Here is a 101,191-nt window from a genome sequence, read left to right as displayed (position 1 = left end):
ATCCCATGCTGTGGCCCTGCTCTGTTTCTGTGGTGCTGCCTGCTCACTTCCATTTTCAGAGGGTGGCATGGCTGAAAGTGAAGCTGTGCACCCTTCGGGGGAGACATTCTGGAGAGCACCAGCCTGTTCCCCAACCGCACCGCAGAGCAATATTGTTTCACCACAAAAAAATCTCACTGGCCGACACACAGCAGGTCTGGAGCAGCCCCTGAGAAGCACCAGGCTCTGCATCCCATTAGGGCTGCCCGGAGGAAGCTGGACAGGATTTTTATTAAATCAAGCTCAGTCAATGCTTAAAGAAGGGCTTTTTTGAATTACGAGCTGAACCTCATGTTTGGTGCCCTGCCAAGCTCAGGATAGTGCGAGGAAGAAAAGGAGATGTATTTTTGGACTCCATGTCTGCTAACAGGCTGTTAGATAAAATTAAAGAGGCTGTTTGTAAAGAATCCGCTGGTGCTGAAGCAGATGTGGAGGCCCGAGTTTATGACAAGATATATTTCTGGTGTTGGCACGAACAATCAATTTCATTCAGGACTTTCCTCATGTTGTAATGATTTGTTGGTTTGGGGTTGATTTCTTTTTTATTTATTTCATTATTTTAACTGAAACTGGCACAATGCCCTCATTACTTGTGATAAACTTGTTTGTTTACTCATGTCGTGGTAACCGGAGAGCTGGACTCAGGCTCTGCTTCCTTGGATGCCGCTTGTTTCCTACCAGAGCACTTGGAACTGGCTGACACTGGCACTGTGTTTTAAAAAACACTGCTTTCCTCAGCCTTGCAGGCAGCAAGGGCATCGCTGTGCTTTTACAAGAGAAGTCAAGAGCACAAGTGAAGGCACATTGTCATTAATTATGTATGGTTTGGGTTTTTCCTGCCTTGCTGCTCCTCCTTGGACCCAACACTGAGTCCTGACTTCCTTATGGCACAGATAAAAACTTGAAAGAGAAAAGCCCAACATGATTGCTGTGATCTAAATCTACAGCAGGGCATTGCATATGGAAGGCATAATATTTGATGGTAAATTTTTGTTTGACATTATAGTAGAAGTTAAGGGAAAAGGTGTCATCCTTGGCCTAGGGTTTCATAAGTGCCACAGGCAGATGGGTTCCTTTAAACCTTTCCCTCCTCTTCTAAAAGGAGAAACAATCTGGACTCAAGCAAACCTTAAAGTCATAAAATCCCAGGTTCCAATAAATCTTTGTTTTATAAAAACATATTGAGCATATATCAAAACAGAAACTGTAAAAGAAATTAAACATGTGTGTGTCACATACTCTGCTGGGTGCTCCCTAATAGTTTTGCAGGATCAGTGGAATAACGAGGTGCAGTTTTGCTCTGTGAAGTTTTGGCACCTCCCTGCAGCGCTGTTGGGCTGCCCAGGGCGCCCACCCAGAACACGAGCAAGCACCAGGGGAGGGGATGGCAGCTCCACTCCCACCTCCTCTCCCTTCTTTCCCAGTGTGGACAAGCTGGGCTGTAGCTGTGCCCCCACAGGGCATCACAACATCTTCCCTTTGGGGGCCCAGCGAAGTGGGGACTTGCTCCTCCAGCCCAGTGAGTGGCAAGGCCATGGCAAACAACAGTGCTGTAAGTCAAAGGGAGGGAAAAGTAAAATGATATCTGGGAGGAGGATTTGCCTGCCTGTTCCCATAAAGTGGAAGAGCAAAGCAGAAATGAAAGGAACTGGGATCACACTGCAGAGACAGAGATTTTAACAAGCTCCTTTTCAGGGCTTTAAAAGATTAGGCATGTGACGTAATCTTGACATTTCCTGGCTGACTGGTGATTTCCTCGGATCAAATACCCGGAATGCTGGGGACTTGTCACCACCTCGTGCAGCTCCTATTGCTTGCAGCACCCCGGGGACGCAGAAGGGGTGAGGCACAGGGCTCTGGGGCAGGGAGCAGGACCTGCACCCCTCTCCCTGTGCTCCCTCTCATCCTGGCTGGGTGAGCCATGGAGCACACACCTTCCCTTTTAGAAATTCCTCTTAACTTTGAGAGTTGAGGTTTAAGGCTCCTGGCCACGGGTCCTGCACACAGAAGCCTTGGCAGAGAGACTAAAGCCTGCGAGAACCCTGGCAGGGACAGACCCTCAGACCTTGTCACAATATATAATCTATTTCATTCAATCTCTTGTCGAATGACAGTTTTATAAAATTCTAATTGGCTTGCTAGAGTAGTCAAAACCAAGACCAAAAGCCAGCAAAGCACTATAAATTTTGGGAATCTTCTTATTATGAAGATTCATCAAGTTTCTGCTGGTAGTGTGCTGAAACTTGAAAGTTATGGGGAAAAAAAAAAAAAGCAGCAAAACATTTATTTGCATTTGCATTTTGTCAAGCATTGAGACAGGCTTCCCAGGAAAGTGGTAGAGCTGCCAAACCTGGAGCTTGCAACCAGAGCAGGCACAGCGGCAAACCCCCATCCTGACTTGAGATCCTCCAACCTCTGCTGTAGTGGGTAGAAGGAAAACAACCCCAAACTCTTGCCAGATTTTTTTTTAATCTGGATTTCCAAAGAGTGTCTAAATTTGGGTTGCTCAGGTGCTCTGTATTATTAATTACCCTAAAATAGGTACAACCAAAGGCAAGCAAAGAAGCACCTGTCTGGGAAGCACTCATACCGTGACCAAAGACTCCAGGCAGCTCTTCCCCACCAGGGAACCACTGGCAAATCAAACCAGCTGGAGGCTGCAGGGGATCAGGGTGGTGGGAGCTGCAGGGGCCACCCTTCTGCTCCTGACCCGGCAGGTTCAGGCTGTGTGTAAACAGGGAAGCTGCAGCTGAGAGGTTAATGCAACTCCCCTCTTAAAAAGTATTTAGAAAAGGCATTTAAAAGAGTATCACCAGCTAGTTTAATGCAGCACCAGCATGGCTTTAGTAGTATTTTGAAAAAATAATCCTAATATTAGAAAGAATATATATTTTGTTACAATTTCCGTGCAAATAGTGTAAATAATTGATAGAGGATGTTGCAACCCTTCCAGCACAGCCCTGCACAGCAGAAAGAGAAAGTGAAACAAAGTGCAAGCTGGAAAGCCCCTGGGAAGGCAGGGAGACAAGGCCAGCAGGAGCCTTTGGCAGGGCTCCTGTCTGCCCGGTGCCTGCCCCAGGCTCCCAGTCCCAGGCAAAGTCTGGGCAGAAGGTTACAGCAAGGATTAGTTAAGCAGCATGGGCTGGTTTTGGTTTTTAGCTTAAATATATCCCATGCTCTGGCTTTTTATACTCACATGGAGATGCATGATGTGATTTTTGGGCTTGGGTCACTTCAATTTTATTATTGCAGGTGGCCCAAATAAATTTTCCCGAGGTTTTTCTTGTATGTTTTCTAAAGAGAACTGTAAAATGAACAGTTAGAGTGGTTTGTTGGAGCTTTTGAATAAGGATGGGGAGCAGCTTCCCCATCAGTTTTACAATTATGCACTCTGCCTCAATCCTGACATTAAATGCATCGTCCCAACACCAAAAAAATCAACAGAACTTACCTGAGAGATGCAGATATTCAGATGTACAAAACAACTGTTTATTACAGGCATTTCAGGCAATTTGAATTGTGTCATGCATTTCTGTTTCCACCTTTCTTTCCTCCATTTGGCTTCACTAAAAACCTCCACAAAGCTGCATGCATGCAAATCTGCTTCACACACAAAACTTCCCAAGGTTAATTTATAACCAATTAACTTGAGGAGCTCAACACCTTTGCAAAGGTTGGTGTGAACTCTCAAAATCTATAGCTGGAAATCAAATACAGGTAAATCTCTGATTAAAAAAATAAATAAGGAACATGATTAGTAATCCTTTGGTGTTTGGCAACCAAAGCAAGTGGAAAAAGGGAGCAAGGCTAATGATCACACACCCCTTTTAGGAGCAGAGCTACACACTGTGCAGCACAGTAGGTTCTCTCTAAAGCATTTTTAAAAGTCTTCTGTGGGACAAAGGAGTTGTCCTGAACTTTTATTGTTTTAAAATTAATACAGAAAAATAGGAAAATAGGGAGTTGCCTCTGCAAAAGTCATGGACCAGTGATTAAGCACAGGGGTTATCAACTTGATCTCAAGTTTTGAGAGCACTGAATAGAGAAAAGTCCATGGAGAATACCCAGTTTGCAAGTTTACCTTTGAAAAACCACCTGTGGAGCCTCTTCTGGCCTTTTGGCCCTTTTCATGAAATCCAGGAGATCTCAGAGATGAGAAATTTCTGCACGCTGTGGGCACGAGCCACTGCTCGGAGCAGCGCTCTGGAACGCGCTGTCTCCTTGTTTATATTTCAGTGCTACACGGGATTAATCCTCCATTTCATCCATTGTCTTCTTACTTCTCTGCTACTGGGAACAGTAAATAAGAGGGAAGTTGTAACAAGAGCCTCCCTTTTATTCAGAGACCTTCTGTTTCCTGCAGGCTGGCAGCTTCGAAAAAAATCACAGCTCCATTGTGCTCCAAAGTCATACTGAATGATTCAGATGGAAAGAAAAACCCACGTCAGAAGGAACAGGGGACTCAAAGACCAGTGTCGAGGCCAGCAGACCAGGGACATCGATCCCAGGCAGCAGCACACCCTGAGAATGTTGTACCCTGGGACAGCAGCGACACTGAGGTTTACCCCTCTGCACCGGGAGATCTGTGGAAGCCAAGTGCTGCTCTCAGTATTGGGGTGTCCCTGAGCACCCCTGGCCCCACGGGACTGGCATCGATTGCCTGGGGGTGCTGGGGCAGCAGGAAAACCATCCTGTCCTACCTGGAGGATGCTGATCCAGCTCCCAGCAGCTGGGGGAGGTGAACTCACTCTTTCCTCCTGGAGCAGGGCTGCCAGCAGTGGGTCAGGCAGGGCAGGAGAAGGGACAGGGTCACCGGCGGCAGAGGCAGGCGGGCAGAGCCCGGGGGCTCCTGGGCGGAAGCAGAGCATGCAGTGATGGAGACAGCGTTGCCATCACCGAACGTCTGGTGTGAAGGCTCCCCCAAAATAGATCACTTCCTTCTTCCACCTCAAAGGAAACTCTGTTGGAAGGAGACTCAGAGACAGCAGGGCTGGTGCGAGGTGGGGTCTCGTTCACTGTCAGCCTCCCACCGGGAGCCACTTAAACATTCTGGGGTGTGACTCTGGGACCAGACATCAGTCTCAGGCAGGTTCTAAGGGATCAGTCCTGTGAAACGCCCCGACAACCCACGTGGGTGCCAAGCCTCCCAGCACCCCGGAGCAGAAACCCACCAGCCCTTTCCATCGGTGCCTGGTATTGCCAAACCAATCCCTCTCTTCCCAAAAGCCACTCCGGTGCTGAGGGGCTCAGGCTGTGATCAGCCCTCACCTGCATTTTCCCATATCAGTTTTACATCACAGTGCTGCTTCACAGCATCTTCCTTATTGGCAGGCGTCAGGAGAAATGTGTGTCAACAAATCTGAAGCGAGCGTAAGCACCGCTACAGTGAAGTCTGATAATAAAACATGAGTCACTGTTATTCAATCATTTACCAGCGCACGTCTTGCAAGAAAGTTCTCTCTTCTAAGAATCACCACCACAGAAATTTGGGAGTTGTTTTAAAGAGCACCCTGATTTTACCTTCAGCTGCGTGGCTGAGTTTTCAGAGGGCTGGTTCCTGCTATCCCTACTTGCAGCCCACCGCCCCGTGATCCCTCTGCATCTGCGTTTCAAAGCCAGCCATGAGGCACCCAGCCCTGGCATGACCTGATGCTCTTCCCAGGAGTTTTCACACTCAGGGTCTCCCCAACATCAGGAGTGAACTGGCAGCAAGGAGGGAGCTGCTGGGACTGACTCCCCCAGCTGCCATCAATGCCCCCCACCCCATGTGTAGTGTTGCTGCACAGTGTTCCAGGGATGCACAATTTTCCCTGGGGACGGGATGAGGAAGAGCATGGTCAACCCCAGCATTTTGGCAAGGAAGACTTCTTCCCATAAAAATATTATTTTCATTGTTTTCCTTCATTTCAGTTTGGGAAGGAGCAGGAGGGGTCAGGAATGTCATCCCAGACATTTCTTCAAAACTGTTTTTATCCTTGGTAACAAATGCCCCTGCCAAACACAGCAGCACACGTCCTCGGTTTCCCCTCCATAAGCCTGATTTTTTGAATGGCTTCTTGGAAAAAGCATTTACATGGTGACCTATTGCTGCTGTAAGATGTGCAGGGAGATGGGTCCTTTCCAGGCATTCAAGCTGCAGTGCTTGGTCCTTCCTGTTTTTACTGAGGAATTTTTGGGAGGTCAGAAATACATGAATTGAGCTTTTGCTGCCTTAATAGGTGAAAGGCTGCTGGAAGCACGTGGATAAACTTCCTCTGTGCCAAATGACCGTCATTTAATTCAAACACTTTTTAACAATAGAGGCAAAATTTTAAAAGGTGTAGTTTAAAAAAACCCCACATTTGCCTGTCTGTCCTCCTTGCTCCTTGCTGCTCTGCCTCTTGCTGCCTAGCTTGATCTCGAGCACTCCTGCTGCAGGGAAGGAGCTTCTGATGTGGCAAACAGGTAGACTAAGCTAATTTATCACTCTAGTCTTTTATTCCATCACAGAGTGGCAAAAGAGAAGGCTCGTCTCTCTTGTGGGTCACCTCTAATAGCAATTGCTTCAGCAAGATGGATTTCAAAATTAGGTGCTCTTGAAGCAGAAGCCACACTGTATTTTTCAACAGCACAAAGCAGCCGTAAGAGGAATCTGACCTTCATTCTTCATAATAAATTCACTGGGGAAAAAAAAAAATCCATCTTTGTTTTTCAGCTTGAAGTACTGTCAAAAGAAAAGCCAGAGCACACACAACATTTACAAAATAAAAATACAAGACAACTTCAGCAAAATGATAAAAAACTCAGGGATTTACTTTTCCTGCTTTTTCTTATTTAAACATTGGAATAGAGTCCGACAGCTTGCCTGCAAGTACATTGTTTTGAAATAAAGGCTGGTGTTAATTTAAAGTGGATCTATACTAGGCTAAATTAAGGCCACCTCAAAGTGCTTCTCAGATGTAGAGCGCAATCCAGTAGCTAAGTCTGGGGAAAAGTTTATTGATACACACCCACACTTAGGCACTCCATTGGACTTAGCATGTTTGTAAAATGTCTCTGAATGTATTTCAGGTGCTAAAATAATGTCTGCTGCAGCCTGCCAAAGGAAAATGTCACAGTTATTTTCTGCTAAAGTGCCCCCAAAAGATGTGATCTGCAGACAAGTACAGACTCGTAAGCTAAAGAATATAATGGAGGAATCCTTGAAAATATTTAGCATTTTACTGTGATTAATAAAATGATTGGTACATTTGAGTCCTAAAAGCCTGTAACTGGTCAGCTGTCACTGGCACAGCCTGGAAATGGTGAAAATTAATCATCAAAATGAAACACTACCTTTGTATTTTGCCATGTCTCCATTACAGACTCTGTATTGAATAACTCATTATAACCCAATGCAGCACATTGCCTTTATTCCTTTAATCTCCTGTCAGGCATAGCTGGGAAGGCAGAATGGGAATGTTTATTCTAACCAGCAGGTCTGACCCTTAGGCTAGTGAGAATTAGGCGAGGTTTTTTCCAAGCTCCGCTTGTCCCCCATATAGAGAACCTAATGCTGTGGCATTGTGCAATCCACCTGGCTCTTCTTCTGGAGGAGTCACTCAAATCCATCTTCCCACTTTCCAGCAAGCCTAGACCCAGCTGTTTCTCAGCCTTTTCTTTCCAGGATGGGCTGGTTACACTGATAAAAGCAGCTGTAGAGGCTGTGTCAGCAGTGTCCTAATTAAGCTGCAGAAATCAGCCACTTCACACCCCTTAGTTCAGGCTTCCAGGGGCCGGTTTGGCTGGACAGAAACATTTTGTTAAATAAGCTCAGCTTTTTGCTAGAGCTGGTGAGATCACTGAAGGCTTGGCAGGAGGGATGAACGGTGTCCATACATTTAGTTAAACCAGCTCAAAATTACAGAGCATATCTAGCATAACTAGGTGGCTCCTTTCAGGACCAACTCAAATAACCATAAACATCAGTCTGGCTTCATTTGGCATTCAAGGTATCATAACTCCCACATATTAATATTCAAGTTCTCTCCAGACCAATCAATATTTGTTGTTGTTTAGAAAAGGAAAAGCTTTTTCTTGACCTCTGCAACAAGCATTTACATGAAGGTTAAAGCCCGAGAAGCTTTTTGATAGTGATGTCAAGGCTGTCAGCCCCCTGTGGGGAACCACCACCTGAACAGTCGCAATTTCACCGCTCATTATCCCTCTTCTACAGCAGGCACCCACTTTCAAAGATCAAGGGGAGGCAGGTTCAAGCTGAAGTGCCATCAGTGACTGACCTCCGACCAAGTAATCTAGGAGTGGCCAAGTCTGACCGATCGGTGAGGAGGCTCAGATAGTTTTGACCAAGAGGATTTATTCAACCACTGGAGCTTGCAGGGGAGCACAGCTGCGGAACAGGAAGGTCCTTTCCAGCAACAACCCTCAGCAGCTCTTCCTTAAAAAGGGCAATTAATCTCCCTATGGCATTCCTCTTCACCGAAGAACACTTCCACTGTTTCAGAACAGTTTTACAGCAGACACAAGCAAAGGCTACAGTCCCAATATCCATGTGCTGGCTCAGCTGAATTACAGGCACCTACCGAATGCTCCTGAGAAAACCACGGCCACTCTGGAGAGCTGGGGAAGCTTCAGGGCATCTCCCACCCAACACTGGCCTCTGCAGTGAGATGCGGGGGGCTGTTCTCCTCAGCAAGCAGCACTGATAATTACATTACCTACCCTCTTTGGCCTCGAGCACGCTGTGTTTGTTACCCACGTGCTAAAGGCAAGGCAAAGGCCATGCCTGGCTGCCAGGGAAGCGCTCACTACCCTCTTTTAAGTTCAGCTGAATCCTCTCGGTTAAATCTGTCAACATCAAGCACCGAGAACAAAGGCACAAGATTAGGGGGATCTCATTAAGTATGCTTGTTCCAAGAGCAAGAAATGTGTCTACTTTCCTCTGATGACCTGGGGAAACAAAAAAACCCTTCAGCACAGAAAATTTATTTGTCATCGGTTAAGAGCATTTGAATGTGTAATATCCAGTTTAAGGAGACAAAAAACGTCTGTCTGTCCTACCCTTTCTATAGAGACCTTGCAAACAGCGTCATTCTTCTGCTTGGAACAGAAAGCAGGGATGTACACATCTGAGAACACCAACACACACAAAAAGCCCCAAATCCTTAGGGTATTAAGTGAGCCATTTAACTAAGTATTTAAAACCTCTGCAATTATTAGTTTATTAGTATCATCCAGGATTTCAGATGTTCAATATTTCTCCTGAAGTTATACATAAATGCAAATTGAAATAAGAATCTGAAAGTCAAAATTGTATAACAAAACAATACTCCATCACAAAAGCGTGTAAAATTACAAGAATGCTTTTTTTTTGTTTGTTTTTAAACACTGGCACTTAAGAGAACCATAATTTTGTAACCACAAAATTGCCGAATTGTCCCCCAGACTGGTAAGCAGGTATATGTGAAAATAGTTACAGCTGCCAGCACTTGAAGTTTTACTAAATATGCAAAAAACCCCTTAGCTTTGGTTTTGGAAGAGAACTGTATTTGACCAAATTAGACATTGTTGGTATACCATAAACATTTAACTTTTTAATGCAAAATTTAATAAAATGTACTTTTCCATACAACTATATTTAACTTAAAAATGGGCAAACATCAAGAGTGCGGTATAAAACCTAACAGGAAAAATACATCTTATCTCATTTTCAATTTGAGACAATATACAACTTTGTTTAAAGGGCTAAAACTAGAATTTCAAGAATACAAATATGAATTTACATAGATTTAACAAATAATAATGGTACCATTTATAGAAATCTTAGAAAGAAAAATCATTTCTTGTGGGCCCTTTGCTACCAGGAGTCTCATGGTATAAAGCCCGTGGCCATCACCAGACCTGTCACCAAAAAATAATATGGTCATTTCATGCTTTTAACTTTACACATTTTAGGTACGCTCATCACTCCCAGGTGTTCAGAGATTTACAAATATAACTTCCATTACATGGTAACAGAGTCACACGTGTAAATTTCTCTACACCGGATGGACATACACTCTTCCTATGGGTCCTCCTAGGACAAAATTTAACATTCCCTCCCTCCCCACCCCCCAAAGTATTTAGTTTCTGTAAAATTGAACTCTATACTTCTCAACTCTCCAAGACTGGTAAACTCATGCAACGCAATAGAATATTACATTTCACAAAAATCTGAACAAGTATCCGTTTGCTGAGATTGAATTTTTGTTGTTTCCAGTTATGGAAGATTTTCATCATATGCCTATATATTTCTTTTCTTACCCTATCATGATAATGCAGGGTATGCAGATCAAAGCTTTGTTTATCAGCCGGTTATATGAAAGATGAAAACTGTAATATTCCCGTGATCCCATACGGGCATTCAATAAAGCAAAAGATGAGTTCCCCTCAAAAAACAAAAAAAAGAAAAAAAAAAAAAAGAAAAAGAAAAAAAAAAGAAAAAGTATGATTCTCAAGGGCACCTATTAAAAGGACAACAATACTAATAAAAAAAATTGTATTTACTTAGAAGCATTCAGAATGTCAACAAAACAGCTGCAACTTTTTTTCTTCCTTTTTGCAATTACAGAGTGGTATTCAGTTAACAGAACAACAATTATTTTTTTATGATGCATCAGAGACAACTGAAGATGAGAAATGAACTACATCCCCAAATATAACTAAATTTGTGCTGTGCACCAACAAGAACCTGCTTTAATAACTCCCATGCCAATTTACAACCCCCACACTGTACCAGGCAAGGTTAGTGGCCATTGAAATACCACTAAGGACAGGGCTATCTAAAGACACATTCGGTAGTGTGTTAACTATACAAAAAAAGAGACACTGTACAGTTTAAAAACAAATCTTACACAGCCTTACATTTCAATTTTTTTTTTCTTTAAAAGGAGTGAGTTGTGTACAGGGGGGTTAAATGCTTTATAGACAAGAAAGAAATTGCTCTAAAAGAGACTTATTCATCATCATCATCATCTTCATCCTCCTCTTCTTCCTCCTCTTCATCATCTTCATCCTCTTCATCTTCGTCCTCATCCTCCTCCTCTTCCTTCTTCTTCTTGCTCTTCTCAGCCTTGGCAACTACTTTCTTGCCTCCATCAACCTTCCCTTTGGCCCGGTATGCAGCGATATCCTTGGAGAAGAAAAGCAGGGACAATCTCTCAAAGACTTACCCAGCCAAGAGGTCTGAGCAACCTCCACAGAGCAGCTGTGAAAGAAGAGACCCAGCTACCTGCCCTTTCTGCACATCCACCGGGGCAGGACCAGGAGGGAGCTGTGGCTTCAGCTCTGAGGCGAACTGAAGCCACAGGAACGGGAACCCTCTAACACAGAAATGACACTGGCATGCTGCTGCACACTGCTTATGGCTGCTAAGCAATCTCCACTGCTGGGCTTCTGGGAACAGCCTGGAAAAGCTGCTACCTCTGATGGTAAAGGCACAGCTGAGCCCACTATCCCATAAGGAAATGGAGTAGGGAGACCTCTTAAGTTCCCTTTCTAGCCCTACCTTCTACAGTGCCTAAAGAAACACACAGGAAACCCTCGTTTGAGGCACAAACCTGGGATCAGCCACCCAGAATGACCCAGCCTAACAGCTGCAATGTTATGCCTCAGCAAAGAGCAGTTAAGACTGAACCCTGCCTAACAGAAGTTTACTAAATAAAAGGTATAAGAACTTGATTAAAGGGTAGACACTGCCACCTTCTGCATGCAATAAATTTATTCTAGTCGTTTGAAATGCACAAAATTCAGCTCCTGCTACAGGGAAGTTAAAACCATACCTGGAAGGCACAGTCATAAAAACAGTTAAGACTTCCCAACTTTATGCCAAAACAGTAAAATCATTAGATAGGAGAACTGATCTACAAAGCTTACACACACCAGCTAGAGAGAAACATCACCACATTCACACAGATGGTCCAAATCTTCAAATATTCCCCACCTAATAAACACTACACCACTAATCTTACTGCTCTCTTGGACTCTCTTAAACTTAGCAGGAAATTTTGAGAAGTTATGATACCCACTAAGTCAAAGGCCAAGCAGTGAAATAGTGAAGATTACTACCCCTTAAAATCCTACATGTAAGTCTAAGAAATAAGGACATTACTACTGAAAATCAAAATAATATCTGCAAATAAAGACTAATAAAATGCCTGAGTTTCCTTGGCTGTGTGTAGAAGCAATTACTATGAAGCTGTACAGAAAGCATCATAGATCTGCAACTCCTCTCTGGCACATCAACAGGGCTCCAAGGCTCCACCTTGCATACTACAGTGCAAAAATTTTGAACTTGGATTTGTTTGCCAGCAGGAGAAATACCCAGAGGAAAGTGACAGCACACAATGGACATAGGTGCTGTATGGCAGCACAGTGGTCCCTGACCCCTTGTGAAGCATCGTCAGGGGATGCCAAGGTGCATTCCTCCTCTTCCCTTGGCTTCCACATACTGGCATGAGAATCTGCCTCTAGAAATAAAACCACATGTAGCATAGTCCTGTGTGCACAACAGAATTCTGCAACTCCAACTAGGATGGCAGGGTTTAGCCTTAATAATTAAAAAAATTGTACGACAAGCTGCTTCATATGCATAATTAACGAAATTCATTACTAGAAAGGACATGGGCACAAAGTAGGTCCAGGAAAAACACAGGCCTAAAAGTAGTTATCTCATTTTGTGTTTTGACATTTTTCCTGGAGTACATTTAAAATATCAGCTATGTGTATCAATTATCCTAACATTCAATGATGCTCACCAGCATCTCCAAAATTAGGGAGAACCAATTCATTCCTTACCAGTATTACTTACTGCTACCAACTCAACTCAAATTCTGCTGTGACTTGCTGATTTAGTAACAATACAGAGCCTACAGTATTTATTCAAGCACCAGTAACAAGTCAAAACTACAGACAAATGCAAACAGTTCGAGGTAAAGGACTCCAATTTACTGTTATGCCAATCAATCATGTGCCCCTGCACACAGCCCTTTTCAGCAAATCTAATGAATTACGTCATCAGCATTCTATAACTTGCTACATCAGGTATCAGGGTACACAGTAAGGGAAAAAGTGTCCAAAAAACTGAGGTGTGACCTCCCCAAAGCATGTCCCTAAATGTCAGTGTTACCTTTTCGTATTTCTCCTTCAGCTTAGCAGCCTTCTTTTCGTAAGGCTGTTTATCGTCTGCAGCGGTGTTGTTCCACATCTCTCCCAGCTTCTTTGCCACATCTCCAATGGACAGACCGGGATGTTCTCCTTTGATTTTTGGACGAAACTCAGAGCAAAACAAGAAAAAAGCCGAACTACAGAGGAAAAATAAAGAAGATTTAAATTTTAGACTTTGCTACAGCAGCAACTTTTGGGGCCTTTGCTCCTTAAGAGCATTTTGGAAAAGGCACCTAAAAGTGAGACAGACATTGATTACAATGGAAGGTATCAGAACTGAATGAGCCACTTCGCAAACTCAATGCACCCTTTTCTCTTAAGTAATGCTGCACATCTGGTCCCATTTCTGGCAGAATCCCCAGACAGGCAGACTTTATACACCAGACCCAGAGAAAATCTTTAGAAATTAGACTAAGTCAATGATGCTAGGCCAGCATATGTTATGTCAGAACTGTCAGAGGTGGCAGGCTGCAATATTTGTTAGAAAAGTAGGATTTCCAGACCACAGCACCAGCCCAAGCAAGAACATTAGCTTGTAAAGGATCTTCCCTGTCCTTTTCAGCATTAGCTCAGTTCAAAACACAGACATACACACACAATAAAGTGCTGGTGTCCAGAAGATGAATTTGAAGCCAGCTGTCATTATGTTGTGGCTAAAGTTTTAACTTTCCAGGCTGGTTTTGAGGAAGATCACCCCTCAAACTCCTTCTGTGCAAAAGCCTCCAATTTTAAACTGACTGCCAAGCAAAACTTCTGCTCAAGCCAAGAGGTGATGAGAGCAGGGCCAGCAGTACTTTACTGCCATATTACACGGGAATCACCCTCTTAACAGAAATTCGAAGAATCAGTCAGAATCACACATAGTCTATTTTAGCATCTAATTTTAAATGCTGCCATTACTCCAACTTTTATAGTGGGACCGCCTACCTGAAAATAAAAGCTTAGCATTCGTAACTAAAATCTCAACCTATCTTTACACCACTGGTGAGGAAGATCATACACTCTTGTATTTCTGAAGCTCCTGGATAAAATTACCCTTTTACAGATCCACACCAGGTGATGGTCCCAAACAGACAACCTACAGCTAGGAATCTACTTACGGAGGCCTCTTCGGTGCATTTGGATCCTTGAACTTCTTTTTTGTTTCCCCCTTAGGTGGTACATAGTTTTTCATTTCTTTTTCATAACGAAGCTTGTCAGCCTTTGCCATATCTTCAAACTTCCCTTTCTCCTTAGAAGACATAGTCTGCAAGGCAATCAGAATCACAGAGTACCTTAGAAGGGACACGTAAGGATCCAAACAGTATTTTAATTTCAAAAACATATCAAAGCCCTTCCCAAAATTTCAGCTGGGGGAGCTAAAGGTAAGACAAGGATAATGGATAGTTACCAGTAACTTCACAACTACACTTCATACTTACCCAAAACTTGAGCTCCCAAAGAAATAATTTACAATCCTGAATGGTATTCCAGAAAACCAGTCATTTAAGGTTTTGTGGCTTTTTTATTTTTTAAGCAGCTATTCCTACCTTCCATCGTTCTGAGCATTTTTTTGAGAACTCTGAGAAGTTCACTGACGCATCTGGATGTTTCTTCTTGTGCTCCTCCCGACAGGTTTGCACAAAGAAGGCGTACGAAGACATTTTACCTCTCGGCTTCTTAGGATCACCTTTACCCATTTTTGCTGATTTTCTGTAATGAAGCAAATGAGACACCTTTAAAACCTGTATTTTCAACCAATCAGGGCAGAAAGTAAGTCACAACCAGGGGTCATGCCAAACAGGACCTGCTGGAGCAGTATTCTGAAATCTTACAATGAGAAGATTCCCTTCTGGAAAATTTGCTGAAGATTTTTGTCATCCCTGTCTGAGGTGACCTGGATGTAAGCAACCTAAAATCTCAAAGGGCCTTTAAAATGTGCAGTGATGGTCTTTTGCAAACAAGAACTGTCCTTCCAAGCAATCTGAAGGCAAGCATAGCAGTGGAGACTGCATACCGCAATTATTACCAGTGTATTAATCATATGCTTGGGAAGAATAAACACTATTGAAAGAGGGAACAAGTACCCTCTTTCCAAGCATCCTGTCTCAGTGGCCTTCTGGATTACCGATTTGTTTCTTTTCACAGCCCATGTTTTCTACCTCTTCCCTGTAGGCCCCGTGTGTTTATTTACAAAATATGGTTTTTATTATTTTCTATACCATATGTTTGACCAATCTTTATGTGTACTGCAAAAACCTACTCTTTGCAGGTATACACTGAAATATGGGAATGAAACAGCTCACTTGGTCAAATATGTTATAAACTACACAGGGAAAAGCAGAACATTTATGTACAGCAGCAGAGCTGTGCTCAGCAAGAGCACTATCTGACACTTTCAGGGACTGAAAAATGCCTTCCTGGGACTTTCACACCCAAGTCAGACATTTGGAGTATTTCTTCATAGCTCCCTGAAAAAGTCACTTGCACCCTGACAAGCTCTGCTTTTGAGCAGAGTTAAAAGAAGGATTAAAAAAAAAAAAAAAGGCGTGAAAGTAAAAAAAAAAAAAAAAAGGGCAGGCGGTGCCTGTCCGTATTGCCACAGAAGCTGTATTTCCTATCGGTTTGGCGGATAGACAGAAACAGATTTCTGCTCTGTGACTAAACACGTCCGGTTTGAAGTTTCTACCAAGTAAACAAGAGGGCTGAGGAAGCAGGAGCCGCTGCAGCCTGCACGGGGCCGCTCCCAGCGCGGCGGGGCCGGGGCAGCGGGGCAGGGGCGGCCGCGGGCAGGGCTCGGCACCGCGACCCCGGCGCTGGCGTTTGAAAGCCGCCTCCTTCCCGCCATTTTGGACGCTTCCCCTACCAGGGGGCAGAGGGAAACTTCTGAAGTCCCTCAACAGACCTGCTGGGGGTGGAAGGAAAAAAAAAAAAAAAAAAAGAAAAGGAAAAAAAAAAAGAAAAAAAAAAAAACAACTAGTCCCGTTATTAGGGAGAACATGTGTAAGTTTTATTCCGCGTTCAGGCGAGGGCTCGCAGCAGCGAGCACATGCCCAGGAGTCGGACACGCACCGGGGTGCAGCTGCCCGCCGGCGGCGACCCCCGGCCCCGGCGGGACAAAGCGTTCTCCCGCCGCCGCCCCCGTCCCCCCGCGGCGGGGGGAGCGTGCCCATGCCCAGCCCTGCCCGCTCCGGCCGCCATGAGGCGAGGCAGCCCCGGCCTGCGCTCGCTCCCTCCCTGCCGGCCGCGCCGCCGCAGCGGCGGTGTCGGCGGGAGCGGCCGCCATGGCGCAGGCTCCTGGCGGAGGAGGTCACCCGCCGCCGAGCCTCCTTCCATTTTGTGCGCCGAGGAGCAGAGCCGGCCGCTCCCCACCCCCCCGCCGCCACCACACCCCCCGCGGCCGGGCGGGGCGGCGAGCCCGGGCGGCGGGACCCCCGCCGAGAGGGGCCGCGGCGGGGCCGGGCGGCGACCCCCGCCCGCGGGGGCGGCGGTGGCAGCGCAGCCCGGGCGGCGCGGAATGGCCGCTGTGGCGTCGCCCGCTGCCGCCGCCGCACAGAGAACATGGCTCCTTCCTCCCTTCCCTTCCCTTTGTGTGAGCGCGCCGCTACCCTGGCGCACACGCTCAGCCATTGCAGCCGAGGGAGGGCGGGCGGGAGACGGGGGGAGGTGGGTGGGAGCGGGGGGGAAGAAGATGGGGGGGACCAAGCGCGCTTTCGGTGCCCGCCCGAGCCCCGGCGGCGCGGTAGAAGCCCCGGGGGGGACGCCCCGCTCGCTCCCTAGCCCCGCCGAGCTGTGCGGCCCCGGGGCTGCCAGCCCCGCGCCCGGGCGAGCGGCGGCTGCTGGAGAAAAAAGTTCCCCCGAACTGCGCCCCCGCCCGCCCGAGCGCCTCCTCTGCTGCTCCGCGCCGCTCGCCTTGTTTTCTCGCTCGCGGCTGCCGTCAGCCATGTTACAGCCGGGCGGCCGCGGGGCCAGCGGCGCCCCGGCCCGCGCCCCGCTTCCCCGCGCTCCCCACCGCCCCGGCGGCGCGGCGCGGCCCGCCCGGAGCCCCTGCCGCCCCGCCGCCCGCCCCGCCGCCGCGGCGATGGCCACGGCGAGGCACCGTGTAAGCGGCTTACGGCGGGGCACGGCGCGGCCCTCGCCCCCCGCGGCGGGCGACCCCCGGCCGCTCGCCCCGTTCCCATCGCCCGCCTCTCTCTCCCCACCTCGCTTCTTGCCTCCCGCCGCCCCGCTCTCCCGAAGTCGCCCGCCGCCCCCGCCCCGCCCCGGCCGAGGGGCTCGCCGCCCAGGAAAGGGTCTCCCGGGCACAGCCCCGCTCGCCTTTGTGTACGGGCGTCCGAGCCGGCGCTGCCCCGCGCTCCGCGGTCGCGCAGCGGCGGCGGCACGACGGCCACCACAGGCTCACCGCCCGGCTGCGAGCGGGCGGGCGAGCGGGCGAGCGCGCCCGGCCGGCCCAGCGGCCCCCGGCGCGTACTCACCCGTGTCAGACAGAGTCGGCACGCAGTCCTCGCTCGGTCCCGAGCCCCAGAGACGCTCCCGCGGCCGCCCGCCCGGCCCCAGCGCTGGCTGGGTCGCTGTGCAGCCCGGTGCACCGCAATGGCTGAGCGCGGGATCGATACGCAGCCTCCTCACACTCGCGGCGCTGGTAACATTACTCTCTGCACAGCCCCGCGCCCATTGGCCGCCGCCAAGCCGAGCGCCGCGCCGATTGGCCCAGGCGCTCCCATTGTCCTGACCAGAGCGCGCCGCGGGTTGGGCGCGCGGCGGGACACGTCACCGAGCAGGGAAATGGCGCGCAAATATAAAAGTGAGCGCAGGGAGCCGGGCGGCGGCGGGGCCCGCACAGCGGCGGTGGCCGCCCGGCGCTGCACTGCCAACCGCGAGGGGCGCGGGCCCCGCCGCCCCCACCGCCGCCCCCGCCGCACCGGGGGGACCAACGCGGCCGCCCGCGGTGAGGAGCGGGGCGCCGCCGCCCCCCGCCCCTGCGGCCGCGCCGCCCCGCCGCGGAAACCGGAGCTCAGCGGGGAGCCGAGCCGAGCCCGCGTGTCTCGGCTCCTCTTGCCCCGTTCCAGCCGGGGCACGGGGCTCCCCTTCGCCGCCGCGGCGCTGTGCGCGGCTCTGCCCCCTCCTTGAGGTTGGGGGACGTTTGTTTTGTTTTGTTATTCGTGGTTTTTTGGGTTTTTTCCTTTCTTTTTCCAGAAACGGCTTCATCACCTGTGTGAGCAACAGGCGGAAGGTGCCGGCTTTCCACAACCTCCCGGGTGACAAGGAGCAGCCCGCAGCGCTCGGGCAGCTGCCCCAAAGTCTCAGCAGTGCTGCAGCCATGGCCCGGCGCCGTCCCGCGCATCCCGGTGCAGGGGCGCGCTGAGCCACACCTCACCTGTCCTTCGCTGCTGCTCCTCTCTGTGCTTTTTTACTGTCATTTGCACCGCATGAGGCTCCTGTACAGGACCAGCGATCGGGAGAAATACCCCTTAACAGCAGCTTCGCTGTTTACACTTCTTTATTAGTGCAAACAACGCTGGGAGGAGCGCTGCTGAGAAAAATCCAAAACCACTGCTTTGCCCCGAAAGGCAGTGTCAGGGCACTTGTTGTAATAGCACAAACTTGAGTGACGAGAGGTGTACATTGCTCAAAAATATTCGAGTATAAATAGCTGATTTCAATAATTGCTTAATTATCACGCTCTCTCAAAATCTATCCATGGAGTTTTGGAAGGGTCTGTGGTCTGACACACAAGGGATAGCAATTGTTTAGGAAGGCATGGTGCTTCATGGAAGGCAGAGATCCTTCTGAACAACGACCCTAATTCTAAAATTGCCTCATTTGTGAAGAAGTACTAGTCGACGTACAAAGAGAGTTGATTCTGCTACCTGAAATCATGCAAAAATACGTGAATAATAAGGAACACCAGTGTTTCTGTCTCAAGGAAAGTTTTTGTTTGTGGCTTGATGGGGTTTTTTTCTGATTTGCATTTAAAGTTAAAACCTTTATATGGAACAGAAGAAAACTAAAAATCACTACTATTTATGCGGTGTACTGTGCAGAAGCTGGTAGCTTTGTACGTACAGAAATTGAAGGTTTATTCTATGAAAACCAGACCTGAAAGGAAAGCAAAGTAATGCTTTTATTTCTTGCTCTTGTCCATAGCTGAACCTTCAGCAAAAGGCAAGTGAGGAGAATTTGATTATGTGACATACTCCTGTAAGGGTTTTCCTTCATCTCTGGCAGTTATATGCTCAGGCCCATACAGGCTTGCATATTCCAGTGGGTTTCTTCTGTAATCCTTGATGACAGAAATACAAAAGAATTTACTCATCAGTTGCAGACAGCAGCATTTTTTACGGAAGCAATATATGTTTTTTCTCTTGTTCATGCTGTGCCACATCCCTTCTGATACTTCACAAACATGCCTTCTTCTGCAAACCTCACTGAAGTTCAAATCTGTTTTACATTACACCCCACTAGGCAGGTGCAGTCACTGAGATCACTTGGATAACACGAAACACCTTTGACTTCTTGCACATAAGCTTTGCCCACAACATTTGGGTCACAACAGCCCAGTACCACTGCTCCAAGAAAAAAAAAAAGTATGTAGCTGCAGAGGAAGTTTCAAAACCCCTGTTTAGTAATTTTGATGTTTTGCAAAGCAGGGTATACTTTGGGAAAAGACACACAGATTGGTTGTCATATTGCAAAGAAAGACTAAAACTAGGATTTCTATCAGAAAATAAACTACTTCAGTTTTTAGGATACCTGTTGTAGCTACTTATTTGGAAACCTGCAGAAATGGTTGTAAGAAGCCTTTTGGTTCAACTCCTTTTCCACGTAAGGCAAGCTGAACTTGAATGGGAACATCAGCTATATCAAACTTTTTTTAAAGCATCCTTTTGTTCTCCAGTTTTCTTTAGAGGTAACAGAGGAAGGCCTCTCCAAGGACAGAACTGTTCTTCTTAACAATGTAGTCTTGAGTAGGAACAGAAAAGTTCCAAATGAATTACAAAAAAAGTTTTAATTAAAATTTTCCTCTCACTTCCTATCATTCCCTATGTAGCTCACAACCAAAGACTTCTAGCAAACACGAACAAGGATGGAGAATTCCAACAAGAACAGACTACCTGGTTGGCAGTGGAGCCTGACAGAGAAAGAGATGCAGAGATCTCATTCTCCCCCATTCCCAAAATAACTGTGAAACACATTGGTGACACTACACCAGCAGAATTTTTGATGAACTCACAGTATATAAAGAACCTTAGAAAGCTTCTGCCCACTTTAGTGCTGTGGTTGTTGACAGAGGTGGGAAAACACACTTGCATCAGTTCCAGAAGTCACAGGGTGTGGGGCAGCACACTTCCCATGGGGCAGGAACGTGGTTCTTCCGTGCCCTCATGTTCTCCTGCAAAACATGTGTTCTGTGAAGGACACTGCTTACTCCCCAGTGGGATTTGGCAGGAAAGCAGATGATTTCATAGCTTGCTTTGACAACAAAGAGATTCAGTGTCGTCACAGGACCTCCAGATTTTGTCACTCTGTCCTCCCTCCCAAGGAATGAGATCATTGTTTCTTTGGGTCAAAATTACTAGACTATTACAGTGAAAATGGCACAGTAACAACTACCTTGTCAGTCAAATCCAAAGCTACTATTAGACGATTTTTAACAAGATCTAAAAGCCGTTTTCAACAAAAAAGTTACATTTTCAGCTCAAAATGAGAGCAAAACATCTGTGGAGACAGGTCACCTGGGCACAAGTACTTCTGATGGAGCTGCTGGTAATGTAGATTTTCATTCTTGCTTTTGAACACTTCCATCCCTACAGTGGGCACGGTTTTCGCAGCATATTTGAAAAAAAGCCCCGGCCATATTTGCCCTTTTCCTGAGGCTGCAGTGCCAGCCTGTGCACAGCCCAGATGAACACAATTCTCAGTTGCTCATTAGATGCAGACTTGAAGTCAGTATTTTCCTCTGGTGTCTTTATTTGAAATCTGAAGGAGATACACTTTAAGTATTGCCTTAAAATCATTTCTGGAAGAGACTCTGTTCAAAGGAATGAGAATCAGCATGTCTGCAGACAGTACCAATGCATGGAACCTGATTTGCTTTACCTTTCTCTCTGGATTTGCTCACACTGTGTCAAGTCATCTGTGCAGGCTGCTGTCCCTCTTCTATCAGTGAGCAGGGTTTCAAGTGGCTTTTTGTCCACTCCAACGGATGAGTGGCTGGCTGACCCAGGTGTGTAAGTGGAGCAGTGGAGCAGTGGCAGACAGGCCAGGGAACCTTGGCTGACTAAAGGCAGCGGGCTGGGAGAGGCAGGCAGGGAGCAGGGATGGCACCGGGGCCGCTGCAGCGTTCTCCTCGCCAAGCTTCACGTGTGAACCAGCTGATCTTTGCTGACATGTCAGCCCTGAAGACAATTCCATCGTTTCTAGAGCTGATACATTCTTAAATCAGGGTCAGTACTTACACAGTGATTTTATCCACAAAATGGGTAACATGAAAATTTGTACATTTTTTGTGGAATTAGCAGATGCATGGCAAAGTATTCAAGTAAACAGGTTTTCACAGCAAAAGCATATACTCACACTGTTCAGCTCAGAAAGATGGTGAAGATACATCAGTATGGACTTTTCCTCAGATGATCAGTATACCATGAACATTTTTTAAAGTGAATATGTGTATAGAAAGTAACTATTTTATGGTAAGATTAATAGCTTTACTCTTATGAAATATGATTCCTTCAGCATCTTATTCCTTATGCATAAGTACATAACTTCTTTAAGTGCCTCAGTGAAGCTCTCAATGTACAGTTTCAGACAGATGGAACTGTGTTCAGCTTCAACAGCAAAAAGGAGTTCAAAAAATGTTCTTTCAGGACTGCACTATTTCTGAAATCGCTGACCTGCTGAGATGCTTGCTTTGCTGAGAACACAACATGCAGTGCAATATCCATTTATCTCTTCAACTTTCTGGAAACATGGCATCAAATATTCAGTCCCCTCCAAAATCTCCAGATCATTTATGTATTGTACACTGAAGCCTACCACTGAGATAAGAGTTAATAGCTGCTTCTAATAAACCCAAAATGCTGCTGTCCATCTTCACAGACACTGCTCTAAAGGTGTTAGTACTCTGTCTCACTCACTCCAGTAGAGAGGCAGGCAAGCTTCTGATGCTGACACCACTGTTAGACTTCTACACCTGAACAGACAGAATCCAACCAGGCCTAAGGTGATGAAAAATACCTGAGATGCCCTTCCTTCCTATTTTATCCAGCCCAGAAGATTCAGCAGGACATGCTGTCACAGCCAGGACTCCTTTAGACGGATCTCAGTGCTCCATGTCAAACTGGAAAGATTCCTAGAGCTAGGTACAGTACTGGGACAGAGCTACGGTTTCCTTATCTACATGTTTTCTGAAAATACACAATATATAACCATCACCTGACCCGTACTCTGGTCCTTTATATGGGACTGCAACACAGACTAAACCATCTGCTTCTGGATATGAGGATGACACATGAATGCCAACACAGTCCCTGATATTAGAAATCCTGGCACAGTCTTATGTGAATTTATGGGATGCTGATACCCAAAAAACCAGGATGCAACATACACCACTCTAGTAACTACTCAGGACCTACTGTGAATGTTGACTGCATACAAGCAGTTACAGGAACTGCTGGAGGAAATAACCATTAGCTCACAGCTTCAAAAGGGGAACTCACACAGTTTGACAGGACAGTCTTACCCTTTTGCTGGATAGAGCCAAGTGTACATGGGTGTCACTGAGTGGTGACTGTCTCATCCCTTACAATGCAATGGAGAGTTTCTCATCCATTTGAGGAGTTGTCCACATCCTCAGGAACTTCATAAACCTGCTAACTTCCCATGGAGATATGGTGCCCAAGGCAGATCACAAGTACTACAAGTTATCAGCATATAACTCACTAGGGAGGGCAAAGAACATATCTTGGAAGAGCAGAAGCAGCCTCAAAAAACTCTTATCCTTTCTCCATCTCTCTCCTTTCTGTGCCCCCTTTCTTCACTTCTTTTGTCCACACTCCTGTGCAAAGATAAAGTGAAAAATGCATTCTGGCAGCTGTATCTGCTCACCAAATAGTCATCAGTAGCATTATTTAATGGGAAAGTAATTTTCTAGCCCGACCTCTCTCCCCTCACTTCCAAAATGGTTTTCCAGTATGTACTGCACTGCACTGGGTGCTGCATTGGTGAAACACCCACCATTACAGGCAGTCATAGCAATTTATTACTGGCTCAGAAAGGAGGATCACCTTTTAACTGGCTGTTCAGAGAAAAGAAGTCATGCTAGTATTCTCACAAAGACTGTCTCCAGCTTCTGTCATAACCATCCTGTTTCTTCTACCATCATCTTTCCCAGGGATGTAATCTCCTTCTATTTAATGGTTCTATTCCAAGATTTCTGAGACTCAGGAGAAGAAACTGAGGTAACCTAGGATGTGAGAAATCACATACTTTACACTGACTAAGCCTGTGATACCAAAAAGCATTCAAGGGAATGCCCACTTCTCTTGCCTTTTCTAACAGCAGTTGATTGTTTTGAAAAGGGCTCTGTGAGCTCATCATTGCAGGGGGACAACTCCTACCCCAAGTCACCCAGTGTTACCAAAATCTTAGTAATAACTTTTCCATTAACACACAAAAATTAATAGTCTAAATATGTTTAGCTTAGTACTTTCTTAACTAGAGCTCAGTTCTTGTTCGCCTTTACTTCTTTTCCATGAGTTTTAGATGATTCTAAGTCTTTTTGCATTACTTTAAATCTCATTCCTTCCTCATTTACCATGTTTCCATGAACTTTCCTTTTGCTGAAACAAATGAAGACCTTTGTGGAATATGCCCCGAATTTCACAAAGGGAATGCTGCCACAAGGGGAAGATGCATTCTTTTCCAAGTCAAAACTCAAGTCAGTTCGGACAAAAAAGTCAATGTGGTGACCTCAAAGTTTTGTCAGACACAATATTAGACAGACTTGCATCAAACTGATCTGCACCACTGAGAGTTTAAACAGTCTGAAGTTGGATTTAATGTAAAATGTGATGGTTTCCAGGAGGAATAAGTGTGGGGCTGGGAGTGCAGATCCAATTCAGATGCTTATATGCATGATATGCATGAAAATCAATGGGTAGGCTGAGATGTTTTGACTAGACAGGCATCTGATTAGTCTTGTTCATGTAAATTTAACTTAACCTTGTCCTAAAGTATGGATGCAAATCAAAATAAATAGCCACCCCTTTGGAAAGAAATACTGAAGCAGTGAAACTTTCAAGAGCCTCTTTGAAGCTCTGGATTTTGATTGTTTCAACTTTTACATGACTTAATAGAGACAATCTTTATAAAAAACAGAATCCTTAATACTATGTTATTTTTTCTACTTCAGCAGAACAGCTCACATAACTGTTCTTGGGTTTCCAAATATAAGCAAGTGGCTACTTATAGGATTAAATGGATGTAAGGGATATGTACATTCACATCCACTTAGTCTCTGTTTCCAGTGACCCACAACAGTGTGTTAATAACAAACATTTCTCATTCAGTCCTACAAAATTTCTGCAACTATGCATTACTATGCTAAACACAGCACTTAAGTTTTGATGTATTATTGTTGCTTTACAATTAAAATTCTTATTTTTATTTTCACTTCTAGCTCCTTAAAAACCTCAACATGAATACTTTTGGCATCCCTCCTGCACACCCACTCTTGCTGATGTGTGGATCACTTTAAAATATTTAAATGTTTTTAAAGTCATCCATCCATCTTCCTCTAATAACTACACTCAGGTGTGTAGAAGTCATATTAGGTTTTTTTTAGGGTTTTTTTTATCTGACCTTGCAATACTATCAATTTCTAACCATACTAACATAAGAGGAACTAGAGAGGTAATTTTACTCCTGTGCATGTGACTAGTAACACAGAATTTTATGGACAGAAAAGAGCCACAAAAATAATCCAGGAATGTTAAAAAATAATGAGAACCCTAAAAAGCACAATCTGTTTAGCTTTGTCTAAAAACAAACAAACAACAACAAAAATCATATTGAGAAGTAACTTGATCACAGGGTAAAAGCACCTTCCTGGGGAGAAAATAGTCAGTCCTAAAGAGCTCTTTAATCCATCAGAGAAGGCATAACAAGAATCAATGACTAGAAGATGAAGGCAAACAAATGCAAATGAAATAACAGAAAATTTTTAGCAGCAGGCATGATTAGTACTCATATTTTCCTAGTACCTGGAAGCCAAATCATGGATCAGGGCTCAGTTAGGTGCTCAGTTAGATAAAAAAACTCAACCCCAAACCAAAAGAAGACATCTCAAACACAGAAAAAAAAAACGTGATCCCTGCCAAAAGGTTACAAAAAGCAGGTAAGATGAAGTAACATAATAAATCAGTGATAATATTATCTGATATGACAGGCAGCAGTTTCAGGCCATGGTTTCATGATACAAAGTGTTGAGTTGAGATACAGACTTAAGGTGATTCTACGTATCAAGACTGTTTTGTCCCATTCCCACAATTTCTCTACAGCTATGAAATGTTGAAAACTGATCCTTATTTAAAAAAATATCAGTACTAAAATCAGGGTTTTCATTTTTATTTTGCAATAAAATGCCAGTGAACACTTTTGCAAGTATTTTGATTTTTATGAATTTCAGTGAATGGGTTGAACAAATTTTCCCTAACAGTATTGTCACCAGCTCTTTTTACAGGAACTTGCTGCATTACTTGCAAGAAAAGACTGTATATCCCAGAGAAAAGCATGCAAAAGCAAAGTATGAGGTTGTTTTGTTTTCCTCATATCAAATCACTAGGCTTGGTGACCAAATCTCAAGCACTATCCATAGATAAAGCAGACATTAACAAAAACTGAAACTCAGACCATGATCTGGCAAGGTTTCTCTGAAAAAAACTTATTATGCTACCAAATACTAACATAAAAGATAACAAGATGAGCTTGTGTTCTCAACACAATTGCTCTGGCCCTGGAGCCTACACAACATCCTTGGTAGCTTACAAACACAAAAGGCCACTACAATTTGACTGAGAAGAAGATTAAAGAGGTAAACCAAGAGCAAAATTTTCTATTATTAAAGTTTTTGCCATCTATTTGTGAGATCAAGGATCAGAAGCATAGCCCCTGAAATTCATTGTGGAGAGAACTGAGAGCATCTCCTCTTATTTTTCAACAAGAAAACGTAGGAGAAAAGCCCATCCTTGATTTCTTTTTCTTCATTTAAATGATTAGCAGACTACAGCAACACTCCCAATGTCTATTGCACTGAGAAGCTCTGGAGGAGCTAATTTTTGGGCTGGGAATGCTGAAGAGAAAACAAAAGCTAAGAGCTAGGGTCAACATTTCACAAATAGTCCCTGAGACTTGGAAGCAAGTTGGATACAGCCATGGTGTTAAGCACCCATCCTTCTTCCTTCCCTTCCTCCCTGGAGGTAGCCAGCCTCCTCCCATCGGCTGACATTCTGTGTTTCACTGAGCTGGATATTCACATTCACAGGCTACACAGGGAATTGGTTACAATCAGTTCTAAAAGCTTTCATTTCCCTCTTGTTTCTTGTTAAAAATACTTTGAGCTATGGCTATAATAAGTGACATTAAAAGAACACTGCTTCATTGCAAAGTTTAAAGACGCTTAACAGCCTTACTCTTTGGCCTTGTGCACTGTGCTGAATTTTTCCATGGGACTGCAGCCACTCTGTGTGTGCAGGACACAGCTCAGGAAGTGAATCAGGGCTGTGCATCAAATTGGATTATTTATTGGTTGGTATACATGTTGTCTTTAGGAGTTCTGCTGAGAACAAGACAGACAACTACAGGAAGAGAGCGATGGGCATGTGGTTAAGGCAGTTGAACGCCACACAGAACGCTCAGTTCTGCCTCTGCCCTCACCAGCAGCCCCCGGCAGCGAGGAGCGAGTCAGACCTCGTGCCCTGGCAGGTGGCCAACCAACCTTGTCTTCCTCATTTTCTGGGGGTCCAAACACAAACACCTTGGGCCTTTCACGTAGAAATGCAAAGCAGATGATGGCAATGGAAGGTTTTGGTCTTGAGGGAAAAATGGAGTCAGAGGCACAAGGTTAAAAGGCAGGAGAATCCATTTAATATGATTGACTTTACCACTGACTAAACAAGTGGCTCAGTTTTCTCCTTGGTCTAACAGGACAATGGTGCTTTTCTGTTCAGGGAATATGCAAAAATTAATCAAATTCTGTGAAGCTCCTTAATATCATTGTAATTAGCCTACAAAAACCAAAAATGTTTGTCTGATTCTCTGTATGGAAAGGATGTTTTGGATCTTTTGGACCTCTTAATTATCCTACACTGCTACACACTTGCTTTAAAAATATATAGAACATAAATACTAACATGTATAGAGATAGAACACATCTGTTTTTTCTCTCACACTCTATTTGTGATCACACTCTACATGTGATTTTTCAAAGTCCTTTCTACAGCTTCTACCAAGGCTATTCAGTGAAACTGCAATATGGAATAGGACAGGGAACAGCACTTATTGTCAACAAAAGGTATACACTGGCTCAAAAAGTAAAAATATCTTCACTTTCAGTCGAATGTTGTGTAACCACAGCCACAGGAATAGAAAAGCAACAGGAGAGCTAGTAACGGGTCATTTCCTACTTATTTTATTACATCAGAGTATCATCGTACTGTAAGCTTTTAGTAATACTAGGCTACCAAGTTTGCAAAATAAAATATTATACTTTGAGTTCAGCAAGAAATAAACAAATCTACCTGTATCTTTAAAAATAACTGAACAGTTTCAACAGTTACTCTGACTTAAAAATTTGAGTTAAGAGAAATATCACGACTGAAAACACAGGTGATGATCTTCTCTATTTTAGGTAGAAAGGCACTAAACAGAAAAATCTAATACAATAATCAGAGCAATCAGGAGGTTTAGGCACACAACAGAACAGAAATATTTTAACAATGTCTGACAACATCCCAAACACACAGTGTCTGAACACTACTAAAGTGGATGTGCATGAGACTCAAAGACAACACCATTTCAAAGGATAATTTTCATCATTTAAGAAGCAAACAGACAGGAAAACAAAATAGAAATTAAGGTTCAGGCCTACAATCAGATCTTCAGAGTGAGAACCTGCAGTCACCAGAGTCCCCTGGACTTCATCAGGCCCCCAGGCTCTTGAGGTCCATTTGAACAAATCCAGTTACAGGACTAGGACCTAAATATGTAAAGAGAAAAAGAATGAAATCAGGTAACACAGCACACAGCTCTAATTAAAGAGACACCAAACTAATCACAGAAAATAATCTGAGTGCCTAGACCATGACAAGATCTCTATTTTTACCCTAAAATGCTGCAGCTACAGCAAAGGCAACAGTAATTTCTTATGCCAAGAGATTTATAGAGCATTAATTGATCACAGCACATTCCCCTTCAGGCAAACACAAGTACCTGCAGTGTTTGCTCACCTCCTGTGTGCTACTGCTTTTTTGTTGTTATATGTAATTTGTTTTATTATTTTTAATAAAAGAGAGTGGTCTAAAATCAATAAAGGTGATTTATCTTCATCAGCTCTTCATGGAGATTTTCAGCCTCTTAGTAACACGATGGCCAAAACTAAAATATCTGCCTGTATTTTAAAACACTGTAAAACTGACAGAAAGTAAATGATATTTCTATAAGAACTGTCATTGCTATGACTATCTGGAGGTTGTGAGAAGTTCTAGCTCGGCAGTGTGTCTCCCCAGGGTTTCAGTAAAGCCCCATGGTAGCATGCACCTAGTATCATTCAACTGCTAATGAGAGGAGAGAGTAGCAAAAAAATGCCTACCTCATAATGAGATTTGCCCACTGAAATACAGACTTTAACACAACAAGAGAGTGTGATAGAAGCAGTGAAGACACTACAGGAATATCAGATTTATGGTGGCACAAGCACATGGAATCCCCACAGGCTACACCATGGGGAGCTGTGTCATCCAGACTTCCACACCAGCACTTATCATCCACCCCATGGACCCAGGAAGGGTCCATGATCCCTCTCTGCCTGAGGCTCTCTCTCAGCCTGGGAGGCCACAATGGCCAATTCACCATGCCTGTAAATGTCACCACTGCACCTTGCACCTTCACTAGCATGACCTCTTTGAGACAGCCAGACCAAAGACAGAATGAATTGTCCAGCAGTATGATACCATTCTTCCTATTACTAGAGCAGAATTACACCTTCAGAGATCACCATGTAACCAGACAAATCAATTTACATACACCTTCTACCCAAAAAATGTTCAAGACAATCAACAATCTCTGATTACTTTTGTATCTCCTACAGGATGGCTTAAGCTGCACCAAGATCCTTTACATAAAAAAAATTAGTAAATTTAAAAATTAACTCAAGATACACGAGGACACGAACATCTTAAATTCACTGAGACATTGGTTTGCTTATAGCACTCATAGAGAGATAAGGACTCAAACTGCTATTATTTCTGGATAGGAAAAAAATAGTAGTATATACAAAGTTTTCCATGCACAGGGACATTAAGAAGCCTTTTTGCCAAGATGACACACTAACTTAGAACACTTATATATACGTAAACTCAGATATGCAAGGCAGATGAGATTTCCAAAATTTGTGAAGAAATGATGTGTTTATCTTTTCAGAATTGGTGTTAGCTCAGGACAGATAACAAAATTTTTACTCCCATTTTAATATTGAATTCCCAGTTATATCCCACATGTATGTCTGAAACTGGCACATGGTAAAGAATCTACAACACTGGACTTCAAATGAAGTGTCAGATTTTGGTTATTTTATCTCCAGAGAGTTCCAGCCTCAAACCTGGGGTCACTCAGTAGGCACACAGGGACTTGGGGAGAAGATGCAGCTGGCAGGGCTCGGCCTGGTGCAGGCAGAGGCCCCAGGACCCAGTATGCCCATGGGGTATGTTTGCTCAATGGATTTATGATTTCACAAATGTTCATCAAGCAGACAGTAATCTCCTGCCTTATCTGGCTATCACTGCTCTTTCTTTGAACAACTTGAAACTATTGATGGGCCATTAATATCAAATTCCTTGCCAGAGTTACATTTCCAAAGAAAGGCAGGTTTTCTTTTCCTGAAGTGTTATCTTTTTAATCTGGACACCTAACTACTCAACACCTACGACAACCTTTCTTCTTGCTGTTGCAAACATACACTAACAGTTTAGTTTCCACACCTGGGAGAAATTTATCGAAAAACAACAACAACAAAAAAGCTGTTTGGATTTTTTTTTCTTCAGACCATGCCTCCTTGATGCTAAAGCTGCCTCTTCCCTTGTTTAAGTCAGAAAAGCCTAGAAAAAATTCTAACTCACACCTATTTGCTACCATGTCCATACAACTACACACCACTGGAAAGTTAGCCAAGAGCAGATGTATTTCCTCTGTCCGTCCTCAACCTGTGAGATCCAGGACATGCTGAAGGGGTAAGGGAAAAATGACTGTGGCTGGTATGGGACCTGGCTATAAAATTCTCAAGCAAGCTGAAAGCTTCCTCCTCCTGGGGGGAATTCTTGTATCATCAGGCAGAATCAGACTGAGGAACAGAATCAATTAATTATTACAGAAATACTATGGAGTATTGTTATTAGAAGGCTCGACTTCATAATTTAATTGTAGGGAAATTACTGCATCTGTGTTCACCATTACTATAAACCAAATGAAAAGATCAGTGCCTTCCCAGCAAATGCAAAATACATCTTTTCATACTAGGCATCCCACTGTGACATTACAAATCAAACTCAACAATTAATGACCAGTCCTTTGTGGCAGGTGGGGAAATATTCTAAGCAATATTATGTGGGAAGCAGTTGTAGGAGTGAAGAACGTCAAATAATACAATTATATTTGAGGACAGATTTTACAGTTTTTCCTATGAATGACTTAACTGTTGGTGACACACACAAAGCTGCACAGCTACACCATCATCCTGCCTATTGCTCAGACATGTAACTCTAGCATCACCTTACATCCCAAAGATACTCCAAATCCCAAGATTCATATTCATAATTTGCAGATACTTTCAATGCAACATTTCCAAGATGGTATTTTTCTTAATCCTCCCAATCAGCTAAAGTATTCAATTGGTTAATCATCATCATCATGTTTTCATTCAGCAAGATTTTGCTCTCTGTTTTTTGATTCAGCAGCATTTTTTCTCTTTGCTTTTGACAAACACAGTCTCATATCACACACATTCACTCAGAGAACTGCTGCAAAAACCGTTTTCCTGTCAATCACTTGGAGAGCACATCACTATCTCCACAGCTCTCCCTGGATATTTCTGCAGCATCTGCCACTTGTCTTCACTTTCAAGGTCCATCCTTGCTGATCACCACCATACCTATTACTCCTTAATCTTTTTCAGGAAGACAACTGTGGTTTACTCATGTTTGAAACCGGGCCAATTTTCATAAAACATAGCTCAAAAGACCATTAGATCATGCTGTCTAATTTGATTGTTATGTTTTTTTTTGGCTAAAACACTTTAAAAGCCCTCCACTTTTTACTGATACAAAAATAAATTTCAGGGATGCTTCTTATATCTCTTCCCTTCCCATCTCCCACCTGCCATTCAGTGTCAGGAGTCCAGTTTCCAGCTTCTCTCACACCCACATGGTGTATTTTCAAAAAAACTTCTTGTGCCTTTTTCTGTCTTACACCTTACACTTTATTGAAACTCCCTTAAATATCTGACAACATACTGCATTACTGTTGTTCAAAGTTTTCTCTGAAATTCAGCTTACTAACCTGCCCCTACAGCCCCAATGAGCAAAATGTGTGGTAAGTAGTTATATACACATCACCTGTTTTCAAATGTCAAAAGTAAGCAAGAGTGGTATGTAGGAGACAGATCCTACCCTACAGTAGAGAGAGGCTCCTCGAGAGAGATTTGGCTGAAGGAACTCCTGAAATGCTACAAAATGTCCTGTGAAGGAATCTCTGCATACACTGTGGCAATGGCCTAAGGAAATCAGTCTTTTGATTTAGTTACAGGAGTTGGATCCCTAAAGTTTGAATGTTCCCTGACTACTAGCATTTCCATTTTCCTCTGTGTATTTGCTACTTTCAGCTGTATTATATTTACACTGCTAGAATTTAAAATTGCAGATATCCTTTCCAGCACACATCTGTGTGATGCAAAGCATCACAGGAACTATTTGACAATCATACAAAAACAGTCTTACAACGCTATACAGTATTTCATTAGACAGATCCTGATCATGTAATTATCATAGCATTACACACATATGCCTGTGAATGGTGCACAGCTCTGTGCACTAACTTCAACCCTGATGTTTACTAAATTCCTCAATCCTATAATAAAGACCTGGAATGCATTCATATCTTGCACTGGCTTTTTTCTCCCCACTGTGAATCATGGGCAAATCCTCAAGACAAATCAACACAGCTAAAAAAAAGGGAAAAGAAGAATATTAGGAAGAATTAGGATATCAAGAAGAATCTATTCATATAAAGGGTGATTCCACATTGGAATGGGCTGCATAAACAATAATCAAAAGTCATACCAGGCACCATGTAAAAAAGAAAATAGAATAGAAAACTGCTACTGGTGATAATCTAGTTCTTGCTCCAGATAACAGAAAACAAGTTCTTTCAAAGCCCAAAGAGAAAAATGCCTCCTGAAGCAATCAAACAAAAAATGAGGACACAGTCAGTCATAGATGAAAATCTGATCAAAATCTAACCAGGGAAAATATTGAATTAAATTATGTGATTTCATGATAATAAATGTCTTTAATAGCAAAGAGTTAACTGCAAAATGCTGAAAGGGACGTATTTGGTCCTGTATTACAGTACAGTTGTTAATAAATCAGAAACTGGGGCAAGTATCATGGCAGGAAATCTGCAGTCATTTCAGTTACTCAGAATGAAGGAAAATTATTAATCTAACCAAAATTAATAAGTGGACCCAGAAACACTAAATAAGGTTCAAATGATGACAGACAGATAACAGACACATACTAAAATAAACCCATTAAAAAAAAAAAGTCTGTGTTTCATGAGGTTTCAAATTAAAGACACAACTGTAAGGAACTCAGAGCAATAAAACTCAATGTGTTAGGCAAAGGGAGGGTAACAGTTACCTACAAAATCTCCAGATAATTTGATGTTAGTCACTAACATTTAGCCTCTCATAGATTGAATTTACTCACAGTCTTATGTTCACATACTCACAAGCACTGACACTTTAAAGATCTGTTTAAAGGTCTAGGCAAGATAACTTCCATGAAAAACAAAAGACAAGGGCCATCAGCTATGAAGTCCTTACCCCATTTCAGGAGTTGTTTTAATTATCAATTTCAATTAGACAAGTCATACAATTATAAAATGGTTTGGTTAGGAGGGGACCTTAAAGATCATCTAGTTCCAACTCTCCCTGCCATGGGTAAGAACACCTTTCACTGGACCAGGTGGCTCAAAGACCCATCCAATCTGGCCTTGAACACTTCCAGAGATGGGGCATCCACAGCTTCTCTGGGAAACTTGTTCCAGTACCTCACCACACTCACAGTAAAGAATTACTTCCTAACATCTAATCTATCTCCTTTCACTTTGAAGCCATTAACCCTTGTCCTATCACTACATGCCAGTGTCAGGTGCAAGGGGCTGGTAGGATTGCATTTGTTTAATGGGAGTCAATCATTAGATCAGTTATCCCATACTGGGAAAACACACCAGTTGCTTTAGCCTCAGGAAGGAACCAGGGCCCACTTAAGCAGTTTAGTGAAAATGAAAACACACCACTACAACCAAAATAAAAAAAATAAAACAGGCAGCTTAAACACTGCAAGACAATTAGAAGAAAACCAGTGTAACAGGATTATAAAAATCAGCGCCGTGACCTTACCAGAAAAAAAAATCCTGTATGAGGTACAGGTCACTCTCCCTTCAAAAGGATACTAAAGATATAGACAGGGTTCAAGTGTGAACAGCACTAAACATAGAATATATCCTATGAAGAGAAATTAGAATGTTTCAAATTAGGAATATTATGCATGCACATGTAAAGTAATTGCTCTAGAGAGGTCAGATCCGACATTTGTATGCTTGCTATCTACAACACAAGAAAAATACAAAGAAGCACTGAAAGTGTGGAAAATTCAAAACTGAGCAGAAGAAATGTTTTTTTCACATCATATATAACCAATTCATATTAATTATCATGGAAATGAAGTTATTAATCTTAACACAATGTCCCTATCAATGACAGTATAAATTAAATCAGTTACTACATAGAGAAATCAGGAAGCAACTTACTCACATTTAACATCTACTGAAGCATTAGGAGGTATTGTACCAAATGGGAAACTGTATTATGGTTTAAGCAAATATGATAAGCAGATATGCCTATGTAAAATATAAATTAAAAAAGGAATAGCAGATTGATTTCATTATTGAAATTTTATTCACAATCTCACAGAAACTCTTCCCACAGTTTGCATTAAATACTATTAATAGCTCATTAACAACAGTAGTTGTCTTTAGAAGGTTTTGAAACAACTAAAGTTTGGACACATTAAACTTTTATGTAAGCAGTAAAGTCAAGTACCTGAAAAATTAAAAACTGCATGATTATGAACTTGTTTACTCCATCACTGCAGGTTCTATCTAAAACATCTTTTTTCCTCATTTCCAATCACAGCCAGTTTCTTAGAAGCTTGCCTATTTTTCAAAGACGTGATACTGAACAGTGTTCCCTTTATCACTTTTTAAAAAGATTATTTTAACAAGGATTCTCATCACAAATCTTGCTAACGAGCACCCAAAAACTGACTACTTACCACTCACCCACAGACAAGCCAGCTAGAATTAGCTTAAGCACTGAGTCCTTAGCATGCCACAACTATACTGCTTGGTTATCTTGATAAGATCATCCTGGTTTAGTTTGAAATGCACATTGTCACTGCACATACTGAGAACCACGCTGCCCTGTTGTATTGGTAATTACAAAAACATATATAGCATTATAACCTATATAAAACATATAGCATTATAATTTTTTATCAAGGAGCAGAGTCTCAATTTTATGAGGATAGGCAAAAATGAAAGAGAGCATAAAGATGTGGCTTCATATATTTTGGTTGATTTTTCCCATTGTATCTGAGAAGGTAAAGAGAATATGATAGTGTCTGGTTGTGGGGGAGCAGAAGAGGCTGCCAGCACTGTTAATGCAAGGTTGGACCTAGTCAGGGGCTGGGTCAGGTAAACAGGGCAGAAGTAAAAGGCTGCAGCATCACACAGTACATGAAACAGTAAAAGTGAAGACTCACACGTCAATAGCATAGAGAGGGCAAAGAACCAAAATGATTGCCTGGGAATTTTTTCTTGGATAAAGAGAATGCAGCTTGTACTAGGACACAAGAAATGGAGAGATTTAAAAAGCTATATGAACTTCATGTGGTGATACTTGAGTGTAGGCTCTGGTTCTGGTAGAGCAGGGAATTTCAGTCCATGGACAGCTGTGGGTCTGAGAAGACCTTACTGCCAGCAATGATAGGAAAACTGTCTGGAATAAAAGCAATGCAACAGGTTGCAGAAAGGCTGTATAAAACTTCTGAACCCAAAAGGCAATCTGTGTTCTGAAAGCAGATCATCCACCACCAGGATACTAAGAACATAAAAATTATTCTCCTTGGGTGACTTACTGTTTTGCTGTTTTCATGGGCCGTGTATTTGAGTGCAAGAACGGTCACTTGGCAGATTTACCTTTCAGCTGTATAGTTTCTACCTGTGATTGTTTTAATAACACATCCCATTAACAAATTACTCTGAAATAAAAGTGACATTTTGCTTTTCTAAAGCTATTATATGCTTGATAGTATGTTTTGAATGTACATAACTTGAAATATACCTCATTGGACATTTACCTGCAAAGTTGTCCCATGCTTTTTTCCTTTTAAGCAGAAGGTGGGCAAGAGCAATAAACTAAACTCATGGGAGAAAGGGTGTAAACTTACTACACCTAGATGTAAAGGAATTTCTTGTTAAGACACTTCTTTGCTCATTCCAACAGTACCAAAGCTATTTATTTGGTAATAAACAGTACCAACGCTATTTATTTGGTAATAAGAGTTTCTGGACTGAAACAGACATTTCTGAACTTGTTGTTGATGATTAATGTGCAGTTTAAGAGAGCCATTACTTTGTGACAGGCACTACAGAAGCCAAGTGTCAGATAATATATCAACTTCTGCTCCAGTCTAATTCTAATTTAATGGTTAGAACTCTTATTCTTACGGTCTTGTTTCAAATATGATACCACAAAGAGTTCAGCAGGATACATAGTAGTTGCTGTAAAAGTCTTGTAGTGCGAATATCATGTAGGCATTAAATTCGATGTATTTTAACATTAGCCAAAGCACGTTTTCAAAGAAGAACAAGTGCCACAATCCCCTGCATAACCACGGAAGGAAGAGCGAAGTTTCTGCTCTAAGTGCACAAAAGGAACCTGACATGAAGGCAGCGTGGAGCGGGCGCTCCGCCCGCCCGGTGCAGCGGCTGTTCGGCGGGCAAAGGTCCCTCCAGCCCCAGTCCCGGCCCCAGTCCCGGCCGCTGCCGCTCCCGGGGCCGCCGCCAGCGACCTGCCGAGGGAGGGGGACAGAGGGAGGCACGACCGGCCGGGTCCTAACGCCGCCGGCCCGGGCAGGAGCCGCTCGCATCCCGCCCCGGCGGGCTGAAGGCACCGAGGCCATGCCCGGACCATCCCAATGGAGACATTTCTGGCCGCGCTGGCCCGAGGACAGATCCCACGGGAACACCCTGAGGCCACTCGGACGTGCTCATGTGCAACACGGTCCGTGGGCAGGTAACCGGCAGAGCTGAGCACTGCCACGGGCGAAGCCACCTCCCCATCCCCCAGAGATAAAAGCATTGAAGGATTCCACGGGAAAAGGAAGAGGATGGTACCACCAGTCCCTGACAGCGACGCTCCTTCTGTACTTGTAAGAAACCCTGACTTGTTAGTCAAAACTCAGCCCCCGAGCTTTACCTGAGAGCTGCACATCATCATGCAGCACAGGAACAGGTGGGAAAGTGAGAGAGCAGGACTAAAACTGTACACGCTGCAGCAGACACCAGCACGATTCCAGGATCTCTCCTGGCAAACAAAGAAGGCTCTTGACAAGCCAAAGACTGCAAGAAGTCCAACGAGGCAGCTTTTACACCTATAGATGTGGAATACACCAGCACATCTGCTTTCTGGCTTGCTGTTGTTACTATGGTCTATTATAAGCAGGTGCAGCTGTACAAGATTACCAGCCTCTGTGCCATCACACCGTTCTTTCAAACATATCAGCTGGCCAGAGCAGTAATTTCTGATGTATTTTCACTTTGCTACCTCCTCCTTCTTGCCTATACCTCAACACCACTTGAAGATCAAACAGTAGATTTGTTATAACTTTATATGTTTTAATACCATTTTAGTGAGACATCCTTAAGTGACCTGAGATGACTTGGTCTGGGGGCACTAGAACTGCAAACAGGATTGAAACAGTTGCTTTTATTGCCTTCCAGTGTTTCCTGTGCAGTTGTGATCGATGTTAACAGTTGCACATAGTTTTCATTGACGTGCCTGGTCTTGCTGCCAAAGCTGACAGGGGATGGGACAGACAATCTCCCCATCAGTGAAAGTAGAGTTAGGTGGGCAGTGACAACCTCCTCATGAAAACAAGCAGGGACACAGACAGAAAAAGTTGCACCCAAAGTACAGCCATGAGTAATGTTGAATGAAACATTTATGGGAAGACCACTCTTCAATATAAATTTATCTGTTCACTTTGGCATGAACTCCTCCACTGCATACTATGCACGACAGAACAAGATCATTATTTAAAAGCCAAAATACCTGACTTGTGATATGTTTTATCTATCCTGTCACAGCAATCTGTCTTACTCCTATCAAAACCACAAAACAAAACGACAGAACAAAAATTCTGGAGCCATACACATACTTTCACTACATGAATCAATGAAGACTTAGAGTTAACACCACTATATGGCACATGAAAAAAAGCCCAAATGTCCTAAAGATTCAAAACAGTATCAAAAAAGTTTTACTTCATATACTTTTCAAAGCCTTTCCTCTCACTGCTGTGAGTGCACATCTCTCTCCCTATTACAGATACCACAGAGCCTGCTCCTAGCAACATTCTGATGTGAAGCTTCTGTAATGTGATAATTTTTGTGACTTCATCAATAGGTAAATCTGTTTCACCTTTCACATTCTTATTAAACAATGAAAAATCAAATGGGTAAGAAAGCCAAAATTCAAAGAGAGCTAAGATAATCAGGTCCAGCTTGTTCAATCTAATACTAATTAGTGTTTTCACAATGTGGAGAGCATTAGATCTGTGCTATCAACTTCCAAAATAAAACAATTTCTGAATCTGTCAAAATACTTCAAAAAACGCACAGGTGGCAATGCAAATCAGATACTTCTGTAGCTTCTCATCAAACAGTCCAGAAATGAATACAATGAAACTGTACCACCTTGCTAAAAGAAACAAAAAAACAACTAAAAATTACCACTTCTCAGTTCCAACTTGAGCTCACAAGACAGATGTAGCTTACAAACTCAGCAAATCAACAGTGTGAAAAAGAGCAATCAGACATGGTAAAGCACAGCTTTTTGAAAGGACATACATTGAGTAATTGCTAGCACACGTGTCCAAAGTGCAGAGAACTTCCCAAGGATTCAAACGGATACGAGCATCTTCCACATTTTTCTGTGCAATGGCATCAAGTTTCACTGTGGGCTGCAATAGCGAGGGCATGCCTTGGGGCTGGCATGTTCATTTAACATATGAGTCATTCAGTGTGGAAACAACATAACAGAAATATCCACAAACCAATGAATTGTGAAAGAACTATAACATTTTTCCCCTCAGGCCTGCACCTAGTAAAGTGTCACAAATGAAGTTAATATCACAGAAATTATTCAGCAAAAGAGGAATTAAGCAGAAAATGACAGTCAACTCTTTTACAAGTCAATAACTTAACTGTTTTTATTTGAAACCATACCAGTCAGCACAGTCATCTTAGAAAAGACCAACAAAAAAAGACACTCCAGACTTGACTTTTATAACCACTGCACCCACAGATAAGGTACATCTACAATAGGGAAATTGCAAAGTAGGTTTTTCTTCACTGGTATCCTCCTTCAGAATCTGAGGGAATTTAAAACTCAGAACTTAACACCACTCCCTTAGCCCTCTCTCCCTCCACCCCTCCCCCTGAAAAAAGTTGGTTTAAAATATAAATAAGATAAAATAATTAACCAAACACTTGACGTGCAATGAACCTGAGTGAAAGATTAGCTTGGCAAGAAAAATAAAAGTTGTAGAGGAGCCTAGTTTCCTCTCCATTAGCTTCTTACTACATTAGCCCAGAGAATTACAGCAGTCCAAAAAAAACCCCATTTATAAGTACATCAAAGCAGCTAAGTTTACATTCGTATATCTAACATGCATATTTGTCCAAGTGCACTAGGGAACCTGGTATGCCCCTAAATTTAAGGTGCTGATTTGTGCTTCATGTTTTGGCACTGGAATGAGTACACAGTACTTTGAGGGCCAGATTTTATCTCACTCCCACCTCAAAAGTAAGAATGAAAAACTGAGTGTTAGAGAAAGGGATATTAAATAGTCACTCTTAGTCACCTTGCTTGCCAATCTAATTTCAAATAAGGAGACTGTTTACATTAATCTTTTTAGGTCTAACTTATGTACTTATATGAGACCTTTGGAGTGTGGCCACAGACCTTTCAGGAGATCACCTACCAGGCATTCTCTGTCCTTCCTCCCTCAGTATCTCAGTGAGGATGCTCTGTTTCAATGAATGCTGCCCTAGGTACCTGTTATGATGTACATCTACACTGTGCAATGGAGCCCAGAGCAGCTGGGCTCTGCCAGCCTGGCTGGCGCTCACCCCCATGAGAACACACCCCTGTTTTCCTGCTCTCACTGTGTGTGCATGGGAAGTATCTGTGCTGGCACAAGGATGTGTCTGAGCTCCTTATCCTTGCCTCTGAGCAGGGCTAAGGCCTCTGCCAGGCCCGCTGTTAGCGCTCAGACATGAGCCACCAACCCTCTGCCCAACACAGACTATCCGATTAACGCCTAATCCGCTTGTGGATCGGCTCCCGGCCACCGCTGCTTTCTGCAGGGCATGACAAAATTCAGAGTTCCTGAGGTGCGTCTAAACCCTGACTTCACTGCAAGTAGCATGCTCTGGAACAGCTATCTCAGCTATGAAACTGGCTCAGCAGAAGAACGTGCAGTGTCTGTGCTGCTCTTTACTACAGAGCATATGCACATCCAGCACCTCAAAATACCCTTAACCAAGGAGCTTTGAGAATTGCCAGCTGCCACAGAACAGTTCCACTTCAATATAAACCACCAGTGGAATTCAAAGAATAGGATGGAAAAGAGGCACAAATTCCTTGTTAATTTCAAGAAGTCATTATCTACAAAGATAAGAATATACTTTGTTTTGGTGAAAACAAATTTTTTGCTTAGGGAATTGTTGGCCTAAGTTATTTCAAATACTAAACTTAAAGGAATCACTTGTACTCCATTGCAGTTACAGTAAAACTTTAATTGGTGCTTTTACTTGCACTTTCTAATTGTGTACATTATTTAAATGGTGTGAAACTTCCAACAAAGTAGTACCAATCAGTAACTTAGCATGCGGCCATATTTTTTTAACCAATATGAGGATTAAAAGTTTCCAGCTATGATTAGTTTGTCAATAATTATGTGTTTTGTATCTCCTGCAAAGCTGGATGCAACGCCTGTTAGAACATTCTCATGTATAGTGGTGAAATATACCATGAGAGAGTATACTCTGAGTGAAAAAAAAGCAGTTTTTTTTTTAAATGACAGTTCAAAAATATTCAGTTCTAAATATTCAGAGAAACAGGCTCACAAACAGTGAGCCATAATTGGCCACTAACTCCCTCTCTAAAATAACTTTTCTAAAAAGATGTTTTCACTATTTTTATATGCAAGAACTCAATGCTAAGTAAAGTTGTTGTACAATGCTTCAGAATTTAAAATACTTCATGATATAGAACAATCCTCCTACTTTTCACATTTTAGAAGAAAATTTCATCAGACAAATCCTCAGAGAGAGACACAAACACATTTTACTGAGAACTATCACGTAGTGTTCAATAAATTACATGCAAATTCTTACCAGAATGCCACTGCTTTTGAAGATGCCATATCCATTGTTATCCTCAAGATATCCATTCTTATTCATCATTAGTACCCTGCTTCCTTTGCACTCAAGCTTCGGAACGGATTTCTGACAAGCAACCCACACCTACCAAAACGGTTTCTAGAAAGCAAATTATATAGCTGTAAGACATGGAAAACAAACCAGCAATTTGCAAACCACTGCAAGTGCAATGCAAACACAGCAAATAAAAAATTCATTCTGAAACATTCATCCTATTATGCTGGACACTAATATAACCACAGCTGTAACATTATACTTTTAAATCATGGTTCACCTATAGAAAAACTGCAAGAGCAAAATTCCTTTTTATCCTATGGAATCTCATATGTTTCATCTCATTAAGGGTGGTCCTTTGCTTGTGAATGATTTTTATAAAAGAACAGGATAAAGGAACATTATTCTTAAACTATACTTAAGGTTTTCTAAGGACTTATGAAAATTGAAGTTCCATTTGTGCTGGATAGAGCAAATACACAGAACAGTAAAAGGTCCCCGACCACATTAAAAGAACAAGTCTAAACAGGTAAGACAGCACAGGGGAAAAGTCCACACACAGCACAAACAGCAGGACTGCAGTAAATGTAACAGTAGTTCTAGTTTGCAGGTGGCTTTTGCTTGCAAACAACATAGAAGGAGGTACAGGGTAAGGAGGGCACATTGGGTGGGAGGAAGCATATGTAGTATGCAGGAACGAAGCAGAAGTGAAGAGGTAGAACAGACAGCAAGAGGTGGAAGAAACAATCAGTAAGCACAGGACAGAGAACAGCTAATTAAAGTTAGTGAATGTTCTCTGAATGGTCAAAGGTCCCTGGGCTCTTGGCTCTTTCTGTTTCTGTGAGTTAGTCTCTGGCAAGGTCCCTTCTTTACTGCTCCCAGGCTTAGAGCAGTATATTTAGACTTATTTTATACTTATTTTCAGTTCTTTTCCCCATCACAATCCCCTCCCCACATATTAAAGATCTCTCCCTTACTTGTAGCTTTAAAACAGAGATGATCTGAATCTACTCAACAATATCTATATAGAACAAGCACATGCAGATCAGCCTTATTTGCAAGTGATCCAAGTTCTTATATTCGGACTTCAACCTTCCTAACTCTTTCTTAGGTAACATACTGGATAGTAGAAAAGTGAGGCAAGACACTGTTCTATAAAAGAGCAGTTGAAAGTTGATAAAACATTGTACTTCATGCTGAAAACAGAGTTGTTAGGATTCAGGATGGGGACAGCTGCTCTATAGGCTCTGGTGCACACAGCCAGATGGAAATATTCTAACCTTCACAGTAAACTGTACTTGTTCTAGCATTAACTGAATAGATTAGGCTCATATCAGAACAGAAGATGCATTTTCATTGTCAAAACACTCATTGTTTATATCCTTTAGCATAAATGGAGATAAGTCAGTGTAAAGAGCAAGTCTGCCTACAAAGGCAAATCAAACCTGTGAAACTGAAGTGGTGTAATTTTTTATGGGGCTGCATGGATAAGGGCAAATAAACTAGATTGAAGTCACTTTCATCTGGTGCAAGATCTCCAATAAGAATAATTTATACTGGCATAGCAACTGCAATATAATTAAAAACAATTCCTGGAATTAGGCCAGTGCTGCCAGGTTGTTTCCTTCTGTGTGGAAATAAGCTACCAATAGATACAGTTTTATACTGATACAGCTCTATTCACACTGGGGAAAGGTGGCTGATACTTTAATTATGCCAGTACAGATAAAGAAGAGAAACTCCTGATAGAAATCCAGGTGTCTCAGATATAGTCCATTTACCTATTGCAAGAGAGTAACAACATTCCTAGCACAGGCAACACTTTGGAGTACTAATTCTTAACTTAAAAATTAATCCCTCCTGTGTCATTCTCAGAACACCACCAACCTTTGAAATGCTAATGGAATTACTAGAGACAAACCAGATTTTGAATTACTGCCAGATTCTGTCAGGAGTTCATCTGACAAAAGTTTTCTCCGTGCCACTCAAGTGTCACTATTCTCTTCCTATCTCCTTTTCTTTTAAAACAAACTTTTTTTTTTTAAGCAACAATGTTGTGGTAATTTTGAATCTTTGTAAAAACACTGGTAAAAGTAAAGTGTGTGTCTTGGCTTGAAAAATACACATAAAAGCAATTATTACTTCTCTGCCAGACTACAGCTTTGGAAATTACCTGTAACTTGCCAATGACAATAACAGGCAAGTAGTTATCCATCAAAATACCTTTAGCTCAGCTGCACAATAGTACTTCCACACTACCTGCACTTTACCTGGTTGTTTGAAACAGCATCTGCCAATTCCAGCTGTGCTGTTAAAAAAAACCCCAAAAACCAAACAAAAATGCAAATGTTTTGCTTCTAAAGGAATAAAGTTTAGCTATTTATCCCAGTGTTCCTTAAAGGACAAAACAAATGAAAAAAAAGTTTTAACTACTGTGTTGTCCCTGGGACACTAAGAATGGTAACTCCCAGACAACTGAGTTGAGACACCAGCATAATCTGATAAAAAAAGAATGCATTTTCCTCTTTACTTGTGACTTCTTTATGACAGCTTCCAAAAGAGACTCAAGAGAAATGCATTGTTTTTGTCTCCCTATCTCTGCCTCCCCCTAAAATAAGATCTCTGCTCTCAGGAATCTTAGAATAAAGTGAAATATCTACAACTGTAACTTACCTATCAAAGGTGAACTGCATGTGCCTCACTAAGAACATGAACTGCAGCAACCATAATCTAGCACATGTACTGATAGGTACGTTAGTCACTAAAAACTAGTAAAATATTGACTTTTAATAGCATGAATGTTCTCATCCAGGGATCAACCTGTGTTAAAAAGTGAGGTGCTTGAAAGTAGGGGGTTTTTGTTTGCTAGTTGATGAACCTCAGCAAGAAGAAAAAAGTTGAAAATAAAACTCAACATTACAATTCTTGTATAGCATGCTATCATAAATTAATGGGAAGGGCATACTTATATAGAAAATCTTGTTAAATAAACAAGACTTGTTTGTTTGTTTCTATTTAGAAAAAATACCTCATTGCAAATAATTAATAGAACACTTTAAAGACCTGCCAGTAAATGTAGTCTATTATATGCAAAATTTATCATTTCTCAATACTCTGAAATTCTGTAAAAATTAATTTAAAATACTTTTAACTTACAGAAAGCATCTTGAAGGATGCAATACTTAATCTACTCCTTAAAAATCAACTTCACTGCTCTTTTTGACAGTATTCTATAATGTACACAATTACCATTCCACAGCATGATAATGAAGTTAATCGTCCAAGCACTGCACAGGCTTCATCACCTCCTCTTGGTGAGCATGTCAGGAATGAGATATCTTCTTTTGGAAGACCCTGAAACTCCCATAGCTATACTGCAGATAAGGCAACAGATTCTCCTCCTCCAAAAATATAATCAACCAGTTCAATATGACAACAATAAAAGACTGGGATCCAAGAGGAGATCAGTTAAGCTAGATGTTCATGATCAGGATAACAAATTTCTGGGCCTGCTCTCAAAAAAAAGGATTGAGGTTGGGACCCAAAATCAGTGTAGCACTATGGGTGGTATCCAGTCCTGCCACTGTTGCTAAGCCCTAAGGTAAGCTACACATAAGCTCCCACATGAGTCCTCTCTTAGACATTCATGAAACACAAGCCCCAAGAACAAGTTAAGATACATCCTTCTGAGCAGGCAGGAAGCTGTGTTCTAAAGAACACTGGAACAAATATATTCCATAAAACTAATATATCAGTGGGTTACCCACAGAGAGAGGTACATGCACAGCTGATGTGTTGCTCAGAGACTTCTATTTTAAAGTGCTAACAAACTTATCTACAGTGGTATGAACTGTGTCTTAAAACATGTCACTTCTCTAAGATTGAATGTGCTGTATGCTACATGATTTTTTTTAAATTATAAAGAACCTTTAATAACTGTTGATCAGATTTTCTATAACTTTACAAATTCAAGAGGTACAGGAACTTGCCCCCAGTAGTTTAGTATATCCTGTGGCAAAAATTACAGGGATTACTCATTTCTACAGGGAAAAAAAACCCCAAACCTTGTATTCTTCACCACTTAGGAACACACAACTTATTACAAGCATGCAATTCTCCTTCTACTTACTTAAATGAATTAGGAAGCTACTACAGAGCCATTTGTATTTAAATAGGTTTTTTTAACCAATTGCTTGGAAGGAATTATTGCTTACTTTTTAAAGTAGATGATCTATTTCAGATGCAGCTGTTTCTCTCACATTCTATATTGCCTACAGAACTGAACACAGAAAACCCTAAATATATCTCATTGATGTTAACAGCCCATTGAAGTTAAATATCTTAAAAGTAATACATGTATTTCTTTGATTTGTAGTAATCTTTTATCTTAAAATACTCTCAATTTTTATTCTTGATCTCAAAATACTGATCCTTTTATATTATCTTTCTGGTTTTGAAGGTGGCAAGGAAGTAAGTCTATAGTTGAAATTGGGTAAGTCTTAAAAACAAATACCCAAATCTGTCATGTTTTCTCTTTGAAACAACAGAAGAAAAACTTTTTGGTTTTTAACAAGGAAAACTTACTGCTTTTTTTAACAATTACAGAACTATTTTCCACCTTTTTCCTGCCCATCCCTCCCAAAAAGCAGAGCAAAAGAGGACCCTGGAAGATGAACTAGGACAAGCCACCAGAGATAGCCATAACAGCTCCTGCTGCCATTGCACAGGGCTCCTCTCCAAGTTTCCTGCTCCCAGTACTGAGGCAGCAGCACCACTGTACTTTCCAAGGGCAGAAATAAACCACAGCAGCACCAGTTCTAGGTGACCTTAAAGCTCTTTGTTACCAACTATACTGAGCTGTCACAAGAAAATTTAGTTACCCTGTTCTTGGAGAAAGTGGGGACTAGCCAAAGCAGGAAACAAACCAAGTTAATCCCATGATCTGAACAGAGCCCCTATCACTTGCTCTAATATGGAAGCTGTTAGTTCTAAATCATACATTCAATATGAGAAGACATCTCTGTCTTTGCAAAATAAAAAGCACAGTAGTTGAACCAACTACACACAGGTTCACATTGGAAAATGGGATTAGAACTAGACATTCATGTTCTGTGTCAGTATAGAAGTCCTCTTTAGAAACAGTACTGCTGGAATGTTAGATAATTATATAAGGCTCAAACTGCAACTAACAAATCCTCTCACAAATATAGACATGTCTATTTTAAATTAAATGTTAAGTGGGAAATATTTATAGTTTAAGTTGCACACTTTGCTACTTAATTGTCATAATTTTAAAAAGAAGACACCTTTAATTTCCTCCTCCAAAGAAGTTATTTACCTGATCTGTAGCCTGGGAGTCCCCAGTAGTCAGTTCTGAGATTCTCATCCCACTGAATGTCAAGGACCTAGCATTTGAAGGATGGTATTTCAACATCAGTTATTGACAACTTAACTTTGACTCACCAAAGATAAACCAACCTTCATTCCCACTCAGGTCAGCTCATTGATTTCACAGAAAACACATTTAGAAAGCAGAGCTGAATGCTTTCAGAAATTCCACTGATGAGATAAAAAGGGAAAAAAAAAAACCCAGCCAGCAAAAAGGAACTGATATAAAATGCTTGAGACTTGTTGATGCACGATGAATCAAGTATTTTTGTATATTTCCGTGCAAAGCAACAAATAACCGAAATTACTGTTAACTGCTTGCTGAAATGATATAATCTCAAATACCTTACCTTCTTAATCTTCAGTTACAGGACTCTGTTCTTTGACAAAAACCCAGTTTTATCCTTGTACCAGAGGTTGTGTTAGGAAAATAACAGTTCTGCTGAAAGAGTCTGAAAAAAAAATACACTTGCTGCTCTCAATATCCATATTACAGACACCATAAGCATTATTATGAATAATATGGAACTTAGTTTCTGTTTTACTCTTGTCCTACTTTGGGTTCAATGGAACTGTGTTCCATTAAAGTCTGGCTTCATGTGCAGCTGGAATAGATTCTCACCAACAGGACCTAATAAGCTTAAGAATAAATATTGTCCTTCAATTACCTTAAAAATAAATTTGGATACACCAAAGCCCTCAGTTTTTATAATTCTGTGTCATTAAAAAAATAATTAAAATCATATCTAGTGAACACTATTCATAGCATTCATACTGCAAAATAGGACCAGATAATTCTGGTTTGTGGGGATTATATTGACATGTATTTCAATTTTTAGAAGTACACTGAAGCAACAGCCTCCTTTTCACTACTGCTATTCCTGTTTGGAGTACACAAACAATTCAAAAGCTATTTTAAACTAGTCTCTGACTTCTAATTATCCATTACATTATAAAGCATTTATTTAAAACATCATCTTCATGATTCCTACAAGAATGAGGGGACTAAACTAAAGGCTTACACTTTAAAAAAAGCAATGCTCTTTCTATGTCACTGAAGTTCTCAGCATCAGTTCTCTACCAGGAAGGCATTGACAGGAAGTCAAACGTGCATGAAAACATGCAGAACAGGAGCCTCTGTTTCCAGACCCAAAAGATACCACAAAAATATGCCTGAGAAATTTGAAATCCATTTAATTCAGCAGGATTTTTAGCATAACAAATGATACTGTTAAGGCTTCTCAGATCATATATATGCATCTAGAAAAAGGCAAGCGATCGAGTAATTTAACTAATAAATCTAATTTAACTAACTAAACTATTAATTTAACTAACGGAGTAGACAGATATCATTAAAAGATTCTTGATTTGTGTACCACTGAAAAGGCTCACTAACTGTACTCTGCCTGATAAGAAGCATTTGCTGTTGGGTTTTTTCCCACATTATCATTTATTTGTCTGCTGGTTGGAACACCTCACCCATCAGCAATTAAAGAATCCCCACAGTTTGCAATGAGAACACAAGAAATTCAAGTGCCTGTTTAAATATTCACAATTATTTTATTAATTTACTGCTAATAGTTCTTATTGAATGTACATTGCATATAGCTCTCATACAGAATATTACTAGAAACCAACTTGTGCTGTGACATCATGATTAAGTTATTAAAATAATTGGATGTCTTGGAAAAAACTAAACACTGCATAGAGAAACCATTAGTCTAAAATTAAATCCTGGTCAGGTGTTACAACGCCAAGATTTAATAACACACTTTAGAAAAAATAAAATTAAAATAATTTTTTAAAAATTCCAAGGCTGATTTTTTTAAAGTAGAAAATTTTCCAAGCTGTGAAAACCTAACTGTGCCTTCCTTTTTACTGCCTCTGAGTGACTTGAGACCTAATAACATTTTGATACAAAACAACAACTCAGGCTTAGCTGAATTTATATAATAAACACATACAAAAAGTCTGAAAAAGCATGCAGCAAAAGGGAATTGTATCATTAAGATCATAACCTCCATTGCCAGCTACTCCATGGATAATAAATGGTGCCAGAATTATTTTCCAGACTATTTCTCTCTACTCATCTCGTATGTCTGCTCCTACATGTGCCTTTTAATTTCAACACACTTCATGTGTCAAATGACCAACACAAAGGCTCTGACAGGACATAGCATACATGCTCATGTAAATGAAATGCCAGCATACCAAACCCAAGTAAGAATAATTAAAAAAAACGTACCTGGACTTGAAAAAGCACCCTTGAGCTGCATCAGTGCTAATTCCCAAATGAAGACTCTTCCTTGCAAATGAGTGAGCTTTCCTCAGATCATTATTCTGTGGCACAGGCTCCTCCAAATGGCAGAATGAATGTATTGCCATTATTGAAAATTTACAGATCATCTGAAGTAATTGAACTGAAAGCAAGAAGCAACTTGATTTGGTCTAAACTTACTGAAAATACTTCACTTAGTTTTCAAGAACTTGTTACTTAACAATAGCATTTAAAATACATAAAGGATATGTATATGCAGTGATTGATAAAGTATAAATTGATTCATTAAACCAGACAGACAGTTCATCTAAGCAGAGATGCCCAAATAAGGAACTTCCATTTAATGCTACTGCAGAGCACCACTTCCATACATTTTAGGGATGTTTTTATACATTATATATTTCTTCTCTTCAAAGAGGCTTTCACCGAGGTATCTATAATGATACATGTATTTTGCAGAATATTTTGCTTGTAATATAGAATTATCTTCAAGTAGGTGAAGTTACCCCTTCCAGCATGAATTATTTTGTAACTAAAACTACCAAATGCCATCTACCACCATCGTGCTAATACAGACAGCTTTAGAAGACTGCCTTCAAGTTTCTCACAACTTCAAGTTTCTCTGATTTTACAGAATGTATTCTGTACTGCTTGGGATGCTTACTTGAGGGCAAGATGAGTCACAGATTCTAGAGGCATAATCTGATGAGCATCTATTCTGGTGAAATGCCAGTTCAAAGAGAGAGGACCCTCCTGCTGCTTGTTCTGATCCTTAGGCCATGATCCCATCTCCTGGTGGAGCCACCCACTAGACCAGAGTGAGGAACTAGCTTGGGTCAGAAATTGCTGCTTGCCACAGACTCCTCTCGAAGTCAGGATCAATTTTCTGATTCAAGTCACTGCATGATAGCACAAATCACTGTGCTAATACAGCAGGAGAGAAATTGAGGGAGCAAGACCACACAGCTAATTGCAGCTACAAAAGTCAGTACTTAAGAACTGCTGTTGTCACCTGAGTGTAAACTACAAGGTACATCACAGCTTTGCCACTGAAAGCAGCACAGCATACTCCTGGACTGCTTTAACTTTCAGTTCCACCTCTGCATCACTGGTCATCATCCCCACAATGACATCAAAAATGACAACTTGTAGAGCCTCACCCAAATTGCGTGGGATACAATTTCCTGCCAAAGGCCACACACTGCAAGTTTAAGGTGGGATGAACTAAACAGGGTGTGTGAGTGTATCAGTATATAGATTCATCCCTCTCTTGTCTACTAATAACAGAAGCAACTTAGTCATTCTTTAGACTGCTAAACACAGAAGAAATTAATGCAGTTAAACATGTCTGCTTAGGTTAGGCCTGGCATTTTCTAACTTTCAAATCCACTCCCTGATTTCAAACTTTATCAAAAAGGAAAATTGAAAAGTCATTTATAGTTTAATAAGAATTCAGAGATTTCAGAAATCCCAGTACTGGGCAGATAAACCCACAAACAGACCAAAGTGAAGTACAGACCGCAATCTATGCCCTTGTTATTAGGGAACAAACACACAAGCAAGGGACACATGACAAGTACCCAGCTGCAGCTGGTATTTTTCATTACCTCTAAGATACAACTGCATAGAAAGCTGTTGTATCTTGTGCTCACAGAACTACTAGACTACCCATGCAGAATTCAAAGCTACTTAAGTGGCATTAAAATAAGAGTCCTTGGTCTGCAAATTCCAGCTCTGCTCTTTGTGTTCAGTTTGGAAGTACAGTATGTACAGCACTTGACAGCTTCCGGTCTCCTGGCACAGCATCTCATCCTAACGAGATGCATTCTTCTTAGCAGATCAGCCACTTCATCCTTTAGAACCACTAAAGGAATGAATAGCATCGAGTCCTGGTGACTTAGGAGTCTTTAGCACTTCATTCTAGCATTCAGTCTTTCGCCACTCTAATCCCATAATCAGATAACATCCAATCAACATTATTTGAAAAGAATAAAATGCCCACAACATCCTTGTGGTGAAGAGCAGCATAAAGAAATAACTCCACTCCTTCCTAGCACCTCTTATTCCTTTTAATTGCTTTCTATACTCCCTAAAAGCCCAAGAGACCTGCCAGGTCCTTAACACATTACTTGAGATGTTACCATACTCCTTGTATTTTTAAATAAAAGCACACAAACGTGTTTTCCTGAAATACACTGCTACCAATAAGACATGACAAAAACCATAGCCTGTTACTGAGATTAATGCAACTATTGGGAGGCTTAAAATGTTACATAAAAACATTTCTAATTGCATGGAAGTGAAAGTGATTGGCCTTTTACAGGCAGCAGATAAGGGATTTCCTCTCTTATCACCAACTTCTTGCTTAAAAATAAGTAATTAACAATACCAAATGAGAACAGTTATAGAAGTATCAATGGGTATAAAGTTTATCCAGACACAGGAAGAAAATCCATATAATTCGCTGCACCTGAGAAGGATTATTGTTTAATAAACTCAACCTGCTGTGTCTCAACATCTAGATATATTCAGATTCTACATACAGTGGGGGAGTTTGTTGGGGTGCTAGTGGGTTTGGGATTTTTTTTTTTTTTAATATAAGAAAGCACTCTCACATTCCGAGTCCTTGCTTTGGAAAGTTTTTAGGGTCTCAAGCCTTTCTTAGGCTGCTAACCTGCACTGATGCCTTCGTTACTGCAGTCTCAGTACTAGTGGTACCTGAATTAGGCAGAGTAAGTTTAAATCCATTCACACACCTCAATTGCACAATAAAGCACCAAATTTTCAGCCACTCTTCTCTGGACTAATTCTAGAACAAGTCAACCGAATTCAATCTGACATAAAACTGTATACAAAGAATTTGAACCAATACACAAAAAAGGCATGAGTGTATTCCTCTTACTGTTTAAGATTTAAAACAGTAAGAGGAATACACTCATGCCTTTTGATCCAATTTGCAATTCCATGCTACAACATGATGCAATTAGGTAAAATAATGGCAGTGACTTACTAGAGTTTAGCTTATCCAACAAATGATTTTTTTTATAAAGGAAATTATCTATTTGCATAATACAAGTGTGATAATCAAAAAACCATACTAGTAGGAACAGGCCTCAGAGGTCATCTAGTTCAATCTCTGCTCAAAGCAGCATTAATATGTGAATACTCACTAATGATACAAGTTGTACTCTCAACCTTGCAGGCCACTAATCACATGTAATCCTTAATCAAATGCACTCAACTGCCTTTGATAGGATTACTTATCTGCAGAAGGGTTTGTGGGACCAGTCACTTGCCACACACTACTCCTAAGCATGGAACATTATAGCACTTCCAGCTGTACTCAGAACCAGTGCCACCCCTGCTTTTCACTTCAAATGTATTCTAATCAGTACTGTTATGAGAGCAGCTTTCCAAGGGGACCTGCTGTACAGGGGTAGATTCTGATGGATGACAAAAGGATGGAGTGAAGTAGAGGGTGATGAACCCCTAAGCAAGGTAGAAGCACAAGGCTGGGTCCTGGTTTCAGATGGTTTGCAGGTTGATGAATGTAGGATAAAGGTCCTGCCCTGAGAGATACCTATAAACCTAAAAAATACCTATAAAGAGAAATTAACCCCACTGGGACCAACAGTCCTTTAGATATCAAGATCAGGGACCAAACTTCAGCAGGATAAGTTTGGGAACTTCTGTTATAGTACTGCCATTTTGTTTTGTTCCTCCAGTTTTGCTCTGATAAGGACCTCCATTTTGGATTTTTGCTTAAGTTTACACCTTTATTTCATGCATGAAATATGGTACAGCATTGTTAATTACAAAAAAAATATAATTAAGAAACACTCATTGAAACAATCCACAAGTAATAATAAAAATGTTGAAATGTTTTATAAAAACATAGTTACCCAATTACACAAGCTGAATTACAAAATAAATTTGCCTTATATTAGTTCAGTAATATCCTCTGTTCTGAAGCATGAAATACAGTGACAATTTATCTATGCTGTGTAACAATAAGTGACCTCTGCCAAACAAACTAAATAAAGAAAAGTTAATCTTCTAAATAATTATTTCATTTGAACATTTAATACCTGATGATGTAAGTAACTTCAAATATTAATATTGGGGCACTACTGTAAACAATATAGGCACTATTTAAGTGGTAACAACAGAAACAAGAAATAAATAGCAGAATGTGTAGAAAAAAAAAAAATTTACTTTAGCAGCTTTGCTAACCTCAGTCTTAGGACCATTCAAAAGGCATTTTAAAACACTGGGTTCTAGGGTATTTTTAAATACGCTGAAAACTGTTTAAATTCTACAGTTCCAGACATTGTTTACATGCCTTCCCCAAGCATTCATTAGTAGCCACTGCTGTTTGCTAGGTTGCATCGAGGGCCTGTCCCTATTTGACCTCACTCACTCAAACTACAGTTTACTCCAACAACATCCATGGAAGGAGTTAAATTTCCCACCAGCGTTTAAGGGGCAGAAGTTAGGTCACAGGATGGTGCACCCATATCAACCACAAAGTCATGAAAGTAAGGGACATGGTTCAAAGATGCAGGTAGGAAGAGACAACAATCAAGCCAGCAATTCTAAAGCCAAAAATAAGAGGTCAGTCAGATTCTCAAACTGAGAGAGCATCTTCACCAGCAAATTCCTACCTTAGATATCTTTATTTTATACTTGTGTTAAGGAACTTCAATATTTTTTCTGATTAATAGAGAGGAGTAATTGATTCTACTAAACATTTAAGTTCCCTTTTAACAACAAACTCAATTGCTTTTGTGTTTTAGAAAGAAAAAAATTACTTTAGAATAGTTGTTTGCAACAAAACTAACTGCATTCCAGGTTTGCAACCCTTCTTAGAAGTGTGGTGTTTGGCATACTAGCTGGGAAAGGAAGGGCAATACCTGACTATCAAGCAACAAATTCCTGTCCTGGCACTCTGTCTGAGAGAAGAGAGAATAAATTGCAAGGAGATGCTCCATGGTATGTTGCCAACACAGGTATGCCCACACATTGCTAGCTGCTGCTGCCATGTAACAAGCAGATGATTGGGTTTGAGTTTTAGCCAAGGTGCAAAATTACTTTACTGAAAACCTTAACTAGGTAAAAGGCAACCAAAACAAAAAGAGAGAGAGAGAAAGAGTTTTGTCAATTATACCATATTGTGTACAGAGAATGACATCAGCACACCTCAAAACTTCTTCATTAGCACACCACAGGTTATATAAAAATTACCAGTCTGCCTAGTTAATAACATTTCTGATATACAGAAAAAGCACTATCAGGCTGAAAAGGACAATTACAGCCATTCCCTTCTGTTCTAAAGGCAAAGGTAGAAATGATGCTTTACATAGAAAAGTACTGAACACTACCATAGCTTTGGAACATCTCTCTAATTTTAAAGTACAAAGAAAGGTTGAGAGACTGACAGGGAAGAGGACATGCAATTAGATGCACTTAACAGGCCAATGGGTTGCAACACTTGAAGAAAGAAGTGCTAAATTTACATCAGCGAACCAGAACTCAGCAATATTTCATTTCAGCTAGAAGTTGAACTATTGATATTTTAGGCTAGAGGGAAAAAAGGTAATCATTTTTTGTTACCACCATGATCCCACTCATCCACTCCCTAAACCCCTTGTCAATCCAGGGTCCAAGAATTACAGAAAAAATGCTCTAAAAACAGTTTGGAGATTTAAAAAAAAAATTTATTTAGAAAAGGGTAGTGGTCTCCAGGCCCAAGACGTCTCCTGGGTGAAGAGCTACATGCATTCTTACAGCAACTAGCATAACAAAATCATGTGGTGATTCAGCACCAGAAGCAAATCAAAACTGTCACATAAAAATATCTGGGTCCTACACTTTATTTAAAGACAAATTATTTTCTTTCATTAGCCCTACCTAAGGAATTACTTAATATACAAATAAAATTTTCAGACATTAAGAAAGCCAAACAAAACCACCACAGGATAACTCAGAAATAAGAAAAATTTTGCAAGGGCTTTAAGCTCACACAAAATTAGTTCCACCAACTTTAACAAACTCTTTAGACTCAAGCAACTCTGTGAAATATTAGGGAAGTATGCAATATTCTGGCAATTCCAGAAAGAGGAGACAGGACAAGCAGTTGAAACTCTTCAGAATAAGCATCAGTCTTTGTTTGAATTTACACAGCACTTACTGGAAAGAGATGCCAGAACCTGGAGCCTCTGTTCACACACAGTGTAAAGTGGCTGTAACAATACCAGGGTCCTTACACAGCATGTTTAATCAAATGGGACTGCAGAAAGCAAAAACCTCCAAGACTAAATAAGAAAAGAACCACAAGATAATGGTGATAAAATGTAGCTCAAGTGCTTCAAGTACCAGAGGGTACTTGAAGTCTCTAATGGACAGGTAATGCTACATCAGTGTAAGTTTAAATAGTAAGTAAGAATGGATAATCTGTCACTTTCAAATTTCACAAAATGGATCATTGTTCTTTTTCCTTTGTCAGTACCAATTGACATCTTACAAACTTAGGATCAGTCCACTTGAAAAGACTTCTTCCCTCTCAAAGTACAAGAATACCTGAAAAATACCTTCAAGCACAATATGGAGTGTAGAAATAACAGGCCAATTTCTTGGACAGCGAGTGTGTTACTTAATATTCTTTGCTCTGCTAACATAGGAACTGGGTGCTGCAGCCAAGATATTTAGAATTTTTTTCTCAAGAGTCACAAAGGTTCAACTTTAACTAATATATGTTTGATTACCACTACTTCTTTCAAGAAGACAAAACAGCCTTTAATGTTACTTTGAAAACAGAATGAAACAACTAAGATTCTTTTTAAAAGTGTCGTTATATCAATTATTGTTTACTTGCATAGATATAATTTAGTATTGATTTCCCTTTTATAAACACACCCAAAAGAGTGATAACACCTTTTACATCACCACAGTTTTCCTAAATTCCTGTTCAATACCATCTTTAGCAACTACTGCTGAAAATCACTATTCTCAAAATGAATGAAATTTTACTTGATAATACATCTTGGAATTCTGCTATAAGTCAATCAGTTAAACCTAAAACCACCTTAGAAATTCCAGACTTCCATAAAGAGGAAGAGAAAAACAGTACAAAGGCCAAACAAAAAGGAGAGTCAAATACAACCTGCCTTAAAAGAGCAATTAATGCATGAAACCAGAAACCAGCATATCACATCTGGGCAAGTGTTAACTATTTGTTCATTTAATTTCAAAGCATTTGGCTTGCTGTAATCCTTTCTTACTCTCTAAGTCTTTTAACCAATGCAACTCCAAACTTCCACATCAGTTTTTCAAGTCTTTAACATCAAGCTAGCCAATATCTTTGTCCCTACAGAGACATGAATTTTGTTTGATTACTGCTATATTACCTCATTCAGAGTCCCATCCAAATCCTTCCATCAACATTAAGCTGTATTTTCTATTTTTGCTGATTTTCACAAGAGTAGCAATACAACACCACAGAAACCTAATTACTGGAAGATTCCTAAGGACACAAATGCACAACATAACCACCATGACCATATCAGACAGCAATCAGCTTTCCACGGGTTTCAGTAACAACGTTTCATAACCGGTATTTTCCCACTAGAAAGATTCCTGAAAATAATTCATTTTTGGAAACACAAGAGATACTAAGTTAATTCTTGGCTGTTGTTCCTACTAGAAGGGGGTCAGAAGCCTACAGGCTGTAGAAAATGGAGGTAAAATAACTTCAAGAATAGTATGAAAAATAAGAAATTATTTTGAAGGCCAGCTGCAATTCCCAAATGGAAATCTTTGCAGTGATTTCTAAAAGCACTGCATCAGGTGTCAAGCTTCTCTCTTTCTACACAGCAAAAAACACACTCCTGTTAAGGATGACAAAATAAGAGGCACTCTCATAAGATCCAAGAAGAAAAAAGAAATCTACCTTTACCTCAGAGCAATATATAGATTTCTCCTGCTCTGTCAAGGCTACAGGCACCATAGTAGGGAAAAAATGCAGCACTTCTTTTTTTTCCTGTACTTTTGAAAATGAGTCATAAAAATGTAAGAGGATTTTACTCCAGAAAAAATAAAGGGTTTAAACAGGCAGCAGTTGACAAAAAAAATCTGGTCTCTTATTTTAGGATCTCTCTCTTAGAAAATATCTCCTTCCCTTTGGTTAAAGTACTGCAATGCAATAGCAAAAGGATACTACGTGTCAGTAATGTTACTAATTTTTGGGCTTAAAAATAGTTGAGGAATGCAAAAAAATTTACAATCACAGTCACCTGGACTTCATATACAAAAAAAAAATCTAAGTGAAACAATGGTTTTCTTGTGACCTGTACTTGAAAAACAGAACATAATTAATATATTTAAGCAATTAAACAGAGAAAAAGAGGCACATATATAATTAGTTACTTTATTTTTCTCACATTAAAATTTAAACTTGCAAAGTGCCATTTTGGAAATGTTCTTATGTTAGGTTTTGGAAAAAGGGGGAAAGTCAAGCAGAAGTAAAATCCAAGAAACAAAACCTTTAAAGCAAAAGTTTTCAGCTCTTTCCTCCCACTCCATTCTCAGTTTCTCAGAGATCATCATGCAGCAACAACATGGTTAGAACTGAGCAGCCAGCGGGTGCGTAATTTGCATGTGAAAATATTTTTAGAAGACACACATGAATAGCATATGCTCTCAGCCCAAGTACAATTTTCTAAATAAATGCCCTGAATATTGTTTTCCCAACATTCTTAACTATGTTCCAGATAATGGTTTCTCATACAGATTTGTTACTCTTTGAAAGTACCAGATATATATATACCCATATAAACATAGATACATACACATGTATATATATATATATATATATATATATATATATATATAAAGCCTAAACAATGTTCATTTCAAGAGTTCATCTTGGGGTTTGATGGGAGACTGAGTCTTCCCTGTGTCCATCTAATCACAAAGTTGGAAAACAATGCTTGAACAGAGTGCAACAAGAGGATGATTCCCTGATTCAGGAAGTTAAATCAGACATGGATGCCCATTCACTTGCCTGGACCAAAGGAACTTCAAAAATTTTATCTTAAAACCCTCCTAATTCTTTCTGTGTTGTGAAAAAAGTTTCAAAAGGCAGATAGAAATTGATAAAACAAGAAACAAGCCATGTGCTCATGCACTGTTAGTTAAATCGAAACCAAATCTAGTCAAATTGACGCAACATGCAAGACAAAACTCCATTTGAGCAAACAGCAGTCTAACTAGATCCCAAAATCATCAGCAGTCCACATCTGGAACACTCAAATCAATTCCTTGTGACTGCAGAGTTGGCATCACATAGTAACTATTACTATAGGACTCTTTTGTTCAGGACAAATGAAGTTCTATGGTAAAATGAGATGAAAACATCAGTTTCTTTTCTTTGCCAACACACAAATTCTGTTCCTTAAGCATATGGAAAAACTCAGGTTCTGGATTCTGTCTGTGCTTTCCTTTAATCAACTTGAATGTCAGGGAGGAAAGAAGATAAAGGACAACAGGAAATCCTACTGTGGTACCCAGTAAAAAACACCTGAATCTTACTGTGGTACCGTTTAAAAAACACCTGAAATAATGGAATACTTTGGGTTGGAAGGGACCATTAAAGCTCATCTAGTCCAACCTCATGCAATGAGCACGGACATTACAAGACCAGGTTGCTCAGAGTCCTGGCCCAAATGACCTTGAATGTTTCCATGGATGAGGCATCTACCATCTCTCTGCAACCTGACAGTTTTTCACCACCCTCACTGTAGGGTATTTCTTCCTAGACCCTGCTAAAATGCCTGTCCCCAAATATAAGTTAATTGACCAAGAAAGTTGGAGGTGGAAGGGAGGAGACAAAGCAGAGAATGAAGGCATTAGGCAGTTTAAAAAGTCTTAACAGTATTGAGTAATGAATTCCAATTTACCAGAGAACTGGGATTTAGTACTAGAGCTTTTTCAAAATCAGCCCCTGCTAACAAGCAGCAAAAACATCTATTTCATCCTTCCAGAGCACAAACACACATAAGTTAACACCTTTTGCCACATTATCTCTTAGGCTTTACACACTTGAAACAAAAGTTTGTGGAAGGCCGAAACAAAACGGCAGACTCTAGCCAGTCCTGGGAAAAGGTAAAACTTGCACTAAAATCAAAGTACTAATGAAGCAAACCCCAATATCAATCTAAAAAATAAGCACTCGTGACATAATTCTTCACAAATTTCAGTGCAGTATTTCTCCAGTCAGACATAAAACTTCCTCCAAATAGAACAAAATACTCCCAACCATTAATTCAACCTTGACAACATTGCTGCACAAATTAAAGGAATAACTACAGCAAAAAATTAGATTACGGATGTTACGACGGACCCGTTATAGTAACACATCATTTCGCAATGCAAATCACACAGGGCTAAGCGCTTTTTAAAAACGCAGCCAGGAGCAGCGTGTCAGGACAGCAGAGGCAGGCAGGAGGAGAGCAGGATATTCTGTGCTATCACTGGAACAATCTCCTAACTCACTGGCTCCGCAGCCGCGGGGAGCAGAGCCTGGGGCCGCACTGACAGATCTCCTGACGCAAGAGACGCGGAGCACTGACCTAAATGCCGCAGCTGTGAGCTCCTTGCGGCTCAGCCCGAGGAAAAGGGGCCGGCAGGGATTCAAGCGCCAGCCACAAACGCTCCTGCAGCCCGAGGCTGCTGCTGCACACACGCTCGCCGAGACCCCCACATCACCTCGACCTCTTGAACCTGAAACTTCCAAAAACGACTGCGAGGCGCGCTCTAGGCTGAGATTTAGAGCAGAGATTTTCAACAGGGAGCTGCGCATCCCTGTAGCGCTTCGGCGGCAGCAGCAGAACTGGCCGCCCCAGGGTCTCGGGCAGTCACACGGGAGGCACCGAGCCCCGGACAAGGTTAAACCCCACCCTGGGCGCGACTTTAGGCAGGCACTCAATGGCCCGCAGGTTAATCATCAACTCCCCGCGCCGGGCACCGCGCCGAGCGGCGGCGCGGCCCCTCCCGCTACCGGGGCGAGCGCCGCGGGGCCGCCGCCCCCCGGGCCTCGGCTGGGGGGGAGCTGGAGCAGGAGCGGGCCCCTCCCTGCCCGGGGAGGCGCCGCGGGACCGGCCCTCGCCGCCGGGCCCTCCCACCGCGCCGCGTGAGTGACGGAGCGGGGCGGAAGGACGCGGAGGAGAGGGGGAGGGAGCGAGAAATACCTCGGGCGCTGCCGGCCCCGCTCGGCGCAGCCCAGGGCCCGCCCGGCGGTGGCTCCGCCTGCGCTGGCTGCCGGGAGCGGGGCGGGCCGGGCCCGCATGGAGGCGGGAGCGCGCCGGAAGCTGCGCAGCGGCCGCGACCGGGCCGGCGGCGGCGGCGGAGGGCCACGCGCGGCGGGGTCCGGGGCAGCGGCGGGAGCCGGGAGTGGCGGCGGGCGCAGGTGAGAGCGGGGCCGCCGAGCGCAGCGGGCAGGGGCTCGGCTGGCGCCGGGAGCGGCGGGCCCGGCCTGTCCCGGTCCCTTCGGTGCGAGCGGGGCGCAGGGCGGGGGGGTCTCGCGGGTCCCGAAATGCCGACTGAGTATTTCATGTCAGTAGCATGGCGGGGAAGGAAGGGTGCGGGCCTTCCGCGCCTCGCTCCGCAGAGAGGCGCCCGGGGAGGCACCGCGTGTGTGTGTCCGCTCGCGTCTGCCCCCGGCACGGTTCTCTGGTGCTCAGCGATTAACTCTGAACGCTTTTTCCCTCTGCAGTAGCGTGTGGATCACTCTGGATGTGGAATAAGAGCTCAGGAGGCAGTTTACCCTTAGGTTTACCGAAAAAGCCGAGCACATTTCGGGGAGGGAGGGAGGGAGGGAGCCCCGCACTGGGCCGGCTCTGCCCTGACGCCTCGTTAAGTGGCATCCACACCCCCGTGCCTCTCGTTTCCACTGCCTTGGGACGCAGATCGCCTGCCTTCCTGAAAACTTGCCTCTTCGCTGCAGCTAGAATAAACTGCACTAGTTCAGGCTGTGTTTTTCGTACATTCCCATTTTTGTTTCGGAAAACGTAGTCCCTGTCCCTTGTCATACACCCGTTTAATTTGTGGGCATCTCAGAGAAGTCTGCCTGCAGAAGAAACTCTTAGAACAGTGGAATAATGATGTTGCATGCTGGTTCGTTTTGCAATGTCATCAGATTTATCTTTATTTGCTTAGTCTATGTTAGACTATTTTCAGGAAGGGAATTCATGTTTTCCCCTACACCATGGAGCCTTGCAGTTCTGCCCAGTACTCACAGGCTAGGCTGGAGAGAGAGTTGCTTTCTCACAGGAACAATGTTACTGTTGCATCTAACAGTATATATTTTGTGGCCAAAGCTGTCAATTTTTGAGCGAGGGACTGGAATTTGGATATTTGTAGTTATGATGTCAGATAAAGAAAAACCTTAGTACTCTGATGTCTTATTGTGTAAAGAATGGAAGGATAACTAACACCACTTTCTTTTTCTTCACAATTGTTTCTTTTAATCTTATCAATGTCCCATTCATGAAGATAAAAAGACTTGTAAGGTGATTTACCAAAAGGTTATTTTTAAATGTCCTTTTAGCCTGTAAACAAGGAGTTGTCCTCTTCACTGTAGTGTAACCACTGTTGTTGCCTGCTTTTTGCAGTTGGTAACTGATTCTAATTCATAAGGCCCAGGTCCCTTTTTCTGTAGAATTGTTTGATGCGATGGTTTGGGCTGGAAGGGACCTTTAAAGATCATTTAGTTCCAACCCCCCTGCAGTGGGCAGGGATGCTTTGCACTAGACCAGGTTCTTCTAAGCTCTGTCCCACCTGACCTTGAACATTTCCGATGATGAGACATCTGCATCTTCCTTGAGCAGCCCCTCCCAGTGTCTCTCCATCCTGATTGTAGAGAATTTCTTCCTTTAATCCAGTCTAAATCTGCCCTCTTTAAATTTAAAACTGCTGCACATTGTACCATCACCACAGATCTCAGTAAAAGCCTCTATCTCTCAAAAGCTTTTTTTAATTACTGAAAGGCTGCAGTAAGGTCTCCCCAGAGCCTGCTCTTCTCCTGGCTGAACAATCTGAACTCTCACAGCATTTCTGCATAGGAGAGGTGCTCTGGACTTGCTCCACTGGTCGACATCATTACTCAGTTCCCAGCACTTCAGTAGGGGTCTCACCAGAGCAGGCTGGAGGAGCAGAATCTAGATCCCACAGTCTGTGTCTCTGCTGAAGATAATAAATAGTATTGGCCCTTCTGTGGGCCCTTGAGGGACACCACAGGTTTGTGCTTGGTACATTGACCTGCAGGTGTTTGGATGTGGCCATCCAGCCAGTTCCTCAGGCATTTAGCAGTTCTATTTCAAGGCCATGTGTCTCTATTACTTCATCTTTTCCTTATTTTCTATCTTCTGCCCTCCCTAGGTCGTTGGAGTTCTCACAGGCCAATTTAATTCCATGGCATAGCAAAAAAACTTGTTCTTTACTAAGTTTTCTGCTGTTTTGTGAGTTCATTTAGTTCATAAAAAGTCTGATTAGGATGTGAGCTGTCAGGAAAAGTGGGGGGAAGGGAAGTAAAGAGAAAAGTGATGCCCCTATTTTGCAGCAGCAAGTTGTTAGATCTACTCAAGGGAGCGTAGCCACAGCATGATGATAACTTAGTCACATCCATAGCATATTTTGCATAACATTTTTCAATGTGCAGACTTAAAGAAGGAAAGCAGCATTAATTGTTTAGAACATGCCCTAGTAAAGCTGAGTGTGCCTTCCTTTGCACTTGCCCATCTGTAATGCAGTTATTGCCCGTGGCTGCAATGAGTTGTTGCAGTACTTGATGCAGCAGTCTTTACTTGGCTGTTTTTCTTGGCAGGGTTCATCTGAAGCCCAGTGTTTGTACATTGTGCAAAGATCACCAGTACCTTCCTGTAATGTTAGGAACTTTGAAGAGTAAAAGCAGGCCTCTTGGTACCACTCTACATATCTAGCACTGGCAGACCTATTTTATTTGCTCATTGTGTTGGTCTTTGAACTAAAAGGATAATTAATTTTCTTTAAATGTTATTATTTTAGTAAGAAATAAAAGTCTTTATTTCAATATTGTGGTACTATTGTTTGGGTGACTATAGCTGAGGGAGGTATTGCACGTCTCAGAACATCTTATAAACTCAGTATTTAAGCTTTAAAAAGAAGAGCAGAAGAAACAGAAACTGAATACAACCAGAAAAAAGCAACTTGATTTCCTTTTGAGAGAGCTGGTAGCATAAACAGGGCCTTGCAAAGAAATACATATGTTTTATAAAACCAAGGGGCATGCTTAAAACAGAATAACCTGCAGGTTCTTAGTGTTACTAACCTTCTGAGTGTGTGGTGAATTTTTGTGGTGAGAAATTTCTCAGGAGTTTCTGTCATGTGATCTGTTTTTTATTTACTCTGGAGCGCTGAGACTGCTTCATGCCAAGGAATCAACTAAAAGTCCCTTGAAAAATAAAGTTATGTATTATAGTATGATATAGCCTATGATAAAGGTTCTTATCTGTACAACTTGTAATTGTATAAGACAAGTCAACTTCCTGGCTAGACTAAATATATGATAACAGAGTTGAGTTGCAGTGTGATAGTGCTGTTGCTGCTGTGTGAAAAGTTGGGGTGCTTGTCTTTCCTTTACACTCCAACAAGCTTGTATACCTTGAGCTAATTCATTAATTTTCAATTTGTATGAGCCCATGCTGTTTCATGGGCACCCTACTACAACATTACTTGGAAAGCTAAATGTGCTCCAAGGGACATGGATTGTTATTTTTATGCTCTTGCCTTCTATTACAACCATTAGTTTCATCAGTCAGGGAATACTGCCTCTACGTGCTGCAGACTGATAATTCTGAAAAGGGCTGCTGGACACACTGAAGGTTTAGATAGGATATCATCTCATTTTGACCCACTCTTAAGTTGCCGTGGGGGTCTGATTTGAAATCTGAGTGGTTGTGTTTTTCTGTTGCACTTTTTTAGTTCATGCTCTGTTGGTTTTTGGCATTCCATGCAGTTCTGTAGGGTCTCTTCTTGCCAAGCATTGTAAGTAGGTTTAGGTTGAATGAGTATTTATACTGGTCTCAAGAATGCCTGGAGAAATTTTTTTTTTGTAAGGAGTTGTTGCTGTACTGTATAAAGGGCTGAAAGGACATGGTGTGGGAGAAAATGTTTTTCATTGAGGTAATGAAAAGGGAGCAGTTGTGGCTGAAGGAAAGATACTGCATTGATGACTTTGCAATTCAACCTAACTTCATCATGCATCTTGAAGAGATGTATATTTATTCTAGTCAGTTTCAAGTCCACAGGAGCAGGATTGGGTTCCTGTAGTTCTTAGTTTAAAGTTTTGAGTTCGCAATCTGCACTAGAACAAAAAAAAGTATTTTCAGTTTAGGAAATACTCTTCTGAATTAATTTCCACAAACTATGCAAGCTGCATTGTTTCTGGTATTTTTTTTTTCCAAACTTCAGTCTAATTTTTCTTTAATTGTTTTATTCACTTCTTATTTTTCAGGAGTCTGAAAAATCCTTAGTGGTCATGACATTGTTACAAGTGACATAAATTAGCCAGTGGCTCAGAATGATGGATACCCAGAAGACTACAAATGGTTTGCAAGTGATTGGAGAAGGGACTGGTATAGGGAAATCGACACTCCACATGGTGGGGTATTTGGGAAAAGTCAGTTGAAACTTGTTTTACATATGTGCAAAGTTCATATTTTTCTCTGTTTTGAGAAATTTTTAATTGGTCTTAATTTTACCCCCAAAAAAATTCAAATTTATTTTCCACGGAAATCTATAACAATGGCGAAAGATTATTCTAAGTAAATATGTGCCTATGTTTTTTATTGGCACTATTTTTACAACTGTTTGCATTCCTATGAAAATTGATTTGTCTTTCAAAGATCTGAGCTTGTGTTCCCTGGCAATAAGGGTCCTGTGGTTTAGTTCAAGTAAAATAAAACATGCATAAAAGTACATAAAATGTGCAAAAATAAAATGTATTGTTAAAGACACTTTATTTGAATATTTAACTAAAAAGATAAATTTATTTAAATCATGCTACCATACAAATATATTAAAATATTTAAAAAGAAACCAATGTAGTTTGCTTTTTATATTGTATTGTATTATATCTAGAAATTGAACAGTGATTTTGTATAAGAATGTCTTACCTTGGGATAATGTATGAAATACATAAATTTATGCTGCTTTATCTTTCTTGGTTTGTTTTTATTTTAGAGCTGTAATCCTGTGGAAACAGCTGCACATGGGTATTGTCCAGTCTGCAAAGAGAAGGGTCAGATCCAAGGTTTACGGACTTACCGCCTTAATTTTCAAGAGTCCATTTTCCTTTGTGAAAATCCTCAGGTATCACACTAATAAAGAGTTTTATTTGGCCCTGCAGAGGCCCTTACCTTCAGCAGTTACACCTCTCTAAGTCTGTGATTTTGTTGGTAGTAAGCAGACTGTTGAAATAGGACCCCTCTGAGTATGTATGCTGCAGGATGTTTGCTTGCAAATAGGGAAAAACAGAACTAACCTGTGTATATGCAGTGTTTAGGCATAGGTAGCTCCCCTAAAGGATTAAAAAGAGTAAAACAATAATGAAATAAAGGAGGATTCTTCTTGATAGCAAGGGATCACAAGTGGTACTAAATGAATTTTTGTACAAGTCAGACTAGAAGGTGAATATTTGATGATCCGTGGAACTAGTACGTAACTAGCAGATCTGAGTCTCCCATTTTCCCTTCTATAAGTCTGGGTAATGCATATAGGTTTGTAATTGTAATTACTATGCTTTTATTTCTTTTTTCCCCCATTTTAAATTTTAACCTTAGCTGGATTTCTGTGCTGCTTAATATTTGACTTGTGATTTTGCTACCTCTCCCTTCACTGCTCCATGTATGTGGGAAGGGTGTAGCAATCACAAACAGACTTAAATTGCCCTTAAATTAGTAGAAACTTGACTAGATATGGGTCTCAGAGTTAGTTTTCCCATTCTTTCCTGCTTTTAACTAATTATGGTATAGTTCTGGAGATTTGTAATAGGGATTTGTCTATATTCATTGAGCTAGCCTGAAAAATACCTTGTCAATTTGGGCGCCAGTAGTCTCTCAGGCATGAGATAATAATGTCAAATCTGTACCCTAAAGGAGTGGATTTAGCAGAATAAGACAAGAGGACTCTCCTTAGCAAAATTAAGTTGTTTGCAGAGGTTGGGAGAATTTACTGGAAAAGTAGTGTTGAAGTATCACTACTGATGTATTTATTTGCTTATAAGACAGTGGTGGCATAACACGCCCTTTCTGTCATACCTATGTTGAATATATGTATTGATTTAATTTAAAAAATCACTTTACAGGAGTCCCTATTGCTGGGTTGGATGGAGGTCTAAGCAACTTGGTCCAGTAGAAGGTGTCCCTGCCCATGGCAGGGGGTTTGGAACTGGGTGGTCTGTAGCATCCTTTCTAAACCAAGCCATTTTATGATTTGTGATTCAACTCCATTTTAAAAATATGTTTTGCACTTTCTTTAGCTATCATTCACCTGAAATTGCTTTGTAGATTTCACTGTAATCTTTTTTCTTTCCTTTAGTGTATCTATCCACTTGGTTATAAACCATTAAACAGCATAATTACTTCTACGGGTTCAGAAAATCATCAAGCTCCATCTACTCACAAGAAGAGGAAATTTGGTAATATCAGTGACTTTTCTGCTGTTGGATCAGATGCAAAAAAAGCAAATAACAACGTGCTCAATGTTGAGCAGGCCATTAATGCAGACTCAGTTGTGAAAGGCTGCCAGAATAGTTTGTGTATTCCCAAGGCAAGCCTACACAGTGTATTACAAAATGACCAGCAAAACCCTGGCAATCATGTGGGGTCTTGCATGCAGAACGTGGATTTTGAAACAACCACCAAGACCAACAACTACCAAGAAAGTCCACCAAAGACTTCTAGTCCCAAAACACAACTATTGCCAAATTCTCAGAATTTGTCAACAGCATCTGAAATTTCACTCAAAGAGGATAAAGGTTCTACTAATAACAGAGATTTGTGTCTTCAGTGGAGAAACAAACATAATCTTTGTTGGTTAGATTGTATTTTGTCAGCACTGGTACACTTAGAAACATTAAAATCTGCTCTAGCAGAAGAATGTAACAATGGAAAATGTTTACTCCAGAAACTTATAACAAAGTATAATCAAGCGTCTGTTCTTCTGAATACCTGTAAAAGGAGTAAAGTAAAAGGTGAGTAAATTTAGCTGCTGTTTTCTATAGTCAGACTGATTTGCTACAAATATGTGGAATTTTTATATATGCCTCTGTTCTATTTCAAGATGGCAAAAAATACAACTATTACCATGAATTAGCAGAATAGTGTGCATTCTCTAGCAAAATCCTGGTAACATCTGAAATTGTTTTTCTTGGGCAAACATGCATTCTGAAGGCATCAAACACCAAGCATCTCTTATTTTTTTTGTCATATCCAACATAAAGATATTATGAATTATTTATGTAATTCACCCTTACTTTGTTTCCTTCCCCTCTGTAAGTTAACATATTAGGATACTGTTATAAGCTTGATCTTTGAAACAATTTCTGTTGTGGTTTATATCCTTGTGTAAACGGGCAGTTGCCTTGTCACACTGAAAATAGTAAAGCTGGGAACATAAGTTCTTTTCTGGCTCCAGCTGTGCTCATTGGAGGAGTGCTTCCCCTGAGGTCTGCAAGCTGCTGTAGATGACAGTGTTTCCTAACCTGCTTCAGCCTGAAGTAGTCAAACACATGAACCTGGATCCTATGGTCTGGAAAGGATTAGTTAGTACTCAGTAACCCTTAACAAGGGGTTAGCAGGTCAGCTTAGCTTTACACATTGGAGGATTGTAACTGAGGAGGAGGTGTCACTGTATTCTGCTGGTGTGGCCTTTAGTCATTCTCTGTTCTGTGGATTCTGTTTAAGACTCCTAAACTAAGATCATGGGTTTTTATTTCTCTTGAACTGGACCATTGTTGTCATAAGTCTAAACTTCTAAGATATGTTCTGTTACAGAAGGAATAAAGCTCTCTGGTTAGCCAGTACCTCTCCTGAATTTCAGTGGACACTGTTGTACTATGTGTATTTGAATATAAAAAGCACAGTCACAGAACAGCCCTAGGTCCATTGAGAAAGGTCCTGTCTTTCCTGGGAAAAATAATGTGCGTCAGAAGTGCTTTAATCCATGTTACAAAGCGGGGAGAAAACCCCAAAATATTCTGAACTAGTTCATGTACTGTGCTTGCCAGGAAGTCAGGATGCTTGAGTTTAGGAGTTCAGCTGTTACTGGGAAGTCCTTTGCTATCCTAGAACCTGTCTGAGATGTTTATCTTTGTTGGGCTGGGTTTGCAAAGGAGCTCTGCTGGTGCGCAGTAACCCTTAAATGGGAATGTTAAGTGTTGGAATACAGTGTTGGTTTGAAAGTACTTAAACCTTTTCATTTCAATTGCTGCAAAACAAAACAGTTTATTTGGGTAACAGCAGAGAGGGGATTGGGTGAAGAGTATTTTTGTGGAGAATAGGTGTAGAATTCATTCTGTTCTTTTGTGTAATTTTACCATATCTTTTGCATGCAGCTATTTTTAAAAACAATCCAAAGCAATATAGCTGCAAGAAACTTTGGTTTTTTTTTTCTATACGCGGTTTATATGTATTAAGCAGTTTCAATTGCTCTTCTAAATATTTCCTTTAATTTCTGCAGGTTATGATCATGATTGTGTAGTAGAAGTTATGTTCTTGCTTGTGTTTGAGGAATGTATTTGTGTTTAGACAACATGCAAAATTAAAATACTAAGATATATAAAGTAAAAAGTTATTTTTAAATTTAAAATTATTTTTACTGTTTGAAAAGCTCACTTAGGGAATTGGTATTTAATCTGAAACAATACATTAAAGTGTTTTATTATTTGAATTGTATAGCCTTAAAATGCATGTAAGCAAATTTTTGTGCTTTTGGTCTTAATGCTTAAGTTTTAAATTTTTCTTTTAATCTCTGAGTCTTCAGGATTTGTAATGTGTGGTCACACTATCCTTAAAAATTGTTACTACATAGCTGTTGGTGCAGGCTCTTAGTCATAAGTCAGAGCAAGTAGTTTTTTAGTCAGCAGACTGCAGTAAACTGAGTAACTTGTGTAAATTCTTCTCCAATTTTCAAACCCATTAATACCAAGAATTTGCTGTTCTACCAACAAGCCTTAGGCAAGTATGGGTCAATATGAAAGGCATTGGTTTGCAGAGAGGGAGTGCATGCTGGGGGTACATATGTGTGTGAAAAGGTGTGGGGCTATTAAACATGACTACATGAACACATACGTATTTTTTTCTTTAGATGTTCTTCCAAAAGCAGAATCTCAGCTCAATGAAATCAGAAACGTAATGTTTACAGAACTTAAGCCTCAGCTGACATGTGAATTGGGTAAGTAATTAGTGCAGCATCTCAGTAATTACTTTCAGGAAACCCTAGATATAAAGCCTTTTATGTCATACATAAAAGTATGTGTGTAGGAATGCATACAAGAAAGTCTGGAAATGCATTTGTTTCTATTGGTGACTTACACATACTTTACAGTATGATCAGCTGGTTTGTCCTTTGCCCATTTTGACTTTTTAGAGAGCAGATAATCAGCAAGTAATTCTGCTGTAGTCATAAAATTGTCACTGATAACAATCTAATAACATGGATCAATCCCTTTGCTGTGAGAATTGCAAATAGAGCCTCGAAATAATAACTGACATTTAAATTGAAGTAATAAGCCTTTTTATTACTTCCTTTTTGAGGTACTGAAAGGTGATTTCAGATATTTAGTGGCCATTTTTTTCTGCCCCATCTTTGAAGGTAATATGAAGAATCCAGTGTTTGCACTTCAGCTACTCCTACAAGTGGATCAACAAGCTGAGAAACTATTCTTGCATTCATTTTCATGGAAGTTTGAATGTGTACATTGTGGCCACAAATACCAGGACCGGTGAGATTTTTATAGAAATAGCTTCTACATAGCTGTTCTACCTTACCTTTTTAAATCTGCATATAATAGTTGGTTTTCTTCAGATTTCCAGGTTTAAGGTTGTTGTTGAAGTTTTACATCATCTGCTTTTTCATTTGCAAATAGTTTACTGCTATTCCATGTCTTAAGCAACCATGTTATCAATTAATTAAGAAAGAAACAATAGGTAACTGTGTGAGTGTCTGGACATACTTACTGTGAGATTTTGCTGAGAGTATGCAAATTGCTGTGGTTCTAAAGAATGTATGCCTAGAACACTTTTGCTATTGAGAAATACCTGGAATATTCACTTGGGCTACAAAGAATCAGAGATTCTCTAACATAGTTTGTTTATTTTAAAATAGTTTTACAGGGGAGTAATTTCTTGAGAATTGATTTAGTTCTGTGTAGCCACAGGTACAAGCTTGTAATTTAGGCTCCTTTTAGAGTCAGCAGGTAAAGAGAGATACCTTCAGAATACAGCTCATTTTATTTGAAAAACATCTGTATTACCTAGTAAATTATGCAGATCCTGGTACAAGCTCTGTCTTATGTTGGAAAGGAAACAGAGATAACATTAGAAGGAAGAAAAAGCAAATATTATGAAACTGAAGGCCACAGGGCTACTGAAGACAAATTGTGACTGACGCTGTTTGGCAGAACTGAATTCAGGGCTGACTTGGATGTGATGCTGTCACAGTGAATTCCACACAAATGGCATGAGCATGAATAGTATTTGGGTTTTTATAATGTTTTTATAACTTGTTTCCTGGTAAAGTATGTATATTTATGGCTTTCTGATCACCAACTCAGCTTACTCTTTATTTGTGTGTGTGTGTCCAGATTGAAGAAAACCCTAACAACGTTTACAAATGTAATCCCTGATTGGCATCCTCTCAATGCTGTTCATATTGGACCGTGTATTAACTGTGGAAATACGTCTCAAAGACAACAGATGATCTTGGAAAAGTAAGTTTGAATATGTGAACTTGAAAGTAAACTACATAAAGTTCTGAAACTTCATTTATTGAACCTATGACTTCTGAAACCAAACTATTACTGTGGGTTTGCAGAGATTCTAAACCTTAAATTCTGATCACTACTTACTTTTAAAGATTTTTAGATCATTCTTATAAGCTGAAATAGCAAGTAGTGTTTACTAAAGATGAAACAGAGTAGTGTTTAACATGCTGACCAGCATGTGTTTGAACTAGGTCATAAATACTTAACTATCAAGTAGTAAATACAGACAACTGATATCCAATGTCAGCCTTTTCACAGCTCCTGCTGTGGATAAAAGTTGTTTGATCATTTGTTTACTTAATTGACCTGGGAACAATGTCCCTTGCTACTGTGTTTATGGCACAGGAATGTTTTTTTTCTCAACTTTTCCCCACTCCCCAAATCTCTTATTTGGTGTTGGGTTTTTCCCCCCCCCAATCTGTAATTAAATGAAACATCCAGTTGGGATATTCTTTTTCCTTTCTGCTTACTGTGCAATCTGAAGAGTCTGTGAGGAAGTAGAATAGTAAGGGCAGAACCAAATACTCGTAGAGATGTTTTACTTTTTCATTAGGAACTTTTGACACTGTTCTATTGTAATAAACTCGTTCTTTATTGTTTCTTTGTCAGAGTACCCTCAATATTAACATTACATTTTGTGGAAGGCTTGCCACATAACAACCTGGAGAAATACTCATTTCAATTTGAGGAAGACACCTACCAAATAACATCTGTTGTTCAGTATCAAACAGATAAGAAGCACTTCATAAGCTGGTCTTTGAATCCTGATGGTAAGAATCACAGAATGGGTCAGGTTGGAAGGGGCCACAGGGGGTCATCCAACTTCCCTACTCAAGCAGGGCCATCCCAGAGCACATGGCCCAGGATGACATCCAGATGGTTCTTGAATATTTCCTATGAGGGAAAGCCCACAACCTCACTGGGCAATCTGCTCCATTGTGTTGTCACTGCACAGTAAGGAAGTCCTTCCTTATGTTCAGGTGGAACTTCCTGTGCATCATTTTCTGCCTTTTGCCTTCTGTCCTATTGCTGAGCACTGCTGAGCAGGGCCTGCCGTGTGTCTTCCGACACCTCCCTCTGGATACTTACAGACACTGGTGAGGTCCCCTCTCAATTGTCTTTTTTGAAGGCTGAACAGGCCCAACTCCCTCAGTCTTTCCTCATAAAAGAGAGAGATAAGATAAAGTTTATGGTTCTTATCTACCATAATATTTCATGAGTTTTATGGGTTGCTGCAGTATTCTCAACCGTTGATATATAATAACAAAGATTTCTTTTGTCTGCAATCTAAACTTCATATTAAATTGTTGCAAATAATTGGGTTTCTCAGAGTGAAGGTTTTTGGTTGGTTTTACTGCACTGTACTGTCTTACAGAGCACTTACTGGAAAAAGTAATTTGGCTATAGAGTTTTTTTCCCTTCATAACTTCGTAAAAGTTAAAAAATGCAGTCTGACCATGACTGTGGAACAAATAGTATTGTTTATTTTTAAACCAGTGATTCATCCATTCTTGGCTGGAAACAAGGTAACCTATGGTACTATGAGCAATTAATGAAGTTATTTTTTACATCTGAACTTTATGGCACCTCAGGGGTGGGAGGCAGAAATCCATGTTGGAAACATTACTAATGGTATGATGGTTGTACCACTGATGGAAGATCCATAAATAGAGAAGGTGAAAAGGTGATATTTTGATAATCATGCCTCTGTAGAGAGCATGGGGTACAGTCTTATGAAGTGTTGTGGCAACATGAAAATTGTCTGAGTCGTACTGCCAGAGATAAAAAAGAAATGGGAAGAGGAAGCAGTTGGGAAATGCCTAGTTAAGAAGCTTCTATATGCCATATATATCTGTTTTAAAATTCTTAAAGCTATAAAATATTCTTTCATGATCTATGAACAGTTTGCAGGTGATGAGACTGCTTAAAATAAGCAGTTTCATTTTAGCTCCTGTGGTTACCCAGGCAATTAAAAAGTCTACAAAGAAACTTAATTTAGGAGGTGGTTCTTACCTCAGACTTGTGAGAGTATTTTCAGACAAGATGTTTCAGCCAAAAAATCCCTTAGCTAGCTTTGTTTTATGGTTGACCTACTCTGACCTGTAATAATATTGCTGCATCTTCTTGTATTTGCTCTTTTTACAGTGGAAGTCTCCTAGTTTTCTCTGGAGAAAAAAAAACCCAAACTCTATTTTCTGCTTGCCAGGAGAATGGGTTAATAAAAATACTTGACAAGTGTGAGGATAGTGATTTCAATTTTAAAAGTCTCTGAGTCTCTGCACTGATTGCTATTTTTCAGGAACTTGGCTTGAATGCGATGATTTAAAGGGTCCGTATTGCAAGAGACGTAAAAGATTTGAAGTTCCCCCTTCAGAGATTCATATTGTTATCTGGGAAAAGAAAGCATCCCATGTGCCACAAGAGCTGAATTCACAGTTCCAAAGTAAAAATAGTGAAGATACTCGTCTTAATAATGTACATTCAAATTCCACGGTGTTGAATTGTTTTGATAACACTGTCGGCAAAACACCTGCAGAACCTCACAAAGAGCATTCTGTGAGGACTCCAGAGAAGAAACAGCAGCAAGTAACTGAGGACAAAAGTATTGTTCATCATGGTTCAGAAAATCTGGCAGATGGTGATCTTGTGACACTGATGCCTGAAGAAGTTCTGGTTGACTCAGAAGATAAATCGCTGCCTAACGGATGGATGGTGGGAAATAACCTTCTTGATGGATGGGGCACACCAGAACACCTGGAACCAGCTTTTTCACTTAGCACTCCTTATGCAGGAGAGTTTCCTGGAACTAGTCTAGCTATGAACAATAAATCCATGTTGTATGAAAATTCCAGTATTTGCTTTCCTCTAGAAGAATTGAACCCAGTAAATATTACTGCTCCTGAGCCCAAAAAACATGACCCTGATTCATCTGACTCATCACCTTCTCAATTAAATGACACAGCTAATTTAGCTAACAGAGAACATGGATTAAATTCAGAACTACTGCTAAGCAAGAATTGGTTAGCAGTAGAAAATACTATACAAAAACCACCTGACTTGAGAGATGCAAGCAAAACTGTAGTTAAATCTCAAGTTGGCAGTTCTTCTGGTGCCAGTAATTCAGTTCAGTCCTCGCACAAAGACCGAAAAGGAGGATTTGTAGGAAGCTGGGTAAAGAAATTAAGCAAGAGTACTTCTTTTATGCCTTCAAGTGCCTCAGCTCTCAAGAATGAGAGAAATTGCAAAACTCCCTCATTGCAAAAAATAAGTGAAGTTCGGCTGCCAGTTAAGGGTGCAAGTAACTTCGGTGGCTTTCAGAGCAGAGGTACAAAGAAAACAACTGAGACCCCAAAGTTACTGGCTCCTCAGAGTAATAATACTCATCCTTTATCAAATTTCAAAGGTTTTTCTCAAAGCACTTGTCTTCCAACAGCAAATCATACCACTATTGTAGGTCCAACTTGGTTTAAGTCACAAAGTATGTTGGGTACCTCAGGTAAAGTGACTCAGTTCCCCTCACCTGGCTATAACTCTGGCAAGGCAGAAGAGTCAGAGAGTGACAAAACAAAAAAACTTCGCCTAAAATTGTTAAAAAAACTTAATGCTAAAAAGAAGAAGTTGGCTTCACTGGATAGATTAGCAGTGGAACAGATGAAACAGGAAAAACCTGTGAGTGGAGACGTGAGCACCCCATCGCCGACTGAATCTCAGAATGACAGTGAATTATTGCAGAGCTTAAGGGAGCTGCAGTATCAGATTGATGTCACGGGGAATGGACCTGGATTGAATGCAAACGCTGTGCCAGGGTGCACTGGCCCTGATAACGCTGATGAAATACTGGCAGAAATACTGTCCCCTATTTCCACTGTCACTTCCTTGGAGGAGCCCAAGAGCGGAGATGAGTGCATGTACATGGAAATGGTGCACGGCAGCGCAGCAACGACCGTGCCCCAGGAGAACAGCACTGTGCCACAGGCAGCAGTGACAAGTGAGGACCACAATTACTACAGTCCTGTGAAGGACACCACTTCGGAGCTTGATGCAATAAACAAACACAGTGGGAAAAAACTTTCTTTTGAAAGTCCTACAAGAGATGATATCCTCGAAGACCTGTTCTCCATTTCAGCACCAAGCTCAATGGCAGATGACATGGATTTACCTCATTTTGATGAAACTCTGTTTGAAACTTGGTAAATACTCAATTTCTTGAGGTTTTTTTCAGTATTATGTATATTTTGAAACAAAGCACTACTAAATTATATTTTATAACTAGTTTAATTGCACACTGGCTGTACTTGAACAATTTACATTTGAGATTTTTTTTCTTAATATTTTACTGTAACAAGCAAATCAGGGTTTAATGTATTCTATTCTTCTGAGAAGCAGTTACTTTAGCTGTCAGATATGACAATGATTTTTAATTAAAAGCTCCTAAGAGTCTTAATTTTTGCTGCTTTTAATATGAAAATCTTCCATACTCTAGTGTGTTTGAGAACTAATTAAGTTCTGTAGTCTTGATGATATAATGGTGTAAGAAATACTATTTATATAGTAATGAATTTACAGAACCACTCAACTCCTGAAGTTATTTTGTCCAACATTTAAAAAAAGAATTAAGTACCTTCTGTAAGTAGGGAATTTTGCATTCTCTGATATGAACTTAGAGGTTTCTTAGAATTAATTTAACTGTAAGTTAATGCCTATTACTGTTGTCACTTGGAGTTTTTCATGACTCAGGCAGTGCACCCCCGACTGTATGTGAGGTGCCAAGAAGAGGCAAGGTCAGTAGGAAGAAAGTAATGGAAAAATGTGGCAAGACAGCAGTGAGTAAGCAGAGGGATTCACACCTTGGTGTTTCTGGATATGTATAGCTTTCATTTTGCCAGATTGGAGTCTTTTTTTAAATGCATGGCCACAAAGCTGAGGGTATTATATTCCAAGTTAGATTAGCTGTACCCTTTTCTTGTTCTTGGAAATAAGGATTTTATCAGCAAGTCTTTGTATCAGGCATATTTAGAACTGTCCTGCATTTTTTCATTGTTTCAGATTCCAAGCTCAAAACATTAAATGCTCAGTCTTACTTTTCCAGTAGATGCAGTTAAACATAATGCTATTACAAGGCATGGTTACAGATTCTAATGGTTTTGGATTGTTTGAACTAGTGTTTGAAAAATTATCATTGGCCCTGAACTTGTTGCAATTTGATACATTGTTATCAAACTGGTACTTTAGGCAATGAATTTTTGAAATTTAAGTTATTGTGAAGAACTTGAGCTTCTTCTTTGTTTTAAATACTGTAATTGGTAATGTTAAAATAGAAAATGAATGGATTCTGAATGTTAAGGGCTGGTGTACTGCTTGTGAAATGTTTGCCCGTTTATGAATTCCCTAATTAAAAAAAAAAAGAGGAAAAAAAAAGAAAAATAAAAATAAAAAAAAAGAGCTGACCAAAATGAGAGTTTGATTTATCCATGAATGGATTGCTGTGACCTGCAGCTGTGACAGGGGAGCTCCTTTACCACTGGCTTGGGACACAAACACAGACCCAGGGGTGAGTAAAGCAGTGTGCCCAGCGTTGGTGATGCAGAATGCACAGGGGGGAGAAACAGGAGGAAGAAACCCTGCTAGAAGATGTGGAGATCCTGGTGGAGAGGTTTATAACGAGGTTCAAGGCAGAGGAGGGAGGGTGTGGGGGCACACCTGCTGTGCACATGCACCTAGACAGAAGCAAGAACGACAGGTCACCACTGGCACCCCCTCCACAAACTGAAGCTGGGAGTGTTTGGTCTGCAGCTGCGTGGGATTCAGTGTGGGTACAGGTATATATAGAAGCTCCAAGAGCAAACAAATAGCACTTGAGATTAAAGAAGGTATGAAAATAAATCTGTTGGTGCTGCATGTTCCTGGCTGCCTTTTTCTCTGAAACAGAAAACTAAAGATGACGCAGTGCAGATTTGCTTGTTTCCATAAATGTTTTACTGCCTCTGATCCTGTGCAAGTGAGAATTCAGCCGAGTTTGAATGAAAATCCCATGACTAAAGAAATTGTTTGGAATTTGAAATGTTACTGGTTGTTTTATATTAAGAGTAGTTTTTAAATGCAGCTCTTAATTTGCCATGAAGAGAATACAAAGTATTGTAGTCATCTTTTGTCAGTTGGAAGTACAGGTAGTGATCAGAAACTGGCCCCTGAATTATGGAGGTTTTATTAGTGTTCTAGGATAGATTTCCCAAGGTCTAAGGGCTTTGAGCACTGCCATCTTCACCACTGAACCATGTCCCTAAATGCCACATCTACATTTTTTGAACAATTCCAGGGATGATAACTTCACCACTTCCCCGGGCAGTCTCTTCCAATTCCCAACCATCCTTTCAGAGAGGAGATTTTTCCTAACATCCAGTCTAACCTCCCATGGCACAACTTGAAACCATATCCTCTCATCCTGTCTCATTACCTACGACAAAAGACCTGCCCCCACCTGGCTACGCTCTCTTTTCAAGTAGTTGTGGAGAGCAGTAAGGTCTGCCCTGAGCCTCCTTTTCTTCGGGCTAAACACCATTAGCAGCTCCTCATCAATCTTGCACTCCAGATCCTTTCCCAGCTCCGTTGCCCTTCTCTGGACACACTGCAGCCCCTCAATGTCCTTGTAGTGAGAGGCCCAGAACTGAGCACAGAACTTGAGATGTGGCCTCACCAGTGCTGAGTACAGGGGCACAATCCCTGCCCTGCTCCTGCTGGCCACACTACTGCTGACACAAGCCAGGATGCCATTGCCAGCATTCCCATTTCCTTTTCCACTGGGCAGCTTTCCAGACACTGCCCTCAGTGCCTCCAGCACTGCCTGGGGTTGTGACCCAAGGGCAGGACCAAGTGCTTGGTCTAGTTGGACCTCATACAATTGGCCTTGGCTCATCAACCCAGCCTGTCCAGAGCCCTCTGCAGAGCCTTGTTAGTCTGTGTCTTCTGCTTTGGGAAAGGCATAATCGTGGCACTCAGAGCGTGGAATCAGCTCTGCAGAAAAGGTGCTGTGATTCAGATCTGACGATGATGCATTCAAACACTTCTTATAACACAGTAAAGGGTGAAAAACAGGGCTGCCCTCTAGCATCTTGCCTACAATAAACCAACACATCTGCATAGGAGCTGCCTGGACGGATTTCTAGCCATATACCTGCTAGAGCACTGTTCAAGAAATCTATTGTGGTGCCAACTACAAATATGATTTTGATCTTGATGTTTTTCATGGCTGGGTATTGCCATTTATTCTTCCATCACTGGTTTTCTGCTTTAAAGAATTACTCCCTTCCTGACAACATATCCACGAGAGCCATTGTGTGTTGTCTGTGTTCCTTTTGCAAAACTAAACAGCTGCTCTTGGTGTGAGGCCCTTGGTGCCCAGAGCAAAACACATTGCCTTTGAGCAGCTTATACTCGAAAGTGTGTGCTGTCCTTTGAAGTCCGCCAGGATTCGGTCTTGGAGTGGAAGAAGATTCCAGTCTAAGTATTGATCTAAGACAGGGTGCAGGCAGAGCAAGAGAGAAGAGAAGTTTAGTGGGATAAGAAGGCTGATGGAATTTGCAGCATTTTTAGTTTTACACTGTTGTGCACAAACACGCTGTGGTTGTTTGCGAGGGAGATGCTGACGCTGCACAGCCCAAGAGAACACGGGGGAGCCACAGGGCTCACAAAGGAGAGGAAATGCTGGGAAAGGAGTGTAGGGAAGAAGGGGCTGGGTGTCTCCAGCTATGTTTTTGAGGAAGAGGCTGGAGAAACCCTCAGAAGAAGCTTCTCCCCCGACGTGGATCTATATTACTCTTTTTATGTAAGTTAATAGCTGATGGGCCTTCTGTAATGCCCACGGCGAGTGGTTGTAGTTTTTGTCTCAAGTTTTTTGACGTTCAGACCGTTTCAGCTGAAGCTCCTTTCCCCTCCTCTGGGCGATCTTTCCGGAAGAAACACGTTTGCTGAGGAGCTCGGGCATGGGAATGAAGCAGAGCTTCAGCACAGCCCCCAGCCCGGCCCCTGCTCCTCCCTGGGGGTCCCCGGCAGCCCAGGAGGCCGCTCGCCCTCTCCCACGGCGGGGCGGGGGATGAGCCCCGCGACTAAAGAGGAAACCAGGAAACACATCCGCGGTGACACGGGAAAGGAAAAAAAAAAACTTCGTGTTTCCGCCCGGTTTCGAACCGGGGACCTTTCGCGTGTTAGGCGAACGTGATAACCACTACACTACGGAAACTCCCGTTAGGGTCGGGTTGTCCTGCAGTCCCACTTGACCAATCAAACGGAGCACCCGCAACCCTGCTGTCAGCACACGGTGTGGGTGGAATTCCTCCTGGCCCAGCATGAGGAGCGAGGTCCCGGAGCCAAAAGCGGGTCTGGGGTAGTTCCCGCCGCTATAAAGGCGGCGCGGGCCGGTTACAGCCGCCGCCTCTTGCGGGAGGGAAGGAAAAAAACTCACGGTCCGCCACAAAAGAACTGCGCCCCGTCCCTGGGTGGGCTCGAACCACCAACCTTTCGGTTAACAGCCGAACGCGCTAACCGATTGCGCCACAGAGACGCGCTGCGACGCCCCGCCGCCGAGCCACACCTGGCTCCCGCGGCGGCCGGGGCGGGCTCTGCGCTCCTTCGTGTCCTTCCCGTTCCCGCTCCTTCGGGGGCGGCCTGGGCTGGGCTTTAATCACCGGCTGTGGGGCCTGAGTGGTTTTTTAATCTGAAAAACGGCCCTTCCTTTTCTTCCCTTTTTTTTTTTCCTCCGTGGCCTTTTCCTTTGTTTTCCTGGGAGACTGAGGAAGAGTGGACAAGCAGAAAAATGTAGTGGTTGAAGTTCTGCCTCTTGGTGGGACGGTTGCCAATGGGAGCCGGAAGGCTGCTCTCCGAGACAGCTCAGCTGGCAAGAGGAAGCTCTGACACCATGTGCCAGGGATGAGGAAGGCAAAAATTAGCATTGCCCTGTTATTAAGGTGGTCAAGGGATCCAACATCTTTCCTTCTGATAATTCCAAAAGGAGTAGTAGTGACCACAGACTTTGTGAAAAACGCCAATCACTTGTTTTTAAAATTTTTAAAGTTTAATAATAATAAAATGGTTATAAAAATAACAATATAATTAGAGTAATAATAATTTGGACAATTTGGATTAGGGCAATATGAGACAATAAAAACAAAGAGTTATGGGTGTCTGGGTACCTTTTCTGGACAGCATAAGCCCAAAAAAGGACACCCGTTAATAGAGGATTAACCCTTAAAAGCAACAGCCTGTTGCATGTTCATACACCCCATACATGACGCGTAAATTCCATTCAAACAAAGGATTCTGTCTGGTCAGTGTCAACTTCTTCTTAATCCTAATGGCATCTTCAGGGATGAGCTAGGTGGGAAGAACTCGATAAGAGAGCAATAAACTTGTTTTCTCTGAAAGATTTAGGTGTACTGTGGCTGCTATCTCACTGTGAGTCCTTTCCTTTAAAAAAAGTATCTTACACAGCATAGTTTCTATTTTAACATTATGTTATTATGTTAAAACTTCATGTTAAAACTATATTTAACACACTACTTAAGAAAATTAATACAGCATAACTTTCTTATACAACATATATAATATTCATTTTAATATTTGCTAAAAGCCAATCATAAAATATGCATATTTCACAACTTGAAGAATAGAAGACAAAATTAACTCCACAGTGACTTTTGATTCATAGTCCTCTGATAATTATTTGCAAGAGCCAATGGAAAGCAGGAACAGAAATGAGACAGGATGAGAGTCTTCTCAAAGCAGAGTGGAGAGAAAGACCTGTGCATCTGCTGCCCAGGCAGCCTCACCTCTCTATAAAATGAATTGAAACTAATTATTAATCAAATTGCAGCCCCCTAAAAGGTGATAAGGTGATAATGGCAGCAAACATGAGTTAAAAAAAAACAAATCAGCAAGGAAGATATACCCTAGATGGATGAGGGCCAAGTCTGGGAATACTTAAGCAACCTGCATGTGCATAAATCCATTGGCCCTGGTGGGATATACCCACAGGTGCTGAGACAGATGGTAGATCCATTGCAGTTTCCATCAGCCTTGATCAGTCATGGCAATGAGGGGAAGTGCCCAAGGATGGGAATAAAGCAACATCACCCCCACCTTCCAGAAGGGCAGGAAGGATGACTGGGGGAACTACTGACTGGGGTCAGCTTCACCTCAGTGCCTGGGAAGGTGATGGATGAGCTAACCCTGGAAACCATCCTCAGGCCCATCAAAGACAGTGGAAGTGCCAGCAGTTGGTCGCTATGGCTTGAACAAGGGGAAGTCACGTTAGACAGTCTGGTAAACCCCCATGGTGAAGTGATTGGCCTGGTAGAGGAGAGGAGAGCAGGGGTATTGTCTGCCTGGACTTCAGTGAGGCCTTTGACACTGTCTCCCATGAGATCCTTGCAGAGAAGCTGTTCGTGCGTGGGTTCGATAAGCAGACAGTGAGGTGGACTGAAAAGTGGCCAAACTGTTGTGTCCAGAGTATGGTGGCATGATGTAGTTGGATGCCATCAGGGATCAATATTGCACAACATTCCATTAGTGATCTGGATGATGGGCCACAGTTTAGCCTCAGCAAGTTTGCAGACAGCACCAGACCCACAGGAGTGGCAGACAGAGCAGAAGATGATGCTGCTATCCAGAGGCACCTTGACAGGTTGGAGAAATGGGCTGATGGGTACCTCATGAAGTTCAGCAAGGAGAAGTGCAAAGTCCTGCAGCTGTAGACAAAAAAAACCATCATGCACCAGGACATGCTGGGGGTACCCATCTAGAATTCAACCTGGCAGGAAGGAATTTGGTTGTCCTGGTGGACAGCAGGTTGACCATGAGCCCGCAGTGGGCCTTTGTGGTCAAGAAGGTGAGCGGTACCCTGGGTCACATTAGACAAAGCATTGCCAGCAGGTCAAGAAAAGTGATTCTGCTTCTTTGCTCAGCTCTGGTGAGGCCAGATCTGAAATACTCTGGGTAGAGTTAATTTTCTTCCTAGCTTCTGGCATGTAGCTCTGGTTTGGACTGGTGCTGGAAGCACTGCTGATCACAAAGGGTTGTTTTTGTCACTGCTGAGCAGGACTTATGCAAAGTCTAGGCCTTTTCTGTGTCTCACATCACCCTACCAGTGAGTTGAGAGGGGACAGAGCAGGGACATCTGACCCCAGCAGATCCAAGGATTATCCCGTAACATATGGAACCATGCTCTGCATATAAAGCTGGTGGAAGAAGGAGAAAGGAGAGAACATTTGGAGTGATGGCATTGTCTCCCACAGTAACCATTATGTGTGATGGAACCTGGCTTTCCTGGAAATGGCTGAACACTTGCCTGCCTGTGGGAAGAGGTGAATGCATTTATTGTTTTTATTTGCCTGCATGTGTGGAATTTCCTAACCCTTTCCTCAATTTTATCCTCCTGATTCTCTCCCCCATCTCACTGGTGGGGAGTGAGCGAGTGGCTGTGTGGGGCTAAGTTGTGGCTGGGGTTGAACCGTGACAAAGGGACAAAGAGGGTGAGGAGGGGGAGGCTGTGCCAAGGGACCTGAAGGGACTACTGCTTCTGTCTTCCAGCTCTGTTTTGAGCTGAATTTGTACCAAAGGAATATGAAAACAGTGAGTGAAAGGAGGAAGCCTGTGAAATGTGGAGAAGGAGGGGTTTTTGAGGCGGTGCTCTGTCGGCTCATTCTCTTGGCTGTGCAGAATGAAGGCAGCATTTTAAAACCTGCAGCATTGCCCTTTTCTTTGTGCTGCACTTCACAGTTCCAGCTCTGTTCATGCTCTCTGCTGGGGTTTTGTCAGGTTCAGCGAGGATGGGATGCTGAGGCAGGCAGGGAGTCACCCACACGTGTGCCTGTGCGCTACAGCTGATGGGGCTGCGGCGCTTTACCTTTGCAAAGCACACTGCTCGTATTAACCAGACAGTCCAAGGGGCTTGTGTCCCCTTGCATTTGTGACAAAGCATGACAGCTGAGTGTCACCTGCCTTTCATATGTGGGAGCTTCCCACGAGCAGCCTTTATTTTATCAAGAGGCACACTTTCATTGGACTCCTTTCTCCTGAGCTCTGATCAGAGTGCATGAGAGGAGAGATGAGCATCCCCAGAGGTATTTATAGATCTGCGTTCCCACTCCTTTCCTCTTCACCATGAAAGCAATTCTACAAAGGGATTATTTTGACTGGCTGTTCAAGATTCCAGGGGAGGAGATTAATGTGCAGGAAGCCTTGCAGTGCAACTGGAAAAGCTTGCTGGCTTTGCACATTTTCGTGAGCTTCATGGCTCACTGTGTCAAGGTTATCTTCCTTGGACAGGATGATGTGGATGTCAAAGAGCCATGCAGCAAGCAAAAGGGCTGGGATCTGACAGTAGCTGCTGAAGTGCTGAATTGCCTGTGCCTGAAGAAGTCTGACCACAGCTGGGGGTTACAGAAGGTGCAGGCACAGTTCCCCAAGGTGTGTATCCCTCCCCTCATACCCTCTTTTCATTTTTTTTTTTTTTTATCCACTCAGGAGAATCCCTTATTTCAAACAGCCAAGTGAGATATGATGGAGGTGTTTTGCACTGCTGTTTCTTCCAGGTGAATGGGATTTTCCAGTGGTGCCAACTTTGTCTTATCCAGACGCTGATCCTGTGTGTGTTTAGGTCTCAGGGAGAGGGAACAATTTAGTGTGTAGATATGGAAAAAGCTGCTGCAGAGTCATTTTAGCTCTCCCTTGCCAAGGCAATTCCCCAAATTGCAAAAATATTGCCAGAATCTCCTTCTACCCTTCAGCTATTACAGTGCCAAGGGGTATGGAGGGTAATATTCCTTCCCACAAGAGGTTTCTGCTCAGTCTGGCTACACAACAGTGTTGTCTTGCCATGGTAAAGGGAATTATTCTTCAATGTCTCACATACCATCCTAATTTCCTTGTTTTTCCTCAAGCAGAGCCCTCAGAGTGATGCTGACTTAAAAAACAAAACAAACAACAAAAACCAAACAAAACAAAACCCTGCAGTTCCTTTCTTAAGGCAGCCATACCAAAGTGGTTCTTGCTGGCAAAGCTTTTTTCTCCTTGCACACCAAGAAATCATTTTAACAAGCCCTGGAGTTGATGTTATGGGGTTTTTTTTTTACTGCAGGGAGGAGTGTGAAACCCTGCTTTCCTCCACACATACATGTGGGATGGCTTTGGAGCAAACCTGGGTGAGAAGAGGGAACAGGCTGGGTTTCCAGAAAAGCTCTGGCGATGTCAAGTGCCAAAATGCCAAAGCAGTTCCAGGGGACAGGGGGAAATCAGAAGGGCAGAGCAGAAGAGCAAAGTGGGGATGAGTCTGTGCTGAGAGGCACTGAGCAGCAGCAAAGCAAAGAGCTGCAAAACAGAGAGCAGGACAAGGAGAAAGCAAAGGCATCAGCAGCTCATCTCTCACGATGTGGCCAGCGCACAGGGATGGGAGCTTGGGTCAGCCAGCTGGAAAGCCTGCTGGCACAAACTCCTGGTGTCTTGCGGGGTTTTTTGCATTATGGCAACTTCACACCTCAGCAGCCTGGTTCCTACCCTCTTTTATACAAGAGTTCTGCCGAGTAGAAGTCACCTCTGGGAAGCCTTTGATAGCAGGGAAGTGTGTGTGTTTCCTTGGCAAGGTGGAGCAGGCTCATGTGCTTGTACTGCCACTTGTAAATCAAAAGCAAGCTGCAGGCTGCCTGCTAGGTTTGCATCAGCACAAAACAGGTAGCAGAAGGAGAACGCCTGCTGCAGAAGGACGAGTGGGAATCCTCCTACCACAGATGCCCTGAGGACCTGTGCTGTCCCCTTTGCCCTCTCCTGTCAGCAGCTCCCCCTGCTTGCCCATGCCCATGCACAGCTCCTCTCTTTACAGTCGTAACACTCATCTCTGCTTAGGCAATATTTTTCTTTTGACTTCATTCCATCATGGCTTTTAGGTGATGGGTTCTTCTTCTCAGAGCACTAGTAGATGCTTAACATTAAATACCATCCCTAAATACCAGCTACAATCCTGTGCTCCATAGACCACAAAACATAAACACTGATGTTCAAGTAGGAAAAGATCATATTCTGGGGAAAAGAGAGCTTTAGCCTGAATAAAAGCATTCACAAAGAGCTGTTGTCATTCTCTTTATGTTCTTGGATTTGGGCTTTTTCCTAAAGCAAATCTGGCAAAAGTTAAAAATCTGAAGAAAAAAATCACAGGCTGAATCTAAACCTTGATATTCTTTATGGTCTTGCTTCTCACACAGCTGTATCTGTATGGACTCTAGGGGAGGCATCCCAGAAAGACAGCCTTTTCCTATGCTGATAACTATGTCACAGCTCACAGTTAATCACCTACCTCTGCCAGTTCATTTCTGTGTATTTGTTTATACCCAAAGTATATGAGTGTTTTCCATATGTAAGACTATGGATGATAAAAATTTGCATGATAGAGACACTGAGTAAAAACACCATTGTAAGTAAATGTGTCCCCATTGAAAAAGATAAGTAATGCAGGTTGGCTCCTGCTGGAACTCCTGCCTGGCTGTGTCCCACCCAGAGTGAGGTCTGATTTGCCTGTGACAGTAACTGGTGAGTAATCTCTCCCTGCCCTTATCTCAACCCCTTAGCCTTTTGTTGCATTTTCTCTTCCCTGTCCAGCTGAGGAGGGAAGATATAGAGTGGCTTGGGTGGGCACCTGATGTTCAGCCAAGGTCAGCCCACCCCTCTGTCCAGCACTGCAGCCTGTGCTTCTGTGCCAGCTTCATGGAGGGGGTGGATCTGGGCTGTGAACATGCTGCAGCAGTTGTACTCAGGTATACTGGGCTTCAAGCACTAAAATTGGGGCACAACTGTGAAGTCTGAGCCTGTAAAACACTGAATACTTGTAGCTGTCACTGTCTTCCAAGGAATTATTCGTAGGGGGCAGGATGCAGGATCCATGCCTGGTAACAAAAGACATATTTCTGTGCTCAGCAGCAATGCTCACAGCACTGCTCTACTGCCCATTCCAAAATGGCAGGCAGTTCAGGAGCTCTGGCTTGTGATGTGCAGGCCTGGGGTCTTCTCACTGGTGAGACTTATGGGGATATGACCAGGGAGAGCATCTGCATGATGATGGGGACTGATGGAGATGTGACCAGGGAGAGTATCTGTATGAGAGCAGCACCATTGCTGAGACTTGTCCACATTATTTCTCCTCCCAGCTGCTTGTGGAGTGTCTGGGCACTTGCTGTCAATGCCGTGGTAGCCTGACTGGTTTCTTCCAGCCTTCTGCTGTTCCACACAGCCAGCCAAATGCTCAGACATGCTTTAGATATCCAGGTTTTGCTTGTGTGTAGGAAGGGCAATAGGTATCTTTCCACATTATGTATCATCTTAGATCACAGACGTGTAATCTCTTTTTTCCCTGGGCTTCATCTGTACAAGTGAGTGAGTGAGCCTGCGGTTGTTGGTCTGACAGGCACCAGAATAGAGGGTGTTGCCACTCTCCTGTGAAACCATAGGAAGTGTTTCATGATTCAAGATAAGACCTTCACTTCCTCGTTCTGTGCTCGTACCACTGAGCTGCCACCGAGGCTGCACCATCCACCCCAAGAGCCCTCTCACGAAATGGACCAGGAGACCCTGGGAAGCATTGTCCTGCTTGTCATCGTCACCCTAATCAGTGTTGTCCAGAATGGTAAGACAAAAATTAACTTTTTTTAAGGGATAGAAGGGAGCTGAGGAAAGTTCAGGATGATGTATGCTGAGCTGATCTTTGGATTGATAATATTTAGTTATAAGTGCATGCATGCTTAGGCATGGCTTTGGCTTTAGAAGCAGCCATCTAGGCATGGAATTTTGTATGACATTGTGGCAGTATCCTGACAGTCACATCTTACTCTCTGACATTCTGGAGTGAGTTTTCAGCTAATGTAAGGACTAATATGCTAGGATACCCTGTGGCAATATGCATTTTGATTTGATTATCAAGACCTCCTTTTCTGACCTAGGTCCCTGCTATGGTCAGGCAGAACTGCATTCAAGCTGGAGCCATGCTGCCATGGGCAGGGATGGAGTCCCTGGGGGGTGGCAAGGGGAGCTGGGTGAAGGGAACAGAATTGGAGGAGTCTGTGTGGGCTATTTGTGGGCAGGCAGCTCTCCTGCTTTCCTGCATCTCCAAGTCCTGCAGTATAACTAATCTCAATTTACTGTGGTCCCAAGAACACTGTACATTTCCTGAGATGGTGAAGTTTCCTTGCATAGACCCTTGTATAGTCTTCAAGATTTTTTAAATAAAACAAGTATCTCTCCTGTGCAAATTTGATTTTAACTTCTTCATCCTCTCTTACAAATATTTTTTTCAGCAGGAAATTCTGCCCAGAATTTAAAGAAAGGATTGAGTTTTGCCTCAGCTGCACTATGTTTGCCCAGGTTCAAAGAGATTCAGCAGTGGGCTGGGCAGCTGGTGAAAATTCCAGAAATCTGTAGTGAAGGCTTCTTATTACAAATAGGAGATTCCCACTGAACACAAAGTCCTAGGAAATTAACTATTATTCTATTCTTGGGCTGCTGCAGAGAGGGGGAAGTAGTGGGATCCTAGCTGCCAAGGAGCAGAAAAAAAAGTAGATGCAGACTGCTTTAGTTTCAACATAGGCAGTAAATGCCACATCATTTAACCCAAGGCTATTCTCTGGAAAATGAACAATGTGTGACATCACCAGAATATGGCACATTAAGACCAGAGCACCTACCGTAATTAAGAAAATTTGACAAATATACATTTCTTGCTATGTAATCATATGACTTTATAGACAGGTTTTTCTCTCACTCGGACATGTCAGACTTCCATCCAAGTGCTTTTATCTGTCTGTGAGATTATGGACCCAACTGCTAAAAAGGGGAAGTAGGATGCTTGGCAGAGTCTGCCAAGCACGTGAGGCAGACAGCCCTAAACCAGGATTTCAAGCTTTGCGTCATCCAGTTTCCTCTTCCCAAGATTTCTTTCTAGAAAGACCAGACCTGATATGCAGTCTTGCAGTGTGTTATGCTTCACATTGCAATTATAAAAGCAGTAGAAATGTTTGTCAAGGGGTATCAGGAATGTTGAAATCTTGCTGTGGCTGTCATTCAGCAAAGCACTTGGGCCTCTGCTTGACTGTCTCTGAGCGCATGAAGTCAGTACCACGTAAATTTGTGATTAAATACTTCTGTGCAAAGGTTGCAGGACTAGAAAACATGTTGAATGCTGCTGTTCCTAAAGATGGAGGTGGGCTGTGGTGCTGCCCCAGTCTGGTGTCCATTTACTGTCATTTTGTTAATGATGTAATCTTTACATCCTACAGAATGACTCAGGTGGCCGCATACCACTGACTGACGCACGCAGCCTAAAGTTTTGCTCTTTTACCGGAGATATGTTGCAATCCAGCATCTTTCAGGGCAAATTAGGGGTCATTGATGAGCAGATCAGGACAGAGAAAGCAGAGTGGAGAGAAATAAGGGGCATATTTGCAAGCACTGGTTATATGGGATCATCAGCTCCCAGTTTCTGTTTGCATGGACTTGTGAAACAACCAGGCTTATATTGAACTCTTGCACATTACCTTGATCAGAGTGGGACTGCCACTGTTCAGCCTCTGGGCAGTCTGTGGAACCTTGGAGCCTCAGGGAATTATCTCCTGGGATAACTGAGGTGAATTAAACTTCTCCACTCCAGCCTTGCTCTGCTCACTCCCCTCATGATGGCTTGTGAAAGCACCCTCTTGCCTCCCAGCATAGTGGAACTTCTCTGCAGCAGCAAGTTGATATTTGGGAAGTGGCAGGACCTGCAGCAGTGGAGAGGGAGATAAATAGCTTACTTGGCTTTCTCAGAAAAAAGAAAGCCAAGTATGTGGTATTTTCTAGAGACTTTCAAGCATGATAAAAGAAAGGGAAGAGGTGTGCTACCAGTGAGTCCATGGGGTTGCAGACCTGCAGGAAGTCCATTGCTGCAGCTCAGTACTGGACAAAAAAGTGCTGATCAACTCTGTCCTCTTCAGTTAGGTCCTCTTAGTGACTGTAGGCAGGGTAACCTCTTGCCAGAGGCTGTGCTGGTGTGCAGATGGAGATGTTGAGAACTCTGTGCCACCGGATGATGTCTGGTCTGGGTCCACCAGGAGCCAGTGCTGGTGGCTGTGGGAGGATCTGCAGCCTGGCTCAGAGTAGGGGTGCTGGCTTAAAGCACTGTGGGTTTTTCTGCAGAAGGGCTGTATGTACCTAGGGGATCCCACAACACTGGGAACTGAAAAACCCAGTCATTTTTGTTAAAGACAGTGGAAGTACAAAGGACCTATTTACAGCATCGATGAAGGGGGAAAAAAGAGGCAACTCTTCAGATTGCAGGGATGAAATCCTGCAGCTTATCTAGCTAAATTTTTATTGCTATAATAATGTATTTCCTGATGGGCTATCTTTCATGTGTATATATTAGGTTAATATTCCAAGCCATAGAGTGATTTGGAAGCACTTGAGATGGGGTGCACGACAGCAGAAAGCTTGCAGCTTGTAGCCTGCCAGAGCTCTCTCTGGTGTACTTAGACATATGATTGATGGTCTCTGGTTTAGTGTCATCAGATAAAACATGTTTGTCAAGAGCATGATGCATTATCTTGAGGTGCTGCATTTTTGCAGCAGCTAACATTCTGACACAACTCTGTTGCCTAAAAGGAGGATACACAGAAATCAGCCATTAAGACCAGGCTTTTTTTGGGCCTTTCTGGGAAAAGAACCAGCCCTGAAGGATGTCCTTGGTTTGGCAAATGGGTTTCACTAAAAGAGAATAGACTCCTTTGTCTCCCTACTCTGTTGGAGAGCAAGATTTGGGGTTGGCAGCTCTGACTGGAAAGCTCTTTTCCCACTGGGAGCTCAAAGGGCTGGGTCAGGGCAGTGCTTCTGCAGCAGAGATGCAGAGACTGCCCAAAGTGTAAAGCTGGGATGAGGGAGGGATTGGAGGTGAGAGCCTGTTACCCGTGACATACAGACATGTGGGGATGCACGGAGGGTTTGGTTAAACCTGGGTGACAGAGTGAGCACACTGGCCACATCCTGCACCCTCAGGCACCTGTGTCTTTGTCTTCTCCTGCCATCTGTCCATGGGAACAGAGCTGAGCCCACAATGCCCAGCTTCTGCATTATCTTCAGGTGACATCTCAGACTGAATACTCTGTGGTTTTTTAACAGCTTTTTTTGCAAACAAAGTGGAGCATGAAAGCAGACACTGCAATGGGAAGGTGTTGCAGCGGCAGGGATCCTCCTCCTTCGACCGTGTCTACACTGCCAAGTGAGTAGACCAGAACTGAGGAGTCGGTGTGGGCAGAGTGGGGTTCATCATGCTGTGCTTTAAAATTAAATCCAAACCCTTTTGGGGGCCAGGGGTGGATTCCAGATTGACTCAGATGAGAGCTTTATACTTAATCCCTAGCTGTGCTCAGTGTTCAGACATGAGGTTTTTGGATATATTTGCTGGCTGAATCCAGCACCCTTCTTGCCACCATGTGCTGCATGTATATAGGTTTTGCAGCCATCACAAGTATTGTGTCCCTTCATTTGGGAACCAGTTCACTCTTCCCTGGCACAGCCAGGGTGTCAAGGGCTCAAAAGGAAAGGGCCAGCAGAGACATCAGCCTGCTGAGGAGCAGGTAGGTGGCAGAGCTGACACAAATCCCTCCGTCTCTGGCACCTCCCTTGGCACACAGCTCTCCACTTCTCTGCTCCTTGGCCACATGGAATCACTCTCAACTTCTTCACTTCTCCCCCTCAGAAAGCATTCACAGCTGAAGGAGGCAGCTGGACACCATTCCTGTTACCCTGCAAAGACACGTGTTAACTCTGTGAGACACTCTTAGTTGTGATGCACTTCTACATTTGTTGGTTTCATCCTATAGCTTTATTAGTATGACTCAGTTAAAAGGACTTTAGTCCAGTAAAGTTCACAGCGTCTATCATGATCAAACAGGTTAGGGAGAAAGTGGCTTTCACAGGTGCCAGGCATGTGCAGGGTGGTTTGTTTTCCTCATCAGGCAGCACAAAGGCATCCATTATCTGAGTGAGAAAACAGGGAAGCAGACCTGGGTGAGGAGCCCAGCCCTTGGCAGTCAGGGGCCTCCTACTGCTCTGTGGTAACAGCCTGCTCTCAAGGGCCCTAGTGCAGCCCAAATTCACCTGCCACCAGTCTCTTCTGGTGAAACATACTGATTTTTTTCTATTTGCCTGTGCTCTGATTTCTCTCCTGTAAATTCCATTCCAGTCAGAACTGTGGACACGCATACCCTACGTTCCTCGCTGTGCTTTGGTGTGCTGGCCTTCTCTGCAGCCAAGGTAACACTCTATTTGTTTGTTTGTTTTCTTTTCCTCCTTCAACCTGGCACCACATTCAGCAGAGGATGGTGAGCACTGTGGAAGTTACACTTTCAGGAATCAAGCCTCCTGCAGCAGGGGAGCCTCTCTTACCCCCCTGTCCTGTAGCTAAGCATGCTGCTGGAGTAGCAGCACACTCATGGCATGGCTTGGCTTATGTCAACAGATGTGTTCCCAGACCTAATTCAAGGTAGTCCAGGCCAGGGACATTTCCCATACTGGCACTATGGATGAGTTCTCTTTGTTTTGGGTGGAGGGTTCAGTACTTGGTTGCAGGATTATTGCCACATTATTTCATCTAGGGACAGAAAATGAGCTCAATTTATTAAATTGCCAGACCTGCCACCTCTCCCCTGTGCTGAGGGCCACGTGGGACTATTGACCTGCATTTCTAATTGTTATCCCCTCCAATGCAATGTCAGTTTATATAAAATGGAGATGCGTGCTTACCTGGGGTACATGTGTATTCTTTCTGGAAAAAAACCCGAGTTTCTTAACCAGGAGAAGAAGGGGGGGGTGGGAAAGCCTAGAATTATGGGGGAAAGGTCCTTTTTTAATGCTCAAAAGTTAGCATTGGACCATAATGTATCCTCCACCTGCTCCTAGTGAAGTACATCTACCAACGGCCTTCTGTTTCTGGTGAGAACAGTGCCTGAGTTGGGGCTCTCTTTCCTGAGCCTGGTGCAGCCCATACTGGGTTTCACAAAATCATAGAATGGTTTGGGTTGGAAAAGATCTCAAAGATCATCTTTTTACATCTCCCTTGCCCCAGGCAGGATCACCTTCCACTAGACCAGGTAGTTCAAAGCTCCTTCCAGCCTAGCCTTGAACACTTCCAGGGATGGGGCATCCCCAACTTCTCTGGGAAACCTGTGCCAGTGCCTCATCACTCTCACAGTGAAGAACTTTTTCCTTTTATATAATCTAAACCTGCTTTCTTTCAGGTTAAAGCCATTTCCCCTTTTCCTGTGAGTTCATGTCCTTGTGAAAAGTCCCTCTCTAGCTTTCTTGTAGGCTCCCTTTAGGTACTGGAAGGATGGTGGTGAGTGTGTGCTCTGCAGTGGGCACAGCTGTGTGCAGGATGACACCCACAAAGTTTTCAGAAAAGCTGGAGTGAAGGCAAGGCAAGTGCTGTTTCCCATGCAGAGGTCTCTATCCCAGATCCAGTGCTTGTCCTATCACCCAAGACTGCAGATTCCCGTTTCCATTCCAGCCCTGCCAGCAGATGGGGACAGTGCGTACTGTGAGAGCTGGGCTGGTGTTGTTAATGCCTTGTTTTGTCCTTTGCCCAGCTCCTGCTGCCTTTGCTGGCCTGATGTACCTGTTTGTGAGGCAGAAGTACTTTGTGGGCTACCTCGGGGAGAGAACTCAGAGGTAAGGACTTGCAGAGCCTCTTTAAAAAAATCTAGGATGTGATAGCAGCACAGCTGGATGCTGCACTTCCACAGGCAGAGCCACTGGCTTCTGGTGCTGCCTGCAAAAGCTGCTGGTATTGGGTAGTGCAGGAAAGCCCCTCTCTTTTGGATGAATGAGGGTTGCTGTGGGAGATGTTGGATATGCAGCAGCACTGGGGTCAGGGGCCTGCAGCTCCTGCTCACAGGATTCTCTGGAAACACAGGTTTGCATGTTGGTGCCACTATTTGCACAAGATTGCTTTTTCATATTAATATTAATATTTTATTTATATCAATAAAGCAAATTACACACATGTGAAACAGAGTTGTCCCACAGCCTGTAATGGATAAGAGCACATTCAAGTACCTCCAAACAGACACTTTTGTAATCAGCAGCCTACACTGAAAACAGAAGGCCAAATCCAGATCCAAATGGATCCTGAAAATTACATTTAAGTCCTCTCAACTGCCTGGGAATGAAAGACAGAAAAGAAATTTTTCCCCACTCTCTCAGCCCCTGAGGTCTTTCAGCTGGTCTCACCGATAGAGTCCGAAGTCTGAGGGTTCTCATGTGAGATGATGCACAATAACAAATTGCTTTCCCCCATTTCTGTCTCCTCAGCACTCCCGGTTACCTGTTTGGAAAGCGCATCATTTTGTTCCTGTTCCTCATGTCTGTGGCTGGAATACTCAACTACTATCTTGTCTTCTTTTTCGGAAGTGACTTTGAAATACACATTAAGACGATAACCAGCGCGATCTCTCCATTGCTGCTCATACCCTAACTCCCCAGAGCACTGAGGGGGTCAGCACGCTTCCTATATTGATGCCCAAAAGCTGCTATAATTCAACTGTTTAAGAAATGAACCCATAACCCAGTGAGATTTCTGTAAATCTCATGCTTGACAAGCTCTGTAGTTTGATTTAGCCTTGCTTTTTTTTCTTCGGCAAAAAGATTTATCATGAGCACTTGGCACGCCCAAGGAATGGTAACAACTTTTCAGTTAATTCTTTAGAATTTTTTCCCTAAAGGGCATCTTGCAAGCTGCCTGCATGACTGGAAGGGACATTGTATGCTTGCTTCATAACTGTGTCGTGCTTAGCTTTTGTCCCAAACCCCAGGATCCTCCCAGCGTCTTTCGTGTCTGGTGGCTCCCCCAGTCACCCTCAGATGCAAGAACAGCCTTTCACCAGCATTCCCCACGGCCCTGCCCACACAAAGGCATGGACCAGCCTCTTCACCTACCCTTTCCCTCCGACTTGTTGATGACCAAGCTCTTGCTGGTGCAGGAGGGCAGCAAATTGGCCCCTTTCTGGTCTTCCTTGGTAAATAAATATTCATGTGCGTAACACTCACCACGCTGATCTCATTTACGCTTCAGCCTCTTTGTTCTCCCAGAACTGGGAAAAGGAGTGGTGTGTAAATGAGGAGCTGGTGTATCGCCGGTGGGGTTGGGTTTGTTTTGATTTGCTTTGTTTAATAAAACAGTCTAAAGCAATGAAATGTGTCTGCTGCTGTCTTTGCCTGGTGCGCAATCCCAGCGCTCCGTGGCTCAGCATCCAGCCGGAGAGTGGAGCCAGGGCAGGAGCACTGGGCTCTTTGTGCGAGCTGCTGATCGCCCCGAGAGGACCGAGCTGAACAAGTCCCCCTCTATGAGCACGGTCAGTGCTCTGCTCCCAGCTCTGACCGTGTGCCCCACAGGTCCACGCTGAGGAAGAGAGCTTTGATTAGTGGTGCAGACCAAGGCAGGCAAACAGGTCTGTGCAATCTTTTTAAACATTGCTACCCTCCGAGTGCTTAAGCGCTTAAGCCTGTCTGATTGCTGCATGCAGGAAGGATAAAGCTGTATTTTATGACTCCTTCGGGAGGGAATGAGACTCCTTGCTATGTGAGAAGAGAGTTAGCAGAGCTGTTCACAAAAGAAGGTGCAGAAAGCCATCTGCCTTGGTACTACACCAGGCTGGAGGGTTTTGGTGCTGTCTCATGGGGCAAAGGTGCTTGTGCATGGTTGATCTCCTCAACATCTTTTCTTTTATTTTTTCCTTTTTTTTTTTTTTTGTGTTATACAGGAATCTTAGATGTGAAAGATTAGTAACAGACACATTTATCGCATGATGATTATAAATGTTCTCACTGGTTAGAATAGGTAATTAAAACTATTTAATCTAGCCTTCCAACCTATGGCTGCTGAGACACCTTATTCCCAGGCGGGGCACCCATGTTTGTTTCCTCCCATCCTTCTCATGACACATTCCAAATACTCCTCACATCATGCTATTCTGCCATAGCTCTCTTCAGAGCTGATGCCAGCTGCCTATCCATGCTGGAAACGCACTACCCTTCTGCCCCATGGCGTCAACCCCTCAAGGGATGGCAGCACCCCAGGAGGAGAGGGGTAACCCCAGGGCTCTGGAGCTACAGAGCTCTTCGGCATTGCTGGGATCAGCAAGGGCTCATGCTGCCACCACCTTTAGCCAGTTCAGAGCAGGAGAAGATTCACCAGCACCAGTCCCTGCTCTCCAGCCTGTTTGGTCTCCCTGAGGTCTGGGACTTGTTAATGGAAACCATCACTTGTGGGAGGTGACTCTCCCAACTCTGTGTGTCCACCTTGCAGGTCTCCTCAGATGGCTGAGTCTCCCCTGGGGCTTTTTTGTCCTCTATATCAAGAAACAGCTCACTTGAAGTTCTACTTTCCCCTGTTAGCATGAGAAGTGACTCTCTACCAGCCAGCTATAAAGGGAAGAAGGTTCAAGTGTCTATTTTGGGTCAGATAAGCTATCATAGCACTCTGTGGCTTTTCTATCAAACTTGATGGTCCTTGTGGGTCCCTTCCTACTCAAGATATTCTGTGATTCTTTGTCAACTTGATGGTTGGTTTTTACATAGTTGTACTTAGGTATGATCAGATCAGAGGAACCAAAGCCCATCTTTTGCTGCAATGTTTTATTTCGCAAGAGCGTCTCCTTGCTTCAACTTGCTTCCTCAAAACCTTTCTGATAATGAGACAGATTTAAATGTAGGCAAAATCCATTTTCTATCTATTTGTAAATGGAAATAGTGACAGTATCAGACAAACAGGGGCAACATAAATTGATCACTATGTAAATTCTTGGTGAATATCATGGTGTATTTTCCATATTACAGGCAGGCCTTGTGGTTGCATTTGCCTTCCCACTCTTTCTGTGAAAAGAAGGCGACGTCAGTGATATTTGGGCTTTTCTTACAGTCTTACACAGCTCCAAGTTTTGTTTTCAGCATCAAAACTACCCTGATCTTGTTGGTACAGTTGTCAGCACTTAGCACACCATCTACTTAGAAAGCTGCACACACAGGCTCTTTGCAAGGGGTTTGGACTAGATGACCTTTAAAGGTCCTTTCCATCCCAAACCAGTCTATGATTTTATGATTCTACAGATAAACATGCAAAAATACAAACACCACTGTAAACATGCATGCTGGGGTTACATACACAAGAACCTGCGAGGACCTACTGAGCTGCATTGGACTTGGGGATGTGGTTGGTGGTAGACGTGGCAGTCCCCTCTGATGGCTCCTGCTTAAGGCTGGCTTGAAAACTCCAGGGGTGAGCGCACGTGTTTGGTGCAATGCACAGCATGACAGCTCCAGACCTGGAGCCGCAGCTGTATGTGAAGAGCTAATGCTTCCCAATTCTGCTGATCATCAGCAGTGTGGCCAGCAGGACCAGGGAAATTATCAACCCCATGTAGTCAGCACTGATGTGGCATTGGAGATCTTATTGCTCTCTACAGCTACCCAAAAGGTCTCCCAAACAGCCAAGCGATAGGACAAGAGGGAATAGCCCCAAGTTCCACCAAAGGAGATTTAAATTGGATATTTGGTGAAATTTCTTTACTGAGAGGGTGATCAGGCATTGGAACAGACTGCCGAGGGAAGTGATGGAGTCACCATCCTTGGAGGCATTTAAAAGCTGTGGAGATGTGGCATTGAGGGACAAGGTTTAGTGTTGGACTTGACAGTCCTGGATAACAGTTGGACTCAAAGACCTTCTGAGACTTCTCCAACCTGAATGACACCGTGATTCTCTCATTGTGCTGAGGCTGCTAGTTGTCCCACTCACAGTGTTGCCAGGCTGTGGGCTTTGCTTCACCAGTGGTGCCTGACTCACTGCCACGGCGTGACACTGCCACACCTCGTGGCTGTTTGTGCATCAGAATCCCAGATGCGCAAACAAACATTCTGTCCATCAGTGCAAATGGATAGGCACAGGGTGTTTGCTTACCATCTGTCTCTCTATTATCTATCTATCTATCTATCTATCTATCTATCTATCTATCTATCTGTCTATCTATCTATCTATCTATCTCTCTAGCCATGCTGTAGGTGCTGAGGCTGTTCAGAGAAGGCAGGGAAGCAGGCTGCTCAGGCAGCAGCCCTCTCCCAGCCTGCTGGCTGTGCGCATCAGAGACTGCAGAGCCTGCTGGAAGCCGGGGTATGTCAGGTTGCTTTTGATCTGCTGACAAAGGCCTGGAATGCATTGCAATATTTCTGCCACAGTAACCACGTCTGCTTCCTTACAGCACTACAACCCTCTAGTGGAAACTCGGCCCCATCGGCACGCTGGTGCTGCTGGCCCTGGCATGAGCTGTTCCCTCAGGGTTTGAGGCCTGACAGCAATGCACAAGCATCCACATTTCTGAACAGGTGTATTGTTTCTAGTGAATGCTGGTTTTTATTATTCTTTTAAATAGGAGGCCCAGCCCTGAAGCAGGACCCATCCCCTACCCGTGCCAAAGAAAGCAGTCCTGCTTAGTAGAGGATCTGAGCAAGCAGGTAAAATCCAAGTGAAATAAGAAATTTGTGTGCACCAGCCACAAGGATTTCCTGCAGTAGTTCCTATATTCCTAGTTTCCTAGAGCTTGAAAAATCATCTTGTGCAGTATCAGCTTGGTCTAAGTCACACCTCTGCCAGGTGAGGTTTCCAAATGTGTGAGGATTGGGAAAGCAATTCTGCTGGCATGGAGAAAAGACTGGCACTGGACACTTTCTTCAACTCTCACCTGCTGAGTAGTAGGTTTAATATTCACAGAAAGCTTTCCAATGTCCTGTTGGGGTGGGATACTGCAAGGCACTGAGCACTGGGCCTAAGCTGCGGAGTGCCACTTGCAGATGGCACTGGGAGCAAGACTAGGCCATGCTTGGAAATAGTCCACCCATGATAAGTGAAAGGGCAGTAAAAAAATGAAAGTAGTGGTAAAGCCATGCATTGTGTGATTTTAAGTTGGTCTCATGTTCCTGCTGGAGCGAGCAGGATGAGCATTCCCATGAAAAAAACCCTTTTTGAGGGGCTCTGCAGAGCCCAGCAGAGCCTACCAGCACCCTTGCAGAGAACATGAGGACTCCTGGGTGAGGGAAGGACATTGTACACCATGATATTCCTTTGGAACACGTGGGGGACAGATACCAGCTCTTCACAATCCCTTTGGGTGAAGAGGACTGTTATCCCTGGAACTGCCAGGGAGCATGCAGGACACCTCAGCCGTGGTTCCTATCAAGGCAGTTCAGTGCCTCAGGGGGTGAGGGTGGAGAATCAGCCCTTGCATTGCTGACTGGCTGCAGTGGAGCAAGAGATGCTCTTAGCAGCACTGCTGTGATCCCCATGGAGAGAGGAGTGCTGAACTGTGCTCCTCATTGTGCCTGCCCTGGCACAGGGAGGCTGTGGGCAGCAGAGCACCAGCTCTGCTCCATCCTGCCTGCCAGAACATCTCACTGCTCCCAGCCAGCACACAGAAACACTGAAGCTGGCAAAAGTGAGATTCTGCCCCAGAGGACAAACAGCCTCCACAGTGAGATGATATTCCCCTTTAGAGGAGAAATAAATAACTTTTCAATTTCATCTGCAAGGATCTTCACACTGTGAGATGATTTCATCAGACAGAGGAGCTCCTGGGGCTTGGTGCTGGCTGCCTACTGAGCTGCTCAGATGCTGTCCTCTGGAGCTTCCTGCTCATCCTCAGGGGAAAGGAACCAGACACCAAAGGGGCAGCTGTGACACAGGGTGCAGGGAGGAAATGGGATGTGTTTTCCACCTAAAGAAATGAAGGTATGATGATGTTGCAGTTATGGCAGCGCTGTTTCTGCCATTTGGGAGCTGGCAGGGACCTGCTTGTGTGCCATGACCTCTTGCAAGGCCAGGGGAGGCTTTGGGAGGCCTCAGAGCAGCAGGCTGCTGCCTGCTGTGCTGCTGTTGGCCACCACTTGTACAAGCATACCATTGATTCATTGTTCCTGTGTTTGCCCAAGAGAGTGCCACTGCTGCCTTCATCCCCAAACAATGTTTTCTGTGCTTTTGGCACAGCACCTCAGAGGGTGTCAGTCTGATCCAGCAAGAGCCCCCTTGATCCTCTGGGATTGAACAGAACAGCGTGGTATCTCCTGGCCACCGGCTTCTTGCTATGCCTTTTGCTGCAGCAAAGGAATTTCTTTTCAAAAGGCAGTGCCAGCCTTCCCATTGCCCTCAGCAGATGGGAGGGGATGTTGGAAGTCTCTGCCAGCAGCTCTGAGGCTGCAGCTGTGTGTCCCTGTGCTCTGCCACCACTGTGGGGACCACACCTTTGCTGGTGGACAGATTTACCTCCTTCTCTCAGCCCAGGCAGCTTCAGACATAAACCAAAGCAGGCAGTCATTTGTCACAGTTCAAGCTGCAGCTCAGTCCTGAGCTATGTTTAACAATACTGAGGTTTCTTGGAGTGTGTCTTGCTCCACTTGCCTTCAGAAGAGGCATTGCTGAAGAGCAGAAAATAATGGTTTTCATGGCATGACCCCACTGCTTGGTACAGCTCTGACTTCATTCCTCAAATCTCATGTGCCCACTATCCCTGCTCCCTTCAGGCTGCTTCCCAAGCATTCCTTTCAGTGCTTGCTTCACTCATTCATCCCCCTCTGTGTTTGTTGTCCCCTCCATATCCCTCCTAATCAATGCATCTACTGGTAGAGCCACCTGATAAGCCATAAAGGGATCTGATCTGGCTGAAAACAACATTTTCCCCCCCTTTACTGGTTTGTTTTTAACCTACCTCAACTCTCTGGTCCCCATTTCTGCATGTGGAGACCTTAACAGAGGTCCTTGTGAGGCTCACGGTGTGTCCCTTCTGCACAGTGCAAATGCTGTGCTGCTGAATCAGTCTTGAGGTGCTCCTATGGGGTTTGGTTGTCCTTCCCCTGGTTCACACCAAGTCACCACAGAGTCACCCAGGGGCCAACCTTCCTTGTCTCCCCTCACACTGTAGGATTGGCACAGCATCCCACACAGCACAGAAAACATCACTGACCTGGCGCTCTTGCCCAGCTTGCAACCTCTGCTGCAGATCCCTGGCAGCACAGACCCATGACATATCAGTGAGTGACACTGCTCACAGGTGTGAAATAGCAGCAGGAAACTCTGTCCAAGCTTGTTATGGGGACCAAACACTGCTGGTCATTGCTCATCCCACCCATGGCTGGCTTTGTTTGTAGGTTGCTATATTTCAGAAGAGTACTTTAATTTCCCAAACAGGGTCTTTGGTTTGTAAGGTTGTGGGGGCTTTTCTGACTGAAGTAGAAGGATGTAGCCCTTCTGACAGGGCTGGCAGCAGCACAGACTTGGCTCAAATTTAGAGGTTACCAGTAACACATTAGCTCCAACTCCTTGGCAAAAGTCAGCTGAACTTTTCCTGTTCACACACAGTTCACACGGCCTTGGAAACAGTCTTTTGTAGCAGAAATTAAAACCAGAAAGGGGGACAAACAGTGACACACTCCTACCTGTTCACAGCCATCCCAGCCATCCCAGTGAGGTGCCCTGAGCCAGCAGGCTGTTTGCTCCCATGAGGTGACAAGTCCCAATCCCACCAGAGCCACTACTTCTCTCTGGGATTGTGTGTGCTTCCCCAAACCTGACATTTCTCAGATGCTGCAAGCCCAGAGCTCATGACTTATCACATTTGCACCTCAGTAATAGCTACCTCCAGGATTTCACTGTGAAATGTGTTTGGAAGAGGCTGACCTGGTTTCCAAGGTGTTGAGTGTCCTGCATCCCCACTCACTCTGTGGTGGGCTGATTTGGCATGCTGAATCACCCCTTGCCTCTCTTCCCTCTTATCTCCCAGATCCCCTGTGACATGTTCTGGTTTTCCCCTGCCTTG

The 101,191-nt window shown here is 42.7% G+C and overlaps 3 protein-coding genes, 1 long non-coding RNA gene and 2 other non-coding genes across 8 annotated transcripts; 2 read left to right on the top strand and 4 right to left on the bottom strand.

Annotated features, from left to right (window-relative positions):
* Positions 1-9,214: 9,214 nt before the first annotated feature.
* HMGB1 (high mobility group box 1) lies at positions 9,215-17,851 on the bottom strand. The gene is made up of 5 exons (XM_058045740.1): positions 17,676-17,851; positions 14,751-14,913; positions 14,322-14,467; positions 13,184-13,358; positions 9,215-11,188 (listed from the first exon to the last, which is right to left on the bottom strand). Exons 2-5 carry the CDS (start codon positions 14,898-14,900, stop codon positions 11,012-11,014), a joined length of 648 nt encoding a protein of 215 aa, XP_057901723.1. The 5' UTR covers positions 14,901-14,913; positions 17,676-17,851; the 3' UTR covers positions 9,215-11,011.
* A 7,960-nt stretch (positions 17,852-25,811) lies between these two features.
* On the bottom strand, positions 25,812-60,509 carry LOC131096544 (uncharacterized). Of its 2 annotated transcripts, none has more exons than XR_009115987.1 (6): positions 60,448-60,509; positions 49,169-49,343; positions 47,274-47,375; positions 46,874-46,940; positions 41,497-41,640; positions 25,812-28,456 (listed from the first exon to the last, which is right to left on the bottom strand). It is a non-coding gene; the product is annotated as an uncharacterized LOC131096544 (long non-coding RNA). The 2 variants fall into 2 exon arrangements; XR_009115986.1 differs by lacking the exon at positions 60,448-60,509 and adding an exon at positions 59,830-60,224.
* A 137-nt stretch (positions 60,510-60,646) lies between these two features.
* On the top strand, positions 60,647-76,721 carry USPL1 (ubiquitin specific peptidase like 1). Of its 2 annotated transcripts, none has more exons than XM_058045345.1 (8): positions 60,647-60,665; positions 65,477-65,605; positions 66,833-67,487; positions 69,602-69,688; positions 70,109-70,238; positions 71,100-71,225; positions 71,889-72,049; positions 73,579-76,721. In XM_058045345.1, the coding sequence occupies exons 3-8, from the start codon at positions 67,127-67,129 to the stop codon at positions 75,471-75,473; spliced, it is 2,760 nt and encodes a 919-aa protein (XP_057901328.1). In that variant the 5' UTR covers positions 60,647-60,665; positions 65,477-65,605; positions 66,833-67,126; the 3' UTR covers positions 75,474-76,721. The 2 variants fall into 2 exon arrangements, with proteins under 2 accessions (XP_057901328.1, XP_057901327.1); XM_058045344.1 differs by lacking the exon at positions 60,647-60,665 and adding an exon at positions 61,092-64,913.
* A 2,721-nt stretch (positions 76,722-79,442) lies between these two features.
* On the bottom strand, positions 79,443-79,515 carry TRNAV-AAC (transfer RNA valine (anticodon AAC)). Its single transcript has one exon. It is a non-coding gene; the product is annotated as a tRNA-Val (tRNA).
* Positions 79,516-79,762: 247 nt separating this feature from the next.
* TRNAN-GUU (transfer RNA asparagine (anticodon GUU)) lies at positions 79,763-79,836 on the bottom strand. Its single transcript has one exon. It is a non-coding gene; the product is annotated as a tRNA-Asn (tRNA).
* Positions 79,837-86,836: 7,000 nt separating this feature from the next.
* On the top strand, positions 86,837-94,473 carry ALOX5AP (arachidonate 5-lipoxygenase activating protein). Its single transcript, XM_058018459.1, has 5 exons — positions 86,837-86,940; positions 90,459-90,558; positions 91,525-91,595; positions 92,927-93,008; positions 93,651-94,473. The coding sequence occupies exons 1-5, from the start codon at positions 86,871-86,873 to the stop codon at positions 93,811-93,813; spliced, it is 486 nt and encodes a 161-aa protein (XP_057874442.1). The 5' UTR covers positions 86,837-86,870; the 3' UTR covers positions 93,814-94,473.
* The last annotated feature ends 6,718 nt before the right edge of the window (positions 94,474-101,191 follow it).

The sequence above is a fragment of the Melospiza georgiana genome, chromosome 2 (assembly GCF_028018845.1).
Source record: "Melospiza georgiana isolate bMelGeo1 chromosome 2, bMelGeo1.pri, whole genome shotgun sequence".
In the NCBI taxonomy this organism is placed as follows: domain Eukaryota; kingdom Metazoa; phylum Chordata; class Aves; order Passeriformes; family Passerellidae; genus Melospiza; species Melospiza georgiana.
This window is presented reverse-complemented; position numbering and strand designations above follow the sequence as displayed.

Coding starts and splice junctions, on each gene's coding strand:
- ALOX5AP (XM_058018459.1), top strand. CDS start 86,871: ATGGACCAGGAGACCCTGGGAAGCATTGTCCTGCTTGTCATCGTCACC. Junction 86,941..90,458: donor AATCAGTGTTGTCCAGAATG/GTAAGACAAAAA, acceptor GTTTTTTAACAG/CTTTTTTTGCAAACAAAGTG. Junction 93,009..93,650: donor CTCGGGGAGAGAACTCAGAG/GTAAGGACTTGC, acceptor CTGTCTCCTCAG/CACTCCCGGTTACCTGTTTG.
- USPL1 (XM_058045344.1), top strand. CDS start 64,815: ATGATGGATACCCAGAAGACTACAAATGGTTTGCAAGTGATTGGAGAA. Junction 67,488..69,601: donor TAAAAGGAGTAAAGTAAAAG/GTGAGTAAATTT, acceptor TTTTTTCTTTAG/ATGTTCTTCCAAAAGCAGAA. Junction 71,226..71,888: donor CAACAGATGATCTTGGAAAA/GTAAGTTTGAAT, acceptor TTTCTTTGTCAG/AGTACCCTCAATATTAACAT.
- HMGB1 (XM_058045740.1), bottom strand. CDS start 14,900: ATGGGTAAAGGTGATCCTAAGAAGCCGAGAGGTAAAATGTCTTCGTAC. Junction 14,468..14,750: donor AATGCTCAGAACGATGGAAG/GTAGGAATAGCT, acceptor ATTGCCTTGCAG/ACTATGTCTTCTAAGGAGAA. Junction 13,359..14,321: donor AATGCACCGAAGAGGCCTCC/GTAAGTAGATTC, acceptor TTTCCTCTGTAG/TTCGGCTTTTTTCTTGTTTT.